General features: G+C 45.7%; 8 protein-coding genes and 2 pseudogenes across 11 annotated transcripts in view; 6 read left to right on the forward strand and 4 right to left on the reverse strand.

Annotated features, from left to right (window-relative positions):
• The first annotated feature begins 61,138 nt into the window (after window positions 1-61,138).
• On the forward strand, window positions 61,139-65,002 carry LOC136540001 (ABSCISIC ACID-INSENSITIVE 5-like protein 3). Of its 2 annotated transcripts, XM_066531990.1 has the most exons (4): window positions 61,480-61,494; window positions 61,611-62,203; window positions 62,311-62,382; window positions 64,520-65,002. In XM_066531990.1, exons 2-4 carry the CDS (start codon window positions 61,628-61,630, stop codon window positions 64,598-64,600), a joined length of 729 nt encoding a protein of 242 aa, XP_066388087.1. In that variant the 5' UTR covers window positions 61,480-61,494; window positions 61,611-61,627; the 3' UTR covers window positions 64,601-65,002. The 2 variants fall into 2 exon arrangements, with proteins under 2 accessions (XP_066388086.1, XP_066388087.1); XM_066531989.1 differs by having other exon boundaries at window positions 61,139-62,203.
• A 103-nt stretch (window positions 65,003-65,105) lies between these two features.
• LOC136532219 (uncharacterized) lies at window positions 65,106-68,509 on the reverse strand. Of its 2 annotated transcripts, none has more exons than XM_066524824.1 (9): window positions 68,228-68,509; window positions 67,083-67,258; window positions 66,904-67,008; window positions 66,721-66,777; window positions 66,553-66,633; window positions 65,993-66,027; window positions 65,795-65,884; window positions 65,542-65,698; window positions 65,106-65,423 (listed from the first exon to the last, which is right to left on the reverse strand). In XM_066524824.1, exons 1-9 carry the CDS (start codon window positions 68,361-68,363, stop codon window positions 65,298-65,300), a joined length of 963 nt encoding a protein of 320 aa, XP_066380921.1. In that variant the 5' UTR covers window positions 68,364-68,509; the 3' UTR covers window positions 65,106-65,297. The 2 variants fall into 2 exon arrangements, with proteins under 2 accessions (XP_066380921.1, XP_066380929.1); XM_066524832.1 differs by lacking the exon at window positions 68,228-68,509 and adding an exon at window positions 67,700-68,215.
• Window positions 68,510-68,622: 113 nt separating this feature from the next.
• LOC136532233 (14 kDa zinc-binding protein-like) lies at window positions 68,623-70,964 on the reverse strand. Its single transcript, XM_066524840.1, has 5 exons — window positions 70,803-70,964; window positions 70,183-70,240; window positions 69,205-69,294; window positions 68,976-69,093; window positions 68,623-68,878 (listed from the first exon to the last, which is right to left on the reverse strand). The coding sequence occupies exons 1-5, from the start codon at window positions 70,856-70,858 to the stop codon at window positions 68,811-68,813; spliced, it is 390 nt and encodes a 129-aa protein (XP_066380937.1). The 5' UTR covers window positions 70,859-70,964; the 3' UTR covers window positions 68,623-68,810.
• Window positions 70,965-72,690: 1,726 nt separating this feature from the next.
• LOC136532245 (uncharacterized) lies at window positions 72,691-73,892 on the forward strand. The gene is made up of 2 exons (XM_066524848.1): window positions 72,691-72,761; window positions 73,227-73,892. Exon 2 carries the CDS (start codon window positions 73,244-73,246, stop codon window positions 73,592-73,594), a length of 351 nt encoding a protein of 116 aa, XP_066380945.1. The 5' UTR covers window positions 72,691-72,761; window positions 73,227-73,243; the 3' UTR covers window positions 73,595-73,892.
• Window positions 73,893-77,623: 3,731 nt separating this feature from the next.
• Window positions 77,624-83,083, forward strand: LOC136540002 (uncharacterized; annotated as a pseudogene).
• Window positions 83,084-85,904: 2,821 nt separating this feature from the next.
• On the reverse strand, window positions 85,905-87,374 carry LOC136537232 (tRNA-specific adenosine deaminase TAD2-like; annotated as a pseudogene).
• A 239-nt stretch (window positions 87,375-87,613) lies between these two features.
• Window positions 87,614-88,531, forward strand: LOC136540003 (octanoyltransferase LIP2, mitochondrial-like). Its single transcript, XM_066531991.1, has one exon. It carries the CDS (start codon window positions 87,614-87,616, stop codon window positions 88,346-88,348), a length of 735 nt encoding a protein of 244 aa, XP_066388088.1. The 3' UTR covers window positions 88,349-88,531.
• Window positions 88,532-90,741: 2,210 nt separating this feature from the next.
• LOC136540004 (transcription factor WRKY19-like) lies at window positions 90,742-92,118 on the reverse strand. Its single transcript, XM_066531992.1, has 3 exons — window positions 91,934-92,118; window positions 91,716-91,820; window positions 90,742-91,442 (listed from the first exon to the last, which is right to left on the reverse strand). The coding sequence occupies exons 1-3, from the start codon at window positions 91,975-91,977 to the stop codon at window positions 90,932-90,934; spliced, it is 660 nt and encodes a 219-aa protein (XP_066388089.1). The 5' UTR covers window positions 91,978-92,118; the 3' UTR covers window positions 90,742-90,931.
• A 39,938-nt stretch (window positions 92,119-132,056) lies between these two features.
• On the forward strand, window positions 132,057-138,890 carry LOC136540005 (protein ROLLING AND ERECT LEAF 2-like). Its single transcript, XM_066531993.1, has 6 exons — window positions 132,057-132,342; window positions 133,591-135,038; window positions 135,277-135,351; window positions 135,880-136,094; window positions 136,641-136,864; window positions 137,986-138,890. Exons 2-6 carry the CDS (start codon window positions 133,727-133,729, stop codon window positions 138,650-138,652), a joined length of 2,493 nt encoding a protein of 830 aa, XP_066388090.1. The 5' UTR covers window positions 132,057-132,342; window positions 133,591-133,726; the 3' UTR covers window positions 138,653-138,890.
• Window positions 138,891-142,200: 3,310 nt separating this feature from the next.
• The window catches only part of LOC136532252 (uncharacterized), a 7,696-nt gene continuing 6,621 nt past the window's right edge, over window positions 142,201-143,275 (forward strand). Inside the window, exon 1 of one of the 2 annotated variants that reach the window (XM_066524863.1) lies at window positions 142,201-142,470. In XM_066524863.1, coding sequence (XP_066380960.1) covers window positions 142,332-142,470 — 139 coding nt within the window. In that variant the 5' untranslated portion in view covers window positions 142,201-142,331. The remainder of the gene's footprint in view (window positions 142,471-143,275) is intronic. The other variant, XM_066524855.1, reaches the window with a different exon arrangement.

Below are 143,275 nucleotides of genomic sequence, written 5' to 3' on the forward strand. Positions count from 1 at the left end.
TCTTTCATCACCCCCTTCAGATCGTTTTGCTACGTCTCGATGCTGTTCGGTCTAAAGAATGTTGGGGCCACATACCAGCGTTGTATGCTCAAATGCTTCGAGGACCTCATCGGGTGGACCGTTGAGGCCTACATTGACAACATCGTGGTTAAGTCCAAATGGGTTGACCATCTCATTACCAATCTTGAGCAAACCTTTATGAAACTCTAAGAGAATGGCATCAAACTCAATCCCGAGAAATGTGTTTTTAGGGTCCCAAGGGGCATGCTGCTCGGCTTCATCGTTTCCGAGCATGGCATCGAAGCCAACCTAGAAAATATTTCAGTCATCACAAGGATGGGCCTGATCTAGAACATAAAGGGGGTTCAGCGAATCACAAGGTGCCTCGCCGCCCTTAGCCGCTTCATCTCATGCCTCGGTGAATGAGGTCTTCCCCTTTATCAACTCTTGAAGAAAGCCGACTGCTTCGAGTGGACATCCGAGGCCTAGGAGGCACTTGACATGGTCAAACTGCTTTTGACCAGGCCCCCAATCCTGATTCCTCTAAGCGATGGAGAATCCCTCCTGCGGTACATAGCGGCCATCATGCAAGTGGTCAGCGCTGCCCTGGTAGTAGAGTGAGAGGAAGAGGGGCATGCCCTCAAGGTGCAACGTCCTATGTACTTCATTAGTGAGGTACTATCCAACTCCAAGACCCACTACTCCCAAATCTAGAAGCTCCCGTATGCTGTCCTCATCACCAAGAGGAAGCTACACCACTACTTTGAATCACACACCGTGATGGTTGTAATGTCATTCCCCCTTGGCGAGGTCGTCTAGAGCTAGGATGCCACGAGAAGAAGCGCAAAGTGGGCACTCGAGTTGATGGATCAAGGCATCGCGTATGGCTCCCAAACAGCAATCAAGTTCCAAGTGTTGGTTGACTTCATCACGGAAAGGACCGAGGTCCAAACACCACAGGTGGTCATCGATCAAGAGTACTAGATGATGTCCTTCGATGGGTCACTGATGAAGAAGGGCGCCGACATGGGGCTGGTCTTCGTATCACCCCTCGAGGTCCACATGAGGTACATGGTTTAGCTCCATTTCCCCTCATCAAATAATGTGGCTAAGTATGAAGCGCTCATCAATGGCCTATGAATCACCATCGAATTGGGCATCCGACACCTCGACATCCAGGGTGACTCCCAGCTGGTCATCAACCAAGTCATGAAGGAGTTGAGCTACCACGACGCCAAGATGGCTATGTACTGCTAAGAGGTCCGATGGCTAGAGGACAAATTCGATAGCCTCAAACTCAATCACATCCCAAGGCACCTCAATGAGGCGGCCGACGCACTTGCAAAAGCAGCGTCCGATCGAGAGCTAGTGCCAACGGGCATCTTCGCCAGCGACCAACATAAGCCCTTGGTATGCTATGAAGGGTTGGAATGGGCCGATGATGGCCTATCTAATCTAGCCCCTAGGGCTGACCAACTAACAGCTCCCTCCGGCCCTCATGTTATGGAGCTTGAAGAGGATCCAGCGACAGAGCCTGACTGATGTAGACTAGGCCCAATCTTCCGAAAGGTATGATAGTGTCGATTGGTGGAGACTCGACATTCATGATCTAGGCTTCAAACTAAGACTGATTTGGACCCCTGCAACCGTTATACCACTGCTCCATTGGTTATCAACCACGCAAACGCGATTGACCTCACCGAGAAGGCTTTCCTGCAAGCGAATCGAGAACACAAGCAAGAACGAGATAAACACAATCCAAAATTGCAAATAAATATGAGGCTTATGATAATGAGAAAGAGTTCAAGTCTTTATTCAAAAGGACTCATCGCCACAGGCGAACAAGATCAAGAACTAGGGCCCTGGTTCACAGCAAGCGGCCTTAGCGGTGACAATTGTAGCAAAACGACATCTGTTTCACGAGGAAATCAAGAACTAAACAAAACTCAAACCCTAAGGAGAGCAATGGCTGCTATTTATAGAGTCTTGGGCATCACCCCCCTAGATGTGCCCCCTAATGGGCCCAAACACGATACACGATCCAACGGACCAAAAGACGGTGTCGCAGCACCCTGGAAGATTCTAGACGCTGACTTGTTTCAACGATTCCTATTGATTCCAAAGATCTTTTAATGTGAAACCACTTGAATTGGCTTCCTTATCAAATTAGCTTTCCAACCATATGTGGGTCATCGAAAACGGAGTCCGGATGTGTCCTGGGTGACCAGTTTAAGGCAGACTGGTCCTAGAGGCCGAGGTAGACTCGAACTTGAGTGGCTTTGGGCCTCCACCTCGGGGACTCAAACCGAATTAGCCTCGGACCTCCTTCTTGACTTGGACACCCTTGCTGGCCTCCTACCCCTCTATACCATGTGCCAAACATGGTCATATGCATGGGTGTCATGTCCTCATCATCCTCCCCTTCTTGACGAAAAGCCGTCCTCGGTGTCAATTGTGCTTGAAACTGATCCTGCACAACATAAAGGAGAACGGGGTTGCAAAAACAAAGGGGACTAAAATAATTGTGAGAAGGAACATGACCATGTTTCCAAGTTTGTAGCATGTCATCTAGCATAAAAATTTCAGCAAGCATGTAGACTCCATGATCCGAATGCACACGATGTATGTCAACACTATCCTACAAAAGATTAGAACTAACCAAAGACAATACAGGAATAGATGATCTAGCAGACATAGGTAGCAATCAACAATGCTCCCCTTCTTGGAAGTGAACTTGTTTCTTTGAGGAACATGAGAAAATATTTGTATTATTATGGCTGCCCTCTAAACGATCATAATCTTGTACAATAAAAGGAGAATTCATATTACTATGAATGTATACTCGATATATCATATATTGTCCCTTGTTGTTATATTTGCCAATAACATGATATGTATGTTTAGAAAACCAAGGCAAATCAATATTTTTAAATAGGCTCTCCTCTAAACAATCTAGGTTACACAAAACATCAAATTCAATGTAACCCAAAGTATGTAAAGAAGACAACAGTTTGAACTCATTAGTTTTAGTAGCAATATGAATAACATGTTTATTTTTAGCACAAGTGACTGGTTCCAAAACATGTAAAACTGAGGCATCATCAACCAATTCATCTTTATCATAAGGAACTTCAAGCAAATTATCATGGGACAGATAAATCAAGAGAGGGTTCCACTAACAATTGCTCTATGATAGCATGGTTTGTGGAAGAATTTAGTACATTAAAACTATTCTCACCTTCCATGAGTGTAGCACCATGGGCATTACCTGTGTTCTCAGCAGGAGTAATAGGTGCATTGTGAAGTGATGGTTCTGAATTTGCATATGAGGTTGTGAGTTCCTCATTTCCTTCCATGTCATCCTCTTGCTTATGTACATTATCTTGTAGAAGGTTAGTCATAGCAAGAGGAATAACAATAGACTCATCCTCTAAATGGTGCACCTTAGCATATGAAGTCAAAACAGGAGGTGGATTAACAAAGGTTTCTCGCATAAGAAGTTTCATATCATTCCAAGTATGAGGTTTATTAGAAGCATCTAAAGACTCCCACCAAGATCTTTCGAAAGGTATGATAGCGTCAATTGGTGGAGTGGAGACTCGACGTTCATGATCTAGGCTTGATACCACTTGATATAGACTAGGCCTGATCTTCTGAAAGGTATGATAGTGTCGATTGGTGGAGACTCGATGTTCATGATCTAGGCTTCAAACCAAGACTGATTTGGACCCCCGCAACTGTTACACCACTGCTCTGTTGGTTATCAACCACGCGAACGTGATTGACCTCATCGAGAAGGCTTTCCTGCAAGCAAATCAAGAACACAAGCAAGAATGAGATAAACACAATATGAAATTGCAAATAAATATGAGGCTTATGATAATGAGAAAGAGTTCAAGTCTTTATTCAAAAGGACTAATCGCCACAGGCAAACAAGATCAAGAACTGGGGTCCTAGTTCACAGCAAGCGGCCTTGGCGGTGACAGTTGCAGCAAAACGACGTTTGTTTCATGAGGAAATCAAGAACTAAACAAAACTCAAACCTTAAGGAGAGCGACGGCTGCTATTTATAGAGTCTTGGGCATCACCTTCCTAGACGCGCCCCCTAATGGGCCCAAATATGATACACTGTCCAACGGACTAAAAGACAGTGTAGCAGCACCCTGGCAGATTCTGAATGCTAACTTGTTTTGACGATTCCTGTTGATTCCGAAGGTCTTTTGACGTGAAACCACTTGGATTCGCTTCCTTATCAAATTAGCTTTCCAACCATATGTGGATCGTCGAAAACAGAGTCTGGATGCGTCCTAGGTGACCATTTTAAGGTAGACTAGTCCTGGAGGCCAAGGCAGACTCGAACTCGAGTTGCTTTGGGCCTCCACCTCGGGGACTCAAACCGAATTAACCTCGGACCTCCTTCTTGACTTGGACACCCTTGCTGGCCTCCTACCCCTCCATACCATGTGCCAAATATGGTCATATACATGGGTGTCATGTCCTCATCACCGACCCTCTGGACGACTGGAGAACACTCTACCTCGACTACCTCCTCCATGACACGCTGCCAACGGACAAGATAGAAGCTCGATGGCTCACACGTCGCGCCAAGTCCTTCATTCTTGTAGAAGGTGAACTCTACAAATGGAGCCACACCGGGATCCTACAGTTCTGTATCCCCATCGAACAGGGGAAGCTTCTGCTAAATGATATCCACGGTGGGGTCTATGGTCACCACGCCATGCCTAGAACCTTAGTTGGGAACGCATTCTGATAGTGCTTCTACTAGCCCACTATAGTAGCCAACACCGAGTAGATCATACGCACTTGCGAAGGGTGCCAGTACAATGCTCGGTAAACTCACCTCCTGGCCTAGGCACTCTAGATGATCCCCATCATGTGGCCCTTCACAGTCTGGGGGCTCGATCTGGTTGGGCCTCTCAAGAAGGCTCTCGAGAGCTACACCCACTTACTGGTCACCATAGACAAGTTCACAAAATGGATCGAAGCTCGGCCAATCTTCATAATCAAGTCCGAGTAGGCTGTGTTGTTCTTCCTCGACATCATCCATTGCTTTGAAGTACCGAACTCCATCATGGACAACGACACACAGTTCACCGGCAAGAAATTCATTTGATTCTATGATGAACAACACATCTGGGTCGATTGGGCTACCGTCACGCACCCCCGAATGAATGGGCAGGTCGAGCGCATAAACAACATGCTCCTATAGGGCCTAAATCCTAGGATCTTCAACCAGTTGAACAAGTTTGGCGCAAGTTGGGTCACCGAGCTCCCTATGGTGCTCTGGAGCCTGAGGACAACTCCCAGCTGGGCCACTAGCTACACGCCTTACTTCATGGTCTATGGTTCCGAGGTCGTCCTCCCAACCGACCTTGACTATAGAGCACAAAGAATTAGAGCATACGACAAACAAGGAGCTAAGGCATCCCACCAAGACGCCATAGACCAGCTAGACAAAGCTCACGACATCGCCCTCCTTTGTTCGGCCAAGTACCAGCAGGCGCTATGATGGTACCACAACCAATGGGTGTGGGACTGAGTCTTCAATGTTGGGGACCTGGTTCTCCACCTCGTGTAGAGCAACAAGGACCATCACAAGCTCTCCCCACCCTAGGAAGGGCCATACGTCATCACGGAAGTACTCTGGCCAGGTGTCTACAAGTTGAAAACCATCGACGGTGAGGTCTTCACCAATGCCTGGAACATTGAGTAGCTACGTCATTTTTACGCTTAAATAAACGAATACTTTTTCTTATCAAAAATCCCCGATCTTTAGTGACATCTAACACCTACAAAGTGCGAGGGGTCGGACCCCACTCAGGGGCTGATATAAGTATGTTTATCTTGCAAACACTCTCTGTGTTATCTTTGCAAACATTCTCTAAGTTTCCCCCCTTTTTTCTCATAGCAAGTCATAAGGACTAGGATTTCGAGAACAAAATTTGAGTATAACTGGTAGGACTACGGGAAACCTACGCCCCAGCGGCTATAGCATGATCAGGATTGGCTCACCCGCACTCCGAGTTTTTTGTGACCTTAACTATGGGAAGGGTCGGAAGGCACCAGACCTCTTTGCCAAAAAGAGAGAGAAGAGCTAAAAAGCTGTTTGACGTAACAAAATTTAAGAACTTGTTCATTTTTTGCACAAATTCATCGCTTACAATGTAATTTCATCATGAAAAGGACTGATGTATTCATAAATACAATAGACTGTTCACTCGAGGGCTCCCTCACAAACTTATTCGATTATAGTTTCTGATCAGTTCTACTATGAGCACAACTATAGTCACCGTGCCATGCTCTCCATTAGTGACGTCCTACTGCTCCATGGGATCCTCAAGGGCATCGTCATCTGCAACATCGAGCACCACATCGGTGACTGTGGTGCCCTCACCGAGGTGTCCGAGGACTACGCCATCATGATCAGCCGCAACCCTGACAACGGTGTCTAGATGGGGGGCGTTTCCCGCCAAAGAAAGGCCACCACGAATGATGGCAACACTGATGCCACTCAGCACCCTCTAGTGTACCTCCTCCTTCGGCGGAAGTAGTCCCTTCTCGGTGAAGGTGACCAGCACCATCTCATCTACGTTGGAGGACCTCTAGCTTGACATCATGCTTCGGATTCACGATCGGATCTATGAGTTTTTCTCTCCCTGGCATTACCCTCTCTCACTTAGGAACCGCTGCGACGCATGAATGCATTCAGTGAAAATGAAGGAGAAGAGGAAGCGGCTCAGAAGCAGGCTAAGGAATGGGATGAGAACTCCCCTCCCCTCCCTATTTAAGGAAGAAGCGCAGCAACTACGGAAAGGCGAAAGGTTGGGTCAAAAAACTCTCTTTCTTCCCCTACTAAATGCAGATGGGAAATCGATGCTGACGGGAATCTAAGAGGACATGCTTGGACCGATGGGATGCACTCTGGTCGACAAGACATCTCCTGGTCAAACAGGATGTTGCCTAGGCATGGCCCACCACTACCAAGCGCCGGGCGTGAGAATCAGGGTGCACCCGCATGCGGTGACTCCTTGCTTCCCTAGGTAGGACCATGGAATGACCTGACGATGGAACATGATGAGGACACCACTTCTTCAGAGGTACCCACTGATCCTCCAACCGTCATGCAAGGTCCAATGACCCGGGCTTAAAAGCGACAACTCAATTTAGAGGTGAGCTCGTTCTTAAGCGATACTTTTCATACTTTTGAGAATAGACTACTACCTAATGATGTTATCTTACTTAGGAACATTGAAGAGGGTCATGAAGGACTTAGAGGAAGTGGTGGAGGTGATGATGACCAGCAAGGATGTCCAACACAAGCCGGAGGCCCAGTCCAACAAGAATTCGAGTCTGCCTCGGCCTCTAGGACTAGTCTGCCTTAAACTAGTCACCCAGGACGCATCTGGACTCCGTTTTCAATGATCCACATATGGATGGAAAGATAATTTGATAAGAAAGCCAATGCAAGTGGTTTCATGTCAAAATCTCTTTGGAATCAACAAGAATTGTCGAAATAAGTCAGCATCCAGAATCTACCAGGGTGCTGCGACACCTTCTTTTGGTCCGTTGGACCGTGTATCGTGTTTGGGCCCATTAGGGGGCGTGTCTAGGCTAGGTGATGACCCTAAGACCTTTATAATCATATGCCACCACCATCATTAGGGTTTGGGTTTTGCTTAGATTATTCTGTCAAGAACAGTTTCGCCATTCATCGGTTTATGAGACCCCAACTTCGTGAGATAATCATTCATCTGCAATTTGGTTGTGTTCTTTCTTGTTCTTGCTTGTGTTCTTCATTGCGTAGGCAAGGATTAGCCTTCTTGGTGAGGTCAACCTAGTCCATGACTTGGTTGATAACTAGAGGAACTATGGTGCTAAGATTGCAGGGTTCAATCTTTCGATCTGAAGCTGGATCGGTGTGTCATTCTCCGCCACAACGATAGTTACCATCACCTGATGGAAGATCGAGATCCTTGTCTCCATTAAGTGGTAATCAGAGCTAAGGTATACCATTAGGTTCACTTTTATTCCCTAGTTTAAGTGTTTCGCATTCGTCCCATAGTCCAGTGCCATACTCGTTTTTCCTGCCCTAGAACCTTCCGCGCCATAGCCTTTGCATATTTCAGTTTTAGAGTTTGTCGTGTTAAGTTTGTGTCCTAGTCGGGGTCTTGTTGGTGGTTAGGTCATGTTAGAGTCTAGTTCATGTGTTTTTCCCATCGTTTCCACCAAATCTTTGTTGTTGTGACCAATTTTGTGCACATTGTTCCTCTTTTGTCCTCTAATTCAGAGCTAATTCTTAAAACTGGTCTAGTTTTTGCATACGGACTCCGATTTCGACGTTCCATATATCAAAATCTATCAGAAAAAAATTTAGATCCATCCATCCCCACATAGTTGGGGTTCGAAAATTTTAGATTGGTCAAAAAGTGGTCACAAGATCCTCTTTTCGTGGTCACAAGGTGTTTGTCGATTTTTAGCAAGTTTTCTGAAAATTCCACAGGCCATGTCTTTCACTTGTTTCAGCTCATATTTTCTGTGGTTACTTCTTTTGTGCTCCTAAGTAAAGAAAAATATAAAATAAAATAAAATAAAAAATTCAAAATTTCCCAAGAAAACAACGATAGCCCCAAAAATAGAAAAACAGAGAGGAGCAAATGAGAAACAATATTGAGAGGAGCACATAGAGAAGACCAAAGTGAGTTGTGTTAGCGTGTGCTATCTGGTTCCTTGTTTGTGTTGTTTTTTCCATCCACCATACTTGTTTTTCATACACCTGTCACCTTGCTATCCACCATACTTTTGTCACACACCTGTACTTGGAACATTTTAGACCAGCAACGAGAACTAGTATTTTGGACTATAATTCAGCATTAATTTTTGTTACTGACTTGTGTGCCAGATATACATATTACTCTTTGTTTGTCTTCCAAGCTCCACAAATTCTTTAGATCAGTACAGAAAAAGGGCTTTGTAATCTCGGTACCACTGCCTCATAGGTATCACGAACCAGCCACCAGTTGTACTGCCACTGCTTGCATTGGTAAGAACTTTATAAGAGCTTGGTAAGACGCTTCCACTTGCTGTGAAAACTAACACCACTACAACCACGTAGTCATTTGGTAGGGATAACTTTCACCATTTGTTCCTTGTTTTTGTGTTTACAATGACAGGTTGTTCGTATCCACCGACTTATGACGATATAGGTGCTGATGAGTACATGGAGTGAGAAATTACCATCGATAACATATTTGCTACTCGCTTTATGTGTCCAAGGAGAAAGGTAAAAAATGCAGCTAATGTTTTGCGACATTCTGCTTTATCTTGGTGGGAGCCTTTAGATCCTTCTGATAAACCTCAAACTTAGAATGATATGAAACTTCTTATGCGAGAAACCTTTGTTAATCCATCTTCTGTTTTAACTCCGTATGCTGAGGTGCACCATTTAGAGGAAGAGTCTATTGTTATTCCTCTTGCTATGACTAACCTTCTATAGAATAATGTACATAAGCGAGAGGATGATGTGGAAGAAAATGAGGAGCTCACAACCTCATATGCAAATTCAGAACCATCACTTCACAATGCACCTATTACTTCTACTGAGAATACAGGTAATGCCCATGGTCCTACACTCACGGAAGGTGAAAATTGTCTTAATGTACTAAATTTTTCCACAAACCATGCTGTCATAGAGCAATTGTTAGTGGAACCCTCTCTTGATTTATCTTTGTCCCAAGATAATTTGCTTGATGTTCCTTGTGACAAAGATGAATTGGTTGAAAATGCTTCAATTTTACATGTTTTGGAACCAGTGACTTGTGCTGAAAATAAACATGTTATTCATATTGCTACTAAAATTGATGAGTTCAAACTGTTGTCTTCTTTACATACTTTGGGTTACATTGAATTTGATGTTTTGTGTAACCTAGATTGTTTGGAAGAGAGCCTTTTTAAATATGCTAATTTATCTTGGTTTTCTAAACACACATATCATGTTATTGGCAGATATAACAAGGGACAATATATGATACATCGAGTATACATTCGTAATAATATGAATTCTCCTTTTGTTGTACAAGATTATGATCGTTTAGAGGGCAGCCATAATAATACAAACATTTTCTCATGTTCCTTAAAGAAACAAGTTCACTTCCAAGAAGAGGAGCATTGTTGGTTGCTACCTATGTCTGGTCGACCATCTATTCCTACATTGTCTTTGGTTAGTTCTAATCTTTTGTAGGATAGTGTTGACATACATCGTGTGCATTCGGATCATGGAGTCTACATGCTTGCTAAAATTTTTATGTGAGATGACATGCTAGAAACTTGGAAACATGGTCACATTTCTTCTCACAATTATTTTAGTTTTCTTTGTCCTCGCAACCCCATTCTCCTTTATGTTGTGTAGGATAAGTTTCAAGCACAATCGACGCCGAGGACGGCATTTCATCAAGAAGGGGAGGATGATGAGGACATGACACCCATGCATATGACCATGTTTGGCGCATGGGATGGAGGGGAAGGAGGCCAGCAAGGGTGTCCAAGTCAAGAAGGAGGCCCGAGGCTAATTCGGTTCGAGTCCCCAAGGTGGAGGCCCAAAGCAACTCAAGTTCAAGTCTGCCTCGGAATCTAGGACCAGTCTACCTTAAACTGGTCACCCAAGATGCATCTAGACTCCATTTTTTATGATCCACATATAGATGGAAAGATAATTTGATAAGGAAGCCAATCCAAGTGGTTTCATGTCAAAAGATCTTCGGAATCAACAGGAATCATTGAAACAAGCTAGCTTCTAGAATCTGCTAGGGTGCTACGACACCTTTTGGTCCGTTGGACCGTGTATCGTGTTTGGGCCTATTAGGGGGCACATCTAGGGTAGGCAACGACCCTAAGACCTTTATAATCATACGCCACCACTGTCATTAGGTTTTGGGTTTTACTTAGATTATTCTATCAAGAACAGTTTCGCCGTTCATCGGTTTGTGAGACCCCAACTCATGAGATTAATCATTCATCTGCAATTTGGTTGCTTTTTTTCTTGTTCTTTCTTGTGTTCTTCGTTGCGCAGGTAGGGATTAGCCTTCTTAGCGAGGTCAACCGGATCCGTGTCTTGGTTGATAACCAGAGGAGTTGTGGTGCTAAGATTGTAGGGTTCGATCTTTCGATCTGAAGCCGGATTAGTGTGTCATTCTCTGCCACAACGATAGTTACCTCTACTTGACGGAAGATCAGGATCCCCATCTCCATTAAGTGAAGATCAGCCAGCTCTTTATTGCTTCAATTTTCATCTCGTCCACCTTAATTCCCTCTGGAGTTTCCGCTACACCTAAGGCACCTCCCTCAAGACCTTCAGATTCAGGTAAAAATTCTTTGTAGGTGCCTACCAAGAGTTCCTCATCCGTTGCATCAATAGGACACACTTCGGGTATTCAGTGCCACCGCTACCATGGCAGTGGCCATGTGCAGAAGGACTGCCCAAGTCAGCGGACATATATTGCTATAGAAGATGGTTACATCAGCACCTCTAACATTGAGGATGAAGAAGACCAAGATGCAGATGAGGAGAACAGCAAAGTCCTTGGTGACGAGGCCATGACGTCCTATAGGAGCATCATTGTATAGCAGGTGCTCAGCTCACAAGTCCAGCAACATGAGAAGCTACAACACCATAACTTGTTCTAGATTTTCTTCGTCATCAGCGACCGTCGAGCACGTGTCATTATTGATGGAGGTAGCTGCAACAATTTGGTGAGTTCTAATTTGGTCAAGAAGCTTGGCTTGACTACACGCCCACACCCATGTCCGTACCATATTCAGTGGCTAAATGATTCTAGTAAAGCAAAGGTAACACAAACTTACAGAGTTTCATTTCCCATTGGTTCTTATGCTGATTCTATTGATTGTGATGTGGTACCTATGCAAGCTTGTTCACTATTATTGGGTCATCCTTGGGAACATGATAATGATGCTACACACCATGGTAGAAGTAATAAATACACTTTTGTGCATAAAGGAAAGAAAATTACTTTGGTACCTTTGACCCCTGCTTTGTACAAGCTGATAGAGAACGCGCTGCTAGTTTCAATGATGTTCAATCTGAAAATTAGCAAGTTGCTAATTCTATTTTCTCACCTAAAAAGGATAAATCTACATCTATTTCTAAGGCTGAGGGGATTAAATTGAAGGGTGGTGTTATGCTTGCAACAAAATATAACTTTACTGAAATTTCTGATGATGATATTTGCTATGCTTTGGTATGCAAACGAGCTATGTTTTTGCTTGATGATATTGTTAGCTCGGTACCTCCTGCTATCACTAACCTTTTACAGGAGTATGAGGACATTTTTCTAGCTAAGATACCCCTAGGGCTACCACCTATGAGAGGGATAGAGCATCAAATCGATTTGATTCTAGGAGCAACCTTGCCCAACCGAGCTGCCTATCGAACCAATCCTAAGGAGACTAAGGAAATTTAGCGGCAAGTCCAAGATCTTTTGGACCGCGGGTATGTATGTTAAAGCCTTAGTCCTTGTGTTGTTCCTGTACTTTTGGTTCCTAAGAAAGATGGAACTTGACATATGTGTGTTGATTGTAGAGCCATCAATAATATTACCATTCGGTATCGTCATTCTATTCCTAGGCTAGACGACATGCTAGATGAGTTGTGTGGTTCTATAATTTTCACTAAGATTGACTTGCGAAGTGGCTACCACCAAATTAGAATGAAACTTGGAGATGAATGGAAAACTGCGTTTAAAACCAAATTTGGGTTGTATGAGTGGTTAGTAATGCCTTTTGGTTTGACAAATGCACCTAGCACTTTCATGCGCTTAATGAATGAGGTTTTAAGAGCTTTTATTGGACATTTTGTGGTAGTTTACTTTGATGATATATTGATTTATAGCAAGTCTTTTGATGAACATATGGATCACTTATGTGCTGTTTTAATGCTTTACGTGATGCACGTCTATTTGGTAACCTTGAGAAGTGCATCTTTTGCACGGATCGAGTTTCTTTTCTTGGCTATGTTGTAACTCCACATGGAATTGATGTGGACGAGATGAAAATTGAAGCCATAAAGAGCTGGCCGGTTCCCAAACCGTCATATAGGTGAGGAGTTTTCTTGGTCTTGTAGGATTCTACCGCCGCTTCATCAAAGATTTTAGCACCATTGCTGCCCCATTGCATGAGTTGGCGAAGAAAGGAGTGGTGTTTCATTGGGGAGAGGCACAAGAGGAGTCCTTTGACACTTTGAAGGACAAGCTTACACATGCACCATTGCTACAACTTCCAAATTTTGGTAAGACTTTTGAGCTAGAATGTGATGCTAGTGGAGTTGGCATTGGTGGTGTTTTGATGTAAGATGGTAAACCAGTTGCTTACTTTAGTGAAAAATTGCATGGTCCTATTCTTAATTATTCCACATATGATAAAGAATTGTATGCACTTATTCGTTCTTTAGAGACGTGGCGTCATTATTTGTGGCCTAAAGAATTTGTTATTCATTCTGATTATGAATCTCTTAAGTATCTTCGCTCTCAAAATAATCTGAATCATAGGCATGCTAAATGGGTTGAATTCATTGAATCTTTTCCTTATATTATCAAACACAAGAAGGGGAAGGATAATGTGATTGCTGATGCTTTATCTAGAAGATATACATTGCTGTCCCAACTTGATTGCCAGATTTTTGATCTTCAATCCATTAAAGAACAATATGCGCTTGATCCTGATTTTAAGGATGTGTTGCTTAATTGTAGAGAGGGATGCACATGGAATAAGTTTATGATCAGCGATGGGTTTCTGTTTAGAGCTAACCACCTATGCATTCCAGTTGGTTCCGTTCGTCTTTTGTTGTTACAGGAGACACATGGAGGTGAATTGATGGGACATTTTGGTGCCAAGAAGACAGAGAAGGTGCTGTCCACACACTTCTTTTGGCCAAGGATAAGGCAAGATGTAGAGCGGTACGTGGCTCGGTGTGCCACATGTCAAAAAGCTAAGTCACGGTTGAACCCACATGGTTTGTATATGCCTCTTCATATTCCCTCTACTCCTTGGGCTGATATATCTATGAATTTTGTGTTGGGTTTGCCAAGGACTAAGAGGGGGAGGGATAGTATTTTTGTGGTGGTTGATCGTTTTTCTAAGACAGCACATTTTATTCCTTGTCATAAGAGCAACGATGCTATTCATATTGCTGACCTTTTCTTTCAAGAAATCGTTCGCTTGCATGGTATGCCTTCTACTATTGTTTCATATCGCGACGCAAAATTCTTGAGTCATTTTTGGCGCACATTGTGAAATAAATTGGGGACCAAGCTGCTGTTTTCTACAACATGTCATCCCCAAACTGATAGGTAAACTAAGGTTGTGAATCGAACATTGTCCACCATGTTGAGAGCCATTTTGAAGCGCAATTTGAAGATGTGGAAAGAGTGTTTGCCGCATGTGGAGTTTGCATATAACAGGGCAGAAATAGTCCTTTTCAGGTAGTGTATGGTTTTAACCCCCGTGCTCCTATTGATCTTTTGCCTTTACCTACCACTGAGAGAATACATAGTGATGCTAGAGAGCATGCTGATTTTATTCGTAAGTTGCATGAAACAACTAAAGCAAATATTGAAAGAATGAATGAAAAGTATAGAATTGCTAGTAGTAAAGGTAGAAAAGAGATTAAACTTGAATCGGGTGATTTGGTTTGGTTACATTTAAGAAAACATAGATTTCCTGAGCTATGTAAGTCTAAATTAATGCCAAGAGCAGCTGGTCTTTATAAGATCATTGAGAAAATAAATAATAATGCCTACAAACTTGAATTGTCACCTGAGTTCAGGGTTAGTCCCACCTTTAACATTACAGATTTGAAACCTTATTTGGGAGAAGAAGATGAGCTTGAGTCGAGGACAACTCCAATTCAAGAGGGGGAGGATGATGAGTGAAACATCCTTAATTTTCCACGAAGGGAAAATCCACAGAATGAATTATAATATAATGAAACCAATAGTTGATTCCATCATATTATCATATATCAGTCAATATCACAGTCATACATCGTAAGATTACAAGAATACAAGATATTACATCACTGGGGAACACACCTATTACAGAGTTAATCTAGCGGAAGACTATCGAGTGAAGGCTCCTCCTTCACGGGTCATCATCAGAGTTGGCATAGTGCAGCGTAGATTCCATCTCCAAACCAAACTTGAGCGTAGGCACGAGATCTCCTAATCCTTCTAAAGTCAGCATCTCTGAGAAGCAGGAAAATCTACACACCGCCAAAAGTGTGCAGGCCATGGTCAACACCGATGAGCTTTAGTGGAAAAGATAAAACAAGGGGATCTGGCGATCCTAACATTTGGCTATGGTTTGCATCCTTAGCGCATGAGAAGTAAGTAACAGTAGTATTGTAATAATAATATCCAGTTTTTAACACATTCCCAGCCACACACATCCATATCCATCCATATCCATCAACCATCCCATCCCAACCATAACCACACCACCATCACCACATCTCATCTCTCACACTCAGGTCGACAGGCCGACTCCCTCTCGGCACATGTCTCAACGGCCCGCAGCCCCCAAGGCTCACGACCGGAAAATACCCCAAACCCTAGAGGGAGGAAAGAAGGACTCATCTCCTATCTAGTTTAAGCGAAACCTAGGAAAGGTCCATAGCCGACAGGTCAACATATGTATCGATCGATCAACCAAACACTCTGTAGAGGTTTTACATACCCACAAGATAGCCATCCTCGATGGTGCCCCATCTAGGCAGATTCCGGCCGCTTGCTAGCCTAGAATGATGCCACCCTACCTCTCAGCCCTGGTACATCCCAAGTCTAGTCTGGGATGGCTGATACTATGAGTTGTAGATAGAGCTGGGACCCTCCGGGTGTCAAGAGCCAGGTCCACAAGGCCTCCTAAAGTCTCGGAAGGGTGTGGGGGCAACCGCACACCCCATACCTCCTTGCACATGTTCGCCTAGCAGTAGTGGCATTGTTCTACCAAGTAGTCCGATCGTCCCGCACCATATAGGGCGAGTGGGATGTAAGAGATTCCCGGTGAATCTGAGTACTAGTAAGTCCTTAGGGATTGACCAAGCCGGAACGTCTTCATCAGAGTTTCCATTTTACGTGCCACCACAGCACCTCTACCCTGGGCTCCACCTCTCCAAGGTTCACACCCAAGGATACCTCCAATTACCATTTACCCGCCATAGGTATTCCACATATAAGTGCCTAGGTAGCACCACATGGCAAGACTTGCCCCAGGCTTGTCGTTATTCCAGCTCAGTCGACACAACCCTCACTCTATACGCACCCAAGACACACGCAGCACGCTCACACACCACCAAGTCTGGCACCCATAGCCAAACCATTCCCCAGGGGTTCACCACCAGCATCACATCCCCGATATAATGCGAAGTGGAGTTAATATTAAGTATAGTGGTATAATATGCAAGCAAGCAGGCAAGTAAGCATATATAAGCGAGCGAATGCGTAAAGCAGGGTGACATGGTAGAGTGGGTTCAATCAGGGTAATAATGGCTCAGGTAGTAGCATGCATCAAAGTATTATCAAGGAATAATTATAAAGCGCTAGCAGTTCTAGATATTATGCAATGTCTAATAGGATTCTCTAATAGAGGGTGCTGCCATGACACCTGCGATGTAGAGGTAGTAGTGGTACAATTCTCCATCTGTTGATGTTCCATTAGCGGGGTCTCCTCCTCCCGTGTTGACTCCATTCCGCAGTCCTTGTCATCGTCCACGTTCTCTTGGTCCGATCGTCAGCTACTTCGCGAAGCGACATGCAAGGCAAGAGAGCACTCAACACTTGAAAAGATGACGAGACACAGGAAATCCAATAACACCAACAGCACACTCAAGGATTCACAGCTTAGCCCTCTCGGCGGTTGTTCGATTTCCTCAGGCCAAGAGTCACAAGTGATGGTCTGCTAAGCACCAGCTTAAGTCATGGCCAAGCTGGAACGGCTATAGGATAATTGGTTTAAGCCACCAAGGCTTATCCATAGCAAGCACCATGGCTCACAGTCTTTTGATTCGGGCGTCATGGAGTTGACGGGAATCGGAGGACGGGCCAAGTAAGGAAAGAACGACGGGGTTCGGTTCTTTATAGTCTTATCCCACAAGTCACAATTGGTCACAAGTAGCATACAAGAATGATTAACACTATTGTGACTTGGCTCTAATGTACTTCGGCTCGCCCGCTATGGTAGAATGCGGTAGCGCAAAGAGATTGGACATCAACGGTTCCCCTTGATCCATATGACATAATAATGTCGGGAACCGACAAGAGAGTTGCTCAGCATAACAAAAGAAGTGGGGTTAGCTATGCACATCCATGTCATGTTCTCAGACACATCTTCGGGAGAGATGGTTCTAGACGGCTGATCGGGTCGACACGCATGGGTCCGAGGTACGACATAGACTATAGCTTCGCTAACTAAAAAGAGATAGTGCGGTCTTTGATCTAATCACCATGGACAAGGCGGGATCGAACAGAGCGGGCTAATAGGGCAATAACAGCATAAAATGGAGGTCTACTCCTTACAGCACACATGCCACGATAGAAGATAGGGCATCGGAAGGAGCAACAAACACCAAGTGCGTAGACCACTCGTAGGGTACCTGACCTGGGTGCACTGGCACTGAGATACCTCTCGGATTCGAAGCGGTGCGGTTGTCACCGTGAGAATTGGAGAAACGTGATGGTCAAACGGGGTACAAGCATACAAGGTCTTGAGCATGGAGAAGCAACTAAAAGCAAATGAGTGGCGTAGCTCCATGGTCATGGCGAGGCGAACTCGCGGCCACAAGCCATACCAACATGTGTTGGCATCCATCGTTCCATGATTGTTATCTCCTAGGTCATCTCCCACAGGCTAAGTCGCGAAAGGCTCGATGTGAGCGGGTGATATCCGCATTGATATCGATATCGATATTGAATCCATTGTGACCATGCTCTAGGGCCGAAGGCAGGAGCTAACACTCGTGGTACTATGAAGTCAACTAAAAAGCGAGGGGTCGAGTTACGCTCGGCATCACGGTCATGGTGAGACAGATCCCGTGGTCGTAACGTCCGAACAAGGTACAATCCCTCAGCCTGCTCGAAGGCTCGGCACATAGGCAACAACACCAACAATCAGTGATAAGAACCAAACATGACCGAAGACGCAACAACTCGACACGACTGAGGAGTAGCACATTCTATAGTTGGGGATAGGTAGACCTGCACAAGGGCATGGGGTAGATAGATATAGATAGATCAAGATCATGTATTGTAAGTGGACGAACTAGTATAAGAATGAGCGGGAAGGGGCTTTCGTCGGTGGTCGGAGATGTCACCGAGGTGGTCGGTGAGATCACCGTCGTGGTTAGAAGGCTGGCCGAGGTGGTCGGAAGGCTGGCCGAGGTGGTCGAGAGGCTGGCCGAGGTGGTCGGAAGGCTAGCCGAGGTGGTCGGAAGGCTGGCCGAGGTGGTTGGAAGGCTGGCCGAGGTGGTTGGTGAGATCACGGAGGTGGTCGGAGTGATCATCAATGTGGTCGGTGAGATTGCCAAAGTCCCCGATGCTAGCGTGGTCTCATCTTTGGCATGACGTTAGCATGACGTTATTAGAGCTAAACTGCGGCTGACAGGTGGGCCCTCGGTACTGGTCACTGACATGTGGGCATGGTCAACGGTCAATATGGGCTAGGCCCAAACTGGGCCAGTTAGGCCTAGATATGGGCTGGGCTCAGCCTAGACACCATGGCAAGGCTCCGGTAGGCTAAAGGCCGCTCTCTGGCTTCAGACGGTCGGCGCGCTAGCGCGGTGGCTACGGGCGGCGAGTACTCCAATGGGTGGCTGACGAGGTCCCTGTAGAAAATCCATGGCACGAAGGCCGGACACATGGAGGGGTCATTGGCCTAAACGGGATGGTGCCGTGGGTGGCTCTGGTCATGGTGACTGTGTGTGGGCAGGACATGGTGGCAGCTGTGTCCTCGGGCGCCATCGGCCCGGCAAGGCAAGGCCTTGGCCGTGTGCATAGGTGCATGCGTGTGTCCAGGGGGCTCGCGATCGTGGATGTGGGCTGCCAGCACTGGTGCAGCGAGGGAGGGTAAGGGTCACTACAGCACAAAGGCTGGACAAGCAGAACGGCGGCCGATTGGCTCATGCGCTTGGTGCCAGGGTGTGCCATGTGTGGTGCACCTGCACCGTGTACGTGCTAAGCTCACTGCCGTGGCGGGCGGCGGTCTGGGCGTTCATGCTTGGCATCAAAGGCCAAGCCTTTGGCCTCATGCGTGTGTGCACCTAAGGATGTGGTCACGGTAGGGGCCAGCAAGGCATAGCACGGCAGTGCGTTCATGACGCAATGGCCATAGGTGTCCTCTGGTGCGGTAACACGCTCCGGCAGGTCAAGACGCCGGCACGAAGGCCGAAACAGGCAGGGATGGCAAAAAGGTGAAAGCTTGGGCAAGTCCAAAGCTTATAGTAGGGCTCGTAGAAGAAGGATGCCGCTGCTGTGTCGAGGTGCCATAGGGATGGCTCGGCGCTGTGACGTGCCCCGACATGTCGCGACGAGGCACAGGTGGTTGGCATGCTTGACGATGTCCGTGCGGCTCTGGCATGGCGTGGATGTCGTCGCCGTGGCGAGGCGCCGGTGGCAGCATGGGCTCGAGGTGGAGGGCACCGGTGTGACCTCGGTGGTGTGGCTGCGCAGATGTTGTGGACGCAGCGAAGGTCGAGCTCGGTGCCTGGCCGGGGATGACGACGTCGTAAGGCGAACCATGAGCTCGTGGCGGTCTTGGCGATGACGTGCTTGGAGTGGTGTGGCTCGATCGCGACACTATGGAGGATGAGCTCAGTGCTAGCGACCGTGGCTAGGAAGTGGTGGGTAGCTCCACGGGTGCCGGTGGCGTGGCCATGGTGGTCGGGCGTGGCTCGTCGTGGGAGAGGAAGAGGAGCATGGGGGGCGGCGGCTGCTAGGATTTGGAGAGGGTGCTGGCTGCTTCGGTGTTTATAGGGCAAGTGGCTTAGGGCTTCTGGGGGCTCCGTCCATCCTCGGTGTCCATGCCCGAGGAGGGACACGCAGCATGAATCAGGGAGCAGACCAGGTGAGGCACGGTTGAGGGCGCTAGCATGCGCGTCATGCGGTTCTGCCTTCATGGGGCGGCGGCGGTGGCTGGGAGTGGCTGCTCCCGCCTAGGGTTGGCAAGGGCGTGTGGCTGCTAGCCTGGCTAGGCCACGGCTTGCTGGGCTGCTTGGCCATGCGTGCGTGAGCGGGCCTTCGCACAGCTGGGCCGAGCAGCTGGGCTCATCGTGTGAGTTGGGTCGGCCAGCTGCTGCGTGCGTGGGCCAGCAGAGGAGGGCGCGAGCCGGATCGAGCTAGACCAAGGAGGACGGGGAAGCGAGCTAGGCCTGCTGCGTGCTGGTGGGCCAAAAAGATGGACGGCCACAAGCTGGGCCAGATGGCTTTTCCATTTTCCTTTACTCTTTTCTATTTTCATATATTGCTTGATTAATTCCATAATCAAGTGTTTGTATGCTAAACTTGATTAGCTTAGGTGGGGGCCCACTTGGGTAATATCCAAGGGTCACTAGGGTCTACTATGGGTCTACTACGGGTCTCGAAATCCAATGCCAAGGGTTGGCTTCGATGGGCATTGATTTACAAGGAAGGTCGATTGACTTTATGAATTAGTTCAAGGGATTCGAATGAGGTTAAAAAGCAAAAGGATCAATTGAGAGAGAGGAAAAGGGATTCATAAGATATTCTAGAAGGCATCAAAAGGATTTGCTACGGACTTGTGCTCTCCAACACAAAACACTAAACCAACAACAGAACTCCGGCAAACCCCTTCAAGTAAGTCTATATGCATGCAACAATTTATTTATAAATTGTTCTTTGTTTGACCTAGCATCTACATGCTTCACGCATTGCAGGAAAAAATTTAAATAGTTCATATTTTTGGCTTCTCCAAAAACCCAGTTTGTTACAATGAGGACATCACTTCTTCAGAGGTACCCGCTGATCCTCCAACCGTCATGCAAGGTCCAATGACCCGGGCTCGAAAGCGACAACTCAATTTAGAGGTGAACTCGTTCTTAAGCGATACTTTTCATACTTTTGAGAATAGACTACTACCTAATAATGTTATCTTGCTTAGGAACATTGGAGAGGGTCATGAAGGACTTATAGGAAGTGGTGGAGGTGATGATGACCAGCAAGGATGTCCAACACAAGCCAGAGGCCCTCCAACAAGAATTCTAGTCTGCCTCGGCCTCTAGGACCAGTATGCCTTAAACTGGTCACCCAGGACGCATCCAGACTCTGTTTTCGATGATCCACATATGGATGGAAAGACAATTTGATAAGGAAGCCAATCCAAGTGGTTTCACATTAAAATCTCTTCGTAATCAACAGGAATTGTTGAAACAAGTCAGTGCCCAGAATCTGCCAGGGTGCTGCGACACCTTCTTTTGGTTCGTTGGACCGTGTATCGTGTTTGGGCCCATTAGGAGGCATGTCTAGGGTAGGCAATGACCCTAAGACCTTTATAATCAGATACCACCACCGTCATTAGGGTTTGGGTTTTGCTTAGATTATTCTGTCAAGAATAGTTTCGCCGTTCATCGGTTTGTGAGACCCTAACTTCGTGAGATAATCATTCATCTACAATTTGGTTGTGTTCTTTCTTGTTCTTGCTTGTGTTCTTCATTGCACAGGCAAGGATTAGCCTTCTTGGCAAGGTCAACCTGGTCCATGACTTGGTTGATAACTAGAGGAGCTGTGGTGCTAAGATTGCAGGGTTTGATCTTTCGATCTAAAGCCGGATCGGTGTGTCATTCTCTGCCACAACGATAGTTACCATCACCTGATGGAAGATCGGGATCCCTGCCTCCATTAGAACACCCCATCTAGGGGCCCCAATGGGCCTCCTGGTTCAATCGAATAGCCTAGGTAAAATAATGAATGAACGACCGCTGAAAGATAAACACCTCTGTTTACTTACTTTGTGTGTTAATTTTATTACCGAGCTTCCGACCCCAGCAACAACAGGGGCACGGACATTGCTCAGGGGCTACCGAGAGTCTCTACTTGTTTAGACATCCTCATTTTGTGACCCCTCCTTACGTTTAAAAACCAGAGACATGGGGTGTGGGTGTAAAACTTTGAGTAAAACTAGATGAACCGCTAGACCCTATGCCCCGGTGGCTACGGTGTTTTTTCACCAGCATAATTGGATTCATAGTTCCCCGTACCCCAAGCTTTTGCATCCGCCTTCTCAAGAAGGGTTAGGAGGGGTCCACCTATAGAATCTCCTACATGGAGAAGCTGTCGGGTCACTTAAAGTCAATCGAACAGCTCAAATTGCCACCGAGAGACGAAAATAAAAAATCATGATGCTCGTGCAGGTCACGCCGTCCCTATCGCAAACATCAGACTCGAACCCTGCACGGACATGTCCGGTAAGAGCTTCTCATCACTCATGCCACCGAGGTAACATTACTGACCCCTACTTTTGTTTCTATTAAATCATACATTAATCCCATCATCCAAACATTGCATATGCAATCACTGCATCCCAACGCTTCGTGTCACATCACAAAGCGGTAGTCACCTCATTCGATATGAGTGGCAAATGGCTGAGGTTCGAAGGCCTACCCACGAAGGGCTCGAGGCTGCCTCATGTCAAATAGAGCTAGGGGAGAAAAACTATGATGAGCCCTAGCGGCCTTACCCGACCCTGCTCAGAAGCGGATAAGGACATCTCGACCTTTCTTGTTCGATTCTAACCTCGAGCCAAACCCATAGAATCTCCATTGAGGAGGGGCCAACGGGCCACCTGAGCCCATCGAATGGCTCGAGCATCTATCGGGAGGCGGGTTAAGAAGTAGTGGAATGCCACATGAGGGCTCTACCGACCCTGTTAGCGAATGATGGACCTGGATTCCATATGAACATACCCGTTAGCGAGCTCATTGCGCACGACACTCGAGCCATCGAGGCAAGTGTGGTCAACTTAGCCCCTCTGGTTGTAGAAACCAAGGATGGGGTGACACGCGAAACATGGTCAACCCCTATCAGACCCTAAGGGGCTTGGGGGCTTGAGCCGCTTGGTCCAAGATCGAGAGACCGAGGTTCGAAGGTTGACCCATGAAGGGTCCAAGGCCACCTCACATCAAACAAGAGCCAGGGGAGAAAACACAGATGAGCCTCAGTGGCCTTTGTCCAACCCACATTAAGGCAGATAGGGTCATCTCAACCTTCGAGTTCAATCTAGCCTCTAGACGAGCCCATAGAATCCCCATTGAGGGGGAATCTATTGGAAGGCGGGTCAAGGAGCAATGGAACGCCACCCGGGGGCTTTGTCGACCCTATCGCAAAGCAACGAGATTGGATTTTGTTCGAACATCTTCTTTAGCGAGCTCATCAAGCACATCGCTCAAGCCATCGAGGCAAGTGATGGTGCCTCAATCCCTCTAGTTGTAGAAACCGCAGATAGGGCGATAGTCACAGAACAAGTCGACTCTTTATCGAATCCCCACCACGCGTGGAGGCTCGGCGAAAGCCAGGCCAGCAATGAGACCAAACGCACGGTCACGGAACGATCGCTGAAATCCTAAGTAAGGGGTATGCACGAATACAAAAGTAAGTTCTCTACCCTCGCTTCGGTCACCAGTAACATCCGGCCCCAGCGACCACAAGGGGTCAGATCTCACTCAGGGGCTGATAAAGGTACGAATACCTCCTTTTTTTGAAACAGTCATTGCATCAGACCTTTTCCTCGCATCGAGACTGGCGACAAGGTTTGTGGGAACAGATAAACGAGCACGCCTGGTAAGACTACAAAAAGCCCATGCCCCAATGGCTATAGTAACTTTGCTCACCAACACAATCAAAATTTCCTCTTATACACCTCGGGCCCTACAGTCTTAATGAACAGAAGAATCAGATCGCATAAACCTTTCTCTCGAATGTAAAAGGGAAGAAAGTAAGTTTAGACAAATAAAACAACATTACAAAATGAAACTACAAATCTATTTTTGGACACAAAAGTACCAACACTTGTCCACATATTACAGAAAAATATTTATCAAACTCATTCGACTAACTACTTCCTTAGAGGGAGAACTATGTCTTTTAGCCAGTCTGCCAAGTTCCGCGCGATAGGAGTCACCGCCTTCTCAATCTCATCCAGCTCGGAGTTTTCGTAGCTAGGCGTGAAGCTGAGGCTCATTGCCTCCAAGTCAATTTCCTGACCATAATGAGAGTGGGAAACAACAAAGGCTTGGGTAATCCTGGAGTGAAAGGCATTCTCTTCAAGCTGGCACACCCACGCCGTGATATCTACGGCATGAGCCGCGAGTGGGCCAGTTTCCTCCGGCCATGCCACCCCTAGGTTAGCAAAACCAACCCTGACAGCAGCACGTGGGAGATTGTGCTCATCACTCTTAGCCTGAAGAATCCCCCGCAGCTCGGCAAGCTCCGCGCCTAGCCCGGCAGAGATGCTCTCGACCTCTAGGCTTCGAGTCACCACATCTCCAAGATTCACCTGGAGGGAGTTAACCCCCTAACGCGCCCGTCGTGCTCTTAGATGGCCAGGTCATGATCCTTGTGGGTGGTGTCATGCTCTGAGCGAAGTCTTTCTGTAGTCTGATGCAGCTCATCTCACTCCTTGCATAGCCAGGCAATCACCTTAGCATCCTAATTCACCCTCTGCAGCAGCGCCGCGGACCTATCCTCGGCTTTTAGCTTGAGATTCTGCTCTGTCTCCAGCTCATCTAGGAGTTCGATGGCCCATTGGCTAGCCTCGGCATCCTTCTGAAGCAACTCATTCCGGTCCTTTTGGATCCAGGCTGCCGCCTCCTTGTCCTACTGCACCCTCATCGATAGGTCCTAGAACATCCCATGAATCTCCTCCATGTCCCAACGTGCCTCGGCTTCTCGCTGTTGGGTAGTAGCGAGCTGGGCACCCACATCTCCGTGTAGGTAGGCCTCCTCAGTGAGGCGGTCCCATTCCACCTTCTGCTCATGGAGGAACCAGGACTTCTCCTAGCTATGAGCAATAAGGGACTGAAAAAAAGACCAGTGTCAAAAATACACGATGAAAGAGGAAAGAGAGAAGATCAAGCGGATACCCAGCCATTGGGAATGATGCTGTCATGCAGGATGCCCCTGGCCTGGTTTAGGACATCCATCATCATTGAGATCCCTTCGTCGAGACTCCCTCGCTCTATGCTTTCGGTAGCATCGTCGAGCGAGAAAAGAGTCAAAGTTGGATCTCGGGGATCCATCCACTAGAGCAGCAGCTCACCTCACATGGGCGAGCGTCTACCCCCTGACATCAGGGCCAAGGGCGACCTCCCACTGGTCCTCTCCACCACCGCTATGGCGCTCGAGGACCCTCTATCCATGTCCCCCACCGTCCAGCCCACCTCGGGCTCTGTCTCCTAGGCCGCTGGAGGCGTGGATTGTGTCGCCCCTTGGACACCACCATGGCTATGTTTGGCCACTCCTGGCTTGGAGCGATCATGGCCACCTTCGCTTGCGATGCCAGGGCCTTGACTTGCGGCGCCGTGCCCATCATAGAGGGCTCCACAAGCATGGGCGGTAGCCCCATCCGCTCCAACGTAGGCGGCGGTGTCACCTCCGCCGTCATCTGCTCGGTGACACCCAAGGATGCTTCTTCAGCCTCGGTGCCTGCTTGACCCATTGAGGGCACAGGCGCCACTGAAGGCAGCACCTAACCAGCTAACAAGGCCACAACATCAGTTCCGCTCCTGCATGAAATAGGAGCGACTTCAGGCGATGGCACCCGTACCGCCTGAAGAGCAACACTCTTCTTGGGCGCCAGCGCTAAAGAATAGCCTCGTCGCAAGAGCTTGCAACAATACACCAACACATTACATCGTGGGATATGCGCCCACGATCCCTATCCTTTTCCACCAAAATCACATTGGGCGTTTCACCTTCCTATGCAGACTAGGACTCTTTTCCCATAGAGGGGATACGGGTCAAAAAAGCTTCTTCTCTGGCCCATCTAGGCCTAGGAGTCCAAGGTGTAACACCCCAGGTGTTTGTCACCAGTTAAGCAATGGGTTTAAGCTCAACCTTGACATGTTAAGTGGTGATGGAGATGTTAGGTCAAACATATGAAAATGAGCCACCACTTAAACTTGGACCATGCACCATTGCTTACATGTTGCCTTTTCTAAAAAGTATGCTTGAGTAATGCTAGATGTACTTGTTTCATGTGTCTCGCATCAATATCCATCTATATTGATCCATGGAAAAGTTTCATGAAGTTTGGAATCAAAAAGTCACATGAAATGATGTCATATCTTTGCATGAATTGCTTTATCAAGTGGATGGAAACCTATGAAGTCAACCAAACCTTGGTACCTTGCTCAAACAACTCTACTTGCACTCATGAACAAAAGTTATGAAGGGTTCATGTTGAGCAGGTGGCCAGAAAATGCTCCAATAGATCAAAAAGGGTAATTTAAGCTTTATAGTGATGCTACTTTGACTTGGTTTGAACTGCAGCTTAGAGTGTTTGCATGGCAGTGGAACCTAAATAAAAGTTGGATTCCATGTTATGTACAACAAACTTTATGTTTGGACCAAGAGCTAGATCAGCATGTAAGTAAGTCAAACCGAGGCTCAAACTTTGAATCAGCAGCTATTTTCAGCACTTGAAATTTGGCTAAGTCATGGATGACTGAATGCATGATTTCAGTTTTCGTGTACCCCACTTTGGAACCTTGTATTTCCCAAACCAGGCCTAATTAGACTTTGAAGCTTTAATAAAAGTTGGAGCTGGTATGTAGATCTACAACTTTTATTAATAGAGTTTTTGCTAACTCGTCGTGGTTTAGGAGTTACAGAGGCACAAAGTATGGGTTTCAGTGGTATGTTTGAGGTAGAATTGGAAATTTGATTTTGATGAACAGCAATGTCCGACCAAGCAGGCTGCTCGCACCGGGTGGCTCGTCTGTGCTATCCTCGCTGCCACCTTGCCGTGCTTAAGTCTAGGATCGGCACCCTACCCTCTCCACTCACTCCCTCTCCATTCTCCCTCTCCCTCTCTTCTCTACCTCTCCCTGCCAGCGCCATGGCTGAGCTGGGCAAGACGCCGCTACTGCTGGCATTTCTCTCCCTCTCCTCCTCCTTCCTCTAGCTACTCTACCCGTCGCTGCTGGCCACAGCAGGACCGCAGCCAGCCACCACGGCCTCGCCTCGTCGTCCTCTGCACCGAGCTCGATCGGCCGTAGCTGGGAGTTGCCGAGCCCAGCCAGCCACGGCCTAGCCACAGCGTCATCAGGCTGGCTGTCAACACACCTCGTCGACCAGATCACCTTGACCTTGGCCTGCTCCTCCCCGGCGAACAGCCCGGCCACCTCCCCGGTGACCTCCCCGACCGCAGCCGTCGTTTCCCTACATCCAGCGTCCAGAGGAAGACGAAGAGGGAGTAAATCGGAAATAGAAGCTTTTTCATGTGTTCACTTTGCATAAATACCAGACACATATATTTACAGATATGGGCTTAGTTCGTTTCTGAGATCTCCAGGGTTCCGAATGCAAAAGTATTTTTCCTTTTTTTGTTTTAATCTTTTCTTTTGCAGATTTCTGTGCTGAACTTGGGAAAATCATAATAAATCATATAAAATTTGTAAAATAGTAAATGAGGACTTTTTGGGATCTTTGTGAAATTGTCTATGCAGTAGATCTATAATATTTCATGTTTTAATTTAAAGTTTTAGCTGTGAAAATAAATTTATGCATCTAGGTTTTCAATTCTAGTTGTATTTGTCTTTTTCATAACTGCAGTTGTAGGGCTTCAAATGAAGTGAAATTTTTGTGGCATTCTACTCATATGATGTTTGATATGTGGTAAAAATTTCATGGTCATTGGTTGCTGCATGAGTGAGGTATTGGTTTATCTTGCTCTCACATGATTTCTTGCTTTAGCAACTTGTCTTTTTCATAGAGGTTGCTATACATATTCAAATGGAGTGAAATTTGTACAGTAGACTATTGAGAGGATATGTGAGCCACTGTATTTTTTGTAGAATTTATTGTATACTTTTGGTATATGTTCATTAAGTCACCTTGTTATCTAAAATAAATTAAGAAATGCATTAAAAGAATTTATTTGGTCATGAACACTAGGTTTTCTGGTGTTCTTTAGTCATGTGTGACATGTTGGTAAAGTTGGTTTTGCCTAATTATGTGTTTGCAACATAAGTTAATATTTATTTTCTTGCAAATGTGGTTTATGGACAGATCTGGGAATCTAGCAAAGTTCTTCATGATAATGTGCTTTGTTGTGAAACTTGTTTATACAAAAGTTGTAGATAATTTAGGTATCTAGCTGCTATTAAAATTTGGTATCATTTGGCTAAGTAGTGTTTGAGTTACAACTGTTTAAAGTTAGAATACAGGATTTGTTGCTCTCTGTTTTGTATGAACCAGTTTCGATAAAGGTATAATTTCGACCAACTTAACTTGGGAATCATGCTATGATGGTTATAGATGAAATGTAGATAATTTCATAAGCTTTCCAAAATGTCTTCTTGCAAGTCATTTGGATTTGTGTAACTCCAGTTATAGCTAAATCTTGTAGCTGTTGTTTGCATGTCCAGAAATTGGCAGATTCCAATTATAGTGTTTGCTTGTATATTGTTAAGTGTGACTTATGCCTTGAATGGTGACTGAGTTAGAGCACCTAAGATCTTGGGAAACTTGTGTCATGCTTGGTGTTGTCATCTTCTTTGCCATCTTAGCATGATAGATTGTGTGAAGTTTAAGTTAAGCATCGCAAAGTACTTAAGTGTGTTAGTGTAAACTATGCTTGTCTTGCTTGCTATTTTGTGATGCGTCTCATGGTACTATTCTTCATATTTATGCACTTGTATATTGCATCTCATCTAGGTACGCTAGATGCACCACGTGAAGGATGCGATGTTGGGGCCAAACCCGAAGATTTGGTTTGGTGGATATATCCCAAAGATGGAAGGACTAAGCAAGTGCCAGGACCGAAGGTGTCACCAAGATGGTGCAAGCTAACTGAACTGACTTGTGTTGGATCCCAGGCAAGCCCCGGAGCATTCTAAGCCTCCCATGTTTTTATAAATATCTTAAGTATCTTTTATTGTTGATGATGCATTAAGTATAGGAATTGGTTGAAACCAATTGTTGCATTATATCCTTACCTTGTCCAGATAAAATCCTGTGAATCCTAATTAAGTGTAGGATCGAATGATGCTTAGCTATGCATAGACCGGTAGAAGTTGGGTGATCTCCTGTCACCTACGAAATGTAGGATGAGCTCTGGTCACGGTTGGCTATAATTGCTATCATGAAAAAGAACCATGTGTTAATAATGAATGGAGACCAGACGGGATGACGGTAGTGCAGCAACAAAGCATGGAGGTCTTGGGTGTGAATCTATCCCCGTCTGTGTCGTTTAAGGACCGATACGCTGTACGTCCTCATGTCATGTTGAACGTAGCCTAACACTTAGCTAGCTGGATAAGTCATTCCGACCACGAAGCCTAGTAGCTCGATTCAGGCCGGGGGCGCGAGCAGGGGTCTGCAATCTGGATGGAAGTAAGGATGTGTAGGGAGCCATTGGCGTAAGCCTAAGGGCGGGTTAAGTCATCGAGCACTCATGGTAGAGTGGTTCTCTGATTTTGAAGCACTATTTGGACTCGCGACTTCTGAATTGTACCAATGGTGACTTGTTCGCGACCCTGACGGGGGAAGCAAGGTTTGTGTTAGGAATACCCCCCTAGCTGGATAGGAATCGATTCGAATCGCCGTCTCTCTCGGATAGTGAAAACTTGACTGAGCAGTGGCAACGTAGATTCACTAAATTTAAAGATATGGTTAAAGGATGATGATGATGATAATGACAATGAGCTATGAAATACCTGATATGGTTATTATTGTTTGCAACTTAATCAAGTGATTGATTAGTACAGGTGCTAATATAGATGGTAGGTAATGGCTAAAAGTCACTACTAGTATAGGTGAATAATGCTAATGGTTACTCAAGCTTTTATGCAAAAAGGTTGTCTAGCCAGATCCACTAAATTAAGCTATGCATGATCCTTGGTGTCATTTGTTTTGGTTTTCAATGGGTAAGTCTGGCTGAGTACATTCGAGTACTCAGGGTTTATCCCACCATGTTGCAGGTGGAGTTCTCGGCCTGTGAAGATGGTGGCTAACCGCCGGTGGCTCGGTGATTCTGTAGTTACTTCTCATCTATATGCTTTTGTTGGATGATGTCACTTATGCTAGCAATGTAATTTGAAAGCTATGTTGTTTTCACTAAGCAGTTTTAAAACCCAAACTTGTACTATTATTTGTGAACCCATTTGTAATATTATTTCCGCTGCAACCTTGTTATGTGATGTGTATTTGCTTAATCACGCGATCTTGGTTGTGATGTTGATTTACCGAGGTCTTTTGGGACACTCGGTGGACTACCGGGTTTATATAAGTGAAAGTATGCGCGTGTCAATGTGTTAGCGGGGACAGCCATACTTGATCTTGTATAAATTGGGTGGTTCTATCACACAAGGGCCCGCCCAATAGTCTCGATGGCTGTCCCAATGAGGGATGGGCCAACGAGCAATCAGGACTTAGGCACATAAGCCTCAAGGGAGCCTCGATGCGCAATTAAGTCCAAACCGGGCAAACCCTAGACGAATCCCCGTGAACGGGATACCAGGGTTTCCCTTCAAATTATCCAGTTGACAAAGACCAAATCTCACAGCCATACCCGCAAAGGGTTCAAAATTACCCCTCAGGCGATTCTACTCGAATCACCCAGGGGCTTAGGGGCTACACCTGATGGGTGCGCTCGTGCGCACCCTCTGGCAAATCAAAATACCCCCTAGGCGATTCTGCTCGAATCACCCGAGGGCTCAGGGGCTACTGTTGGGGACCTAATATCGGGGTACCCAATGAGGTGAAACTAATAACCATCAAATGTTAATGCTTTCGATCAGACAAGAATGCTACTACACTTCTTGCCTGAACAATGGAAGACTAGTTCCTCCTCGCCTGACCTCTGAGGGCAAGACTCTGCCCCACCCAACCCCTGAGGGTAAGGTTTCACCTCGCTCAATGCTCGAGGGCAAGACTCCACCTCACCCGACCCCCGAGGGCAAGACTCCGCCTTGCCCAATGGCTAAGGGCTGGCTCCACCTCACCCGACGACCGAGGGTGGGCTCCGCCTCGCCCGACGGTTGAGGGCTAGTTTTGCCCTGCCCGACGTTCGAGGGTGGGCTCCGCCTCACTCGACGACCGATGGCAGGCTCTGCCTCACCTGACGACTGAGGGTGGGCTCCACCTCGCCCGATAATTACACCATGCTCCTTCCTGATGACAAGCATAGGGTACGACAGGACATTGGAGTCAGCTATAGTACCAAGGACCATGCCCTACATGCCTGTAGGAAGGTACCATCAAGATATGATGGGACGGGCACTTTAAGCCCTTTTTGACCTAACAGTGCCCAAATAGTGTTGTAGGCACCGACTTTTATCCCACAGTGTTGTAGGCGCCGCCATCAGGCCTCGGGCGCGGATACTAACACGGGCATACAACAACCGCTACAATCCAAGGAAGAACTCACATCATCTACAGTAATGGATGTATAGTCATTTCCCCGTCTACTCCCTATAGAGTCATGGCTCAGCGCCCTAACACACTACACCGTCCGCTAGGGGAGGATGGGACATGACCACTCGTTGAAACAAAGTCAGAGCCTGGCCCTATCAGGATCGGTGAAACATGCTATCCCTGGCGTGGTCTATCTGTTAGCAGGACATGCTCAAGGGAAAAGGAAGACCTGGCACCCTCAAAGGACTTTCTCTACCGTTGGTCTTTTCCTCTTTCTCCCATCTATAACCCCTGCTCCCTGCTTGGTCTATAAAACGAAGGGCAGAGCACCCCACTAGGAGGACCGATCATTTTTGACACACAACAAACAACCAAGCATCAACCGAGCTCTTGGCGTCCTTTCAAACTTCAGAGACTTGGGATCTGTCCCTCTCTCGACTGTTTGTACCCCCTACTATGAACCTTTTTTGGTACTAATAACATGAGTAGCAGCAAACTGGATGTAGGGACATTCTGCCCAAACTAGTATAAACCTTGTGTCCTTTAGTACACCATCCGAGCCTAACGCACAACAATTATAAATTTACTAGTTGGTGCTTGTTCGAAACACCGACAGTAGTATTAACTCCCCCTACATATGTGCTAGAGTGTTTGATTTGAAGTTCACACATATGCATGGATTGAAATTGTGGGAGAGTAATTACTACTAAATGATGCTAAGGTGTATAGAGTAAAGCTTTGAAGCATGATACCAATCGGAGTTGCACCTTTAAGTTCATCCTTAGCACCATGGTTAGCTAGATAACACTTGGAAATAAAAAGCACTAGATACCTCATGAGATCAACATTAAAAGCAAGGTACTAGCATTACTTGAAAAACATACCAAGTATCTAGCTATCATCCTATGCATGCTAGTTTTCATTTCATCAATCAAATTTTACAACTAGCACACATCACACAAGCATGCATATTGAATTTAAGAACTTATGCAATGCAAGCAAGCACATGAATATGCATATATCAAATGCAATCAATCAAAGTTCATGAGCTTGCTCCCCCTACTTGTGTGCTTCTCTTATCCAAGAATTTTGATCCATCTCTTTTCTTCAATGTTGCTCCCTCTTTGTCCATGTCCATGTCCAACCTCTACTTCTTTATCTCAATCTCTCCCAAAGCTCATATCTTATCTTATCTCTCTTGTACAATCTTAATCTCAAGGCTTTCATATCTTTGTACAATATCTCCCCCTTTGTCATCAATTTCCATAAAAGGTGTGCTTCTCATTGATGCAAAGGTATGCATTTGGGGTAGATGGTTGAGGCTTGAATCTTGCATTTTTTATGGACATCACTTGATTGTTGGAATGACACCACTTGAATATACCACTTGTAACTTATACCACTTGTATCTTGTGTAGGGATTCTTGAGATACCACACATAGGATCTTTGATCTTGATATTAATTTGTGGGACACCTCCCCCTATGTGATAGCATGGGTCATCCATTTGATACACTTGAGCTCTTGTAGGTGAGGGATGCATTCTTCATTTGATGATCACTTAAAGTTGAGGATCACTTGTCGAACCATTGTCTTGCATGATTGATACCATGTATAGATGTGATTCCACTTGAAAGAATCTTCTAGAATGGAACCACTTGTTGGATTTATCAATAAAAACATTTCTTAAACATTTGCTATCTTCATGAGTACTACTTATATGATATCACTTGTGAGTTAATCTAGACATCACTTGTAGATTCTTGATGAAATACTTGAGTCCAGATACCACTTGTAGCAAACAAACTAGATATCCATTTGCATTGTTGTCTTGTGCTTGCACTCTTATCACTATCATGAGCTTCTATGGTTGACTTGAACTAAATTGATTTGCCTAAGCTTCCAAGTCTGGTTTGAACCAATGACTAGCTTCTTCACACCTCTTGCAAGGGTTATCTTGCCAATGTTTTACTTGTCACTTATTAGCAATCTCAATTAAATCAAGTACTTGGGTTTACTTAGCTCATGAAAAATTTATATACTAACCACTAGATCAACTAATTATTCAAACAATAGTGGTAGGCTATGAATTTAAACATTTCATTTGTTATGCATGATCCAATGAAGTATGAACTATATGCACTAACCGTATACTAATAAGGGATGAAATGATCATGCACATTACAATGATACCTTTGCTATGTTGGAGTAGAGGATAGTCACATAGATTCCAATTTATTACTCCAATAGCAATGTGAAGTCCACTTATAAGCTTGGTGAAGACCAATAGATACCATTTTAAATTCCATTCTTCACCCATATGAAATGAATACCACTTATGATCAAGTGCACTTTCTTGTTGTGGTTGGCTTGCTTCATCTTTAGATCTTTGCTTGCATGAGAGAATTATTTTGAATATCACTTGAAATATCATGACTAGCTCTCTTTTGGGTGTTGCTTGCTTTTCTTGACTAACCCTTTTGATTTATTCAATTAAGCATCTCAAATGTTCCTCGGATCACCACTTCCATGTTAGCCTTCCAAGTACCACACTTGGTTTACCTACATATAGGCGGTAAGCCCCTACATTGGGGAGAAGTGACCTCTCTCCAAAGAATCATTCTTGATACTCTCTTAAAATAGCTTAATTGATTGATCCAAGTGATGGATTTAACTTAATGAGTAACCTTGATTCCTTATTTAAGTCCTTTTCTTTCTACCAAATGATCTCCAATCATATCTAGAACTTAAACTTCATCTTCAACTTGAGTTTGATCTTGATCTTCATCTTGAGTACCAAAAGTGTAAAAAATACACTCCACAATCAAATGGCCTTGTACTCTTTGCTTGTCATGCTTAAATATCATATCAAAACCAAACTTAGGTACCTCAAACATTTGTAAACATGTTTCTAACTTGAGAACCTTTCAATCAAAGTGACTCTAGGTCAATTCAATATTTGTCACTTTTCTGGCAGATTTTGTATCCTTCAAAGAAATAAGCATATCTCCCAAAGTACAAATCCAAAGATCACAAAATTTGGTGGAGATATGCTTCACTAAGTTATCTAGCAGTTGTAAAAATTTGAGCTATGTTTGACTTCTAAATTGCTACCAGATTTCAATTCTTCTATCACTGCTACATGCTGAAAACTGCTACACAATTGCTGATAAGAACCACTCTAAAACCGAAGCATTTCTTATCCAATTCTCATAAAATTTGTGCAGCAACTTATACCATAAGTCTAGAGCATGTACACAAATTTTCATGCCAATCCAATAAGTTTTGATCACTCAAACATGGCTAAGATCACAGCTAGCTCAGATTTTGCAATATAGGACAGATTTCAATCACTTCATCAAATGTGAATCAAACTTGAAACTAACTTGTTTGAATACTTTCACAAGACATAAATTCATTCAATCCACTTACTAAATTTCATTTTATGAACTTATCCAACACAAATCAATCCAAACTTGATTACTAAGCAATTATCCATTCAATCATCTTATAGCAAGCAACATTGCATGTTTATCCAATTCAATCAACTCATATGCATCCAAATGAAATGATCAACAAGAGATATACCTTGGTTAGATCATGATCATTCAACTAGCAAGCTTCAACTCAACTATTTGGAAGCCATCAAATATATCTAATGAATTACCAACAACTTGAATTATAGCACTTGTATGATGTAGCACATTTGGACTTCACTCAATTATCATGGCATTGGATTTGGATGTGCACTAGGCTTGATATCTTGATTTAACATATGGTGATCAATATAAAATCAATTGAATTAAGCCTCCAATGTCGATGGTACCTACAAACAATTATCCACTTTTTGATGGTACCCAAACAATTTTGGCTCCTCTCAAGTTAGGAGCAACATACTTAGGTAATGCCTTAGTATGAGTAGTGGGATGTTTTGCAATAGCAATCATAGAGGTACCATTACCATCCTTCCTAAGCATGGAATCATCATCAATTGAAATAGGCTTAGGAGTGTTACCTAGGGGATATGAATATGCCATGTGTCCCCTTTCCCAGCATTAGTAGCACTTTCTCTTTGCTTGAGCCTTTTCTTCTTTGCTCATGTTGTGCTTCTCATTACCTTGCTTCTCCTTGTTTGCTTGAGCCTTCTTCTCAAGCTTGTTTGGACAACCCGAAGCTAGGTGGCCCAATGTGTCATAACTATAGCATCTCATGTGAGCAATCTTCTCTATTTTCTCTTCTTTGTTCTTGCTCACTTGCTTTGCATCTTGATTTATCCTTGGACGCACTGCTCTTTCTCTTGCTTTTCCACCCCTTCTACTTTTCTTGTTCTTTATCATCAAATTACCACCATCTTCATGGTTGATCTTAATTTGCTCTTGGGGTGTCTTCTCTTGCTCAACTTGTGGCTTTGGTTGAGGCTCTTCTAGTTGCTTCACCAATTACTTGGTTGGGCACATAGAGGTGAGATGACCCTATGTGCGGCACTTGAAGCACTTAACATGCCTTAGCCTCTCTTCTTCTTTCTTCAACTTGAGCTTTTCTTCATTGGGGCAACCATTTGCAAGATGTCTGAAGCACATGAAATGAGAGAGCTTCTCTTGTTCTTGCTTCTTCATCTCTCTTTCATATCTTTTCTTACCCCATCTTTTGCCCTTGATCTTGCTCTTGTTAAAGCCAATGCCACTTATGTCATTGTGGCTTTTATGATGATTGACTTTGCTAGTCTTGAAGCCGACACCACTCTTGTCACCAAAGTTTCTTTGAGTCTTCAACATATGCTCAAAGGTGACTTGAGAGTTGTAGCACCTCTTTAACTTGTTGCTCTATTTCTTCACTTGTTCATTGAGCTCATTGTTCTCCTTCAAAAGATTAGTCTCACAAGACATAAAAGTAGAACAAGCATCTAATTGTTAATAACATGGCATTTCTAATAAATCATCACTAGAGGTGGATACATGCTTCTTGCCTATATCACAAGGGTTAGCAACAATATGTGATTGATCAATTGACCCATGTGATGAGCTCTCACCAGTTTTAGTTTTTCCATTAGAAAGCTCCTTAGTGAGAAAAGCATGGTCTTATACTAGGTTATCATGAGCAACACTAAGTTCCTCATGAGCCAATTTTAGCTCCTCATGTGAACAAGTAGTAATATAAAGTAGATGCTTTTGTTGTTCACATATGTTCTTTAGAAAAGAGTTCTCATTTTTTAATTTCTCAGTTTTAGCTTTCTCATTTTCTAAAGACATGGTAATACTAGCAAGTCTACTCACAAGCTCATCATATGAATCAACATGATCAACCACACTATCATTTGATACCTTAGAGTCACCTTGTGACATGAAGCAATGTGGACATGTGGTGATGGGCTTGTAGTGGCATCACAATCATCATCAAAGCATGAGCCATCATCATCACCATCAAGTGTGCATGAAGTAGTATCATCACGTGTATCACTTGAGGCATCATCATCAATCTTGTCAAGTGATCTTGTGACAGAAAGACCATCATCATCACTTGACCATGAGGTGGAGCAATCTTCCACAATCACCAAATTGTGGGCATGCTCAACACACTCATGTGCCTCCTTGGGCTCATCATCCTCATCGTTAGAGACACTCCCATATATTAAGTTGAGGTACAACCAAATATCATGGGTGGTCTTCATGTACATAATCTTCCCAAATATGTTATCTTTCATGAACTGATAGAAAATGTTAGTAGCATGGCAATCAAGATGTAGGCATTTCTTTTGCGCTTTAGTTGCATTCTTTTCATCCAACATATGAGAAAAGCCCGCATCTACGATCCACCACATTTGGGGGGAAATGAACTTAAAATTGCATGTCATCCAATTTTTTCACCGTGCAAAGTGTGTGCCATTAAAAGTGTATGGACACTCAACATCTAGCCCATAAGTCGCCATCCTCTCGGGTCGGTGAAGACCATAAATGAGAGATCTAGCTCTGATACCACTTGTAAGGTCAAGATGGCGACTAGAGAGGGGTGAATAGTCATTTCTAAAACTTAATCGCGCCGGCTAACCAAAATAAGTACGGAATTAAAACTATCGGTACAGCCAAGACTACACCCCTCTATCTATGTTCTCTAGCACCTCGCTAAGATCCTAATTAAGCAACAAAGGAGCCAGGCTAGCTAGAGCTCACCTAACCAATTCTAGAAGCAAGGTCACACAAACCTATGCCACTAGTATTTCAAGCAATGAGGGAGCTCCTACACATGCTAGTAAGCAAAAGCACAAAGCCAACTAAGCTCACTAGCAATGCTCAATAACAAGGCAACCAATGCTAAATTAGAGAGCGCAAATACTTAGCTACGCAAACTAAGCAATGTGACTAACAAGGTTACACAAACCAAATTAGCTACGCAAGGGAGCAACTTCTATGCTACACAAGTAAGAAGGTAACTAGTGAGCTACACAAGCTAACTAATTACAAGAGCAACTACACAAGCACAATGCATATAAAAGTAATTACAAGCTTGTGTAAAGGGATTGCAAACCAATGGGAAGAACAAGGTTGACACGGTGATTTTCTCCTGAGGTTCACGTGCTTGCCAGCACGCTAGTCCCCATTGTGTTGACCGCTCACTTAGTGGTTCAGCAGCTAATTGGCATCACCCACCAAGCCCGCACGTCGGGCACCGCAAGAACCTACCCCAAAAGTGAGGGTAGCTCAATGACACGCTTTACTAGAGTTGCTCTTTGCAGCTCCCATGGGGCGAGCACAATGCCCCTCACAAAGCTCTTCTCTAGAGCACCGCACAAGCTTCTTGTGGGCTTCGACGGAGACCACCACCAAGCTGTCTAGGAGGTGGCAACCTCCAAGCATAACAAGCACCACTAGCTTGCAACTTGATCATCTAGTACCACTCGATGCAACCTCATGATGCAATCGCACTAGAATCACTCTCTCACACAATCGGATGATCACTATCAAGCATATGTGAGATAGAGGGCTCCCAAGCAATCTCAAGCATGGACATGAAGTCCCCCGAGGTGCTCAGCACCAGCCATAGCCGAGAGCACCTTCCATTTATAGCCCCATGGGCTAAAAACCGTTACCCCTTCACTGGGCAAAACTCGAGGTAACCGGATGCTCCAGTCAGATCGACCGGACGCAGGACCCTAGCGTTCGGTCAACGGAAGTGTCGGTGTTTCATACAAGCACCGACAAGTAAATTTATAGTAATGCGTGTTAGGCTCAGATGGTGCACTAAAGGACACAAGATTTATACTGGTTCAGGCTGAATATCCCTACGTTCAGTTTGTTACTACTCGTGTTATTAGCACCGTGAATGGTTTGTAGTAGGGGATACAAACGATCGAGAGAGGGACAGGTCCCAAGTCTCTGATGGAAGGGTCAAAAGGAGGCCAAGAGCTTGGTAGCAGCTTGACTATGTGTGTGTGTGTTGTGTCGTTTGGTCTCTTTTTGTTGGAGGAAGCGCATCCCCTTTTATAGATGAAGGGGACGGCTTTACAAGGGTGAGGGCTTAGGATGCATTCCCTACCTAGCCTTGTGGCTCATGTCTGCCCAGCTCGGTTACCCATTCTGATGGGTGTGGAAGGATGATAAGCGCCTACAATACTATCGATGCCTCTATAGAATGTCAGGTCGGTTACAGAATGCTGCCCTGCGCAGGGTACGGGCTATAGTACAGTAGTTTTGACTTATGAGCCTCTGAAAGGTCCTTGTTTGGTTTTGGTAATTGAGTGACAACGTAGATGGACTAATTGTGTTTATGTGAGATACATAGGTGAATAGTCCATAGGTACATGTGTGTGAGCAACATATGCCATGAAGGTGAAAATGGCTTAGAGATGTTGCAAAGCTCACACATGTGATGATGAAGGAGCTTAAATGCACATGAGACATGACATTGAGTCATGTGATCAAGGTGGAGAAGATCAAGACAAGACTTGGCTTGATGGACCAGTTGCAAGCATGAAGGGCAAGTCGAAGGCTTTGGAGTGATGGACCGCGTGGCAGTGAAGCTTGAGCAAGACTTGGCGCCGATGGACGATGGCAACGGTGAAGAGCAAGTAAAGTCAAGATCGATGAACCAATATGATCACATGATGATATGAAGTGGATCATATCATTGTTGATCGTGTTGGTGCATGTGTTGCATCGACATTGAAGGAGATGGAATGGAATGCGCAAGGCAAAGGTATAACCTAGGGCATTTCATTTCACCGATCATAGGTGTGCAGAGAAGTTTATGACTGGGTTTAGGATAGATGGCCGTACTATCAAGAGGGGCAAACTTGTTTGCATATCAGTCATCTAGTGCCACTCGAGTGATCTAACTTTGCATCGTCGCTAGGATCGAGTGGAGTGGCAAGTTGAGTGGCTAACATCCTTTGGGAAATGATTGTGAAAATGCTAACACAAATACACATGGTGGTGTACACTTGGTGGTATTGGCACATTTACAAAGGAGGTGGTGTTGGCACATTTACACACATACATTCGGCGCTTTCGGGAAAATGGAATGCCTATTTTCTATTGCGCCAGATGCAAATTCTTGTGGTTAGCACGTTGGAGCAAGGGTGAAGAAGTTAGAAGTGAAAATGAGTTGATCGCGAAGATGCTGGCGTTGGTCAACTGACCGGACACTGGATCTAAAAGCACTGGATGCTGGTAGGCTGCGTCCGGTCAGGCTGACGTATGGTGATGTAGAAGCTGGAGTATGACCAGACGCTGGGCTGCATCCGATCAAGTGTGACCGGACGCGTCCAGTCGAGGTCAGTACCTTACTAGAAATGACCAGACGCTGGGGGTTCAGTGTCCGGTCAGTTGAAGCTACTGCATCCGGTCAGGTCAAGTGACCATTGGAATTGGGACACATGGCCGTCTGCGGGCGACCGGACGCTGAGGTCTAGCGTCCGGTCAACACGACCGGAGCGTCCAGTCAGCCCGATTTTTGCCCATTGAAGGGGTAACGGCTAGTTTAGCCCTTGGGGCTATAAATAAAAGTGGCCTTCAGCCATGGCTGGTGTGGAGCACCTTGAGGGACTTTGTGTCCATGCTTGAGAGTGCTTAGGAGCCCTCCATCTCACACATACTTGATAGTGATCATTCGATTGTGTGAGTGAGCGATTCTAGTGCGATTGGATCATGAGGTTGCATCGAGTGGCACTAGGTGATCGAGTTGCAAGCCGGTGGTGCTTGTTACTCTTAGAGGTTGCCACCTCCTAGATGGCTTGGTGGTGGTCTCCGTCGAAGCGCGCAAGAAGCTTGTGCGGTGCTCCGGAGAAGTGCTTGTGAGGGGCATTGTGCTCGCCCCGCGGGAGCCGCGAAGAGCAACTCTAGTAAAGCGTGTCATTGAGCTACCCTCACTCAAGGGGTAGGTTCTTGCGGCGCCTGACGTGTGGGCTTAGCGGGTGATGCTAATTAGCCGTCGAACCACCAATTGAGCGGTCGACACAACGGGGACTAGCATGTTGGCAAACACGTGAACCTTGGGAGAAAAATCATCGTGTCAACCTTGTTCTTCCCATTGGTTTGCATCCCCATTACACAAGCTTGCAATTACTTTTATACATATTAAGTTTGTGTAGTTGCTCTTGTAATTAGATAGCTTGTGTAGCTTGCTAATTACCTTCTTGCTTGTGTAGCATAGAAGTAGCTCCCTTGCGTGGCTAATTTGGTTTTAGTAACCTTGTTAGTCACATTGCTTAGTTTGTGTAGCTAAGTATTTGCGCTCTCTAATTAGACATTGGTTGCCTTGTTATTGAGCATTGCTAGTGAGCTTAGTTAGCTTTGTGCTTTTGCTTACTAGCATGTGTAGGAGCTCCCTTGTTGCTTAAAGTACTAGTGGCATTGGTTTGTGTAACCTTGCTCCTAGAATTGTTTACGAGAGCTCTAGCTAGCCTGGCACCTTAGTTGCATAATTAGTATCTTTGGAAGGTGCTAGAGAACATATATAGAGGGGTGTTGTCTTAGCTAGACCAATAGTTTTAATTCCGCACTTGTTTTGGTTAGCCAACATGATTAATTTTAGAAAAGACTATTCACCCCCCCCCCCTCTAGTCTGCCATCTCGACCCTTCAGCCTCCCCCGGCCTTGCTCCGCATGCCTTCTGGTTCCTATGAGTCTCTGTCGGAGGGACGCGGGGTCGGGGTCCAGAGTAGCACCGTGGGTAAGGTCTTCTAATTTGGTGGACCTGAGGGGTCGGGAAGCAGGCGTCGCTCCCTTGGGTCCATAGCATGGTGATAGAATATCCGTCATTCGTGGAGATAGCAAATCCTTTTCTAGAGCATAGCAGTTGTCGTATATCTTCATTAGGTTCCATGTTCCAGAGCTGAAGGCGGCGCCTACAACTCTACAGGGCAAGGAGCACGCGCCTGCAATACCTTTTGGGCTCTACGGCGCCCGGAAGGGTCTAAAGCACCCATCCAGTCGCTCCCTGGCAGTACCTTTCCTATCAGGGCATAGGGTATGGTCCTTGCAACCGTGGTTGACCCGAACGTCTTGTCTTGCTCTGTACCCATCATCATGAGGGAACGGGGGAGAAGTTATCAGGTAAGATGAAACCAGTCTTTGGACATCGAATGGGGCGAGGTTCGTCCTCGGTCGTCGGGCGAGATAGAGTCTAGTCCTTATCCCTTGGGCGTGACTGAGCCCACCCCCAGGGGTCAGGCAAGGCAGAGTCTATCCCTCAACCCTCGAGCGAGGCAGAGCTGTCCCGAAGGCATCGGGTGAGGCGGAGACTAGCCTTCAGCCCTCGGGTGAGGTGGAGCTATCTCGAAGGTGTCGGGCAGAACGGAGGCTAGCCCTTAGCCCTCGGGCGAGGCAAGGCTGGCCCAAAGACGTCGGGTGAGGCGGAGACTAGCCCTTAGCCCTCGGGCGAGGCGGGGCTGGCCCAAAGACGTCAGGCAAGACGGGACCAAACTTCCATCATTCAGGCAAGGAACGTAGCGGCGTCCTTGTCCGTCCAGAAGTTTTTAATGTTCGATGGTTATTGGTTCCACCTCCTGGGGTACCCCAGTATTAGGTCCCCAATAGTAGCCCCCGAGCCTCTAGGTGATTCGGATAGAACCACCTGGAGGGTGTTTTTGATTTTGTCAGAGTTACTTTGCCAGAGGGTGCACGTGAGCGCACCCAATGGGTGTAGCCCCCAAGCCCCCAAGTGATTCGAGTAGGGTCGCTCGGGGGGTTATATCGGACCCTTCGTGGGTAAGGCTAAAGGACTTAGTTTTTTGTCAACTGGATATTTTTTCGAGGGGGTCGTGGTATCCCATTCAAGGGGATCTCATTCAGGGCTGACCTAACTAGGGCTTGACCGTGGACCGAGATCCCAGTAATACCTGCGCCCTTGATTTTGGATCGTTCGTGGACCGATCCTCAGTTGGGCCAGCCACCGAGCTTCTGTGCCCTAGGTGGGCCAAAGAGAAAAAAGTCTTCGTGACCTGCGTTTCCCAGGTGGGTAGAGAGTCAGGATTCTCCTGGGGAAGGCGAATCGTCCACCGTGATTTTTGGTGGGAGAGGATAGGGACTGCGGGCGCATGTCCCATGACATGACGTGGCGGTGCGCGTGGCAGGACCGGAGATCGAGGCAAACGGTTGCCCTTCTCGCATTCGTCGTCCCTATAAAACCACGGGGTTTGCCCCCAAGGTTCCGTATTTTGCTCCCTTGCCTTTGCGTCTGAAACATCCGCCGCCAATCGCCCCAGCCTCCTACGCCCGCACCGCCATCGTCGATCGGCTTGCATCCGTGTTGCAGCTGCCATCAAGCTTGCGCCTGCCTTGTAGCCGCCATCGAGCTCGCGCCCACCTTTCTCCCCAATCACTTTAATGGAGTTGTGGGGCAGATCTAGCATCACCTCTCAGCGTTTCGAGGGCCTCGTCCGCCGTGGCCTTCTCCGTCCACTGTCCGTCGTCTAGGAGTGGCTGCTACCTGGTGACGAGGGTGAGCCAGCGCCGCCCGAAGGGTATGTAGTATCTTTCGCCATCTTCCATGAGTGGGGATTTGTGGTACTCGTGCATAGATTCCTTTGGGGGCTACTAGATTATTATGAGGTAGAGCTGCAGCATCTAACTCCCAACGGGGTTCAATGTATGGCGGCGTTTGTTGCCATGTGTGAGGGTTTCCTAGGGATCGATCCACATTTTGATCTGTGGTAGTATTTCTTTACCGTCAGTTTGTCGAAGAGGCAGATCAGGGGGAAGGAGGTGAATGTGCTGATGGGATGTGCCAGCATTCATCTGCGCCATACCCGGTCGAGGGGTTACCCATTCATGCATCTAGCAACCTCTAACAAGGGATGGCACTCGTAGTGGTTTTATGTCAGGGATGATGTGAGTGCCACCCTACCGAGGTACACCGGGCACCTTATTGAAGAGGCTCCGGAGTCATAGGCTTGGGGTGTCCAGTTCAAAAACAAGAAACACCTTTCCGACCTTCTTTTCGCCCTCCAAGTCCTGAAGGAACGGGGCGTAAAGGGGCGGGGATTATCGGCGCCTATCATGCGAGGAGGGTGGCGCCGCTGATGGCGCGCGCTTCCCATGCATCGGATGATGCCTAGGATGTCGTTCGAGGGGACGGTGCTTGTTGACGAGGCGCTCCCTTTCTCGAAAGTGGCACAGCGCATTAAGGAGGCGACGGAGCCGATGAAGGATTCCACAGGCGGTGTCCTCGACATTGTGTATCTAGTGCCTGAACATCCCCCAATGCGGCCAGAACCTGGGTTCTTCAAATTCGTAAGCCTTCTTCTCCTGTGCTCTTTCTTTTTCTTGGATCTCCATTTTTTTATACTCACTTTTGCGATGTTGGGACCAGCCGGGGGGGCTAGTCTTCAAACACAGTCTGGTTCCGCTGCCAAAGAACAAGGCCCTGGCGATGGCGAATTGCCTCGTGGCCGAGTAGGACAAGAATGCAAGGGAGCAGATGAAGAAGAAAAGACGACTAAAGCAGGAAGCATGGGATCGGGGAGAGGACGTGAGAAGTGATGATGACAACGACAATGATGACGATGACAACGAGGAAGCCGTCGACGTGGATTGGGGCATTCTGGAGGACGAGGACATGCTAACAAGTGCCCACCCATCCGTGCATGGATCCTTCCTGCTCCACGTGGAGGGAAGTGAGTCGGTGGAGGCTAGAGAGTCCGCATCTTTGTACGGCGTGCTGGCCGAGGATCGATGGATGGGGGAAGGCGGGCCTGCCACCGCCGACCCCGAGGTGATGGTGGAGGGAAGTGGCTCTGGTGCCATGCCCCATGAGATGGTGGAGGGGAGTGGCTCTGGTGCCGTGCCCCATGAGGTAAGGGAGATGAGTCCCCCTACCGCAGAGCAGGGGGCAGGCTCGAAACGGTCCCGCCCAGATGAGTCGGGGCAGGGATCTGGGGATCCATCCCCAAAACGCTTCCACCGATCGAAGGCATCAGTGTAAGCCGCTGGTTCCCCTATTTTCATCCTTTTTACCTTTCTATTTTGATCTAATGGCTTTTACCTTTGTGTAGGTTCTTGCGGACAGGCCACTCCCTGGGGCTGGTGCCCAAGAAGAGCCTTGCCATTTAGGTGGGACGGATGGTGTTGCCTGGCATCGCCCCTGTTTTGGGTAGGAGTGGTGCTGATGTTGGAACCGTGTTGGCTAATCCGACGACGTTTGTGGTGGCGCCCGTGCCCTCGGTGGTTGCTGAGTAGGTGGCATCTTTCGTGGCGGGCATGGTACAGCTGGTTGAGGGTTTGGTATCGCCAGCGGAGGTGGTGCTTGAGGGTGCAGTGCAGTCCATGCCGCTACAGACCTAGGTGGAAGTGGCCGTGATCGTACCAAGCCCGGTAGGGCTGGATGTTGCCGTGATGGCGTCCAAGGGGGTGGCGCAATCGATGCCATCGGTGGCCTAGGCCGTGGCTGATGAGGCAGACCAGATGCAGGCGAACATGGCCGGAGGGTCATCGAGCGTGGTGGTGGTGCCGCATAGGATTAGGAGGGAGCCACCCCTAGCCCCTTTGTTGGGAGGCAGCCGCTCCCCCGTGCGGGGGAAGCCGCCGCTCTAGTGGATGGCCACCCAGGATCCAACATCGGCTCTTTTCTCGCTCGACGATCATGCCAAGAGCATGGAGCGGGAGGGTCTTGATGTTGGGACTTTACCATGCTGGATGCCCTGGACTAGGCCAGAGGAGCCCTATGTGAGATCGTTATCCCTACTACCCAGGTATTCGCTTGGTTTTCTTTTTTCTTTGCATGTTTTTATGTTTTCATAATTTTGATACCGGTCTTCTTCTTCTTTAGATTCTCGTTGCTCGTAGTTGGAATAAATCTCTATTCCTCCATGAGCAGAAGGCGGAGTGGGATCACCTTTCCGAGGAGGCCCGGCTGTGAGTAGATATGGCTGCGTAGCTTGCTGTCGCCCAGGAGCGGGAGGCCGAGATGCATCGGGACGCGGAGGAGATCCATGGGATGTTCGCGGACCTATCGGCGAGGGTGAAGCTAGAAGAGGAAGAGGCCGCCAAGATTCTAAAGGAGTGGGATGAGCTGCTCGAGAAGGATGCCTAGGCTAGTAAGCGGGCTGTCAAGGTCCTGAAGGAGCTAGAGATGGAGCGGGATCTCAGGCGAAAGGCCAAGAGTAGGGCCATGGCCCTTCAGCAGAAGGCGGATTAGGACGTCGAGGTGGTCTGCTCCCTCCGGGTAGATCTTGGTGACACGGTGAGCCGAAGGTTGAGCGTCGAGAATGTCTCTGTCAAGCTGGAAAAGGAACTTGCCCATGTGCGAAGGACCCTTCAGGCTGAGAGCGATGAGCATGATCTTCTACAAGCTACGGTCGGGGTGGTCCTTGATGCCCTGAAGGTGGTGGAGCCAGTGGAGACCAGCACTCTCACGGCTCATGCCGCAGGTATCACGGCGCGGGTGGGCCAACTTGAGGAAGATGCCTTTTGTGCCGGGATCACCCAAGCCTTTGCTGTCGCCCATTCTCATTATGATCAGGAGATCAATTTGAAGGTGATGAGTCAAGGCTTCACGCCTATTTATGAAGATCCTGAGCTGGACGAGATGGAGAAGGCGATGACACCTCTTACGCGGGACCTGGCGGACAGATTGAAAGAAGCGGTTCTCCCTTCGCGGAAGTAGTCAGTCGAATGAACAAGTTTTATATGTAATATGTGAACAAGTGTCGATTCTTTTGAGTCTGGAAGCAATTTCGTGATTTTGCTTCGTAATTTTGTTTTGTTAGATTTCACCTTCTTCCCGTAGCCGTCTGGTCGTTTGGTTTTTGTGGTCTTACCAATCTGTTCCCCTGAATCTTGCCACTGGTCTTGACACGAGGAGGGAATCTGATGTAATGATTGTTTTGAAAAGAGGAAGGGAGGTAGCCATACCTTAACCAGCCCCCAAGTAAGGTCCAACCCCCTACATTTGCTGGGTCGGGTGTTACTAGAGACCGAAATGTTCAGATGGAATCCCATTCCATGGTTTTTGTGACAGGGTCGGCGAAGTCCTTGGATGGCGTCGCACTATTCCCCGCCCTGCCTTCCAACAGAACTCCCCAAATGGGATTCTATGGGCTTGACAAGGGAGGGCCTTCAAACCTGTGTCCCTGTATTGAGCAGCTTGAGCCCTTGGGCCTTGTCAGGGTCTGATAGGGGTCGGTCGTAATTTGCATGTTACCCCGTCCTCGATTTTCGCAATCGGAGGGGTTGAGTAAGCGACACTTGCCTCGATGGCTCGAGTATCGTGCTCAATGAGCTCGCTAACAGGTACGTTCGTGTGGAATCTAGGTCCATCATTTGCTGATGGGGTCGGCATAGCCTTCTGGTGGCACTCCACAACTTCTTAACCTGCCTCCCGGTAGATGCTCGAGCCGTTCGATAGGCTCAGGCGGCCTAATGGCCTCTCCTCGATGGAGACTCTGTGGGTTTAGCTTGGGGTTAGAATCGAATGAGAAAAGGTTGAAACGTCCATGTCCGCTTCTGAGCGAGGTCGGGTAGGGCCGCTAGGGCTTGTCTCAGTTATTTCTCCCTGGCTCTGTTTAGCATGAGGTGGCCTCGAGCCCTTTGTGGGCCAGCCTTCGAACCTCAGCCTGCTGCCACCTATATCGAATGAGGCGATGGTCGTTTCGTGATGCGACACGAAGCATTGGGATGCAACGTTTTGCATATGTAATGTTTGAATGTATAATTTTAATCAAAATAAAGGAGGGATCGGACTAAGAGGGTGTTTAAACAAACATGCACCCTCGGCCTTCCCCTGAGCGATGTTCGTGTCCTTACCGTTGCTGAGGTCGGAAGCTCCGCAAAGAATTCAATACTCAAAGTAAATAAACAAGGGTGCTTATCTTACGGTCGGTCATTCATTGTTCGTTGCTTTGCCTGGGCTGACCGATCGACCCAAGGGGGCCCATTGGGCCTCCCTTCGGATGGAGGTTCCATTGTTGGATCATCCCTAGTCCTACCTGGGGAAGCAGAGAGTTGCCTATAGGTGAGTGTGCCCTGGCTCTTGTGTCCGGGGCGCGTTAGTGGTGGGCCATGCCCAGGTGACATTCTGGCTTACCAGGCGACGTCCCGTCAATCAGAGCGCGTCTCGTCGTTTCTGGCGCATCACCTTAGATTCCTGTCGGCATTGATTTCGCATTTGTATTGAATAGGGGGAAGGCAGAGATCTTTTTGGCCAAACCTTTCGCCTTTCCTCAGCTGCTGAGCCCCTTCTTTAAATAGGGGGGAAGAGTTTTCATCCCACCTCCTTGCCAACCTCTGAGCCGCCACCCCTTTTCCTCATTCCTTTCCACCAAATGCCTCGATTCCTAAGTAAGAGAGGGTGATGCCAGGGGGAGAGAAAACTCATAGATCTGCTCGTGAATCTGGAGCGTGATGTCGAGCCAGAGGTCATCCAACATAGATGAGATGGTGCGAGCTGCCCTTGCTGAGGCATCACTGCTGCTGAAGGAGAAGGAGCGCTGGAGGGCGCCGTATGTTGTCGACTTTGCTGTCGTTCGCTGTGTCCCTCCTTTGGCGGGAGGCGTTTCCTGCCCTGACGCCATTGTCAGGGTTGCGGCTAACGACAATGGCGTAGTCCCTGGATGCCCTAGCGGAGGCGTTGCTGTCGGGGTTACGGCTGACGACGATGTCATAGTCCCTGCATTTGCCTGCGTGGAGCTCGACACTACAGGTGATGGCGCCTTTGAGGACCCCGCGAAGTGGTAGGATGCCACCAATGGAGAGCATGGTGCGGCGGCCATAGTGGATGCACTGGCCTGTGTACATGCCCCGGGCGTTGCCGATGGAGAGCATGGCGCAGCAACCACAGCAGTAGTTGTAGTAAAGCTAGGCAGAGACTGTAATTGAATAAATTTGTGGGGGAGCCCCCGAGTAAACAGTCCTCTAAATTTACAAGTATATTAGTCCTTTTTGTAATGAAATCACTTTGTAAGTGGCGAATTTGTGCAAAAATGAACAAATTTTCATCTTTTGTTACAGCAAACGGCCTTTCCTCTTTCTGTAAAAAAGGTTTTCGTGCCCTCCGACCCGTCCCATGGTTTAAGTTGTAAGAAACTAGGAGTGTGGGTGAATTAATTCTAATCACGCTAGTGAGCAAAGAGGTCGCAGCCTCTGGTGCGTGGATCTCCCGCAGTCCTACCAGTTATATTTAGAATTTGTTCCTGAAATCTTAGTCCTTAGGACATTTTACGAGAAGAACGGAAAACTTAGAGAATGTTTGCAACTACAACATAGGAAGTTTTTGCAAGCGTACTTGTATTATTCATGTTAGCTCCTGAGTGAGGTCTGACCCCTCACAATTTGCAGGGGTCGGATGTCACTAAGGATCGAGGTTTCATAATGACAAAAACTGATAAGGAAGAAACATGCGTTTATTTAAGGGAAAAATGATATAGCTCCTCAATGTTCCAGGCGTTGGTGAAGACCTCGCCGTTGATGGTTTTCAACCTATAGGCACCCAGGCGAAGTACTTCCGCGATGACGTAGGGCCCTTCCCAGGGCGGGGAGAGTTTGTGGCGGCCCTTGTTGCCCTGGACAATCGATCCATCAAGCCAAGTTATGTCTTGATCTTCTCCACCTTGATCACAAGACTCAATGTCATATCTCATGTGCAATAAGCTCCTTCATCAACACATGTGTGAGCTTTGCAACATCTCCAAGCCATTTTCACCTTCATGGCATATGTTGCTCACACACATGTACCTATGGACTAATTACCTGTGTATCTCACATAAACACAATTAGTCCACCTAGGTTGTCACTCAATTAACAAAACCAAACAAGGACCTTTCACCAGCCCATCAGACCGGCCCAGCTTGGCCCATTTAGCGGGCTTTCACAAAATGTAAGAGCCGAGATTCTAGAACTAGTTTTGAATATATTAGGTCTTATCTTATGTTTAATATTTATCGACATATCCTTTGATGTTTTAAGTTATTACTGACAGGCGCGCATACACACAAACACACCACATACAAGCATTGATGGATGAGAATGCTAGTGTGTTGTATCTTCATTGAGATTATTGGCTATTATGTTTGCCTATTTGTGAACTATAATGAGAACAACAAACCATTGTCATATCTATTAGGCCATTCTCAGTACGAGTTTCATGGAAGTTTCATTCTCGTTAAATGAAGTGCCACGTCAGGAAATATGGCGGCATGGCAACGTATTAAGAGAAGAGAGATGAGAAGAGTTTTATGGGGATGAAATTGGTGCTAACTATTTCTAACACATTGGAAACTGGGTGAAACTCCCATTGAGAGGAAATGTGTTTCATCTCCACAAGTTTCATCAACTACCACTAGTCACTTAGATGTAAGATATAACTGATATGTTAGCCTATGAAACCATAAAATAAAACTTTGCGTTGAGACCTTGTTTCGTTCACTAACTCAAATATTCTTAAATGATGTGGTACTATCGGTAAATGTGTAATGAAACCCTGCACTGAAAATGGCCTTAAAGAAAATTTCTCACTTGATACTAGAGTTTATATGGTGTCCTATGTAGCTAGAGGACTCCAAAACTCTCATCTAAAAATTTCTTATTTGATACTAGAGTTTATATGGTGTACTATACATTGACAATTTTAGTGACACATATATGCACATGGTGCATATAGCTAGAGGACTCCAGAACTCTCATGTACCAAAAAACTTAGTACTACTATGTGAACATTTCTTAGTTTTTGACACAATGGTAGAAACTTTTGGAAACTCTAGAAATACGAGGCTAAGGAAATGAATTACCTCCAATAGCCTACATAGCATGGCGTCGCAGCACCCGTTCTACAGCAAAGCTTGTTGCAGTACTATTTCTCAATCCAACTAGGTACGTACACTTTGATTTCAGAATGGAATGGAGAACCGATTACAACGAGGAGAGCCTAGTGCATCATACTGCGCCCCGGCCCACCTTTAATATAGCATCGCTCGTCCTAGTACTAAGAACGTGATACACTGATACGAGACCTACGCTTGCATAGACGCCCACATTCCCATTGAGTACAATAGTAGATTGCTGAATCATTGTAGTTGCTGCTTTCAATCGAAAGCTTGGCTGCCCTAGTGCATTCTGATGCGATTCCGTTCCCAGGCTACACAACGCTGCACAACCTTCGTAAGACACCACAAATCCCACCTCTATCCTTGTCCTCAATATCCATATAAACACGGGCACATTGATGCCGGTTCCCATCACAATTTCACAACATATCTCCAAACATAGACACCAAAGCAAGAAAGCTTGAGGCAGCAACAGCAATGGCATCCTGATGGTTCTTCGGCTATGACCCCTACAAGTACAAGTATGACCCCTATGACTACTACTACACCGCCGCCCTGTACAACTACCCCTCTGCTCATGATTTGATAACCCAACTTGCTAACTTCCTTCATTTCCTCCACCTTCACCTCCACCTTAAGCCTCTCCTCATCCCTCCTCATACTTAGTCATCTGGCGCTCCAAGTCCTCATACTTAAAGTTCAAAAGATTTTATCATTACCATGTTATGTGTTTCAATTCAGTTTAAGATAAGAGTCAACGTTATGTCTGGCACACTCTACTCTAACTTGTATGGACACTTGTGGGAGTGACAGGCCTTGAAAATGCTTCACTTTCTAATTCATTTTGGAATCAAAATCTACATCATACTTTGACATGCTACTCTAACTCGAATGAGCGTGACAAAGAATTGAGTTCTTCAAATCTCCACCAAACGGTTGTGAGTGATAAAAGACAAAGAAACCTTTTGGCCTGGTGGTCTAGGACCAAATAATGGGAGGTAAGAGTAGAGTGAGAGGAAGAGAGAAAATGAGAGATAGGCCAAAGTCTCCCTCCACCTTCCCTCTCTCCCCCTTTTATAGGGAGGTGAGAAGAGTGTTTTTATTATTTCCCTTGTTGGGGCTTCTATTTACAAAAGAGCCTCTAAGGGCTATAAATCGGCCATAAATATTATCAACCAAGCCCCTAGGCTATATAATTGGACACTAAACATAGCTAATGGGTTCCTAAACATATAATACACCCCCAACAGTAGCCCCCAAGCTATTTGGTTTTGATCAGATGTACAAACCCAATAGCTGAATACAACTAAGTGTGGCCCAATTATAACTCAGCCCCCCCGACTGTGAGGATCACCGTTTGCAACTCGTACATGTGTGCCTCACTAAAAACTTCATCCCAAAAATCCTATGGGAAAACTTGTCTATATAGAGATCTTCAAGAGATGCTTTTATCTTCAGCGAAACTCTGCTCGAACCTTGGAGACTTTGCCTCTGGTAGCTTGCTCCTTTGCCTAGCCTTGAATCCCTGGTGGCTTCTCTGTGTAACTAAGCCTTCATCGAAGCAACCAATGCAGTCGATGTAGGCAACGTGGTTGTAGACAATCATGACATGTCTTCAAGCTTTCACTCATGGGCAGTAGGCAAGTCTTGCGTCATTAGAAGAATTGATTGTCCAATGCACTCCACACTAGCCCTCTTGCTGGTACTTGTGAGAAATTCTTTTCGCGTGCTTGATGAACTAGACGACGTAGGCGTGGTTGTTGCCACAGATGTCATATATGGTGACACCCACTCTAATTCACGGCAAAGGCAAATGATGTAGTAGTCGATGTAGGCGAGGTAGTTGTAGACAATCATGACATGTCTTCAAGCTTTTGCTCATGGGCGCCAAGCAAGTCTTGCATCTTCTGATGGATCGCTTGTCCAATGCGCTCCTCGCTAGCCCCTCTTGGCTAGTGTTTGTGAGAAGTTCTTTCTTGTACTTAAAGTAGATGACATAGGCGTGGTTGTTGTCATAGATGGCGATCCCTCCCCCGCTCCAATTGATGGCAAAGGCCATTGATGTTGTTGATGTAAGCGATGTAGTTGTAGACGACCACGACACATCTTCAAGCTTTCACTCACGGGCGCCAGGCAAGTCTTGTGTCTTTCTATGCTCCTTGCCAGTCCCTCTTGGATGGAGCTTGTGAGAAATTCTTTGGTGTGGTTGGAGTAGACGACGTAGGTGTGGTTGTTGTCACCATTGGCGACCCTAAAAGGTACTAAATGGCTAGAGAAGGGTTGAATAGCCTATAAAAATTCTCTACAAATTCACTAAAGCAAATGGTTAGGAACCTAAATGGCAAAATACAATTTTGTCTAGCTCTACAAGGGTTGCAAGCCACCTATACCATAATTCTAGTTCTTTATAATCTCTAAGCACACCAACAAGGCTAAGTTGCTATTCTACTCTAGTTGAGCTCACCACCAAGCTAAACAACTAACTACACAACTAGCAAGTTACCTCTACTCAAGCTACAAGTATGAAACAAAGTAATGCAAGAGAGAGGTAAGGTGATTATACTGTCTATGGCAAGAGTCAATCAATCACAATATGAATACCAAATGAATATCGAGCGATATCCAATGAGACAAGGGACACACAATTTTTCTCTCGAGGTTCACGTGCTTGCTAGCACGCTAATCCCCATTGTGTCGACTACACACTTGGTGGTTTGGTGGCTAATAGGTGTTTCACAAACCTAGCCCAACACTTGGGCACCGCAAGAACCTACCTACAAGTGAGGGTAACTCAATGACATGAGCAATTTACTAGAGTATCTTTTGGCTCTTCACTGGGAGAAGGTCAAGAATCCACACAAATCATCAGGAGATGGCCATGAACAATCACCAACTCATGCTAATGCTCCTACACTGCTCCAAACCGTCTAGGTGGCGACAACCACCAAGAGTAACAAGAAAACCACAGCCACAATGATCTCCAAGTGCCACTAGATGCAATCACTCAAGCAAATGCACTTTGGATCACTCCCAATCTCACTATGATGATGAATCAATGGAGGATATGAGTGGGAGGTGTTTTCTTAAGCTCACAAGGATGTATCACTGATGAAAATATAGAAGAGAGTGAGGTAGAACCGGCTCAAGTCTATTTATAGAGCCTCCTTGGCTCAAATAGCCATTAGGCACTCATAGACATCACCAGGCACACTGACCGGACTCTGTCTAGAGTCCGATTGGTAGGTCCGGTCCACTGATGCTATCCATGTGTCCCGCCTTTGAATCTCGCACGTTAGATCTCAACGGTCACTTAACCAGACGCATTTCAAATCCTTGGACCAGACCTAGACCCTAGGGCCCGATCGCTTCATGGACATAGGGTCCAAACAATTCTAGAAAGGTTCTCACGTGCATTTTTATAACTGGACCGAGTCTAGTCCTAATGATCGGACGCATGCCAGGGTCTGGTCCTCACCAATGTTCATGCCTACGCGCTAAGAAGATATGACCAGACTCACCTACGTCAGGTTCGATCGCTCCAAGACTCTAGGGTCCGATCTCAACAAAAATTGCACCGAGAGCTCCCAGACCCCTCAGACTGGGTCCAGCCACCTTGACCGGACTCAGCTCTAGGGTCTAGTCCCTCTCCGCCTGCCACGTCGCCTCAACACCCATACTTGAGCACACCTAGAATCCCACGTGCGGGTCCAGTCGCATCAAGACGCTGGGTTTGGTCCTAACTGTTCTCCCTCAGCCTAGGGTTAGGGCTCCAGACTGGACTCACCCTATCAGGGTCCGGTCCTACCATAGCCAGGGTCCGGTCCTAGACAATCTCTTCCTTTTCTTTTTCTATCTCTTCAACCACTTCATCATTGCTTCCAAGTTACTAACCACAAAGTGTATAACCCATGTGCATGTGTGTTAGCATTTTTCAAGGGTTAAATGTTAGTACACTAGGTCCTAATGCATATGCATGAATCACTTCACCTAGTGGCACTCGATAACCGCTTAGCCAAGATTTTCCCCTCTTAATAGTATGGCTATCGATCCTAAATGCACTCACACCCTCTATGGTGTCTTGAGTGACAAAACAAAAGCCTATTTGATACCTTTGCTGATGAGTACAAGCCCGATCTTCCGAGAGGTAGCCGATAAGTTCAATTGTGTGGAGATCTCGACGTTGGCAATCCGGCTTCAAATCAGACGCGATTCGAACCCTACAACCGTTATACCACTGCACCGTTAGTTATCAACCAAGCACAACTTGATTGACCTCGCTAAGAAGGCTTTTCCTACAAGCGAATCGAAGAGCACAAGCAAGAAGGTAAAACACGTAATCTGATATTGCAAATATGAATGACGCAAATATCAATAGAGGGTTCAAGAACTCAGTTCCAAAGGACTAATCGACACAGTGGAGGAGATCAAGAACGGGGGCCCTGGATCACTGTAAAAGGATTTGTCACCACAGTTACAATGAACGATTCAGTTTCTCGATGGAAAACTAAACTCTAAACAAAACCCAATTGTGTAGCAGCGGCGGCGGCTGTGTTTATAGTCTAAGATTCGACCTAGGGTTGGGGACGGCTAGGGGTTGGGCGCCCACAACTTGGGCTTAAGGCCCAACACGATACATGGCCAAGTTGGCCCAAATAGGTGACGCAGCACCTTGCCGTGGTCACACAGAATGATCCACAGACCTTCTGGAGCTGGGACCAGATCCAAAACGACGGCGTCGTCGTCCCCTTTCCAACGCATCCAAGAATGGCCCGTTTCAATGTCGTATGAGAAAGTTATGACCGAAACAGTGACGACGTGTCTGCTGAATCCGAGGGTGACGTGGCAGCTGAGTTGGGAACGAATTGCAACTTGGGGAAGACCATGGTGTCAGTATGTCCAGTGTGGCGATGTCCTCATCATCCTCCCCTTCTTGAATTGGAGTCGTCCTCAACTACATCTTGGCGATGTCCTCATCATCCCCTCCTTCTAGAATTGGAGTCGTCCTCGACTCCATCCCATCATCAGCGAACTCCTGCAAAAGGTTAGTGACAGCAGGCAATGCACCAGACATAAAAGGTTGACAAAACATAGTATAACATGGTGCATCAAGATTATCACATAACTCAGCAGTAGCAGAAGTTGTAGCAAGAAAAGCACCTCCTTTTAACTTAATCCCATTATCTTTAACAATGTCTACTGGAGGTTTATTTTTAATCTCATTAGCATGTTTAATAATATCCGTAGGAGACAAAGGCAGCAATGTAATTTTCTTGTCCTTATGTATGATAGTGTATGTATTAGTTCTATCATGGTGTAAAGCATCATTATCAAATTCCCATGGTCGACCTAACAAAATGGAACAAGCTTGCATAGGAACAACATCAAAATCAGCAGTATCATGATAAGAGCCTGTGAAAAAGCTAATGCGTGCTGATTTAGTTACCTTAGTCTTACCACTATTATTGAACCATTGAAGTTTATATGGATACGAATGTTGTTGTGTGGTCAAGCCAAGCTTGTCAACCAAATCTGAACTCACCAAGTTGTTGCAACTCCCGCTATCAATGATAGTGAGAACACGACAACCCTGCACAATGAGATACATGTGGAACAAATTGTGGTGTTGGATCTTCATCTCTTCTTCATGTCCCACACGTGTACTCAACACACGCTACACAAGAAGGCTAGGGTAGTCCGCGGCAGCAGCCACGGAGTCAATGGTGATGGCCTCCTTGTCTTGATCGCCCTCGGTGGGATCTGCATCAATGTTAGCAGCAAGGGCTAAATCATCTTCAACATCACTAGCACTTACATATCCATCCTCAGTAGCAATGAAAGCACGACGACTGGGGCACTCCTTCATGACATGTCCCATGCCTTTGCATCGGTGGCAAATGATTTTAGAGCTGGACGAGGAGGAGCTAGTAGAAGCACCCGGAGTTCCACCTTTCTTCAGCTGTGGAAACTGCACATTAGACAATTTACTTACCCCGGAAGGAAATGGAGGTGTAGATGGCTGTGGTGCAATAGGAAGCTTGGGCGTCTCCGGCTCGGAACGCTGCTAAAAATTCCTCCCATTGGTAGACCTGAAAGGCTGGTGTTGTTTGCGTCCCTGTACTTCTCGTTTTGCCTTAATAGCAAGATGATATAATTGGGAAAAATTACGCCATTCTTTGTAATCAAGTATGTTCTGTATATCATGGTTTAAACCACCAAAAAATCTAGCACTAGCATCATCATCATCTTCATTTATACCACAACGTGCTAAACCAATAAGCAATTCTTGATAGTATGCTTCTACTCCTTTATCACCTTGTTTTAAAGTTTGTAGTTTCAAACGTAAATCACGTTGGTAATAAGGAGGAACAAAACAAGATTTCATACGTTGCTTTAAAACATTCCAAGTTTGAGGCACAGCAGCAGCATTATTGGCATTGCAAAGATCACTCCACCAGAACAAAGCAAAATTAGTAAACTCACTAGTAGCAAGTCTAACTCTATGCTCCGGAGGAACATTATGAGAATCAAATTTTTGTTGAATAGCAAGCTCCCAATCTAAATATGCCTCTGGATCAACATTACCAGCAAAAGGAGGTAGACTAAATTTAATTTTAGCAAAAGGATCATTATTACCATGATTATTACCTCCCATATCACGAAGATTGAAGTTGAGGCGGCGACGGGCACCACCGTCAGCATACGCATCTTCATCACCAAAAGCATCCGCATCTTCATCATCAGCACGATAAGGCGGAGGGCGTTGCTCAAGCTGTTCAATGCGGGTGACCAGATTGTTCACGTTGCGCGTCAACTCGGTCATAAGATTGCGTTGTTCAGTCATGAACGTTGCAAGCTCGCCCTTGGACACGCGCTCATTGAAGTCCGTTGGAGTTCCTGCCATGGTTAGAAGATAGAAAAAGACAACACCAAAGTATTATCCCTATCAACTAAAAAGAAACAAGTGGTGGTGGTGGTGATGGTGGTGAAAGTGGAATGCAAAATCACAAGCGGCTTACCACCGTCTTGCCTGTATTCTTACCAACACCAAACAGGAGCAAAACCAAAGTGGCGAAGCAATCTGTTGTGGAGCGTGGGTAACAGTTGCAAGATGAAACTGTGCTGACAGAAGAATATGTGGAGCTATGGGTAGGCACACAATATGACAGCAAGGATTAGCAATTAACGAATGCAGATTAATGATTGTTCAATCCGGATCCAAAGTACAAATCACAGGTGTTGGCTAAGACGTGTCGAGACGTAGCGCAACAAGGTAAAAACAAAGGACGATCGAAAGAACTCACAGAACAAGCAAATAGCCCGGATTTCTCCTTTTTCCTAAATTTTTTTCCAGATTTTTCCAAAAGGCACTAGTAGGAAACAAACTTTTTTATTTTTTTCACTATTTTTTTATACTTTTCTCTAAACAAGGATCACAAAAGATGCAACCACAAAAATTGGCACCTACAACTGAGGTGGGATGTGGTCTACAGAAATTCAGCACGTTCTCTAAAAAGCGTGCAAAAACTTTGACAATTTTTTTCTTTATTTTCCCGAATTTTTTTGGCAATTTTGACGAAACCAAACAGGGCGAAGCCAAGTTTGGGTCGGCCCCAAATGGTGTCAAGAAGCTGCTGAAAAAATTTCAGATTTTTTGGATAAATGAGCGAAAAGTTATGCCTGTTTTACCGAAGGTATCTCAAGGTATGTTGTCCGGGAGGCACAACACGGCGGCAGTTAGGGCAAAGCGTCCCGAAACTATGACTAACAGCAGTAGGTATTCGCCTGATGAGGTAAGGAGGGCTGCGATGCAGGCAAAATAAGAGCGGCTGGCAACCTATCTAGGGTTTGTGCGGCGGCAAGAAGTGACACAAGACGGCTAGCGGGGCAAGTCGAGTAATGTGGTGGCTTCGACTTGTTGTTTGGGAACGGTGGATGGGATAGCGGCGGAAAACAAAAATCACAGCAACGGGCGATTGAACTACGACCACGAACACAATCCTAAACCAGCAACAAGACTCGACCACGGACACAAACTCAACAACACGAATCTGAAACAAAATTACAAAGGCACAAAGGGCGATAGGACAGCGGAAATTGAAATATTTTTGGGCTTTTTGTGGACTCTAGGTAATGAACAAATATGAATCTAAGGCAAACGAGATTATACCTCGCGGTAAACCTGAAATCTCTGATACCAATTGATGAGTACAGGCCCGATCTTCCGAGAGGTAGCCGATAAGTTCGATTTTGTGGAGATCTCAACGTTGGCGATCCGGCTTCAAATCAGACGCGATTCAAACCCTGCAACCGTTACACCACTGCTCCGTTGGTTATCAACCAAGCACAACTTGATTGACCTCGCCAAGAAGGCTTTTCCTGCAAGCGAATCGAAGAGCACAAGCAAGAAGGTAAAACACGCAATCTGATATTGCAAATATGAATGACGCGAATATCAATAGAGGGTTCAAGAACTCGGTTCCAAAGGACTAATCGACACAGTGGAGGAGATCAAGAACGGAGGCCCTGGATCACTGTAAAAGGATTTGTCACCACAGTTACAATGAACGATTCAGTTTCTCGATGGAAAACTAAACTCTAAACAAAACCCAATTGTGTAGCAGCGGCGGCGGCTGTGTTTATAGTCTAAGACTCGACCTAGGGTTGGGGACGGCCAGGGGTTGGGCGCCCACAACTTGGGCTTAAGGCCCAACACGATACATGGCCAAGTTGGCCCAAATAGGTGACGCAGCACCTTGCCGTGGTCACACAGAATGATCCACAGACCTTCTGGAGCTGGGACCAGATCCAAAACGACAACGTCGTCGTCCCCTTCCAACGCATCCAAGAACGGCCCGTTTCGATGTCGTATGAGAAAGTTATGACCGAAACAGTGACGACGTGTCTGCTGAATCCGAGGGTGACGTGGCAGCTGAGTTGAGAACGAATTGCAACTTGGGGAAGACCATGGTGTCGGTATGTCCAGTGTGGCGATGTCCTCATCATTTGCCTTGATCAACACTTGGTTTTTATTTTTCTCTTTCTTCTTTTCCATGTTGGAGCACATGATCTTCACTTTTGGTCACCTCCATCACCATGACCATCATCTAGCTCCACCACTTATTGGTGTGTACCACCCTATCTTGCATAACACTTATGACAAAGGTTAGTACTTAGGTTTCTTCAATTAGCCAAAACCAAACTAGGGCTTTTAGACCCCCTTGCTCCAAATTGACGGCGAAGGTGAAACTAAAGACGTTGATGGTGAACCCCCCCCCCTCCCCCCCGAATTGATAGTGAAGGCGAAGACGCCGATGCTGGTCCTCCCGCTCTAAGTTGAGGGCGAAGTTGATGGTGGAGCCCTTTGCTAAAGCATTGACAAGGGTGTAGTCGATCATACCAAAATCGAAGCCCTTTGCCAAAAAGTTGACGAAAGCATATTCTAAGACGCCAAAGTCGGTGGCAAAGCCTAGTGCCAAAATGTTGGCGAAGGCGGTGTCGACGATGCCAGAGTTGATGGCGGAGCCCCTTGTCGATATGTTGGTGAAGTCATTGTCAATCATGTTGGAATCATTGTCGAAACCCCTCGCCAAAATGTAGGCGAAGGCAAAGTCGATGACGCCGAAGTCGATGGCAAAGCCCCTTGCTGCAACGCTGACGAAGGCGTAGTCGATGGTGAAGCACCTCGCCGAAGGTTAGCAAAGGCATAGTTGGTGATGTCAAAGTCGGTGGCTAAGCTCCTTGTCAAAACATTGGCGAAGGCATAGTCGATGGCACCGCAATCGATAGCGGAGCCCCTCCCTGAAATGTTAGCATAGGCGATGTCGATGTCACCAAAATTGAATGGCGAAATTAAAGAACAAAGTTTGGAAAACATAGATTCATATTTTGATACTCTTTTATAAATATTGATACTCTTCTTTTATAAACTTATTAGTAAATATGACTGATTACTGCGATTCTTGTAAAAGCCAGCGAATCTGGAGCTGGTTAAAGAATCATCACACATTTCCTTTCCTCCCTGCTCCCTCCCTACAACAAGATTTGTGTCCGTACATCCAAACGAAGGCACTGGTCAAGTGGGGCCCCACACGGTGACTGGTCACTGTTCCGCAGTTAACTTATAAACCAAATACAAGTGAATAGTGTGCCTGTCCTCGCCCTGCTGAAAGGCAGACCCACTTTTCAGTACCCTTTCAGTTTTCACATATTCTTTCCCTCTCTCTCTCTCTCTCCTGCTTTCAGTTCTCCTCACTCCCCCTCTACACGAGTCTCAGCTCAGCTCCTCACACCGTCACACGCACCACCACCTCACCCTTTTTGGATTCTTCTTCCCAGGCATCGCCTGTCTGCCCCCATTGTGGAATCCAAAATTCTTGCCCCCCTCTGCTAGTCCGCTTCTTCCACCTGCCTCTCCGACTAGGGAAAGGAGCAAGCAGGAGCAGCAAGCCAGCTAGGCAGAGCTATCAGCTATAGCCATCAGCAGCTGCGCCCACGCCCGCCTCCCGCTTCTCCTCCTCCAGTCCTGGCCTCCCTCCCTCTGCGATTTGTTTGTATATATGCCTGCGCGCCTCCCTCCCAGGTTCTTGCCATGCGCCGTCGTCTAGGATTCCTGCCATCGCCCTCTCTTCTTGCTTCCATCTTTGTCAAGATGACAAGCGCGTGCTGACCGCGCGCGCGTGTGATGGTCGCATGCAGGAGTAGGTAGTCGGTGAATGGGAGCCGAGGCAATGTCGTCCCACGGCAGCAGGGTCGGTGGCGGCGGCGGGGCCCTGTCGCGTCAGGGCTCGGTGTGCAGCCTCACGTTCACCGAGGTGGAGGGCCAGCTGCACGGCGTCAACCTGGACGACCTCCTCCGCTCGGGCAGGAAGACGGCAGACGAGGTGTGGCGGGACATCCAGGGCGCCGCGGTGGCCTGCCCGCGGGCCCAGATGACGCTGGAGGACTTCCTGTCCCGCGGCGGCGGCCCGCCCGCCGACGCCGCCGCCGACACGGACACGGGCTTCGGCGCCCGCGGCTGGGCGCAGCAGCTGTACCAGCCGGCCCCGGCCCCGGCGGCGCAGCTGGAGCTGGGCCGCCACCACCCCGCAGTCGGGCGCCCCGTGCCGCGGCCGCTCGCCGCGGGCGCCGGGCCGGTGCTGGACGCGCTGTACCACGACGGCCAGGAGGGCGGCGCCGGGGCGAAGCGTGCCGCCGGCGAGGGCGGCGTGGCGGAGAGGTGCAATGAGCGGCGCAAGAAGCGGATGATCAAGAACCGGGAGTCGGCGGCGAGGTCGCGCGCGCGGAAGCAGGTGGCGTGCCAACCCCAATCCCCCCACTGCATTAGAATATTAGATGAAATGAAATGGGCACGTACTTATAAACTTGTGGTGTTCTGATTCATTGAATTGAAACGCAGGCGTATACGAACGAGCTGGAGAACAAGATATCGCAGCTGGAGGAGGAGAACGAGCGGCTCCGGAGGCACAAGGTATGGCACCGATGCACAAATCAAACCATGCGCCCCCATCGAATCCAGTACAGAATTTAAATTTGAGACGAATATAGCTTCAGTGCCATTGCATGCTTCTAGGTCGAAATTTGCATTTGAAGCGCTCGTAGGAACAACTTGTGGTAGCACTCCAAGTGGACATGGTCAATTCTTGGTTTATGGAGTAAACTAGAGCGCGCAAGCACGGAGCCTAGGGGCCTGTTCACTTGTGGTTTATCAGCTAAATCTACAGTATTTTTTTCTCACAATAAAACAGCTTCAGCCGGTTTTAATACCAGCCAAACAGACCCTAAATTATAAACCTAATGCTCCATGACTCACCAAAATCCGCCATCCGTGTGTATTAGGGTTAAGCTGGTATTATCGTGGTGACACGCTTTGATCCATATCCATTTGGTTTCACATTTGTCTCAAGTTCATCCAAATAAATAGCATCAGCATGTAACGCCACCTTGTGTGTTTCCCCTTGCTGTTGCGCTGAGAAATGACGGCTGCTAAGAAATGTGTAATACACGACAAGAAAACCCTTTTGTTTCTCTTGCTTGGCATCGAGCCATCATGGCCGAAACGGTCGCAGCAGCTTGGTATGGTTACGCTAGTGACGATCGAGATATGGCGTCGGGCCAATCATTGGTCGCGTAACCGTAGCTGCTTCGCGTTACACTTTCTCCTTTGGAGCCGGCGCGCAGCGGCACAGGGGGTCTTCGTGTTGCGACGTGCCAAGTACTGCACATTTTACCGCTGTCCACGCGTGATTGGCTCTGCTGCTGTGAGTGGTTTCAGTACATGACGTCCCACGAATCCTGATTGATGGCCGCCCTGGACCACAAATTTGTGTCCAATCAGCCCGTCCCAGGCGAGCCTTTTCTGCGCATCTTCAGATCTTCTCGTACGGGGAAAATTCTCTCCTCTCCTCTCCTTAAAAACTCGCTTTTCCATCCTGTTTTGAGAATTGGGGAAAAAAAAGAGGGAAAGTGAACCATAGATATTCTAAAATGATCATTCGCTTGGCCATCTGCAAATGTCAGCGTTGGATGGTCGACCATTCCTATCCATCTTTCGGCCATCGACCAGTGTTTCTTATGCAGCAGCCAAGCCAACCAATGCATAGGCGGAGCAAGTGGGCATTGGACTGACAATATAAGCCGCCTTATCATCCATGGTACAATATTTTTTTCTCTCAACAAATCAACCATACAAATCAACACCAGCGGCTTATAGACCGGCCAAACAGAGCCATCACTGCCAATGACATCGTGGTCGTTGACGATCATCTGTTGCTGTCCCACTTCCTGTTATAGAACAGTTTTATTATGCAACTGCCAATGCCTTATGTCTGCTCATTGAACAGACACAAGGCATCAGTTTGTACTCCCCGGCAGCAATACTACTTTTTGCCCATTGGATTGGATTCAGCTTGATGTGAAAATATTACCGCTAGTGCCAGTACATAATGCCATCTTCACATCTATCTCGAACCGCGTTTCAATGCTTTTCTTTGCCGGGTTTCATAGTATTCTTATGCTCCTTTCTATGCCCAGTGTCATGCAATCTGAAGACAGTATGTATAACCCTGCAAGTGACAATCTCTCCGAAAGGTGAGATCTGTATCCTACCCTGCACTTTGGGGGTGGGACACCGTGACATAATTGTCTAGAGAAATCACAAGATGACCAAACCAAACAGGCATTCATGAACAGATAACCTCTATGTTGGCTCTACTCTATGTTGGTATACTGGCATAGCAATGCTCAAGAACGGGTGTGGCTGGCCTAGAAATAGAGTGCTCACTTTTCTCACAGCTGCTGCAAATTGACTCTGACTGCTGTCTTTGAGGAGCACCGTGCTTCACTTCACAAAACCAACTTGAGAGATTTTTTTCTCGCAAAGCGGTACGCTGGAGACATTCTTTATACACATGCAGCGCGATCGAAATTGCATGCCTTTCCGTGCTCAGGAACTGTATTCTTTTTTACTTCTCAGGGAACGATGAGCTCACATAGACATTTGCTCTTTTGAGATCTGGATTTCGTCCCATACTTCGATGGCATATATGTATAGATATACTCCATTGGAATTGTAAACTGATACGGTAACTGTTTTGTGCTTGCTGCAGGCACCGGAGCCGGTAGTGCAGTATGAGCCGCAACAGGAGCTGAAGAATCGGCTCCGGCGGGCTAACTCGGCCAACTTCTAATCATGTTAAATAGTAGTAGCAAGCTGTCCTGGCACTGGCCCCTGTTCGCTTGGCTTATAAGCCGTACTTTTTCAGTCAACGAACAATATTTTTCTCTCACAACAAATCAGCCAACAGTATTTTCAGTCATTTCTTATCAGCCAAACAAACAGGGCATAGGTTGTTCAAGTTGTAACTGCCCTTCGGCCTATTGGGAATACTCATCTAGTTTGTAAGAACTCTTCTATGCAGTCTCCAACTTGCAGAATGGATTAGCTACTGTTGCAAACCATTGTACTCCTACCATGCTTTTGTTGCGCCAATCTTGCTTCCAACTGAACTTGCAACAGTGCTGTATGGTTTCCCAAGAGCAAAAGAATGTGGGTTCCATCTATATTTCAGCTGTTCTACTAATATTTTTTGTATTCAACTCTTCCCCCCCCCCCCCCCCCCCCCCCCCCTCCAAAAGGGCAAGCAAACGAATTTCGGGATATCCTAAAGAGAAGTTTTGTTCAAAACTGAAGCATGACTCTGTAAACTGGTCTGTTCTGTATTTAACAACAACTGGGTTAACCCGCTTCTCTTATAATCTATACTTTTCAGCTTCTTTTTTCAGCCGGAACAGTATTTTTCTCTCACAACAAAACAAATCAGCCGGAACAATGTTTTGGCTTGTTTTTTCAGCAAAGCGAACGGGGCCATCTCTAATTGGTATACATCAAGTGCTGTCACTGTCAGCGTCCTCTTCCTCAGGGAGTATCAAGCGGAGGTCCTCGTTATCTCTGTAGACTTGAACCAAAGCTGCAGCCTTGTATGCAAGGAAACCCATCATCCCTGGAAGAACCTGCATAAAGAGAGCTAGTCTTTCAGGAAATGTTTGCAGAAGAATATATTCTAGAGGGTATATCTGGCAATCTGCCAATTAAATGAGATCTAGTACAGTAGCAGAGTGGTGCTCTCACCTCAAAACTGAAAAAGCTATTTTGGAAGTGATCTGATAAAGCTGACAATCCAAAAATCACGGCAGGAATCACAAGCCTCGGGGATGAAAGAGCTACTCCTGCACCACCCAATGTCTTCTCTATTGTATTCTTCAAATCTTCACTTGTAATGCCAATTCTAGCATTTCCATAAATAGGCATAATTATTTAAACAACCAGAATGCGAGTAACCGAATGATAGGATACAGACTGCAGGTGGAATCTTGAAACCTACTTCTTCACTTTCTTCCTAAGAAAAACTTCTGGAATATCTTCCTTTGATAGGTTATCGGCATGTCGATACAGAAGTTGAAGATACAAGCAACTGTTCAGCAGAAGAGCAACAAGTTTCAGAATACTTGAAGCACTTGTTAAAACTTCAGCAGACATCATCATGAGTAAAAATCTCCTAAGCTGCGAAGGGCTTGCTTACCTGAAACCAACCCCAAAAGCATAACTGACAGCAGTCTGTTCAATAAGATGATTAATGATTTAGTTACAGTAGTTACTCACATGTAGGCACACTTAAATTATTTTATGTTCATTAACATCAAATCATTTCAAAGTAAAAGCAGAGCTGATGGTCTTAGCTAGGTGTCTGGATGTCCAATTAATGATGAGACCATTAATAAATCATTCGAGAAAGAGCACTTCATACAAGAAAAAAATTACACACATCAAGTTGTACGTTTGGTGCATCCCCTTATATTGGCTCGAGTCCATGCTTCAAAAACTAACACAAATATGATGCAAGGTCCAGAATGCATAAATGACAAACTATGGGCAATTGCCCATACAACCCAGTTCAGGCACAGCCAGTTATGCAGAAAGCCAGAAACATATTAGGTAATGCATTTTATTATCAATAAAAACGAGCTGTTGTTTTGGGGGTAAACATCAGTTGGCTTCAAGAGTTCTAAATTAGACACGGAAACATTTAATTATGATATAGAGTTAGTTTACTTGTTTCTTTCTTTTGATATGAGGATGTACCTCGAGAGAGAAAACCAGGAGACAGTATAAACTACATGCTGCTCCAATTCCTGTGGTCAAGAGCAGCAATTCATCCTTGAGCTGCAAGGTATCAATAGATGAACATGTAATTACTCTTTTAAGCAATGCATAGAAAATGAAAAATAGAACACTGGAAAGGAATAATACTGCTTCATATTTCAAAAGATTCAGCTCCTTCCTTTTGTCGCTCTCATTCTGCCTATCCTGTCATCATTTGCAAAATCATTCCCAATTCTCCATCAGCTATTGTTTTTTTTTTATGAAATCCATCAGCTATTGTTGCAATAGCATACTCACAATCCTAAACAATGAACAGCAAGGATGTCACACCTTCGCAGAAAGCCTCTTGCTTAAAGGAGGGCTGCTGTCACCGGACACCCAATCTCTGGTTGCTGCTAGTCTCAACATTCCGTCGTCCACAGCATCTTCCCGCACCTATATCCCAATTAGGTCGGTTAATATCTGTTATTGAAGCCGAAAACACAGACATCGTGATTGGCAGAACTCACGTCTTCAGGCTGAGCAACATCTACAGCACTCCCTTTGCCCGTGGTCGCCTCAGCTGCATCAACATTGGCGCCATTCCTCCTCCAGACCATGTCAGAGATCTTGGTGACGAAATCGCCATGCAGTTGCCTCTCCTCAAGGAACATGCGCAGGACCTCCTCCCCAATACTGTCCCCAGCTGTTAGCAGCAGGTTAAATAATCAATACCAACCAAAAAAACACGAAAGTTCTACTGATCATCTAAGCGCTCGGCATTCGATACTCAGTGGTGGACCCAGCCCGAGAAAGGATGTAGAGCGAAATTAGACAACAAAATTTTGGCTACAAACAACAACATGAAAATCAGAGTACACGAGCTGCTACTGCTATCCTCTACTGCTTTTATGTCTTATGATGACAGGATAGGCAGAATGAGAGCGACAAAAGGAAGGAGCTGGCCAAAGCTCTAGCATGCACAAGATCGACAAAGGCAAGCTAACACATTAGGCAATGACATTAAAATATCCAAACCTGCTATTCAAGCTACATTGTACCGGTAAACAAAACTAAATTGTACTGTACCAACCAAAAAAGGAGCAGTATACTACTGCTTGAGCCTCAAGCTGATGAAAACTGCTACCTTAACCCTCGAGCTGATGAAAACTACTATCTTCGGAGCTGCCCAACTGCAACTGTTACTGCTGTTGACCCTAAAAGAACAACCGAGCTCGAGTTGTTTTTGCCGCTGCTGAGCTGCAAAAGAGGAACGCAAATACTGCCGCTGCGCTGCGGGCGCTGTCGGTGGCCGGTGAGGACTGAGGAGCCGCAGCTTGCCGGCTCCCGCTGCACGGCGCCTGCTGGGCACGCGCAGCAACCTGAAGGAGAGCGTTGGGGGCTTGGGGCGGAGGGCCGGAGATGGAGCCGAAGCTCGGAGGGGTCGGATGGAAGCACGGAAGTTGAAAGATGGACCAGAGGGGGGGGCGGTGCGCCGGCGCGGTGAGGTCGAGCCGCAGCCGTCGAGCGTGCTCGGAGCGCCGCCACCGACTATGGATGTGCGATGGTGTGCTGATGTGTGCTGGTTGCCCTGGCATTCGACACCTCCGGCGACGAGAGGTAGGAGCACATCCAAAACGGATGAGATTATGAAGCAAAAGGTGGGTGAAAATACCTTGGGCTTGGAGGGAGGAGTATCGGAGAGCCGAGGTCCGCGGGAGGGGCCTGCGAGCGAGGGCGGGACCGAGTGGAGGGAGCAACCCGCGAGCGGGGAGGCGGCGGCAGCGGAGGCCGGGGAGCCCCATGGCCATGGCGGTTTCAAGCTATCAGAACTGCGGTTTCAAGCTTATCAGGATTCAGGACGAAAAGCGAGCGAGGCAAGGCTGTGACTGGCCACGGCCGTCCTGGCAGCTCGCCACAAATCCAACTCCGGAAGCCCGCACAAAACCGCAAAATATCTTCCCTAACGGCCGGGTCTCAATACTATCCAGCTTTTGTTTTCTAGCCCGGCCCAGTAGACAAGGAACTCTTTATCACACTCGATAATTCCAGATAGTAGACACAACCCAGTAGACAAGGAACTTGTTTTATAGCAAGTACAAGTTTCTTGTGTTCATAAATCACAGCAGCATGCTTCCGGTAATTCCACAAATATAGCACAAGGTCAGCGCACTAGCTTTTATGGAAATTACAGGAATTATTCTAGAGAAATGGAGAAGCAATCCTTGCCATGAAGACTGATCAATCACAAGATATTATTAGCCCGGAGGCCAGTTCATTTGCCTGCCTCCGAGGAGATGAACGTGGATGTGGTAAACAGATTGACCTGCAATCGAAGAAACCCACAGGTGGTTAGTACGGAACAGAAGTTGCCAAACAAGGGCCAGAGAGTGGTTTAAGGGCATTCAGTCAGTTGCACATACATCCACTTGGGCCGTCGTTGATGACAACGCGATAGCCATCTTCAAGTCCTTCCTGCTTTGCAACAACCTTGGCAACATAGAGGAGGTAGCCAAGTATCTCTACGTGCCTCTCTTCAGCCTATGAAGTGGGAAAATAGGCCAAGATGAAATGTATTTCTTTTGGCTTTTGAGGATTACAGATTTTAGACAATTATACAGTACAGTGTAAGTGATGAGCAGTAAACTCTACCTTTGACAGGCCAGTTAGTCCATCCTTGACTTTGGGGATGATGAGGATGTGCGTTGGAGCTTGAGGGTTTATGTCCCTGAAAGCCAGTACCTGGAACCAAAACATCTGATTGATGCACTTCAGAGATTACGAATACTCATAATCTGTAGCAGAAGAAGAACCACATATTGGGCTGAAGGTTTAGCCATTCACACAGCAGTAAACAGCAGAATTCAACCAAGCACCCAGTTCACTCAGAACCTTGCAATTTAGAAATCTATTGCACAGTAGCCATTGACAACATAGAAACTCAGATCCCTATACTCCTGTAACAAGATAATTGACAAGAACAGCTACTCAGTAAAAGACCAGGTTCCTTGTTCTCATTTAAATAAACTAATTTTGTATAGAAGTGATAAAGCTTAAAAAGAATATGCAGATCTGATAATTACAGTTTTCGTTTACATAATATGCTTTCTACTTTGAAATGGTAAAAGTTCACTAATTTCGGAAGCAGCTTAAATACTAAACAAGACAATGAGACATTGAGCCTTATAAGTTCTAAGCAGCAAGGCTCAGTCAGTCACCCAGTTTTTTGTTTCACTAACAAAATGTAATAATCATAATTATCTAAAGATGCGCACATCATCACATAGTCCACCTAATAATAGAATATTCTTACTGCATCCTGAAACAAGTTTTAAGGGGTTACTTGGCATACACATAACACATAGGTACTAACATTTTTCCAGCATATCAATTCAACATATGGTCACCAACAGCATTTGACCACTTATTGAGAACAACCCTCTCACAATTTCCCGCATCATAATTTCACATGCTTATCAGTTATCACTTATCAGGAAATTAATTTTCATAGTACCATGTCCTAAACATAAAGCACATAATGGAATAATTGCAGGCAAAGCAACCAACGGATCATCTAATAAAATGTTTTTTTCAACCTAATTGAATATAGAGGAAAACACTACACAATACCTTCTCGTCCTCGTAAGCCACAGTAGAAGGTATTTCCTTTTTGATGATCTTGTCAAATCTGCAGATGCAACAAACATCAGGAACTAATACACTTGCCCGAAGTCTTTCATATGCAATGTGCACAATGCAGGTACTTGAACTTTTTTTTTTTTGTCATTTTCAACCCCAAACTTGCTATTGCCAAACAACTTATCTCAATGATTACAAGCACCATATCTCAGTATTCATTAAGCTCAGACGGTTTCTTTGTGCATCGCGTTAGTTAGTATGAGCTGACCAATTCAGCAGCCCAAATTTCCCATAGAGAAACTACTGGTCTCAAATGCTTGGAAGCATAATCTATCATAATCCATTATTATATCCACTATAAAGCAGGATTATAAAGTAGGATCTAGACCTAACCTAAGCAATCCCCACTTACGCGGAGGCCCCCCGAGTTACTAAAGACTGGGGAACCAAATCCCGATCTGACGTTCGGGATTACCAGATCAACAATCTCCCAAGTCTCAGGTTCCAAATGATAGATGGGGCGGTTACCACCGAACTGTACTGCTAAGGTCTCTACTACAAATCAGTGGGTCTTGCAACAGAAGGAGCGGGGATAGGGGCAGGGTGCTTACATGGTTGGGCTGTCGTTGGGCACGGCGGCGAGCGCCGCCTCCTTCTCCGAGGACATGGTGAGAGATCGATCGCCTCCCCGAGCACACAATTGGTCGCCGCCGGCACCGGAAGTGTTCCGTGGATAATAAACGATAAAAAATCCTCCGAAGAAACCCTCGCTTTCTCTGTCTAAGTTACCAGTTTACCCTCTCAACTCTCAAGGTGAGGCCGTGAGGTACAGAGCTGTGCTTCGTGCCCTTTGGCATTTTCGTCATTTTTTTTTTGTCAAGCCATGGTTTACGGCTTTACGCTTACCTGGGGAAAAAAAACTGCACCTAAACCGATGCATGAAAATTCAGACCAAGATATGAATGGTTACAATGATATACTCCGTACAATGCAATCATCTATGTACATTTATAATTTGAGTTTGAACAAAAACTTATGCAAAAAGAAAAAATCAGCATTTAAATAGGGATGCAGTACATAATATGTAATTATTTGTGTTGTTTTCTCTTCTTTTTTCTCTTTACTATGCAATACTTTGATTGAAATTCTTCATGTATCATCTTAGGAACCACCGTGTTTGGTAACACAATAATAATATTAATATACTCCTCGTATGCATCTTACTTACTAATATGTCTTTGGTTTCTTTCTTCTTTTGTCATGGAGAGTTTATTTAAAATTCATATGCGAGCTTTTATGTTTTTTATGGGTTTTCTATACAGTATTTTTAAAGTAACGACTACATAAATTAGCATGCTTTTCCTACATCGGTTGAATAAGAACGGTTTAGAATCTAGCAATACAACAACAATCATATAACCTGTCAAAAGCAACAAGCATATAAAATCTCAAGGAAAATTTACAGAGCAAACACCAGAAAAATAGAAGATGTAATTTGACCATGACAAAGTACTACCGAAGATTAGAAGAAGTAATTTTTCTCATCTAGTTCAATTTTTCGTAGTGAGCGTTGTTAAGCGACGCACCAGTACTAAATTAGGTGTTGCACCGGATAACAATGGTCATCCATCATCACCTCATTTGCAGCTAAGCAATTTGGAGTTAGGAATTTTTGTTATTCTGGAGTCAGAAGGATCTTTGAATATGTGGTCAATTATGCCTTTTCGCATGGATTTGCAAAGGGTCAATGGAAAATGAAAGCCGCCATGAAGTTGGCCAACAAGTCATGCCTACCGGGATTAGTTGTCCTTCCATAGTTCCATGCATTTCTTGTCTTGCATGTCAATAGTAAGAATTTAGGAGCCAAATAAAGAATGTTGGTGTTGATGCTAAACCATCTGTGTACAAGGTTATCATAGACCATCTGGTATCTATGAGAGTTTTTTCATCAGACTCTACTAAGGCTCTGCGAAGAAACGGCTTCCTACTGGTGCATAAAAATAAGATTCTCTAAAAACTAATTAAGGACATTTTAAGAGAATAAACCTTTTTAAAAGTTTATTTTGTTTAATAGGATCGAAGCGGATTGAAGGGGGTTAAGTCCCCTACAAATTAATTCCTCTCGGTATCCTTTGACGCTCTCTAATCCATTGTTAGATATGGGATTAATTAATCAAACAAGGTCTAAAATGGGATCTTACAACAATGATGCCTACAGCGATACAAGTACAATTCATATGCTTAAGCATCCGACACCATTGCAAATGTCATGGTGATGTCTTCTCTGAGGATTCGAACACGTTTCTACGGTGCTCGCCGCAAATGTCATCCCATCAGCTTACACTGCATGACATAGAGTATGCATTCAGCTGCGGCAACCTGTTCGCTTGAAGCCGGCTTATCAGCTACAATCTTCAGTATTTTTCTCTCACAACAAAACAGCTTCAGCCGCTTTATCAGCCGACTTTAATATCAGCTAGAATTTCGAGTTCAGCAACCAGAGCCTCCTCGTTCGGACTCCCTTCATCCGTGGTGTGCTCCTGCTGGACGCCTGAAACTGCTGGCCTAAGGTACGAACCCGATCAATAACCATTTGCTATATTATTTATTCCAGAGCCATGAGAAAGAATCTGGGAGCAGAGCTCGTTTGCTATCTCCCCTGTTCTTTGGTATCTATGGATCAGCCAATTTTGCTACCGTCGTCTTGGCAGCAATAGAAAATCAGGTTTGGTCTGAGGAACTGAGCTAGTTCATTATCTCATCACTCTTTATTCCTCGTAAACTAATAATTAGAACTAATATAACCAGTAGGATCATTTCATCAACTTTGAAAAATCGGTTCATAATGCACCACCTCATGTGTAGAATAAATGGATTTCTCAAACCGCAATTTCTACGTGTCATTAGCAGCTGTGAAGTAGCCCTCGTCTCGCTTCGATTTGATGCACGAGCGGGGGTTGCGTGCAACACGCGCTGCCTACACGTGATTTCGGCTGAAACTTTTTTGCTCGCGCGCCATGGATTTCCATGGGCAGGGTCCGGCGAGACGGAGATGGACGGCGGCGACGGCAGCCCGGTGATGACGGACAGCGAGCGGCGGGCCTACCGGTACGGGCACCGGGCGTCGCCCAGGCTGCCGGGCATGCGCAAGTCGTGGTCCAACGACTCGCTCGCCGGCTACGGCGGCTACGGCGGGGGCGGCAGGGCCTCGTGCGTGTGCGCGCCCACCACGCACCCGGGCTCCTTCCGCTGCAAGCACCACCGCCACGCCTCCAACCTCGGCGCCGCCGCCACGGCGCAGGTCATTGATGAGGCCCCCGCGGCCGACGCCGACGCGAAGCACAACGAGCAAGAGGGCCAGGAAACGGCGCCCGCCGCCGATCAGGCAGACAAGTCGTCTTGAGGTGAAGTAGGTGAAGGCGACTCCTGCGCCCGCGGGTGCGTTGCACGTTTGGCGTCGCGCGCTTCCACGGCGATTCCTCCGTGCGCTGACATCTTCCTCCGTCATTTCGACATTTCCAGAGTTGGTGCGTGCGAGGATCCTTTTGTTGTACTTTTCCCACTTCCTTGTGTTGCACAAAATAATGAAGTGCTGTAGCACGGCAAATTACGTGTAAAATACGTAAAATAGACCTTTTCCTCGCCATTTTCCAAATAAAACGTTTGGTGCAAATTACGTGTAAGAGAGAGAGTTGACTGGGATCCTTTTGGCCAGGCACCTGATCGTCCTAAAAAAAACATGTATACTCATAAATTTAGTGTACTGGTTACATTTCCGCTTGCAGATATTTCAAAAGAGAATGAACTATTTTCTTAGTTTTTCCATTTGATCTATCATCCTTTATATTTTATTTGTGTTTTCTTGAGTTGTACTTCCACCATTCTAAACTGTAAGTCAATCCATTTTTCTATGTATACATCATTCGCTACGCGCTTAGAGATATATTATGTCTAGATACATTATTAAAAGCTATGCATTTAGAATAGCCAAAACAACTTGCAATCTAAAATGGTGCGAGTATATATTATTATCTAAAATGTGAATAGGAGTTCATTGCTTCAATAAGAAAATATTTTCTTTTAAAATTTCTGAAAATATTAGCTATAGACGTTTTAGGTCTAGGTACGTCGTTTTGGGTTTAAGTATGGCGCCGTCAGTCCGGTCTAGTCTAGGGGGGAAATCGGTATAGTCTAGAGCGAAAAAAAAACGAGATACTAAGACATCATTAGGTAGGGCTCCAACTTCTCCTAAGGGGCACCGACACTAGCTCCTCATGTGGAGTAGCTTCTCTAGTAGAGTTGGCATCTCCAAGAGTATCCTAATTTTTTCCTAAAAAGTCCATATTTTTCAACTCCTAAAAATATATTAGGAGAAAAAAAGAAGGCCATCTCCAATAGTTTTAAATAATTCACTCCTAAAATATAGAAGATAATTTCACATCTGGAATCCTATATACTACTTCTAAATTATTTTAACCAATTTTATATATTCTTTATCCCTTATACATTTGCATCTGGAACCCTTTCATACTTTTTCTTTTTCCGTCTTTCCACCTTTAATTGGCCGAAGAATACATGTGTATCCGCGCCATCGCGACTCCATGCAAAGTTACGTGCGACGGGAGAGGATTTCCATGTGCGTAAATTTTAGGAGGAAGGATTAGGAGTTGTTGGAGAATGATTTTTTCTCATCTTGCAAAAAAACCAAAGATTGGGAAGGAAAATAAGGTACCCTTGGAGATGCTCGTCATTTTAGAAAACGTTTGGTAAAAACGGCTTCAATGATAGTTTTAATAATTTTTATTAGATTTATGAGGAGGAACTAGAAAAAATCTTTTTTCTCTCTGATTTCTCTATAAAAAAAAAACCGGCTCCAGCTCCTCAGGACTCCTCGCAAGGAGTCGTTTTTTATATGCTTGTTTGATTGGGCTCCTTAAGCCACAAGAAACCCTAGCCGAAGCTCTAGCAAACAGGACCTAGCACCGAAATTCAAAGCATCTTCTTCGTCAGCAACCTTCTGCACATACTACACTACCGTCGTTGGATCCGCCTCCATACTTCCATTCTTTTTCGCTGCAACAAATGAAATCAAACAGCTTGAAGGAGCTATTATTGGGACATCCTTGTCGTCACCCTCGTCCTCCTCATCACCGGCACCCTGTTACACCGAAAACCCCTGACCCCTCTAGCGATGCTGGATTGCAGCAAAGCTAAAGTCCCAAAACTAAGACCCCTCTAGTGATACTGGATTAGAGCAAAGCAAAGTAACATCCAAAAACGAGGTACATTTTTCTTGTTGGTAAAGAGAACTAGTTTCCGGTGATTTTTTCCTACACTAGAGGAGTTTTTGTCTGGATAATCTTCTAAAAAAAACTCGACCGGTGAGGGAAGAACCGCCCTCACGGCAATGTCATAGGAAGGGACCGTATGACCCCGGTCGAGAAAACCCCCGAACCCTGGCACATGCCCCGAAGGGCCGAGTGAACCGGGACAGATCATTAGGCCGGACACAGTCAAAAGGCGCACCGTAGCCGACGCAGTCACCAGGCTCGCGTGCACAGCGAGGGGATTTTTTTTGGGTGCGAGACCGGAAATTCGCTTCCCGTGGGAATCGAACTCCGGCCGGCAGCCTCCAATCGAGCAAGGCTTGCCACCCGAGCTAGGCTCGGTCGGCTCTGGATAATCTTCTCAACTGCAATAAACAAATGAAATGCAGTCTCTCTCTCCTTAGGTTTGCACTGTTTTCTTTTTTATACCTAGTGGAGTTGCAATCCAAATGTAATTCTTTTTACTGAGAAAATTCATATCCGCTTCTATATTTTAGAATCCCTCCATGCTTGGCCTTAGTTCGTTTCGCTGAAATTTAGTTTAAGCTGATTTGTTGTGAGAGAAAAACATTATTTGTTTCCTAAAAAGTACTGCTAAAGTATTGCAGCAGAACATGGCCCTTATCTATCGCTTAGATAATTCCTATCATGTGAAATTTCTAGATCTAAAGTATCGCATACTTTAGCCGTCATTTATTTAGAAGCTCCTCAGTGAAAGGTAACTACTGCTTACTCCTTCGGTCCTGAAATAAACGCACCTCCACGTTTCAAATTTTTGTCCCACAATTGAAGGTAGGGTCTATAGGGGCCTAAAGCTGCCGTAGCTGCAAGGATCAGCAACGAAATAAAAAAAATGGCCATAGAAACAATGGAGAAGTGACGGGAGTACATGGAAGCCTCTTGACCACTCGTTCGGTCATACCGAGGCCCCTGTGTCCTCCATTTCCCTTGCCCGCATAGCAGGCGCGGGGTCCGCGGGCGAAAGGATGGTGCTGATTTTTACAGAGGCAGGGGGGGCATTTTTGTAATTTTAGACCTAGCATTGGTTTACGTGCTCAATCCTACGTATGCAGATATTACGGAATGGAAGAAGTATATGCAGTCTGTTCGCTTGCTCGTATACGATCGTAGATTATAAACTGGAATAGTATTTTTCTCTCATACCAAACCAGCCAGTAGTAAATAAATCCACGATCATTTACGACGAAACAAATAGGCTGATGATTGGAAAGAAGCTAGTCACACTACTAACATTTTTTCTACCATGAGAACATTTCTTTTCTCTTCATAAAATATTGTTTCTTTTGCTAGAACTTTTAGTTGTTTCCAATTAAAAAGACATGCTATCGCGAAGAGGTAAGCAAAAAATGTTCTAGCTATTAGACAAAAATGTTTGTTCCATAAGAAGTTACACTTAATCGCAACTTTTTAACAAGACATCGAAGTGTCGATACTCTTTATTGGTCCTGGTTGGAGCACCTAGAACATTTCTAGTGAATTCATTTTTTTTTTTGTTAAGCAGAGCGATATCATTGATTCATGGGAACGATTGTTTCATGTTCAACATAAAAACATTTCATGTTCATTTGAAACAAAGATAAAATTGTCTTTAGTTCAGTAGAAAAGTGCTATAGTTTTCTGAGAAAATATTCCAGGTTTATAAAAGTGTCCTTGGTTAAAGTGGAAAGAGCTTATAGCTTCAACAGAAAAAAAAATTTATTCAACCTTAATAAAACATAAAATGTCTCATTTACTTATTTACAATGTACTAATAAATATCAATATTGTTTCTCTTATTTGAAACCAATGTTCCACCAGGAAACTAGCCATTAGCAGCGTCCGATGAATGATGAGGATAAATACGAAATCAAGAAGAATAAAAAAATAGGGGTGAAAAAGAGAAAAAGAAAGAAAGAAGAAAAAAAAGAAATTAAAAAATACGTGAAAAAGGGCCCAGCACGGGTGAGCTTCCCTGGGCCGAACAACGCCGGACTGGGCTGCCGCCGCATGCCCCGCATCCGTCACGGTTCAACTTCGTCCCGCGTGCACGATGTTTCTCTCTCTGCGACGAGCAGACGACTGGGTGGGCCAACGTCTCCGCCGCCGCCACCGCCTACGCCAGGAGTCGAGGCCTTCGTCGGCCTCTTCTCCGGTGGCGAGCACCCACCAGGTATTCCCGCCCCTTCCCTCCTGCTGTGCGAAACCGAGCACCCAAACCCTAACTCTATTTGGCTATTTGATGTCTACTAACTTCGAACCCTTTGCAAAAATTATCGGGTGTACTTGTGTACATCCATTGTCGTCAGCCCCTGCTTTTCAGTCTATGAACTATGATGGCTGTTTAACTGAACCCGAGATTTTCTGCTACAGCAGTGTTAGCCATCCTGGTCCTGGAAAATGAGAAGATTCTTCCCATTCCGCTCGTTCACAAGCAGTGCCGAGAATGGAAAAGCAGCACGGGCGAATGATACCATGAATGAGAACAAAGTTGACGAAGCAAGCACCAGTGGCGCTCATCGATCTCCTGGTGCACGGTCATTCAGATCTAGAAGCCGGCATGGTGCATCAAGGAATGAGGAATCATCCCATCCACAGCTCAGGAGGTCCTTTTCGTTGACATCATCAGCCATGGATCATTCTTTGGATGAACAGATGATGAGATACTCACGCGATATTCTATGTTCTAAGTCCAATGATTCAGACGCGCCTGGTCATTTCGGCAAAGTGGAGTAAGTGGCTAGACTACACATTTTACCTATTACTAGCAGTTCGAATGGTTAGAACTTAACTATCATGGCAATGAATACTACTAGCGACATCACTTAGTCACTCCCTTGGTAAAACAATAATAATTATGATGAGAAAACACCATCGATTAGTTTTCTAGAGTTACGTTTTACAGTCAGACGTTCATAATAGTCTGCTACGATATCATTCAATTTGGCCACATGCATGAATCACATTGTAGCAGAACTATTGTTTTTGGTGCATATTCATCTTGTACGTCTACAAATGTTGCTAATGTAAGTTACTAAGAGACTTACTCTTCATGAGAATTTAATTTATTTAGTTTTCAGTTCATAATTAGCTCTACATCTTATTTTCTATTCTTTGTTGCACGTAATCTGCAGTAACATTCAGCTTGTTCTTTTAATTTAATTTATGTGTTCCATGACATTGTTGTTAGAAAATCACCTTTGGACCCATGTAATCTGCAGTAACATTCAGGTTGTTCTTTGAAATTAGTTTCCATAGAGTACATGGATGATATTCTTTTTATCATGCCTGAAAATATTACTAACAAAGGTTATCCGCAGGAACTACACGTGTTCACCAGGAAGACACCACAGTAGAAGATAATACATGGTAAAGGTCTCAAATTCACATGGATTCCAGGAAACTGACTCATCCCATTCAAGTTGCCACTCATGCTCAACAGGACACTCTCCTGTTAGTTCTCCTGTTGCATTAAAATGCAGGCCTGCTAAGTTGACCAATTTCGTGAATAAGAATGAGGTACTGGATCTGTATATTGATGGTGAGCAAGAAGTTGCCAGATTAAATGAGAAGCAGAACCAGAAATTCCCCGTCAGATCTACAGCTCCTTATTTGGGACGGGAACGGCCACCACGGCCACCTTCCACAGCACCATCTTCACCAAAAGTGTGCAAAGAGATCATTGAGAACCCCTCTAACATTGATACCGATGACATCTGGCATTCCCATCTTGCTTATGAGGGAACAAAGGGTGCCTTCAAGGTTGCATCTGTATGTCATGAAGGTGGACATGATGCAAGATGTCTTGAAGCATCTTCTTAGTATCTTTCAAATTTTGAAGACTGCAGATCACAGAGTATGACTTCTGTGGATGACATCTATGAGGACTTCCAAGATGTACGGCCTCCATCTCCATTTTTCTACAGCACTTCAAAGGATCCTATTTCCAGTGCTACCTCAAGATACTTCACTGCCGACATTTGTTGTTATGATCAGTCTCATACAACAACAACAACAAAGCCTTTAAGTCCCAAACAAGTTGGGGTAGGCTAGAGTTGAAACCCAGCAGAAGCCATCAAGGTTCAGGCACGTGAATAGCTGTCTTCCAAGCACTCCTATCTAAGGCTAAGTCTTTGGGTATATTCCATCCTTTCAAGTCTCCTTTTATTGTCTCTACCCAAGTCAACTTCGGTCTTCCTCTGCCTCTCTTCACGTTACTATCTTGGCTTATTATTCCACTACGCACCGGTGCCTCTGGAGGTCTCCGTTGGACATGTCCAAACCATCTCAACCGGTGTTGGACAAGCTTTTCTTCAATTGGTGCTACCCCTAATTTATCACGTATATCATCGTTCCGAACTCGATCCCTTCTTGTATGACCGCAAATCCAACGCAACATACGCATTTCCGCGACACTTATCAGATGAACATGTCGTCTTTTCGTAGGCCAACATTCTGCACCATACAACATAGCAGGTCTAATCGCCGTCCTATAAAACTTGCCTTTTAGCTTCTGTGGTACCCTTTTGTCACATAGGACACCAGATGTTTGCCGCCACTTCAGCCACCCTGCTTTGATTCTATGGCTAACATCTTCATCAATATCTCCGTCTCTCTGTAGCATTGATCCTAAATATCGAAAGGTATCATTCCTAGGCACTACTTGACCTTCCAAACAAATATCTTCCTCCTCCCGAATAGTAGTGCCGAAGTCACATCTCATATACTCAGTTTTAGTTCTACTGAGTCTAAAACCTTTAGACTCCAAAGTCTCCCGCCATAACTCCAGTTTCTGATTCACTCCAGTTTGGCTTTCATCAACTAGCACTACATCGTCCGCGAAAAGCATACACCAAGGGATGTCCCCTTGTATGTCCCTTGTGACCTCATCCATCACCAAGGCAAACAAATAAGGGCTCAAAGCTGACCCTTGATGTAGTCCTATCCTAATTGGGAAGTCATCCGCGTCTCCATCACTTGTTCGAATTCTAGTCATAACATTGTTGTACATGTCCTTAATGAGCCCGACGTACTTCGTTGGGACTTTATGTTTGTTCAAAGCCTACCACATAACATTCCTTGATATTTTACCATAAGCCTTCTCCAAGTCAATAAAAACCATATGTAGGTCCTTCTTTTTCTCCCTATACCGCTCCATAACTTGTCTTATTAAGAAAATGGCTTCCATGGTTGACCTTTCCATGATTAGTCTCATAGTGTTCATGATTTCAACTTGGAACAGGACAGTGATGAAAAGTTGCTTCAAAGAGCTAAAGAAGTTGATGCATGCCTTATGGTTCCCCTTGTAGAAAACAGTAAGTTTAATGCGCTCAGGGATAAGAGGTCAAATTCAACTGAAATCTGGCAATTCATTGAGGGTCTGATTGAAGATAGAAAAAAATTGGCAGCTGAAGTATCTTCACAGATTAAGGCACGCCTTACAGAAAGATTTGCAGCCAAAGAACAATATAAGAGATCCAAGTTAGAATTAGAAACCAGAACTAGAAGGCTGGAGAAGGAGAAGATCGATCTACAAAGTAACTTGGAAAGGGAATTGGATAGAAGGTCAAATGATTGTTCAGTCAAACTGGAGAGGTTTCAATCTGAAGAACAAAGACTACAGGAAAGGGTAAGAGAGCTTGCAGAGCAGAATGTGTCATTTCAGAGAGAAATTACTTTGCTTGAATCATACAAAGTTGATGCTACTAGTAGGATTAAAAGTCTAGAGCTGCAAAACAAGCATCTGAACAATGAGTTGCAGGAAGTAAAAGGTGATCTTGACAATCTTCATAGCTCCTCAGCAGAATTGCAAGATAACCTTACTATAGCTATAGAGGAAAGGGACAGGATCCGAGAATCTCTGAAAGACAAAGAGGAGGACAAAAAGGTGTTACACAAAATAATTGCAAGATTACAAAGGACGTATAACGAACAGGAGAAAACAATTACTAGCCTAAGAAAAGGATTTGGTGCTGAAACAGAAATGAGAGCTACTGGAAATAGTGACATAATAAACAGGATGCAGATGGAACTTCTCAGACTTACCAGAGCTGAGCAAAATCTGAGAGGAGAAATTCAATCCTGTACCCTTGAGATGGAGTCTCTTAGGCAAGAGAATGTAGCGATTTTCAATCGTCTACAAAGGAGTGAGGATGGAGCGAATTTTTCCAGAGTTCGTCTTGGCCAGGAGCTTCAGGCTAGAGTGGAGAGTTTGCAGACACAATGTTTATCATTACTTGACGATTCTAGCCAACTTTGTGCCATGTTGTTGGAATTGATCAAATCAAAGAAGAGTGAGAACAGCAGTGATGTTGGTGCATTAGTAGCCATCGAGTACACTCTGAAGTACCAAAGCATGATAGGAGGAATTGAGAATGTAAAACAGAGTCTGCGTATGATCAAGTCTCTGTTGACTGAGAAGCAAAACGAAGAAGAGATTGAACAGAGAGCTGAAGGTTATCTTTCAGGACAAGAGAAGTTATTCAGGGTATGACCTATCTTTTGGTTTCTTATGTTTAGGAATAACTTAAATCTTTAAATGTTGTTAGTAGTATTATGAGTTCCATTTAGATAACATGACATTTTTCGAGAAAAAAAAAATTAGATAACATGACAGACATTTTCTTGTAACTCATTGTGAAATAATTCTAGTGTAGTACTATCTGTTTTGTAGAATATGAAAATACATTTTCTTAGCATAGAAGTTGCTGGAATAATATAGTAGCTTGGGTAATTCAAGCCAAAAGCCAGCATCAGAAGCTAAATCAATCCACATTTTTTGTATTTTTCTTTTGTGCAGGATGACATTGAAATTAAGCTGAGAGAAGAAGCTATGATCAGCAGGGTTCTAAAGGAGAAACTTCTGTCCAAGGAATTAGACATTGAACAATTGCAGTCAGATCTAGCAGCTTCAGTCAGGGTCCAAGAGGTTCTGCAAAATGAGATCCAGAGAGTTCAAGATGAACTGTGTTGCCTCACACACAAGTACAAGCGTTTGGAAGTTCAGGTGACCCGAAAACCCTGATTCCTGAAAAGCTATTTTTCATATTTTCCCTTGTCAAATCGATTTTAGTTTCTTACTTCCTAAAATCTGTTGTTTCTGTCTTGATGCATTATCCTTCTAAAGGTGAACCATTAGATGTTGCCACCTATATTTTTCTACTTGTTTCTGATGATATTACACCTGCACATGACTCCATTGTCATATTTGGTTTCAATTTCGTACATTGCAGGGTTTGAAGAAAGACGAGATAATTAACCAGGTTGAGCAGGATTACCAAGAATCTGCAAAGGAACTGACTGCTCTTCGCTGCATGCTAAAAACAGTAAGCGATGAAAGGGATGTCTCGTGGCAGGAATCTAAGCAGATGAGAAGAACTGCCAGTGGCTTGCAAAATGAAGTTGCTTCGTTAAAGCAGAAGATTAGAGCACTTGATGAAGATTCACAGCTTAAGGAGAGTGAGATACTGCTTCGAGAGGGTGAGATTTCAATATTGCTTGACGGTAGCGACGAGCCATTTAACATCATCAGCAGCCCTCGATCGATGAGGCAGTTCGGCATGGAGTAAATAAATCTGCATAGAACAAATAGCAGAACTCGATTCTGAAGTAGACGATGTTTTTGCCTTTGTGAACAACAATAGTAGCTTGCATGGCTCTTTAAAGCAACTCCAAGAGACTTTATATCCTTCCTAATTTCTATGAATCAAGATTTTGGTGAAAAATACACATCCTATTCAATTTTGGTGAAAAATAAACTCCAACACTCCGCCACGACGAGGGTGGTAGCCACGGCGGGTATGCCTGCTGGCGTCGAGGGTGTAGCGCGCGTCACGATGAAGACCGAGATGTTCATGCACCAGGACCGCGGCGTGCGGCCAGCCGCCTTGCTGCGCCTGGTGGACTGATACGTCCCTGTTGGGTGCTCTGAGGGCGCGCGCTGGCTGGCGTCGAGCTCGCGTCGTCGGGACAGTGAGCTCTTGGCCTGTTGTGCCGCCACAAGCTCGAGTAGTGTGCGAATCTCGCAATGAGCCCGACGATCCTCGGGTGTCGCGGGCCCCGGAAGTCCCCGGAGCAAGGCCGCCGCAACAACGATGTTCTGGCTTGCCCTGGTGAAGTGTGGGAGGGCTTCGTCGTCCTCGATGATCCTCCGGTTCACGTCGCGGGCCACGACGCACGCACGCCCACCGTCTCCGTGGCGTTCGATCTCTCGTTCGAGCTCCGCGCGTTCCTGCTCGAGCTGGAGTCGTGCTTCTTCGAGCTCTTAGTGCCGGGCCTTCAGCTGCTCTACCTGCAGGAGAGGTGGGGCCCCTGCATCCCCCTCGACCTCATCGTCGAAGACGTTCGTTGGGATAGCCTTTCCCTCGTGGATGCTTTCAACGTACCCCTCGGGGGTACCTGCCATAAACATTCACGAGATGGGTGATGGCCCCCCTGCTGGAGTTAGAGTTGGAGGATGACTCCTATTCTCCTGCGAGGAGGTCATGGAAAGATTCCACGACATAGTCGATCATCCCCACGAACTCGTCGTTCGTGGGGAATGGAGGCGTGTGTTGCGCCACAAGGTGGCTAACGGTCTCGGCGGCATTGCGTAGACCGAATGGGAGCGCTGTCGAGGCACTCCGGATGAGGTATTCCGGGGAAAGCGGCTCTCCTCCGATAAGCAGCGTCATGACATTAGCGAACGAGAAGGTGAGGCAGCCTAAGTCCTCCCGGGACGGTCAGGGTCCTAGGAAGGAACCGAGTTGGCGTTCTAGCCTCCCGTAATCGAAGCCGAGGATCTGGTCGCTCCCGGGGGCGCGGGCCTCTGGTGCATGCAGCCGCAGCTCCTCAAGCGCCTCGGCGATCGCGTCAAGGCCGACGGAGTGGAGAGGTTGGACAGTGACGGGAGCCTGCACCAACTCTCCCCTCGTCGTGACGATGAAGTCCAGGTTCCCGAAGCGCACATGTGCGGCCGGGACCCAGCTGATACCGTGACTAGCCATTCGAGGCCTGATGTGGACGTCGAGACGCGCAAAAAGCCCCTACCTAACGCGTCAACTGTCGGTGTTTCGAGTTACCAACTAGTAAATTTCTAGTATTACGCGTCTAGCTTGGATGGTGCGCTTAGAGGACACGAGGTTTATACTGGTTCGGGCAGAAAGCCCCTACGTCTAGTTCGTCGCTGCTGCTCGTGTTACTAGCACTGAAAGTTTGTAGCAGGGGTTACAAACGAGCGAGAGAGGGACATGTCCTAAGTCTCTTATGTGCGTGTGCTCCTAAGGCGTGTTAGGACGTGTGTTTTGATATCTACAGCCGTGTAGAGTGGTGAACCGCCATCCTCTCTCCTAGGGCGTCCTGCTTCCCATTTTATAGACGAAGGGGAAGAGCAGGTTACACAGAGAGAAAGAGGGAGAAGAGCCAAGGAGAGGAAGGCTTCCAGGACCGCCGGGCCTTTCTTCTCCTTTATGCGGGTCCCACCGACACTGCAGATGGTGACAGGGACGGCTTCACGCCGGGCGCCTGTTCGCCGCTGATGCCACGCCCCGGCGTTGTCAGTGGGTCATGACGTCCCATTCCGTCCCGGCGGGCGACGCGACGAACCAGCATGCTGGTCAGCGGCCGTACAGGGAGTAGGCGGCATAGTGACCACGCATCCGTCACTATTGGTGATGTGAGTTCCCTGGAGTAACATGTTACGGGCATGGGTCATATTGAGATGTGCCCGCTCCCTGCACAATGCCAGAAGTTTGACCTTGGGTTGTACTTTTTGGCCCGTAGTGGTTGGCGGCGGTACGGGCTTCCGTCAGGAGCCTGCGCACCTGGGGGTCGGGCGAGGCGGAGCCTGCGCACCTGGGGGTCGTTTGGAGCTGTAGTCGCGCTCTTGACTGCTCGGATGAATCAATGTTGATGACCATTAGCTTATCCTCTTCAGGTACCTAGTATTAGCAGTGTTCGCCTATACGGCCGTGTAGACCGATTACTCGGCGTGTAATCGCTACTCGGTAGCCGAACGTGCAGTTTAGGCCATAAACGGTAGGTTACATGGAATCACCGTGTAAACGGTAAAAAACGGTCGTGTAATCGGTCTACACGGCCGTGTAGACAAACACTGGGTAATATTTTGAAAATAATTTATCTATATTATTTTCAAAATATTACAAATGTTTATGATGTGTAATAAGTACCATTAGATTAGTTGTGGAATATACTTTCATAATAAAATTATTTGAATATACAAATATTATCTATGTTATAGGAATATATACACAGGTTATTATAGTTATTTTTACGAATAAAGTAAAAACGAGTAATCCGTGTAAAACCGTGTACACGCCGTATACACGGTCTAAACGCTACACGAGACCTCGCCGACTGTCTACCGTTTACCGTTTAGGAAAACATTGAGTATTAGTCCCCGACACACCTAAAAAGAGCTACCGCTTCTTCAGCCATGATCCCTCAGGTGCATTTGAAACCTTTTGGTTTAGGGGCTTGGCTCCTAACAAACAAACATACTAAGGTAATGTTTGTAGGTACAATTTGTTAGCGCCTAAAACTATGTATCACAAGCATGAAAACAGAAACACCAAGCAGGTCCAACTTTGCAGAAATCATGACAGCGCATGCAACATACTAAGGCCTTGTTTAGTTCTCAAAAATTTTTGCGCAGCACTCGTCACATCGAATCTTGCGGCACATGTATGAAGTACTAAATATAGACGAAAAAAAAAACTAATTGCACAGTTGGGTAAGAAATCGCAAGACGAAACTTTCGAACCTAATTAGTCTATAATTAGACACTAATTGCCAAATACAAACAAACGCGCTACGGTACCCAAAACCAAAATTTTTTGGCTTCTAAACGGGGCCTAAGTGCCAGCACGAATAAGCAATCATTTTGACAAGATGTTTCGTATTGCATTCCACTTACCCTGATAAATCATCTGACAAAGAAGTAGCACCCTTATGCAATGACATGATTGATCCACATCCTCCAAATTTGTCATTGGGACAACCAAAGTATCAGCCTGTTCGTTCCGGCTTATTCGCTCGTATCTGGCTTATAATTCACGACTTAAACAGTATTTTTTCTAACACCAAACCAGTCAGCAGTACTTTCAGCCATGGCTTATAAGCCCATTCAACCGAAACGAACATGTTGTATACTTCTCTTATTCCTAGCCAAGCACAACATGTGAAAATCAGAAATTCCTATAAAAATAAACAGTTTAACAGGAGAGCATAGACAATAAAAAATTCAGACCAATTATCGATAATGCTGTTGCACACATTATACAGGGCTCACACGTGAGATAAAGGTCGCATCCTGCAAATTTCTCCGCGACCTGTGGCTGATCAAGACCCATGCTTTGCCACTGCCGAAGCAGGATATCAATAGCTTCCATCTCAGCATGTCTTGCAGCCTTGCAACATGGAAAGTCACAACATAACGACATGAATTGGCCAAACGAACACACGAAAGAAACATCTTAAAGCCGACATCTACAGGCTCTAGTAAAAAAAGAAAAGAAAACATAGCCCACATCTCGGGTTTCCCGTCCTCCACAATCACACACCTAACATGAGCGAGGGCCTCGAGGTTATCTAGCGCAAACTTTGCCTACACAAAACAATCAGCCGAAGGTAAAATCATACACGCTCCAGTTGCAAAGCGAGCAGGATTAGCAGCCGTACCTGCTCGAGTGCTAGCTCCATAAAAGCCGCCGCCATCCTCCGGACCAGGGAGCGAGGAACCGAATTTCTACGCCAAGCAAGCACAAGGAAGTGACCGCACGGGTCGGCTGGCGTCAGGGCGCAGCCGCGCAGGGTGCTGGAGCAGACGAGCTGGACGGCGCGCGGCAATTCGGGGGCACGCATGGCCGCGGCGCGTCGAGTTAGGGGCGTCTCCGCGGCGGCGGCCGTCGCTCGGGCGTTGCTGGAGAGCGTCTCCGCGGCGGCGCTGGACTATACCCTCTGGGCCCTTTTCTAGCTTGGGTGGGTTGGGTCACTTTTCGGCGTCTCATAAGCCCGTGGGCCGTGCCCATCCCCTTCGCCTCCCTCCTCTCTGTCTCTGCTCATCCCAGACCGTCTCTCTTCCCCTACCGGCCGCGAGGGAGATGAGCGGTGGCGCGCGGAGGGTCCTGGAGGCGTGGAGGCTCGGCGTGGTGAAGTACGGCGAAGCGATCCAGCTCCAGGAGCGTCTCGTCGCGGACCGCAAGGCCGGCCGCGTCGGCGACCTCGTTCTGTCGCTGCAGCACCCGCCGACCTACACCCTGGGCAAGCGGCGCGAGAAGGCGGAGCGGAACCTGCTCGCGCCGGAGGCCGAGCTGCGCGCGCTGGGCGCCGAGCTCCACCGCACGGAGCGGGGCGGCGACGTCACGTTCCACGGGCCGCGGCAGGCCGTGCTGTACCCTGTCCTCTCGCTCCGCGCCCTGGGGCTCGGCGCGCGGAGGTACGTCGAGGGGCTCGAGTCCGCGATGATCCAGGTGGCGGCGCTCCACGGCGTCTCCGCGAGGCCCGGGGACCCCGGCGAGACCGGGGTGTGGGTTGGGGACCGCAAGATCGGCGCCATCGGGGTCAGGATCTCATCCGGGTTCACGTGGCACGGCCTGGCATTCAACATCGACCCCGACCTGGGGTACTTCGAGCACATCGTGCCATGCGGCATCGCCGGCAAGGGGGTGACGTCGCTGCGGCGGGAGGTGGGGGACGGAGTGGAGCTCCCGGCCGACGGGGTCATCCACGACCAGCTCGTGCGGTGCTTGGCGACAATTTTGGGTTTTACCGATGTGGAATTCAAGGATGATTGTGAGCGTGGAGACCTTATTGGAGCTGCAGTTACGCAATCCTGACGCGTGGTTCAGTTTGCGTTCTTTAGAACGTCCTGGGATCAAAATTTGGAATGTCTTTTTTCAATCTGATACATCCTGTGATCAAATTTTGGAGCACAGCTTGACAGGGCACAATTCTGTCTGTACTTGCCTACTTATGGCTCGTTTAGTTTCTTCGTCTAAAGTTTACTCCCTATCTTATTAAATGTTTGAACACATTTATAGAGTATTAAATATAGACTAAAAAATAACTAATTACATAGTTTATAACTAAGTTGCGAGACGAATCTTTTAAGTCTAATTAGTCTCTGATTTGACAATGTGGTGCTACAGTAACACATGCTAATGATGGGTTAATTATGCTTAATAAATTCGTCTTGTGGATTACTGATGGATTCTGTAATTTATTTTTTTTATTAGTATCCAAACACCCTATACAATATCTCCATATGACACTCGACGTGACATCTCAAACTTTATCCCTGAATTTAAACCAGGCCTCAGTGTAAGGACAACAGTAACACTTGCGTTGGTACATTGTTTTTCGAATTTGATTGGTTGCAAAAGCGCTGAATCGTCAGTGGATGCTGTTGATGCTGTGATTCTCTTCAGTTCTCTGTTTTTTCCCTTGAAGTAGTAAACATTTAAAGGTGGCGGCAACGAAGCCCTTGCAAAAAATTAGCTCACGACGATGATCTACGATTTGCTGCTCAGGGTTATTTGGAATGTCGGAATTTTTTTCTATTTATGTGTTTTTTCTGTGAATTTAGAGTGTGAGTTTTCAAAATGAAAAATTACTGGAGAAGTTACGATGGGCGGTAATAATTCATTCATCTTTCATTAAGATCATAATTTCCACTCAATTCTTACCCCTCCTCATGAAAGTGATTACTGAGAGTTGGCTCTCTAGACTTCCATTTCTCTTCCCACCAAAACTCACTCCCACGAAAAATACAAAAGATTTATATACTTCTATCTCGAAACTCCCATTTCCCCTTTGAATTACCCCAACCAAACATGTTGGAGTGGTTTTAGAATGCCTTGAAAAATGAACCCGAGTTCAACTCATATGTATCTTTGCTATATTTTCCTATCTAACTACTTCCTCCTATCACAAATAGAGGCCTATCAAGGGGCTTTTTTTTTGAGGAAATATCTAGGGGCTATTTGAACTCACGAATAGAAAAAAAAACGTAGAATAGAATGTGCACTACAAGATCGAACATTTGGATGGAGAGTACGAAAAAAATATAGGAATTCAATAAGAGAGGATAACACAAAAGAAACTTTCCATGAGGTTTAACATATTGGTAGGATTCCTCCAAAATCCTTATAAAACAAGGCATTCCATAAGAATTTCATAGAATTTTAGAACCCAATCTATTGTTGCATAGGGATTCTTAGAAAATTTTCCAATAATATTCGAATTGCCTAGAATTCCATCATTTTTCTTTTGTTCCAATGGGCCTGACCTTGCCTATGTCAAAGTATATATTACAAGAATGTGTTCATATGTATGGTCAACCAATAACTTGTATAAAACTTTAGATGGTGCTGGTTAAAATAAAAAAAATGTTTGACTTTACGTTCTATTTGGTGGTGCTTCATCAACTCTAGAAATATATGTATTATTAGATGCGTAGTTAGAGGTATTACGCATTAGACACAAGTACGTAGTTAGAGGTATAAACAAAACATTTTGAAGTTATAGGTACGGTGTAAATTTAAACAAAACATTTCGTCTGAAGTTCAGACTAAATTTAAATATTCAAATTATTTTAGTTTAATCTACGAACTACAGATATGAGAGGAGGCTCTTAATTATTTTGTTTGAAGTCTCGGTGGAGCTGTGTCCATGCTACTTAGGGCTTTAGTTGGCGAAATTTTTGGAGAAATGATATTGTAGCACTTTCGATGTTATTTAGTAATTAGTGTTCAATCATAGTCTAATTAGACTTAAAAGATTCGTCTCATAAATTTCGTCTAAACTGTATAATTAGTTTTATTTTTTATTTATATTTAATGCTTTATTATGCGTCTAAATATTCGATGTGACGAAGAATCTTGAAAAATTTTAGGAACTAAACACTACCTTAGTTCTTGTCCACGTTACTCACGCTGAATTGTTGTTTGGAGGAAGAGACAATTGTGCCGGACTGCTCTTGCTTGTCCTTTTTTTACATACAGACACTCTGCATCATCCTCTTTGCCAAAAAAAGAAATGGGGGGCCTACTTCGTCTTTGTCTAATTTTGCTTCAAGTTTCACCTTGTGTTCAGATTTTAATCGCCCTCTGATTGCCTTGCATAACCCGGGAGTTTCATAGGAACATTAATTTATTTTCGCTCTATTTCTATATATATAAATAATATCCTGAATATTAGAATATACGTTAATCAACAGTCACAGCTTGCATACATGAACTGTTGGATTGAAATTAGCAGTGGTATTTCGATTTGTAACCAAGAAAACAAAAGTAACATGCGAATCTCTAGTAAGCTTCGGCATGTAACAAAGGAACAAAAAGAAGAAGAAGATAAAAGAAGAAGACATCTGTATCATATTAGTTTGTCGAAGTAAAATCAATTGCCTTCCACTGATCAATTTACAAAAAATGGAAGAACCTGATAGACCCAAATCTGCCTGCATCTACCACCTCTTCCGGCACGGCGCCGGCGGCACCCGAGAAGGCGTCGTGGCACTCGGTGCTGCAGGACGCCGTCTTCTGCTCCACGGCGCCGGCGCCGGCGCCCCACGGGTACGTCTCGGACCGCCGCAGCGCCAGCACGGGCGGGTTACTGATCTCCGGCGGCGTGCCTCGCCGCGCCGCCGCCGCGCTGGAAGAGGGCGAGCCGCCGCCGCTGGCATTGGTGGCCGCGGCCGGCGGTTCTTGCGGCGGCGCCCCGGACGAGGAGTCAAAGCAGATGGAGACGGCCTTCCCGGACGAGGTCTGCAACTGGAACTCGGAGGGGGAGAGCGGGAGGAAGGCGCTGTTGCACGAGTGCTCGTTGTAGTAGGTGACCGCGTACAATGGAGGGTCGCTGTGGTCCTTCTGCTGCACCTGCTTCGTGGCCGGGCAGTTCATGTTGTCCTTGTACGTGCATCTATAGTAATACCTGCAGCGGAGACAGGAAGAACCTGTGTGTGAGCGAGTGGAATGAACATTTGCTGAAATTTGGCCCGCCGATTTGGATGCGGAGAATGGGATGAAACAAACGGCAAAGTCAAAGGAGGTTGGCTAATAATACTACAAAGGCGGATTCTTTGCTGGCGAAGATAGATTTCTCAGAAGACGCGCAGGCAGATGCAGAATCCCTTTCCCCCCACGGTAAATAAAGTAAAACAAACGAGGAAAGAAACAGAACAAGTAAAATCCGGGCGGACCGGACCTGGGGAAGTTGGTGTTGTTGATCTTCTTCTCGCCGTACTTCCTCCATTGGTGGCCATCGTTGTGCGGCGCGAAGGTGTCCACCTTCCTCATCCGCTTCTCCTTCCTGCCAAGATTTTTTCCCCCAAAAACAAAGAGAAAATGAAATCAGGCGGCGCCCTCCAAATTGAACCGCGCTGGGGCGAAGATCACAGGCGAAACCCAGCCGCAGCTAGTTACCTCGAATTGATGTGCGAGTGATGCGAACTCGGCGCCGGAGACATTGGTTGGTTCCGGTGGAGGAAGGAACCAAGAAATGCAGGGACGGGACCGACCGGAGGAGAGGGGTGAGGAAGAAGACGCGGGCAGCCGGGCAGCCGTGGGAGCAGACAGCAGGTTGCAGGCCAGAAGCGCTTTTAATTCGGAAGCGTACTTGACCAGACACCACAGCACACCAGGGCAAGCAGAGGAGGAGCAGCCCTTTTAAGCTTACGAATCACGGCACATCACAAAGAAAGAGAGAGAAGGGACGGGACGGGAGAGAACTCCATAATAATGGAGACCTCGCGGCGAAGATTATCTTGGCCTCCGGGCGTATCGCTGTCACGTGCCCCCGCTCACCGACGGCCCGGAGGAGGGGGCGACCTGAGAAATTTCTGCGCGCCTTCTTCTGAGGCCCCCCCAGCTCAACACCGCCGGAGCCGGAGGTGCGCACAAGTGGCCTCCAATGATGTGTCACGCGTATTTGTTTATTGCTTAAGCACTGTCATTGATATCACAGTCACAACTTGGGTTAAAAATTAATCCCAAGCTGATCGACTATTTTTATCTAAAATATACTGTACTCTCTTCGGCGAGACCGGTTCAAAATCTTGTTTCGGAACGAAAGGCCACGTTCGGCTAATGTATAAGCCGTTTGCGCTGATTTATATGATTGAGAGGGTGTTTGGTTGCTCATTCTAAATTTTAGTTGTTGTCTCATTGGATGTTTGATATATGCATGGAGTATTAAATATAGACTAATTATGAAACTAATTACATAGTTTGTGGCTAATTTGTGAGACGAATCTTTAAAGTCTAATTAGTCCATGATTTGATAATGTTTTTGCTACCGTAAGCATGTGCTAATGACGGATTAATTAGGTTTAAAAATTAGTCTCGTGGAGTAGTGACGTATTATGTAATTTGTTTTTTTATTAGTATCCGAATACCCCCGTACAACATCCTCTCAATACACCTTCTAAATTTTAGTAGCTGGATCCAAATATCAACTGATTTATTGAAAGAGAAAAATACGTAACAATAAACCGGCTCATGAGTTGAGGTGGTATCAAGGATAATAATAAATAAAAAAAGAAAAGAAAAAAGAGGTAGGGCTAGGTAGTGTACCCTACCAGTTGGGCTTGACCTGATTGATGCTTTTCCCTGGCGGAGGGCGACTGGGAGGTGCCTGCTGCCGGCTCGCGCGCGCCTCCCAATAGTCAGTCAGTCCCCCGAAACAAGAGAAACCTACCGCGTCCCGATGGAGGATCGCAATCGCATGCCTGGGTTTTTTTTTAAAGACCTGCACATGCTGCAGGCCAAGTTGGGGCGAGAAGGAATCTCATCTCCCCCCTTTGCCTTTGCGTGCTTTCCGCCGAGTTTTTTTTAGGACCCGGAGCATGGAGGTGAGCTCAGCTGTGATGTTTCCCGCCCCCACTGGGTCTTAGTTAAAAGTAACCCCGGCCCACCGGCGATTGGATCGCCGGACCATCATCTCTCATGCCCGCTGCTGCCAGTTTGAGTATTACGCGTGCAGGTGGAGGCCACCCAATTGGCCGCTGCCGACGCGATAAGTATGGCATTGGCACGCACGGCATCTCTCCTTTGCTTTGGCTGCTCTCTAGTCTAGCGGTTGATTTGGCCGTCGACTCGTGGCGCCGTCCATGACCATGACGCGGTAAAAAAAAATGCAGAGACGTTGGAGGAGCGGTAAAGAAGGACGATGACCGACAGGAAATTCCGAGAGGAACGAACGCGAACGCACATCCATACTACTATTATTCTGTCCGGCGAAAATGACGGCCACGGGATTAATCAATTCGCAAAACCGGATCGGTGCACATGAAACCATAACTCCGGAGGCCAGCAAAGTCAGAAACGCTAAATCAGAGGGGACAGGCTAACAGGCACAAGATGACTTAGTTTATTGAAGACTCTCCGTTTAGCTAGCAAGCACTGCTGAGTTAGACAAGTCCGCATTTGATTATCCGGAGTGGTTAGTCCTGCTCTTCTTCATCTCTGCCCTAACCTTGAGATTTACAAACACTTTGAACACCGGTCCATCTCAAAATAATAAAAAAGAAACCCTAGAGGAAGACGGGCACGCCAGCCCTTTTTTATAACGGGCTCTTGCCCCTCCTAGAACGGGGACGGGTATCGTCTCCTGATTGGCTGGTTGGTAAGAGGGAAGGGGTGCATGCAATCCAGATCTTGGCTTATTCATTGACTTGCATATATGTACGCCGCTTTGAATGCAGAGTGTAGTTGGTTATGGAGTAAATAAACTACGGCGCCGCGGCCCGGTCCCTGATAAAACGGGAGAAAAAAAAGAAGAGAAGTGTGGCCACAATGAACTGCACGATTAACAACTGGGGGTCGAGAGACCCAGGGATAGAAAAAGTGTATGATTGGGCCCTGCCTACGTGTGTCATCCCATCAGCTTATAGAAAAAGTGTATGATTGGGCCCTACCTACGTGTGTCATCCCATCAGCTTACACTGCATGACATAGAGTATGCATTCAGCTGCCGCAAAAACCTTCTCACCACCAAGTTTTGATAATCCACTCTCTTTACGACGACTATTGTGCCATGTCCGTGCGTTGCTACGGAATAACTAATAAATTATACTAAAAATATATAGGTCATACTATAAGATAATAATACTGTAAAAATTAAATATCAACGTTAAAGTTACAGTTAATCCAAAAAGCAAAGTTTGTGAAATTAACAGTCACGAAGAGCGCGATGTCACAGGCTTACAAACTCTACTTTATAGACATTTCCGTGATGCGTCTAAGATAATATTTTATATCGATAGGAAGAAATATCTAATATCCATTTCTTTCGTGCGCCAATAAATCCACGAATAAGTTCCGCCACATCTCCATACCATCCTGTACACAGGCTCGAGTATATATATATGTCAATATTAGTGCCTGTCACATGGGTAATACTGCGTCTCTTGAAAAATCTTCCACAAAAACTTAAAACAAAGTGTTATACTCGCCGTATAAATATGTGTGGCTTTTGGTTTATTCCACGTAGACATATATTATAGAATAAGATATCAACTTAAGTGTATGTGGCAAGATTCACGATTAGCGATATATAGAAATAGTTAAATCGTAGGTATTATTATTGCAAGCTATAGTGACTCTGCGTTAGTTACCCATCTATGTTCTCTGCAATGTTTTCTTCCCGTCTGAATTTTTATTTGAAGACATCCTCATTCCATCCAGGAATATGTACATTCACTACGTCCGTGTACTGCAAGGTAAATCCAAGAGTGTATCTGACATACATCAGCGCGGGTGTGTCTTTACATCAGTCTTCAATAGATCTAGGATCAATCATGATAAGCATCTTCTCCTTCTGATCGAAAACATAAAGTATATACTTTCAAACGTACAGTCATGGTAAAAGAAACTGCAAATATGCTAGTGTTTAGAATAGTATATAGGAAACAAGTAATAAAAGCAGGAGCAAGCGACTTACATATCTGCATTGTCTAAGCTATATTCCATATCCTCACATACATCAATCGCAGCAACCATTTCTTTCTTAGTGTATTTTTTATGGTACTCTGGCATTTTTGTTAAAGCACACATTTTCTGGAAGAGAATGATATCGAGAGTCAGGATTAGTATAACTTGGCCTACTTTATACAACAGGAGAACAACAAATAAGACAATATAATATAGCACGATAAGAATTTTAAAAATGTGCTTACACAGAATCTCAGGTCCATGTGATGCTTCATAATACTATTGTATTATTTCATTGTATTGTACTCTCGAGCTGCCTGAAAACGGACATATAAGTTGAAACGGTTCTCAGAGATGTCTCGATTGCTCATTACCAACTCTTGTAGATTCTTGACACTTAGGGTAATTATGGAGGGATGAAAACATTTAACCCAAGGCTTTCCGCAAAGCCTTAGACACAGATGATGGTTTTCATCATATAAGATAGCACACTATTATTAGTAAATAAAGTAATTAAAATAAGCATGTAGCTTACTTCAACATCGCTTCATCCTGAATTGCCATGACGTAATCACACAGTAACTCAGTCATCTCTTCCTTATTCATTGGCATGTCTTTCATGGCCTCAAATGCCCAAAACTCATCAGGGTCTTGGTTGGCATAGACTTGTGAGGATTTATTCTGAGTTTGCATGTGTTGAGGGGTGCCCGTTTTAACCACTAAGCATTCGGCCTCCTCATAATGTTTTCTCTTTTTCGTGGACACTTGATCAACTATTTTTGGATTCTCTATTATGGCACAGTCACTTGGACTTCCAATATTTTCATCCCTATCGAGATATGGAGCACCCTTTCGTTTGTTTAACTCCGACGATAGCAAGATCGTCGCAAGCTTCAATCTAAATTCTTCCATATCATCCTTCACGATAGTATGAACCTAAATAATTATTAATTAAAAACCCACAGCTAGCGCACACTCATAACTTGTGGTAAGACACATAGTTTACCTGATTGAACTCGTCTAACAAATCGTTCCCAGTCCAATACTCCATAAAGCTTATTAAGAATAAACCGCATAAAAAACTACGTACAACATTAATAGAGGTTCAGGCTCACATTAGATAAAAAATGCAAAGACACATAAAATTCAACTTATATGGCATGCCATTATTTCTGACGTACCCATCTGTTTGTAATAATTTGCCGCGAAAAATCTCTCTAACCGGTCAGGTATCAACCTTAACATCTAGTCATTTGTGCTCTTTCGGACCTGTCTCCTCTAATATAAATTCTATCTGTTTTCGTAATCCAACTCACTATTTGTTCATAGAAGAACGAATCCATCAGCATTTTTAAAATATAAAATATATATAAATAGCTGTGTTAGAAAATAGTCATAAGTTTATTTAGGTCAGCACGTCGTAACATCTCGCCCACAATTTTATTTATTATATGTACGCCGCTTTGAATGCATAGCGTAGTGGGTTATGGAGTACATAAACTACGGCGCCGCGGCCCGATCCCTGATACAACGGGAGAAAAAGAAGCATAGAAGTGTGGCCACAATGAACTACACGATTAACAACTGGGGGCCAAGAGACCCAGGGATAGAAAAAGTGTATGATTGGGCCCTGCCTACGTGTGTCATCCCATCACCTTACACTGCATGACATAGAGTATGCATTCAGCTGCCGCAAAACCTTCTCACCACCGAGTTTTGATAATCCAATCTTTTTATAAGGACAAGGCTATCTCCAATAACATCATCTAAAATACAAGACACATTCGTCTTTTAAATAGTATTACAGGTAAAAGGTTCCGTACTTATTCGACATCTTCTTCAACAACGAGACCTAAAATAGAATCATTTCTGTAAATAGATTTTCAGGAGAGAAGATGTCCATATTTGGGTTGTGCCTCTCAGGCAACCCAAAATAAGGCTTCCGTATAGGTACTCTGTTGGAGACTGATTTTAGATCTCTTGCTACTCATTTTGGATTTGAGTATCTATATGGGTTCCTCATTGAAGACAGTCTAATGGACTCAATATATTGATGTTTTCGTAAACTAAAGGAAATGGTCGGTACATAAAGATATATAATATAATAAATATAAATAGGCGGAATGAAAGATAAGCCAAGTAGGGATTAAAAAAATATTGCGCTGGCACGAGAGGCACTGAAACCTAACATTGGAATCACTTAAAGAAAGCTTGAAATAGCATGCCATGTACTGTACTTATCGCCTATCTGATGGGGAAAAAAATATAATATTGCCGAAGACGACGGACCGATAGTAACAAGTTTGGTGCCTTGTATATATGCGTGCCAGTAATGATGCTCGTGGAGAAATTGGAATACTGTGCCTGCCGTGCCAAACGTCAAACCACGAAGCAGACGGCCGAGCCTGGACGTGTACGATGGCGCCAAACTCATTCAACGAACCCATAATAGCCTTTGGAAATTAAAATGGCCTTTTCCGTTAGAGCCGTGGCCAAATTTTTGTGCCATACTAGTATATAGTATGCATCGCGTCGCCTCCTAGTCTTTGCTTATCTGAAAAGCACCTTTTGATTCATTAGTCTTTGTTAAAACTGACCTCGCCCGCTTGTGCAGCTGTGCTACGGTCAGAATAAACGCCATTAGGTGTGGATCGAGGTGGCGCAGTCAGGTCGACTGCTTATAAGCGGTCTGTTCGCTGGTTGGTTTCTGGGCTGGTTTGAGCTGGCTGGTGCTGATTTATTATGAGAGGAAAACACTGTTAGCTGGCTGGTTTGGGCTGGCTGAAACCAACAAGCGAACAGGCCGAAGAAATTTACCCTGCTTAGGCACAGTCTTAGCTTAGCACGGCCATCCGCCAGCGTTTAGCTAGAGCTATGAGCCGACTTATCAGTCATGGTATAATATTTTTTTCTTCCAACAAATCAACCATACAAACTAGCACAAGCGGCTTATAGACCCGCCGATGAGTACACGAGAGAGCAAACTGCAAAAAAAGATGGCATAAAACTTTTCTTCTATCTTTGCTTTGCACGAGAAAAGATATGCTCCTAGTCCAAAACCAACAGCCTGATCGGCTGGGTTTATTGTCTTATAAATGATCATAATTTTTTAATCAGAATAGTATTTTTCTCTCACACTAAATTCTGCGTCGTAAGCAAGAACCGGATTCAAACATTTCTAAAGAGGACCATCGTTGGTCAGAGTGAAATTGGGCGGCAGCAGCCAGCAGCCAGCAGCCTTGAATGTTTCCTGGATCAGTCTCTGGACCTGGGGCATGGAGGGTGGAGGCATACCGCTGTGCCGTTCCTGTTGGCGCCCATAGATGCCAGTTTGCCACGTGGCCGGAAAGCGCTAGACTCAGAGGAAGAGGAATTGCTTTTGCGGTTAGCGGATTAGTTACCCACTAGAAAAATTGAGGCGCGGCAAGCTTGCCCAGTGGAGAGCCAAGACTGTATCGAGTTAACGCTGCGCCAGCTTGAGGTAATCCAGTGGAGAGGTCCAGCTCGATATCCATTAAACATTTTGGCTGAAGGGTTGTTAAAAGTGCTGCTATTACTATTACGTTAAGAAAACATTTGTTTTATTCCATGAGATCGATGTGCTGAGAAAGAGAAATGTTTTCAAGACTTATATTCAGTTTTACCATCATTGAATAAACATTCAGGCTGAGTGATAACGGAAAAGATTATATATAAGTAAGAGCATAAAAGCTTAGAACATTTGTTTCAGAAAATGTGGTCAATATAAGAGTATAAAACAAAAGTGAGCTACTGATTACTAAAGGATGGGATCAACTGAAACCGAAAATGTGCATCACTAATAAAGTGCGGTTTGCTAATGGTCAGATATAACAGCCGCATCTTGAAAAGGTTTCAGATGTTCTAACCTGATATCATCAGAACATTTGTTTCAGAAACTGAGATCATCAGAACATTTGTTCTAACCTCATGTTAGCCTCTAAACAGTAACCTAAATGATATTTGTTTCAGAGAACCTGTTGGAGCTTAAGGATCTGAGGGCGTAGGAGTGCGAGAGGGGAGGCCTCGGCTTGAAACCCCGGCGACGAATTGGCGGCGCCGTGCTCGGCGCTTGGCTGAGAACTCGGCGACAACAGGAAGACGTGAACAGTAACCTCTGGGGGCCCAAGGGGAGATAAACTCAATCTCAGACTAAAAATCTATTACTTCATAATGTTTGGCACTTATACCAACTCAAAAACAAATCTCTCCTGATTCTAAGGGCAAACAAACTCGACTTAACAAACTCCAACCAAAATAGCAATCCTGATAACTTATTCCTACTGAATCAGCTGAAGCCAAACTGGCTCCCACGCCTGGACCCTGGTGATCGCACTCTGGTGCATGCCTCCGCATGACTTGCTCAACCACTCTTCTTGTTACGACGCTGGTACACTTTTCCCACCATAACATCACTCCCTCCTCGACGAATAGCTCGTCCTCGAGCTGGAAGGCGGGTAACTCAGCGCGGAATTCTTCAAGCGGCTCCCAGGTGGCGTCGGCTTCAGGCAAGTCTGCCCACTGGATCAAGACATGCCAAGTGCCCCGACGAAGCTGGGCACGTAGAGCACGGGGTAGCTGCTGGAGCCGATGACTGTGGCGCAGTGGAGGAAGGGCTAGGGGCGTTGTTGGAGGAGTCCCTCGAAACGGCTTGAGGACGCCAACATGAAAGACGTTGTGGATGTGCGCTCCTTCTGGCAACAACAGACGGTACGCGATGTCGCCAATGCGCTCTATCACCTGGAACGTGTCGGCAAACCGCGGGCTTAGCTTGCTCCGCAGTCACGGCAGCAGCGACTACACTAGTCGATGGAGGATGCGTAGGCACACCCAATCGCCCACTGCAAACTACAAGGGGCGATGGTGGCCGTCGTAGTAGCGCTTGGCATATTCCTGGCCCTAGAGAAGGCGTTAGCGCACCTCAGCTAGGAAGGCATCGCGATCCTGGAGAAGCGCGTTGATGGTGTCGGTGCGCGCTGTGCCTGCAGTATAGGGAATTAGTGCAGGCGGAGGCCGCCCATAAACAACCTGAAATGGTGAAGTCCGTAAGGCAGTGTGGTAGGACGTGTTGTAGCAGTACTCTGCCCAGGACAGCCACTCCAACCAAGCACGAGGGTTGTCATCGGTGATGCAACGTAAATACATGGCAATGGTCTTGTTCACTGCTTCTGACTAGTCGTCAGTTTGCGGGTGGAAAGCCATACTGAGGCGGAGTTTGACCCTCGCCAACTTGAATAGATCCCGCCACACATTGCCAGTGAACACAGGATCCCTATCGCTGACAATGGAGTTGGGGAACTCGTGCAGGCGAACGATGGCCTCGAAGAACGCCTTGGCGACCGATGCCGTTGTATACGGATGACTGAGTGCTATAAAGTGCGCGTGCTTGGAGAAGCGATCCACCACAGTCAAGATGACGCTCTTGCCATTAACACGCTGTAGGCCTTTGATGAAGTCGAGCGAGATTTTGGACCACCCCTACGATGGCACCTCTAGGGGCTGCAGTAGCCCTGCCGACCGAAGGGAGTCCACCTTGTTTTTCTGGCAGACAGCACAGGCGTGCACAAAGTCGCGCACCTGTGCATGATCGCCCTTGATGTAGAACTGGGCACGCAGACAGTACAGGGTCTTCTGAACTCCCTCATGCCCAACCGAGTGAACAAAATCCAGCATGGTGGGCAGCAGCGCCGACTGCGCTGGCACAAAGACGTGGGCGCCGTGAAGAATGAGGCCATCCACGACGCGCCAAGGGGCACCGCATTCAGCGGCGACCGAGTCCCACAGCGCGTGTAGCACTGTGTCCTCATCGAGCTTGTGGCGGAGGTTGTCGAAGAGGTCGAAGGATGGTCCTAACAGGGCGTGTGAAAGGTCCTTGTTTGGTTTTGGTAATTGAGTGACAACTTAGGTGGACTAATTGTGTTTATGTGAGATACACATGTGATTAGTCCACAGGTATATGTGTGTGAGCAACATATGCCATGAAGGTGAAAATGGCTTGGAGATGTTACAAAGCTCATACATGTGATGATGAAGGAGATTAAATGCACATGAGACATGACATTGAGTCATGTGATCAAGGTTGAGAAGATCAAGACAAGACTTGGCTTGATAGATCGGTTGCAAGCGTGAAGGGCAAGTCGAAGGCTTTGGAGTGATGGACCGCATGGCGGTGAAGCTTGAGCAAGACTTGGCGCTAATGGATGATGGCAACGGTGAAGAGCAAGTAAAGTCAAGATCGATGAACCAATATGATCACGTGATGATATGAAGTGGATCATATCATTGTTGATCATGTTGGTGCATGTGTTGCATCGACATTGGAGGAGATGGAATGGAATGCGCAAGGCAAATGTATAACCTAGGACATTTCATTTCACCAGTCATAGGTGTGTAGATAAGTTTATGATCGGGTTTAGGATAGATGGTCGTACTATCAAGAGGAGCAAACTTGTTTGCATATCGGTCATCTAGTGCCACTCGAGTGATCTAACTTTGCATCGTCGCTAGGATCGAGTGGCGTGGCAAGTTGAGTGGCTAACATCCTTTGGGAAATGATTGTGAAAAGCTAACACACATACACATGGTGGTGTACACTTGGTAGTGTTGGCACATTTACAAAGGAGATGGAGTTGGAGTTGATGTGGATCAACTTGGTGAAGAAACTCCACCGGCAGAGTGTCCACCCGTAGAGTGCGGACAGTTCGACGGTGCCACCGGCGCCCTACACAGAAAAGACAGGGTCTCATAGAGTGCATCGGACGCTGGTCATGTGGTGACCGGACGCTGGGATCCTGCGTTCGGTAAGTGGTGGCAGACAGTGTGTAGGCATCGGTCATCGACCGAATGCTGGCGCTAGAAGTGACCAGACGCTGGCTGTGTGCATCCGATCAAGGTGACGTATGGTGACGTAGGAGCTAGAGTATGACCGGACGCTGGGCTGCGTCCGATCACGTGCGACCGGACGCGTCCGGTCAAGGTTGGTACCATACTATAAACGACCGGACGCTGAGGGTCCAGCATTCGGTCAGTTGAAGCTGCTATGTCTGGTTAGAAGATGACCGTTGAGATCGGAAGAATGTCGTTGAACGCAGGTGACACGTGGCTGTCATCGGGCGACCGGAGCGTCCGGTCGACCCAACAGTTGCCCAGTGAAGGGGTAATGGCTAGTTTAGCCCTTGGGGCTATAAATAGAAGTGGCCTTCAGCCATGGCTGGTGCGGAGCACCTTGGGAGACTTTGTGTCCATGCTTGAGAGTGCTTAGGAGCCCTCCATCTCACACATATTTGATAGTGATCATCCGATTATGTGAGTAAGCAATTCTAGTGTGATTACATTGTGAGGTTGCATCGAGTGGCACTAGGTGATCGAGTTGCAAGCCGGTGGTGCTTGTTACTCTTGGAGGTTGTCACTTCCTAGATGGCTTGGTGGTGGTCTCCGTCGAAGCCCGCAAGAAGCCTGTGCGGCGCTCAGGAGAAGAGCTTTGTGAGGGGCATTGTGCTCGCCCCGTGGGAGCCATGAAGAGCAACTCTAGTTGAGCGTGTCATTGAGATACCCTCACTACGGGGTAGGTTTTTGCAGGGCCCGACGTGCAGGCTTGGCGGGTGATGCCAATTAGCCACTGAACCACCAAGTGAGCGGTCGACACAACGGGGACATAGCGTGTTGGCAAGCACGTGAACCTCGGGAGAAAAATTATTGTGCCAACCTTGTTCTTCCTGTTGGTTTGCATCCTCGTTACATAAGCTTGTAATTACTTTCATATATATTGTGCTTGTGTAGTTGCTCTTGTAATTAGTTAGCTCGTGTAGCTTACTAGTTACCTTCTTGCTTGTGTAGCATAGAAGTAGCTCCCTTGCGTGGCTAATTAGGTTTGTGTAACCTTGTTAGTCACTTTACTTAGTTTGTGTAGCTAAGTATTTGTTCTCTCTAATTTGGCATTGGTTGCCTTGTTATTGAGCATTGCTAGTGAGCTTAGGTGGCTTTGTGCTTTTGCTTACTAGCATGTGTAGGAGCTTCCTTGTTGCTTAAAATACTAGTGGCATAGGTTTGTGTGACCTTGCTCCTAGAATTGGTTAGGTGATTTCTAGCTAGCTCGGTACCTTTGTTGCTTAATTAGTATCTTTAAAAGGTGCTAGAGAACATAGATAAAGGGGTGTAGTCTTGGCTAGACCGATCGTCTTAATTCCGCACTTGTTTCGGTTAGCCAACACGATTCATTTTAGAAAAGACTATTCACCCCCCCTTCTAGTCCGCCATCTCGACCCTTCAGCGTGGAGATGATCAGCAGCCTCATCACGCCGGGACAGTGCGTCTACAACCACATTCAGGCGCCCTGGCCGAAACTCGACGACAAAGTCATAGCCGAACAGCTTGGAGACCCATTGGTGTTGAGGCAGGGTGGAGAAGCGCTGGTCGAGGAGGAACTTGAGCGCATAGTGATCGGTGCGCACAATGAAGCGACGCCCCGATAGATAGGGCCTCCAATGACAAACAGCCTACACCAAACCTATTAGTTCCCGCTCGTACGCAGCTAGCTTCATGTGCCTTAGCAAGAATGGCCTGCTAAAGAACGTGATCGTGCCCGTGCCCTAGTGCAGCACAGCGCCAAAACCCGACCCGAAGGCATCGTAGTCCACCGTGAAGGGTAGCTTGAAGTCTAGCAGTTGGAGAACCGGAGCCACAGCCAGCGCTTATTTTAGCGCCTTGAACGACACATTGGCCTCCTCTGACCACCGAAAAGTGTCCTTATGTAGGAGCTGTGTGAGGGGCACAGCGATGGCGCTGAAGTTCTTGATGAAGCGACGGTAGTAGCCTACCAAGCCGAGGAAGCCATAGAGACCCCATGCTGAGCACGGCTGTGGCCATGATGTCACTGCTTCCACCTTGGACTGGTCCATGGCCACTCCATCCACAGAAATGATGTGGCCTAGGTACGTGATGGAGGATGTGGCGAATAAACACTTACTGCGTTTGATGCGTAGCTGCTGTTCGCGCAACGCTGTGAGGATGGCCTTGACATGTTGGAGGTGCGACGTCCACGAAGGGCTGTAGATTAATGTCATTGAAGAAAACCAACACGAACTTACGTAGGTATGGCCGAAGGACCATGTTCATGAGGCTCTGGAACGTCGCCAACGCATTGGTCGGGCCAAACGGCATGACCAAAAACTCAAAGTGCCCCTAATGTGTGTGGAAGGTTGTCTTCTCGATGTCATCAGCGTGCACCCAGACTTGATGGTAGCTCGAACGGAGATCCAAGTTGGTCAAAAATTTGGCACCTTTGAGTTCATCTAGGAGCTCCTCTACCACTGGAATGGGGATTTGTCCTTGACTGTGTGATCGTTGAGGGCGCGATAATCCACACAAAAGCGCCAGGAGGAGTCCAACTTCTTGACCAGCAGCATCGGCGCTGAGAACACCGACATACTTGGTCGGATGACGCCCTGGGATAGTATAGCAGCACACTGGGACCCGAGATCCTCTTTCTGTAGCTATGGATACCGGTAGGGGTGGACTGCTACCGGCGCCGTGTTGGGCCACAGATTTTTTCTGTGATCACACGAATGGACCGGTGGCAAGCTGAAAGTGCATCTAGCCCTTTAGTGGGTTTTGGATGATTGAATGACAATGTGATTAAAGGACTAACCCGTTTGCTAAGTGTGAACAGGTAATAGGTTATCTCACAGGTATTTAATGAAAGCCAAAATGATGTGTTGTTGTGTAAACAATCTAGTTCAAGCACAAGACAACAATGCAAATGGAATTCATGCTAAGGCTTAATTATTATGGGATTTCCATGTACTATGTGAAAGCAAGCTTGTAAGAATTAATTAATGAGACATAAGGGATTGCATATGGAATGGTCTCATATTTGAAGCTTGCTAAATTGAAATAAAAAGGATAACAATACATGAATGGACGATTCAACACAAGATGTGACTTGATGGCTTGAGATGGTGAAGATAGCAAGGAAAGGCTTCGAGGTACTAAGCAAGGGTAAAGGACAAGCGATGGCTTGGCGGCCGAAGAACCTAGCTATGGTGAAGAAGAAAGTACTTGCATTTAGTTGAGGTACTAATCAAGCTATGATGTTCATGTTTATGTGGAGGATCAAATCACTATTGGAGTGTTTGATGGAAGTGACTTGATACATTTGGGATTATTCAAAATTTGATGAATGGAATCAAGTCACATGCTCAAGATGGCTATGCTCAAGTGAAAAGATCAATATCAACATGTTAGCACCCTTACTTGATGAAGATTGAAAGGGACGACATCAATTCAAAAGAGATCAACTCAAGTGATATAAATTCATTTTTCCTTTGATCTTGAGATTAATAGGTATGCCGTACTATTAAGAGGGATGCATCATGTTGATAGATAATGTTTCATAAGTGCTCAAGCCAACCCATGTGAGTTTTAAGTATTTGAGAGACAAAAGAGCTACCTGATTTTTTGCTGATCTGGCAATACCGGACATGTCCGGTATTCAGACTCGAATGTGTGCCCTGTCACCTGCTTAATCATATGCATGATATAAGGAGCAAAACCACAGCCCTTGAGGGGCCTATCTCCAACACTCCTGATCTTGGACCAAATAAAGTCAAACACGCTAAAGGGCCGAGCATCAGGTGCCATCCTATGGAGTAGGTTCCTAGAGTAATCAGCAATGTTGCCCTTGTCTCCACCCTTACAGTCAATAGTCTTCCTGAACATCCTATCCATGTATCTGTAGGTAGGGTGAAGACCTAGAACCTTCCCCATAGCTCCTCTCTCACCACTAGGAGGATACATATATGCGAGCTACTCATGAGGTAACACCTGCTCGGTGTGGATCCTGTCCCTCTAGAGATCATCCTCTGAGAAGCCAAGGTGGGCGGCAAATACATCATAGTAAACACTATACCACTGGCCCTCAAGCATCTAGTGCATCCGCATCTCATCCTCCTCAACAAACAGAGTAGCATAGAACTGAGCTACTACCTCTGTGTTTCAGTCATGCTGGAACTCTATGATCTCATAAACTCCTGTGCTCTGGTAGATGGCAATGGCATGATCAACTGAGCCTTCTACAACTCTCTAATATATTGCCAGTCAATCCACTAAGACCTAGCAATCACTAGGTTTCTAGTGAGAATCACAATAGAGTAGAAGTCTAGGTGAAAAGCTGTCTAGAAGCGATGATCGTACTGAACCTTAGGCAAGCCCCTTGAATCAACCCTTCACTCGTCTCTAGCTCTCCTGGTCATACCCTTTCCTTGTAGTCAACTCTGGGAACATAGGAGGGCACATTAGGCAGACGTGTCTCAAGAAGACCATAATGCATCCCCTGACCAGGCTGGTGCTGAACTAGAGGAACTGGCTCCTCCTCCTCAATCTCTTGCTCCTCATCTGAGCTATCATCATCTGATCCTCTGTCAGTGTTCTTCCTCTTTCTTTCTTCTCTAGACTCCACTCTGAACTCATCAATGTCTATGTCAGAAGAAGAGCTCTCGGACCCCTCTGCATACTGAGCTGCTGCACTAGAGGTAGCCCTAGTAGACCTCCTGCTGGTCAGCTTGAATCCAAGATGCATCTCCTGTCTTGCCTTCTTGTACTTCTCATGTGCTGGATCATGCCTGTGCTTGGACCTCGGCTCCTATCATCCACTCATGGCTACTGTCCTTGAGAGAAGAGATGAGAAGGCGATGAGAAATCCAAATCCCCGGGCCTTCAATCTTGACGCAAGCCTTCTCCAATACGATCTCCTTCTCTCCTTTTCCTTGGTGAAATCCTCGGTTGCCCTAGGTGGGAAGAAGGGCGTCGGCTGGTTGGTTTGGAGGAGACAAGTCTGTTTGGGCCAAAGGGGTATGCTCGGTTTTATAGTCCCGCTCATACCGGACACGTCCAGTATACGCGGGCTAGCCCAAGTTATTCCAAAATATGTTTTCTCTCTTCCAATCCCCTTTTCTATTATTTCTCAGTCCAAAAAGGTATATAATCTTGATCTAAACTGAGTATCATCCCTTTTCTTATCCAATGCCATAAATTGATTTTTTCTTTTCCAAATATTTGGCATATACAAGATTTTGCTTACTTGAGAGAGAGAGAGAGAGAGTGAGACATAGTAGATTGTGGACTTAAGAAAGCCATGTCATGTGTGATTAGCCAATCAAACAATCAAGGAGAGCTATAATCATCACATGGCAAGGCTAGGTCACAAAGACTAAGATTCAAATAGTTTTTCAAATTCACACCACCTACACATGCTAGTTATGGGTTTTAAAAAATATCTCTCCTATGTCACACAAATGCACATTCTAACATATAAAGGGCCTTAGATGCACTTACAATGTATGTATGTAAACACATACCTTTGCCTTGAGCCCACAAGAATACCACTAAGAAGACAAATAGCATGATGATCTTTATGTTGATCTCAATTGCCAAATAATCATGCTAGACACATTTTCATCCAAAGAACTACACAGAATGCTAGATAAATTTGTTAGTCCACAATGGTGCAAAATAGAAATTTAGCTCCCCCTAAATAAGTGCTTCAAGTAATTTGAATGACTTTCAACAAGCACTTTTATTCTATTAAGAAATTGAGAACCAATTTTCCATTTTGACCATAAACCTAATAAAATTGCCATATTTACAATTGAGTTCAAGAGATGCTCATAATCCACTTAGTTTTGATAAACCACAAGCTTCTGAGTAAATTGAGGATATATGAGAATATATGGATCAAAGACTCAGTTGTAATCTTATCAGTGTTCTGGTTCCTGCAATACCAGACACGCCTGGAAAACTTAGAACAGAACCACTACCTTGCTGTCCCTGGCCATACCGGACACGTTTGGTAGTAATATCGGACACATCCAGTAGGTGTAGAACAGACACAATTAATTTGCTACTTGTGATTCTTTGTTTAGCTTTATTATTTATTGTATACTAGCATCTCAACAAATAAATCACTCTACTAGATAGCGATCAAAAGCATCATATGGCAAAGTAGAATTCCTTTTAATTGAATCTAAATAACCACTTTTATTATTTCATAAATGTACCTATTTGTGAACTATAGAACATGAAATGAACAAGGTGGCTATCCTAAAAGGTTTAGGTACTTGTTACCAATGGTGAGGATGAAATATATGATATGTTCATTGAATTATCTTCGGGTCAACCATATAATGGATTACGATAAGAATTGGTTGATAGATTGAGTGAATATTGTCAAATTGCTTGCTCAACCACCCCGATACCTTCATCTCATCTCCAAGTACCTACATCATTAACCTAGGCACACTTTGGTACCCAACTCTTGTTGGGTCCTTTTGAGTTAGTCAACAAGTGCTTAGGCACCCAAATGGCTTTAGCACTAGTTTGTGGTGAACACATCACCTTGCTAATGCTAACTCCATTTGAGGTCTTCCTAAGCATATCATTATAAACAAATGTGTTCGGCTTAGGTGAGTTACCATTTGGACATTCATAGCTTAGATGCCCCTTTCTTTTATAAGCATAGCATATGCGGCCTTTGTTTGCTTTATGCTTGTTTTGCTTGTATGGACATCTATCAACCTTATGGCCCATCTGATTGCATCCATAGCATCTTCTTGTTGCAACTTGGGCTTCCTTTCTTGCCTCCTTGTACATTGGGCATTTCTTGGTAGGATGCCCCAATTTCTTGCTCATGAGACAAGCACTTTGTCCATTACTCTTCATTTGCTTGGCCTTCTTGGTAGAAGCCTTTTGATTGGTGGCTTCAACCTTGTCGGCCCAACTCTTGTGTGGACACATAGCCCACTCATGTCTATACAATCCACAACCATAGCACATCCTTTTTCCATGTTTCTTGCTCTTGGTTGGGTTGGCCTTGCTTGAGATGTGATTCCTTTATTGGGTTTTGGAGGAAGCAAAGTTTGAACCCTTCTCAAGCTTCTTCACCATGTTATCACGGTTATCTTGAGAAGGTTGTGCTTTCTCCTTACCCTTCAACCAAATCACATCTTTCTTTAATCTTTGCACTTCTTCTTTGAGCTCTATGTTTTCTATAAGATTTAGCTCAATCGAAGATTGGCTTGCTTGAGGAGCACACTCATTAGTACAAGAAATATTTAATTGAGATGGTGTACTAGTGAGTGAATGTGTGAGAGGTTGAGAGAATTTTACCGATGTGATCACAACCTCATGAGCTACCTCAAGCATGATGCTTGATTCTACTACTTCATCATGAGAGCACTTTAGATGAACATAGTTTGCTTATAGCACATTATACTTGCTTGATAGTTCATCTAGCCTTGCCTTGAGCTCAAAGTTTTCCTTATCTAGTTGTGAAACACTAGAGGAGGAGTTAGTAACTAAAGCATGCTTAATTGACAATTTTTCATATCTTTCACTTAGAGCCTTTAGTTCTTCCATCTTGGAGATGAGAAACAATTCTTGCTTTTGGAGTGATTGCTCTTGCTTCTCAATCTCTTCTTCAAGCTCATCATTCTTTTCAACTATCTTCATGATGATGAGCTTGTCTTTGCGGTTGAGATGATCAAGGTTGTAGTTGTCTTCAACTTCAACATCACTCTCATCTTGATTATCTACTTATGCTTTCTCCTTTTCTTGATATTTCTTGCTACTCTTCTTCTTGCTTTTCTTGGCCATGAGACATAAGTGATGAGTATCATGAGATACTGAGGTTGACTCATCACTTGGTCGCCACCCAGCTTGAGCATCGTTGCAAACAGCTGCTTGCTGGTCTGCTGCCTCAGCCATACCGGACATGTCTGGTAGGCATACCGGACACGTCCGATACATGCAGACAGACAGTAGGTCATGCGCTACTTGCACTTCTTGCTCTGGCTCGGTACTCTTGAGGTCTTGTGAGGCTTCTTCGCTGCATGAAGACACAGTGGACATACTTTCCATTGACTCGATCTCAAGTGCATCATCACATTTGAATTTTCCATATAAATCAAAAAGTCTAGTCCAAATGAGATGAGCACTCTCTGGAGGTGGTTGTCCATTGAATATTGCCTCATCTTGAACCTCTATACTCAATGTACTCAAAATGACATTAATAGCTTGAGCATTGAGTTGCACGCATATCTCTTCCTCTTTTGACAAATTTTTGTAGTTGCTCCAATCAACTATAGAAAGAGGTATGCTTGCATCCACAATATGCTCAACAAGAGGACTAATATCTCTAAAAACATTGAGTATATGTGTTGACCAAGTTAGAAAGTTTGAACCATCATTTTGGAGAAGCACCGGCTCCAACTCGATAGGCGTCGACATCCTTTTCTCACGTCGGTAAAGCTTTAGGTGAGAACCTTTCTCTGATACTAATTGAAAGGACCTAGGATGCTGCCTAGAGGGGGGGTGAATAGGTGTTTCTCAAGCCCTGGGGCTCGGCGAAGTGGTCCTCGAAGGACTGCAGTAAGCGCTCCATTAGAGCTGGCCCATCTTGGCGAAGTGCATGGAGGCGCTGAGCTGACTGTACATCATGCTGTGTCAAGCCGATGCTATGCCAGAACATGTGGCGAACTTTGTGTGAGAATGCCATGCACAAGTCATCGAAGTCCCAGAGGATGGGCCCCAACGTCCTCAGAAAAGTGACCCCAAGGACCATGTCATAGCCGTCAATCGGGATGGAATAGCAGTCGATGGAGAACTATTCGTTGGCAATGCGAATGGCGATGTCCTTCGTGAGGCCACGATAGGCCATGCGGTCACCATTGGTGATGATGACCTCGGTGCCCGTGCAGGGGTGGAACTGAAGGCTAACGCATTGGGTGACATCGCCGCGCACAAAATTGTGCGTGGACCCCAAATCAAGAGTGCAACAAACTGCTCATTGCCAATCTGTATGTAGAGCTGCATGGTGTCTTCTGTATGGATGCCAGTAATGGTGTTGAGCAAGATCATGGGGGGTGTCGAGGTTGAACGGTGGCGGGTCTGCTGCTGTAGGTGCTTCTAGCGCATCATCGGTGTCGTTTGGTTCCTCGACGATGTAGTCATACGCCTCTAGATAAAAGAGTCGGGCGCACTTATGGCCACAAATGTACTGCTCATCATAGTTATAGCAGAGCCCCTAGTTGCGATGTTTGGCCATCTCCTTAGGTGATAGCTGCTTGAAGGGGCGTGTTGTGGTTGTCTGCGTGGATGAAGCTGATGTCGAAGTCCCCTGGGAACCTACCGGCGCGGTCAGTGCTGGTGCAGTACCCGCGTTGCGTTGAGGCGGTCGAGGCGGTTGAGCCGGCGGCACTGGCAAGGCGAGTAGGGCAGGAGCATTCCATCGCTCGTATGCACGTGCTAGCCGCATGGCACGTTGGAGATCTTGCAGGTCATGGAGCTCGACATCAATGCGAATGTGGTCCGAAAGGCCGCCGGTGAACAGCTGGGTCTGCTGGTACGGCGAGAGGCAACCGATGTGCGCCATCTGCACCTAGAACGCATCTAGGTACGCATCGACTGAGGATGTGATGGGTAGAAGTGCTAGGTCTGCCAGGTGATTGGTACTGAGCGGGGGTCCAAAGCGCTGATGACAAAGGCACTTGAACTCTTCCCACTCGGGCCTGTTGGCGTCATGTTCTAGGATGGTGTACCACATCTGAGCCGTGCCGGTGAGGTGGTAAGACGCGAGCCAGACTCAATCAGCATGGCGAGTCTATTGGCCACAGAAAAACTGCTCACACTTGAGCAGCCAGCCGAGCGGGTCCGTCTTGCCGTCATAGGTTGGGATGGACAGCTTATGGTAGCGTGGAACAGTAGGTCCCTCTAGTTCTGGCTGTAGATGAGGCAGTGGAGGCGGTGTATGCATCGCGGCCGAAGGTGGTGGCGTAGCGACCCCTGCCCCTTGCACGATGGATGATAGGGACGGCATGTGCGATGTCGAGTGCGGGAAGGAAATCTAGGTGATGGGAACACCCATGGATGGCGGCGGCGGCAACAGGGATAGGGCCTCGGTGATGGTGACTCCGGTGGTCGGCACTAGTGGTGCAGCCAAGAAAGGCGCCATGGATAGCGGCAACTCCAAGATGGTCGGGGCTGACGCAGGCAGCCCCGGAATGCCGCCATAACTCGGCAGCCCGTACTAGAAGAACGGCTGCACCGAAGACGAGGGTCGGCGCTCCATAGCAGTGAGACACAAGGAGATGTCCCCCATCTGGCGTTGCATCGCGTAGATGGCCGTCGTCAAGGTGTTGAAGGCCTCGGTGGGAGATGCTGGGGTCGCGGACTACGGACTGAGCAGCGATGTGGTGGTGGCAACGATGGGCGCAGAGGTGGTGAGCATAGGGAACACGGAGGTGGTGGCGGCGGCGGTGGCAGCGACGATAGTTGGAACGACGACGGCGGATGATGAACCAGGACCAGACATGGCTGATATTAGGTTGTTGGAGCTTAAGGATCTGAGGGCGTAGGAGTGCGAGAGGGGAGGCCTGGGCTTGAAACCCCGGCGATGAACTGGCGGCGCCGTGCTCGGCGCCTGGCTGAGAACTCGGCGACAACAGGAAGACATGAATAGTAACATCCAGGGGAACAAGGGGAGATAAGCTCAATCCCAGACTAAAAAACTATTACTTAAGAATGTTCGACACTTATACCAACTCAAAAACAAATCTCTCCTGAATCTAAGGACTAACAAACTCGACTTAACAAACTCCAACCAAAATAGCAATCCTGATAACTGACTCCTTTTGAATCGGCTGAAGCCAAACTGGCTCCCACGCCTAGACCCTGGTGACCGCACTCTGGTGCATGCCTCCACATGACTTGCTCAGCCACTCTTCTTGTTACGGCGCTGGTACACTTTTTCGACCATAATAGAACCTGATTTCATTGACTGAATGTCTGAATTGAACATCAGAAACTACAGCCAAAGTTATTTTTTCAGTCAACCTGATATCATTGATTGAATCAAAGTAGCAGCTCAATGCTGCTAAAAAACAAGGAATCAGTAGCACTCAGCAAATCGCTCCTTGCAATCAAAATCTGATATCAATGTTGAACTTATTAGTGTTTTACTGAGAATTATTGATACTGTGCAACTGTTTAGCCATAAAAACGTCAACTGTGATATTTGTGGTGAGTTCAATAAATTTGAAAGAGTGAAAGTACATTGCAATGGCCATACCATTTTAGCAAGATAGGAGCATAAAGTACATTTTAACAAAAAAAATTAATTGGAAAATAGTGCAGATCCCTAATTGTGGAAAAAAATTGCCTAATGGTATGGAAAACACATATATTGTTCTGTCGGATCAAGTGTTGGGTTGTCATCTTGCATCTTGCATTGCTCAACTTGAAAGGCAGTACCGCTTGCAGATTATAGTCACATTTGTCGGGGGGGGGGGGGGCGCTCAGTACAGCATGCAACTTGGTGAACGACAGATGTAATCAAGTTCCTTAGTTAAATATGAGTGAGCAGCATCAACGGAAAAACACCTCTAAATTAAACATGAGCAACTGGCATCTAGATTTTTTAAGTTGACTATTCTCCTACAACTAAAAAGAATAAAGTGTGAACACTGTTTTGGTGCAACAATTGCCTTAGTTCGTCCGTCTGCCACCCCATGCGATCGATCCCACCTCCCACACTGTCCAATGGGCGAGCGTGTAAAGGAAAGGCGCGATAGAAAAAGAAACTGACATCCCTACGATCCCCGCCTACTTTGAAGGAAACAAATCGATCACCCGAGGCCACATGTATGGAAGAAAACAATAATCATGCATGAAATAAAACAATAATCATGCATGAAACAATAATCATGCATGGAAGAAAACAATAATCATGCATGGAAAAAAAACATCAGTGGTGCAAAATAAAAGATGTGCATGTTATACATGGTGAGACTGATGAACCTTCTGTAATTTTCTAAACAAATATTCCCACCATTAGTATATAGGTCCATTCCTCTGTGTTTCTTCGTGCTCCCATTAGCATATAATTTGAAAGTATTATTGTATTCATCATCACTTCCTGATGACTACTCCTATTAGCATATACTTTCTCTACCCCAAAATATAAGTCATTATGGGATGTGTGCATGTCAAACTTTCTCAACTTTGACTAGGTTTGTAAAAACTACGTGCAATATTTATATCTCTAAATAAGTTTATTATCAAAATATATTCAATATTCTATGTAATGATACTAATTATGTATTATAAATATTAATATTCTTTTATATATAATTGGTCGAAGTTAAAAAAAAGTTAACTTCTTGGAAAGCGAGAATGAATTCTATTTTGGGACAGAGTGAGTATATAAAAGCAGTGTTGAAAATATTTTAACAATCAAGTTCGTCTCTGTCTGATTGGTAAGCTTAGACATCATAATGGCATAAATTTTTTGACTCTCATAGACACCCTCATAGATCAGTGCAAAGCATCCCAATCCTACAGCATATACAAATGGCAACCTTAAAGTTATAATATTTTTAAAGGGTGGACAATAAAGACCATCTTAGATGTTCTGACATTAGAGTATATACGTGCAGACACATAGGCATGGTGGTGCAAGTGAGCAGCCAGCAGGAGTCGTGATTCAGGGGTGTTTGGATCCTAGGACTAAACTTTAGTCCATGTCATATTAAATTTTTAGATATCAATTAGGATGACTAAACATGAGCTAATTATAAAATTAATTACATAAGTTGTGGCTAATTCGTTTGCCAGCGCCGTGTATAGGATGGTACGGAGATGTGGTGGAACTTATTCGTGGATTTGTTGGCGCACGAAAGAAATGGATATCGGAAATCTCTTCCTGCCGGTATAAAAAATGATCTTCGCTGCATCACGGAAAGATCTACACAGTAGAGTTTGTGAGCCGCGACGCCACGCTCTCTGTGACCATGTAAATTTCATGAAACTATTTGCATATATACTCGAACCTGTGTGTACATGATTATATAGAAATACAGTGGAACTTATTCATGGATTTATTAGCGCATGAAAGAAATAGATATCGTAGAATTCTTTTTGCCGATATAAATTATTATCTTAGCTGTATCACGAAAAAGTCTATACAGTAGAGTTTGTGAGCCTGCGACGTCACGCTCTCCGTGACTATTTTAATTTCACGAACTTTACTTTTTGAATTAAATGTCACTTTGACGTCGGTATTTAATTTAATAGTATTGTTATCTTATCGTACGATCCGTGTGTTTTTAGTATAAAAGATTTAGTTGTCCCGTAGCAATGCACGGACACGCTACCTAGTCTGAATATAAAAAAATGAAGGTAAAGAGAAGTGATAGTTGATACATGACTATCCATAGTTGAGTGATGATCTGTGTATTTGTTTGGCAGTGAAATTGAGGAACTACAAATAGAGATAGATCAACTAAAAGATGAATATGTCAACCATCACCATCCTTAAAACATGTCAAGCCATGTTGCTAGAGCAAGCTTTATTAAATCAGTTTCTTTGTTAAATAGAGTGCAAGCTTTATTAATTCAGTTTCTTTGTTAAATAGAGTCCAATGCTTCAAATTCATAAATTCCATCAAGGCATTTTCTCGAGCAATTGATATGCAGGCAACATTTGCAGAAAGTAATCATGTGATAGCATTTATGTGTATCTTAAGGATACCGGTTGTAGCAAGCTAGTAATTTCTATTGTACTAGCAGGAAGTTAACAACAAACAAATAATAGCAGAGAAGGGGGTATGAGAGTATTGTTCTCCCAGTGTACCTTATCCAGTTATCCTGCTCCATTATGACCTACGAACTTTGGCCCGTGGTCACCGGCGGCAACGGCGCATCCCGAGCTGTGCCACCCTCTTCTTTCCCGTAGATTTTGCAGTAGCAGTCACCCAGCTCTGTGGCAGATGGCACGCACGACATCCTCCAGAGCTCCTTCCTGTTCGTCTCTCCCTTCTTCCACCCCACCACCGCGTGTGTAGCAGATGCTCATCACTGTGGGGGCTGCACTCGCCTCAGCGGCTGCGGCTGCGGAAGCTAGGAGAGGTAGTGAGCTGATATGCGCCGTAGATGGTGCATCGCGGGATCCATTCACGCGAGCTAGTCCTTCACCTCGCAGCTCTCCCGGCAGTTGTGTGCCCTGCCCGTCCGTAGGGCCCGTGCGTCGTTGCCCGTCCGCTGCACCGCGTGTTGTCGCGCGTCCCCCGTGCAGCCGTATCGCAGCCAACGCGCCACAGCTCTTCCGCTGCCCCGTGCCCCTGTGGGCAGTACGCTTCTCGAAGTGGCGCAATGGGGTTCGTGATCGCGGCGGCGAGCAGAGCCAGAGGGTCGTGGCGCTGTAGGGGAGGAGGGGTGTCGTGAGGAGAACGGGACGAGCCGTCGGACGAGTGGGTTGGATGGTGGTAGCGTGGTGCCGGAGAGGGTGCAGAAGGCAAGGTCGAGGAGGGCAGCGCCGTGAGCTGCCGCTCGACCGTGGCCCCATGGAGCAACCATGTGCGCCGCCACGTAGCCCATTCGCGGCCTTGCGACCCCAGCGCCGCCGCCAGGCGCACCGCGGAGTAGCACGTCCGCGACCCCGCGCCGCAGCCCCGTGCGCCGCGCAGGCGCAATAGCCCTGTCCTGCGGCCCATCCAGATGGCCTCGCCCGGTCCCGGCCCCGAGCGGGTAGCGACGACCGGCGATTCACGAATGTTCGGGTTTTCAGCCTCAGCGGGCAACGGACCTGTGATAGCTCCGATCAAACGGTGGATATAACGTGATCCTCGGATCCTACGGTTCGTAGGTTAACGGACGATGTGGCCTGATCCGCTGCCTGTGTTTTAGGTGCAGAATTCCTAGAGATAATAATATAATATACTGTACGTACTACGTGACCACTGACCAGCGCTAAGTGCCTCCCGCGTGTCTTGCTGCACCTCTCAAGTCGTCACCACGTTTCGAGTTTAATCACGGATTACGTATACTGCTATATATATACTACTAGTTCGCTTCAACTGTTTAAGTTGTCCTTTAGAAATTAACCGTCTCTTCGTTTCGGTTGGATTGACTTATAAGTCAGGACTGAAAGTGTTGTTGGCTGATTTGGTGTGAGAGAAAAATATTGTTCGTTGGCTGAAAAGCCAAGGCTTATAAGTCAAATACAGGCTGCCGAACAGACTGTAAATGCACCTCATAAGAAAAGATTTAAATAAACTTAATTAGAAAGCCCCATTTTGAAGGAAGGAATTACTCCTAATGTTCTTTTGCATCTTTCACATGTAGCGTAACAAGGAAGGACTTGAGAATTCTTTCCTTGTGTGACTTCCTTTGCATACAATGCTGCTTTTTATAGCTGCTCATGAAAAGACACGGTTCACAGATTTCTTTGCCATTTTCCGTTCTCGCATTTCAGATTCAAGGAACGATTGCGAGTTCAAAGCACTGACTGATCTTTAGAAAGGTAAATGCTTTCGAACTCTGCCTACATAACCTACCTATGTTTATGCGCTTTTTTTTTCTCTGAGGTTCCAATTAGAGCGGTTGGTTCTAAACAAACTAGAATAGTATGGATCAAGATTTTTTTTAATACGATCAATGGAAAGAAAAAACATAGACTCGTGAAAATGGTATGTTATCTACCAACAAACGCCCAATTCGTTTGAGCTGGTTTGGCTTATAAGCCATGACTGAAAGTACTGTTTGCTGATTTAGTGTGAGAGAAAAATATTGTTCGTTGGCTGATAAGTCATGGCTTATAAGCCAAATACGACGAAGCGAACAGTCTAAAAAGCAATAAGATACCTTGATATAGAGAATAGATACCGACTAATTAAGTGAGTGGCTTTTAAATCTTGCAGGGAAGGTGGTATTTGGCAAGAGTTTGCTAAGAAATGAGTAACTTTAAAGATAAGATCTGGCCACATGTTAAAAGAACAGGCGGTTCTTCAGCGTGTTCGTTTGGCTGTGGCTTGTCGTAAACGATCGTAAATTTCCAGCCGGAACAATATTTTTCTCTCACATAAACCAGCCAGCAATACTTCTTCATAAACCAGCAACGATATGAACCAGCCAACCGAACAGGCTGCTTCTTTTCGGATGGGTCTTTTAGGAGAATAATTAGTGTGTAAGAGCCAAAGAACATAGGAGCGAAACGGCTCTGTTCGGAATGGTTTCGAACGATTCACAGTGTGCTGCCTAAGAACGTGAAATGGTGAAAACCTAGTTTTCGCAGTGATTCTGATCTTCTTTTTTCACATTGTTTTTTAGTTAATGCTTTTATGATATATAAGTTAAAATGGGATATATTTAAGTTATTCTTCATCCACAAAAGTTTGAACTTTTTTGAAGCTTATTTTCATTCATGTGATTTTTTATGTAAAGGCACTTTTTGAGTTAGAATCTAGCCTACGGCCAAATGGTCTAATAATTTTGATTCATGGTTCGAAATGCTTTCCGAGAAAATTTGAATTCCTGGCAAACACACCCATAGAATCAACTGTCAACGTACCTCACATTTACTTCATCGAAGAAGCCTCCCAACGCTAGATGGCTAGCCCAATCTGCAGTGTACTTTGGCCCAATTCTAACACAGTTGGACAATGAGACGAACTACACCAGCCCATCCAATATTGGGATGCTGGCCTGGAGAAACTGGGCCATCTCCCCCTCCCACTACACAGACCAAAGAACTGCTCGGACAGCTCCGCAGGCTTCACGGCGACGAGCTCTCAAAACAGCCAGCAGTGCGCCTGGCCTGGCTGGGCACGGGCCCAACGGCAAACGCGCCGAAGCGGCCGCAGATGAGACAGCCCACGAGCGTCGCGATCTGCGTAGACATGGCGCGTCGCGTGCACACGGCCCAGACAAAAGAGCAAGAAGCACGGCGACCGCGCGTGGGGCCCTGTCGCGCGCGCGCTGTTTTCGCCTCCTGGACAAGGACAAGAGAGCCAGTTTATGCGCACGGCGAACCAATCGTGCTGCCGTACACTCGAATTCATGCTTGTGTAGTTTCGTTGATATGCTTTGCTTCTTCATGGAAAACTGGAAGTAAAACAAAAAATCTTGCGTGGATCAGCTAAAGCAAATAGTTAGCTACAACTACAAATTAGCCGTAGCTGTTTGGAGCGCCTGGTCTGCCCCCGGATGTGGAAGAATTTTCAATTTGGTTCATGCATCGCTGAGCTCTTCGCGGAGCCAGGCCACCAAGAAACGAGCTGCTCGGTTAATGGTTTCTACAGCTGATGTTATTTTAGTGTGAGAAAAATATTATACCATAGCCGATAAGTTCAAGGAACAAGGTGGAACGCGATTCGTTTCGTTATCCCTGTCTGGCTCAGGTGGACTAGTGTCATGGCTCATGTGAGGAAGAGCAGTGCATTTGCAGGCAAATGCATCGGGCAACCAAACAACTGATATGCTCATCTTGTGTTTATTTAGTCAACCAAACATCAAGATCTTGCATGTAATAGGCATGTCCCAGCTTGGCCTAGCTTGTAGGAGCGAGTGAGGCTCTCCTCATCGTAGAACCAATCATGCTCTTGGATCCCTGACTAATGTCTTGCCTACTTTATTTCTCTTTCTCCTCACGTTCTTCTTCCCCACTCTCTTTCTTGACCCACTAGCTAGTGGTCTAGTGAATTGTTAGGACGACGCTTAATATTAGTTCACCCTTTCACTCACATTTGGATAATTGGATTCTCATGGAATCCAAACAGAATCTAACATATTATACATGGCGTGGACGGTTGAGGGAAATCATCCTTCTGTTTAGATAGCAAATCGATGTTGCAAGTTCAACTCGTCGGCATCATTTCATGGATTCTTTACCATACTACTATATTTTTTTTTGAGGGAAACTAAAAATTAATATGTAAAAGAACGAAATAAACGTCTCGTTCGCTTGGAGGAATTTTAAAGGGGTCTGAAGGAATCTGGAGGAATTTATGAGAAGAAAATGTTAGTTGATCTCCACCAATAGGCCCAACAGCCTATTGGGCCCTTGCCTCGGCTCCCTGATCGGGGAGCCCAACCCTAATCCGGTTGGTGGGCCCCTGTCGCACAGCACACATAAAAGGAAGGTGGGGATGAGGGCTCGGATAACGAGGTTGAACGGAGCCGTCATCCACCTACAGAGAATACCCTAAACCGATCCTAAAGAGTGCTGCCAGCGACGGGATGTCCTCCACCACCGCCGTCGCACCTCTACAGGGCCACCACCGGACCAAGGCAGTACCACTACGGTCACCACGGCGTCACTGTATCTTCACCGGGCCGCTGGTGATCGTCTCCACGGCGCTGGACGCCTATTGCACCGACGGCATCGGCGTCTACGCTTGCCGATGCGCTGAACAGAGAAGGTGAGGAGCCTTCCCACCTCTACGGGTTACACAGAGGTACGAATCTACGTTCATAACAATGGTATCAAAGCCTGGTTGCCTCTGTATCCCTAACCCTAACCGGGTAAAACAAAATGAAAAGAGACCGAAGGTGTCGGAAGTCACTAACTGCTGGTCATGCCGCACCGACGTCTTCGCCGGCGCGCGGCAAGAAAGAACAGATCCGTGTTCGGATTAGAGAAGTAAAGAAAGAGGAAAAGGATCTCAAGAACCCTAACCCTAACCCGCGCAGAAAGCTCGGGGAAGAAGAAGAGAAAAGAACCGAACACTTCCTTTCGGATCTAAAAACAGAAGGGGTTCACGAACCCTAAACTCGTAAAAGCCTTCAGTGGGGAAGAGAAATAGTACCTAGAAAGTATCCCCATCTCGATCTTGAATCCAAAAGAGAAGAAATCAAAGAAAAGAAAGGAAGGAAAGAAAAGAATAGGGGTCGGCACACGAACCCTAACCCTAATCCCCACCTTTGGTTTGGAAAACAGAGATCAATCCAAATCGGAGAAAGGAAAAGGGGAAGAAGGGGAAGGAATCAGTCTCGAGGAAGAACCCTAGCATCTCGATCTCGAATCAAACAAAAAGAAAACACGGATCGGGTTCAACCGAACCCTAACCCTAGATCTCCTTTTCAGGTGAACAAGCAAAAAGAAAAGAAAGAAGATACAAATCAAATCCAAAAGGGAAAAAGAAAGGGAAAAGAACAGAAAAACCTCGCCGGGCGTCGGGAAAACCCTTCGCCGGCGCGGGAGAAGAAGACCGAGCCGGGCTCGCTGCTCGCCGGGCTCGGCCAAGGGGTCACCACGGCCAGGCCGCTCGACGGCGGCGCGCTCACCCGCTGGGGAGCGCGCACGCTGGCGAGGGGGCCGGCGGCGGTGCCATGGTCGCCTTCGCTCGCTCTCGATCGCTCGTTGTGCTCGCTGCGCTGAGGTAGAGAGAGGAGAGAGCGGCGAAGAAGAGAGAGGAAGCAGCCGAAAGAATGAGCTAGGGTTTTGCTCACGGGCGCGCGGCGTCGACTTTTATACGAGCGAGATGCGCGCTCGGCCGTCGGATGTGAATGGATGGCTGAGATTGAATGGGCCAAGTAGCGGCCCAGGCGGGCGAGCAGGCACGCGGGACTTTGCCGGCCCAGGCCCAGGTTGCGGCCTGGGTGCGGCCTGCGCACGCGGAAAGAAATGGGCCGAGCCGTTTCTACGGTTTTTGGGCCGAAACAGTAAAGTTTGAGTCCAGTTTTGCATTTTTTCTTTTTCCAGAAAATTGAAAAATGCAAATTGGCTCAAAAAAATAGAAAAGTTGGGTAAAATTCAAGAAACTGAGTGAAAATTTTTCCGCTGCTAAAGAAAAAGTATATTCTCCAGTGATTTTGAATCGACGTGATATTTAACTGGAGAAAATAAAAGTTTTTCCAGTAAATCTTTATTTCCTGGAAATTGATTAATGGATTAAAGGAAATCGAAAATACAATTTTTCCTGTGGGTAAAATTCAAGGAAAAGAGAATTTTTCCACAGCCAAAGTAAAGTTGTTGATTCTCCAATTATTTTGAACCAATGTGGTATTTAATTGGAGAAAAAGAGATTTTTTCCGCTGCTAAAGAAATTGTTGATTCTCTAGTTATTTTGAACCAATATGGTATTTAATTGGAGAAAAAGAGTTTTGATATGATTATGATGTTGTTATTTTCTGACCAACATTGTTAATAACAATATCGTAATTTTAATGATTTATGCATTGATTCTACTTCTGCCCAACGGTGATGTAGAATTAGTATATAAGAAAAGTTGATAATGTTAATGATTTATGCATTATTTCTACTTCTGCCCAATGGTGATGTAGAATTAGTGTATAAGAAAAGTTGATAATGTTAATGATTTATGCATTATTTCTACTTCTGCCCAACGGTGATGTAGAATTAGTGTATAAGAAAAGTTGATAATGTTAATGATTTATGCATTAATTCTATTTCTGCCCAACGGTGATGTAGAATTAGAGTATAAGAATAATTATATGTTTTAATTTTGATCAACGTTGGAATCAAGGCATGCAAATGGTGTTATTTTTATGTTAAAAAAAGTTTTGACCTGGTTTTTATCTTGTCTAAGGTGGACTGGGTAGTCACCTCACCGTGTTCCACTGAGTTTGTGGCACCGGTGAGGGAGACAAAAGAGAATGATGCCACTTGAGCAACTAAAGAGAGAGATTTTGAATCCCAAAAGATATCCTATGACTCCTTAGGTATAGGAAATGAATCACTACCAATAAGAAAAAGTTTGGCTATGATAAAGAACATGATTGAGCTTGTAATTGTGGGCTCAATCTCAGACTGTGACACGGTCACCGAGTACCTCGATAGAATAAAGAGTCAGTTCACTAGCTCTTCAAAGACATGTGCTATCCAGCTGATAAAGCAGCTGGTGACAGATAATCACTCTGATAATGGTGGTATAAGAGAGCTCACAATGCATCATCGAAATCATGGCACTATCGTTTAGACCATATTTCAAGGGAGAGAATAGAAAGACTAATTAAGAATGATATTCTTCCTCCATTAGAGCTCTCAGATTAAGAACAATGCAGAGAATGCATAAAAGGAAAGTATATAAAGAAAGATGATAAACGAAGCACAAGAATTTTACAGATTATTCACACTGACATCTGTGGTCAGTTTTTCTGTAAAGAGCGTGGATGGTTATGATTCGTTCATAACATTCACAGATGATTACTCCCATTATAGCTATATTTATCCAATCAAAGAAAGAAAAGATATGTTGAATAAATTTAAGATATTAAAGATTAAGATAGTCAGGTCTGACCGTGGAGGAGTACTACGGTCAGCATACCCTAAAAGAATAGCATAGTAGCCCAGTATTCTACACCGGGCGAACCTCAGCAGAATAGAGTAACTAAAAGAATCAATCGTACCCTGATGGATATGGTGGGCAGTATGATAAGTTACTCTGCCTTACAGTTGAGCCTGTGGATGGAGGCGTTAAAAACCCCATTCATACTCTCAAAAGAATACCAAGTAAATCGGTGCCTAAAACACCGTATGAGTTGTGGACAGAAAGTGTACCCTCACTAAACCACTTGCGTGTGTGTGGGGGAGCCCTGCTGGGGCTAAAGTATTTAACCCAAACATTGAGAAGTTAGATCCCAAAACAGTAAGGTGCCATTTCATTGGCAACACAGAAAAGTCAAAAGGTTTTCGTTTTCCACTGTCTAGAGAGACATACAAAGTTTATGGAAACAAGACACATTGTCTTCCTAGAGGATGAATTGATGAGAGGGAGCATGGTAGCTCGAGAAATTGACCTTGAAAAAAAGCGAGTGTATGTGCCCACTCCAATGATTCATGAGCCAATGTTCTCACTACCTGCTGTCGCTGTACCGATAGTGCAAGATACTATGGTATCAGCACCTGTTGTTATTCTAACTGTGGCAACAACGAATGAAAATGAGGAACCTATTTATTAGGATCCTATAAGAACCTATTGCCACACATGAGGGGGAGCAACAGCAGCCTTAAACAGAAGATGTGCCAAATGTGAAGGCCCCCTAGAAGGTCTCAAAAAGTTAGAAAATCAGTTATTTCTGTTGATTATGAAGTGTATAACACTAAGGAATTTCAAATGGAGGATGATCCCACCTTATTTAAAGAAGCCATGAGAAGTGATCATTCATCAAAGTGGCTTGAGGCCATGAAAGATGAAATGAAATCGATGAATGTCAATAAAGTTTGGAATTTGGAAATAATTCCTAAAGGAGTCAAAACAGTAGGCTATAAATGGGTCTACAAGACTAAACATGACTCTCAAGGGAATATAGAGACATATAAAATGTGACTTGTGGCAAAAGGTTTTATGCAAAGAGAAGGGATTGATTACAATGAGACCTTTTCTTCAGTCTCATGTAAAGTTTTCTTCAGAATCATAATGATATTAGTGGCACAGTACGATTGAGAATTATATCAGATGGATGTAAAGACGGCATTTCTCAACGGAGACTTGGAGGAAAATGTTTACATGACACAACCGAGAGGTTTTGTCATGAAAGGAAAAGAACGAATAGGATGCCGCCTAAAGAAATCCATTTATGGATTAAAGTAAACTTCAAGACAGTGGTATTTGAAGTTTGATCAATCAATAAAGAATTTTGAGTTTTCAAAGATAATGTAGAGGACAATTATGTCTATGCAAAGTTTAAGAATGAGAAGTTTATCTTCTTTGTCCTGTATGTGGATGATATCTTATTTGCTAGTAGTGATGTCAGTCTACTACAGGAGAAAGAAGTTTTGTCCTCAAAACTTGATATGAAAGATCTTGACGAAGCCTCGTTCGTTCTAGGGATCGAGATTCACCGAGATAGAAGAAAAATGGTATAATGACTGTCACAAAAGGCATATATGTAAAAGATCTTAAAGAAATTCAGTATGCATAAATGTAGTCCATCACCTGCTCCTATAGTCAAGGGCGATAAATATGGGGATTTTAAATGCCCCAGGAACCAATATGAACTCAATCGATAAAGTGAAAGTGGTTCCATATGCTTCAGCTGTCGGAAGCTTGCAACATGCTCAAGTATGTACGCCCCCTGATTTGGCATTTGTTACCAGGTTTTACTTGGCAGATTCCAGAGCAATTCTGGAATAGAACACTGAAATTAGTGAAGAAAGTCTTGCATTATTTGCAAGGAACGAAAGGCCTCATGATGACATATAGAAGATTTAATTCACTCCATATGGTGGGATATTCAAATTCTGATTATGCGAGAGTGAATGCATATCCAGACGTGGATTTTCTATCATCTCGCAAATGGGAGCTATTTCATAGAAAAGCTCAATGCGAACCGTCAGTACATCGTCCATAATGTATGACAGTTTGTAGCGTGTTATGAGACAACGGGCAGGTGAACTAACTAATGAAGTTCATACCCGGTTTGAAGGTGGTTGACGACATCTATAGACCACTAAAGTAATACTGCGATTATAATCTAGCAGTACAGGATGCTCACAACATAAGTCAAGTGGTGCTATCAAACACATTGACATAGAGTATTGTGTTGTGAAAGATAAAGTTCGGGATCAAGTCATAAGTTTTGAGCATATAAGTACAGAAAGGATGCTCGCGGATCCACTTACAAAAGGCTTACCACCCAACATGTTCAGAGAACATGGTGTTCAGAGAACATGTAGCTAGCATGAGTTTAAGGGAAAGCCTAAAATTTCTGGACAAAAGAAGACCCAAAGATAAGTATCTATTTCAGAACAGAGTAGTGAGTTGTAGCTGCTAAGTCTATCGGCAATGGACCGTGACGATGAGACATGCTCTATGAGCTAATCTGTAATGGAATGAACAAAAGTAAATGATATGAAAGTGAAAGATTGAATGAAATCAAGGGGGAGAACGTTAGTTGATCTCCACCAATAGGCCCAACGGCCTATTGGGCCCTTGCCTCGGCTCCCTGATCGGGGGAGCCCAACCCTAATCTGGTTGGTGGACCCCTGTCGTACAGCACACATAAAAGAAAGGTGTGGATGAGGGCTTGGATAACGAGGTTGAACGGAGCTGCCACCCACCTACAGAGAATACCCTAAACCGATCCTAAAGAGTGCTGCCAGCGACGGGATGTCCTCCACCACCGCTGTCGCACCTCTGTAGGGCCACCACCGGACCAAGGCAGTACCACTACGGTCACCACAGCGTCACTGTATCTTCACCGGGCCGCTGGTGATCATCTCCACGGCGCTGGACGCCTATTGAACCGACGGCATTGGCGTCTACGCTTGTCGATGCGCTGAACAGAGAAGGTGAGGAGTCTTCCCACCTCTACGGGTTACACAGAGGTACGAATCTACGTTCCTAACAGAGAAATACTGTTTCGAATGAAAAAAGAAGTGGATCGAATCGGGTTCGAGGACACGAGAACGGGCCAAAGGAGAAAAGGACGTTGCGAATCGTGACTTGAGGTGAGGGGGTGTGAAATATTCCGAGTGAGGCAGTGACCCAATCTGAAAAGTGAAAACCAACTGTTCGACTTTCTATCTTTTGGCGTGTTGCCCGCCCACGCAATGAGCTGTACAAGAATGTTGCCGGCCGTAAAGCGCCCCCTCGAGAAAGACTGAAAATAACATATTAACAAGATGTTCGTTGATTAGCATTTGCTGTTCCAGAAAAAAAAATCCCATGCATCTGGTCAGGTGGCTTGCTTCTGGAGAAAGGTTTTTTGTTTAAAAACTATTACGCAATCAGGAAGACTTCCGTAGGATAAACTAAACATCGATGTCATATCAAGTTTGTCCAAAATAAAAGCCCCGTGCATCTAGTCACCATTAACACAATAATTAGTTTGTGAACAACCCATGAATAGTACAACCTCGGGATTCCCTCGCAAAAGTATGTTGTTTAAAGTACAATATTAATAACTTTTGAACCGTTGAGTTTGGAAATATGCAAGTCACATGTGTAGATATTAAAAAGGTACTTGCAAAATTTCATATATTAATTTGAAGAATTTTAAAAATATTACGAAAATAAACAATTGTCAAAGACAAGCATCACTCATGTAAATACGAATGTAACATGCATTTCTAACCCAAGTAAGTTGTAGGATCAAAGGTTTTGACTAAAGAGAGATTGAGTCGACGATGACCACTAGAAGTCATAATATTAGACAACTTTAATTAGTAACACAGAAGAGTTCTAGTATACTACTTTCACTAAGCTAGGTGGATTTTTGCAAGCTAGGATGACAAGCAACAATTCAAATCTAGGAAAATAAACAACACAAAGTAAGAACTTGAATGAAACTTGAGTGCAAGAGATAACCACAATGGAGACAAAAAACTTTTTTCCCATAGCATTAATAGCTTGCCAATCGCCTCTAATCTATGTTGAGGTTGATTCAGTGCTCATCGCTTTTCTATCAAGTCTTCACTTGACCTTCAGGACGAATAGAACAAATGAACCACTCCACGCCTCATTTCTACTATAGTTGCTCCACGCTTTATCTAGTGGGGTGAGCACAAAACCTCTCACAATCAATTGTCCGGAGCACCAATACTATCACAATCAATTGTTCGGAGCACCAACGCTATATTTGTGTCGTGCTTTGATGAACCTACTCATTTGTTATCTTTTTGTTTGGTTTGTACAATGGAATTGATCGATCTATTATTAGTAAATAATAACTAGAATAGTGACGACAAATATAATTATTCTACCAAATATTAAAGAATGAACTCATGGTGTGTTGCTTCATCTAAAACCAGTCATTTCGTCCAACAAACACCTCCCAAGTCTAATCACGGGTGTTCCGCTGCGAGTTTCGTCAGTAGGATAAGGACAGGGGGCCAATAGAGACGGGCGTTCTACAGTGGTTTCAAGCAAAAGAAATGCCACATCGATGGAGTAGCATACCGAGGCAGTTCATCTTCCAACGCGAGTAGTAAAAAAGCAGCCTCAAACTTCAATTGTATATTAACATAGAGTCTGTCTACCTAATAACTATGTATCTTATGTAGCTTCAACACATGAATTTTTTTGCACCATAGAATTAAGATCCAATAGTTTTTCTTCTTCTACCTCCAGCCTCCGACCTTCTTTTATCTCCAGACAATCACAAATTACAAAATCACAGATCCACGTATCACCAGAAATAATTTTTTCCATGCAAGAACAAGAGAACAAATCTACGCGCGCGCTTCAAGAGCATGTACAGTAGCACTGTATATATGCCTGCCCAGCTACGCAGCCTTTTTGCCCTTGTTTGCCCTTTTTTGCCGGTGCACGCATCATCGTCCCGTCAAGATAGGGATAGCAGCCTAGCGGGCAACAGCTCACCCCGTCATCGTCAATTCGTCATCGGGCGCAGCACAACGACCACTCCCGCCGACAGCGCGCCGTGCGCAACACCTGTGAAAAGAAAATTCATGTATTTTTCCACTAAAACACATATATATTATATAGCATTTCTGTTAATATATTATGGCCCCGTTCGCTTGTCTTAAATTTGGTTTGTTCGACTTGTTTTTTTAGGCGGAACAGTGTTTTTCTCTCACAACAATTCAGCCGGAACAGTGTTTTTCAGCCAGTTTCAGCCAAAGTTCAGACCAGCGAACGGGGCCTATGTTACATTGAGACCACGTATCTATTTTCTATCTTTTGTTTTAGCCTATGCTGTGTCACCACCACTAAGGAACTACTCTCACGCTCCAAGGCTCGCTTTAGTGTTGTCCTTAGCTTTTCGTAAGACTAGGTGTCTCTGCTCTGCGAGACCACTAGCCCAGATGACATGCAGCCTATTCGTTTGTGTAAATGATCATAAATTTCTAGCTAAAATAATATTTTTTTCTCACACAAACCAGCTAGCAGTACTTTTTCACGAACCAACAACGATACGAACCAGCCAATCGAACAGGCTGATGATACCCAGGGCCAAGGTGGAGTTGGATCAGTATGCCATGTTGGTGCGTTGGACAAGCTAGGTCTTTGTCCACGTACAGCCTGTTCAGTTGGTTGGTTCATATCATTGCTGATTCATTTATATAAGAGAAAAATACTGCTAGCTTCATTAGCCCACCCTGCCAGCCCGCCCCAGCCGAACACGGGCTAAAAAGACTTTTCTTTCACTGGTTTCGACAGGGGTGGGTACAGACCCTGAAGTGGACGTCCATTCCAGTTGCGGTTTTCTTGTTGCCGGGCAAGATCTCGATTCCATGCTCCAGCTCAGCATGACACAGCTGCTGGTACATTTCTCAAGTGGCGACCACATGACCTTTTTGTTTTCTCCCTCGGGCCCCAGCCAGCCGTACGTGCGTGCTACAGTAGGTTAGAGGAGAATACACGCCTTTGCTTTTTCCAACGGGAGTTAGTGTGACGTGGTTCCTCGCATTTGAAAAGCAGGCCAAACTTTTTCCGATTTCGATCGGTGGCCGTCTGGCCGCCGAAGGATGCATTGCCATCTGCGGGGTCGTCGCCCAGAAGACCACAGGTCCACATGTCTTTTTTTTTGTGACTTCACAGCTCCACATGGTTCCGCTGACTCCAAACACTTCTGTGCGTATACGTAGTAGCATTGGCGCTGGTACGTCGAGCACTCGGGTGGCGGAGTTGGGTCCGAATGTCGTGGTAAAAGAAATTTCAGTATACGTCCTGGACCAGAATGTCGTGGTAAAAGAACACTAGCATGATTCCATCTATACAATCGACGTGTCCTAAGTCCTAACGGAAACACAGGCACAAAAGGGCAGCATTTTTGAACAGTTATTTCATTTTTTGGAACTAAGTGACATAAGAGCAACGCGCGATGAACAGAGGTGGCTGTATCTTAACGGTGCGCCGACGATCAGGTCGCACTGATCATCGCGGTTGCGGTGAGCCGGTGATGGGAGCTAGTTCTTCGATCGCGGTGAAGAGAAATCTAAAATCAGCCGGGCGTACCAATTCCGCTCTGGAGAAAGTTATTTATACGCGCAGCACTGCAACTGCCATCACTCATTCAGCCAAACAACATTTCCCCTACATCGCCGCCGTCTAGCTTCCCCCTCCCACATCACGTTCCCGTGCACGCAGCTCCGCCTCCGCGTGCACCGGACGCCACCCAGAAACCAACCACGAACGCAAGGCACGCAGGGGAAGGGGAAGGAAAGCACTGCGGGTAAAACGCATCCGCAGCAGCGAGCCAGCGACGCCAACGACCCGTACGTTCGTTCCCCTATGCTATGAGAAAAAGGAGCTTTTGGGGACGAAAAGCGGCTCAAATAATACTGCGCCGTCCCTTTCCGCATCCAGCTTGGGAGGATCTTGCGTGGCTAGCTCCGTGACACCCTCCATCTCGATTCTCGACTGGTCGTGCACCAATCGGTCCATAATAATACCCGATATCCTTCCTGTAGCCAATAGCCATGCGTAGCTTTCAGGTGCGCCGTCGCCATCGGCGCTAGTGTGCTGCTGCTACGGTCGGCGGCCTTGGCGAGACAAAACGGGTCGCTCCACATTAATGGATCGCCCGTCCCGGTACGCGACGAGCGAACGCGCCGCCGCCCGTCGGTTGTTGTTGCGCGATCGGCGATCGCACGCGCGCGCACGGTCAATTGGTGGTGATCGCGCCTCGGTTGGTTTTGGTCCCTTGTAGCTCGCCTCTTCCCTCACCGCGACTAGGCGACTGTTTGGTTGTCGAGACGAACCTGTTCGTGGGTGCCATGATGCAAGGCGAGATTGTTTGGACACGTAACATCGCACACGACTTTGGAGGTCAAGAAGGACTCGTCAAAGGGACAAATTACAGTTTGATTTGATTTGTTTTGTTTACTGCCGACTGAAGCCACTAGGGAAAAACATATAGCAGGTGCTCGGCTGGTACACTTGGTCACTGTAGCTCAACTGATTTTGATAATTTAATAGTGTTATGCGAGAGAGAATAAGCTGAAACAAGCTGAAACATCTTATTTTTATCAGAATTGCGTTTGCTGCCCGAGGAAGATATCGTGCCGCGCGTGGGTCTAGAACAGCAGTAAAGGACACAGGGTGGCAAAAGTCACACCATGATCATCGTGCGGTGTCCGAATCAGCAGCAGGGACGTCTTCCAAGTTCCAAATCCATAATAATCGTGGATTAGCCATCAAGATGATGTAAACAACTATCGCGGTCAGACGGGAACGGGCGCCAAAGCTTCGACATTCATCCGAGCGGGCCTGTCAATTTTGTAGAATCCACGTAGGCGAACACACCAACCGCCATATATTTGTTCGCTTTACCACGAGCGCGCACACGTGACGCAGCCCATCCCCATGTGAGTCGGTGCTCTCACTGTTGCACTACAGCAGAGTCGGCATCGGTGGATACCGTAACCCGACGAAGATCGGTGCACTTTGTTTAACCGAGTGACGCGTACCCGCCGTACGTACACAAGTGGGATGAGTCCGTCGACCCGGCAACGGTACGTGAACCGCGCACGGCGGCGCACAGTCACCGCCGAGATCTCAAAGGCGATTTCATGGGAAAAAAAATACTATTTATTAGCTAAAAAAGTATGGTTTATAAGCCAAACGAACGGGACGCTCGCTGCCGAGGCACACGCGCCGACCCCAACAAATCTGAAACGTGACGAGCCAGAGAGATCACGCGAGCCCCATAGTCCCCCCAAGTGCTGGTGGGGCGCAAATGGCAGCCCACACCCAGAAGAAAACACGCGAGAAGAACGGGGAAGAGACGAAGACACGCCAACAGGACACCCTGTGGACTGGACGGTGGGACCCGCGGGGCAGTGACCGTATCTCCAACCTGGCTCGGCTGCACTGCAGCGACACGAATCCCCACGCCCACACGCCCACACGCATCCGTTCCAGTCCATCCATCTGCATCCTTCCGCTGGTGTTCGCAGCCATCATCATCATCGTCGTCAGTCGGCACCGCACCCTGCCCAGCAGTGCCCACCACCGTCTTCGAAGCTTCTCCTCCCTACAGGCAACTCTTCTCTCCTTCCCTCTTCGGTCGCCACCCCTCCTCCACGAGACGGCCGGCCGGCAGCGATCCTCGTCAGCCCAGACGCCGGAATCCCGCGCCGAGTACACTCGGACTCCCGCGTCAAGCCCTAGAGCCGCGGGTCCAGCGAGGTGATGATTCTCTCTCGGACTCTCCAAGGATTGATGTCGTTGGGCGGTTGTTCTGCGTTTCTAGGCGAATTGTGGTGCGCGGAGGCGGGCGATTTGGGGGCACGAGTTGGGTTCATGTTGGTCGGATCTTTCAGCTTTCCGTTTGTGCTGGTAGTATGCGTTGATGGCTTAGTTCTTCGTTTTCTGATTTTGGTACTGGTTAGTACTAAGGAGTCCAGTCAGGGGTACGAGCCGGACGTTCTGTTAGGGTATCAATGGAGAGTGGGGTGGATGATTCGTTCCGTGTGCGAGGAATTTGCGTAATTGTGTGGTGGGCACTGCGGTCACTGAATCAGTTTTACTTTTGCTCACCATTTCGATGGCTGATAGAGCACCCGCAGCTATGGTTCTAGGCATGTACCTAATCACCGGCACCGCCCTTGGTCTGGTTCCAGCTTGTGCTGTCCGAATCTCTGGCGGTTGGTTTCTGCAACGCTTGTCGGAGAATTGACATGCCTAGAATTATCTCGGTTCAGATTCGGCCGTTGCTACCGAAGGATTCGGATGACACATTAAAGATTCCCGAGTACGACAAAGCGCGGTGCTATTAGTGGCATGCCGAGATTGGAGTGTGTACACTTGGCGTACCATAGATTTGTGTGGTGGATTGGATTATTGTCGTATATTAGCTTTTGGTTCTCCGTGGATTGCGTTTCAAGTTTGCGATAACTTAAGGAAGTTATTCTGTCTATGTGCCGATATAATTGTCCTTGAGGATTCTAGAGGAAAAAAAAGAAATTTCCATAAATGGAACATCTAGTTGTTTGGTTTGATTTGTTTTCAGTAGCTGCCTATTTAGTCAATTTTCCGTTACATATGGTATGGTCTGAAAAGCGGTTTTCCGTTGCTTGGGTTTCACCTTCCAAAATTTCTTTTTAAGCATGGGTGCATTATAAGCCAGTAGCCATTGTGGAACCTAGAATTTATGATCTGAGCTGTGCAGGATACTTTTGATATGGTAATGGCTCTTCCACTCTTTGCCATTGCACTTCCTTTTTTTCTGCTGCAGATTATAGTGTTTTCTTTTTTAAAAATTGATGTGATCAGTTTGTGCACTACACATGGAAGCTAATTTTTACCACATGCTAAATGGACTCCAGTGGGTATACAGAGTTGCTGATGAAACATCAACTTAATTTTCTTTCATGCCAGCTTCACTGAACTCTGGGATATTATCTGATAGCAAAATTCTTGAATACTTGATTGCAGGCACAAAGTTGATACCACTTTGGCGTCTTCCCTACGGAACAGCTTCCCTCAACACTAGCATTGATCTGCAGTGCATAGCATGACTTTGCATGCACCTTTGGCTTTTGTTCGTAATTGAGGCTGGTGCATTTTTATAATGGGTTCACGATCAAAAAACGAAGATGACAAGGCTCTTGTCTTGTGCCAGGAAAGAAAGCGATTTGTTAGAGAAGCTCTTGACGGAAGATGTGCTTTTGCAGCTGCTCATTTTGCTTATATTCAGTCACTCAGGCACACAGGATTTGCTCTCAGAAAATTCATAGAGCCTGAAGTACCAACAGATTCCTCACTGTTCACATCAACATCTGCCACTCCAGAGCCTCCTACCATCATGCAGAAATCTACGAACCTATCTCCATCCCTTTCACATCATGCTAGTGACTCTTTCTCTCCAGTTCCCTCACCATTATCTTCAGGACGTTTCCATGTCAATCATATGAAAGCTGGGGGTAATTCAGTGACAACTGTTAAGGAGAAGGTGCTTGAACCTGTAACCGCAACTCTGCAAACATCATCCCCTGTGCGTGGACAAGCTATCCATGACCTGGATGATAGTTCAACATTTGAAGCTCCTCCTGGAACACCACCATGGGACTACTTTGGCCTTTTCCAACCTGTTGAGAGTCAGATCTCATTCCATGATGACAAGGAACTTGGTCATGACTTTGAGAATGATGATGATATCAGGCGTCTTCGGGAGAAAGAGGGAATCCCAGAGCTTGAGGAGGAACTGGAGAAGTCTCCTGCTTATCCTGATTATCTAAAGCGGCGCCTAGGAGAGGAGAAACCTCAAGGTCTCAAAGATGTTGAGAAACCTCCTATGAGTGGTGGAGAGGATGATCTTGCATTGTCAGAAGATGATTTTGACAATCCAACATCTGAATCTTTAGTGCGGATGTTCAAGAATCGCAATGATACGCCTGTTGCACATATTGCAACAGGTCAGTCACCCGCACCGCTTCCTATAGATGACTTAGCTTCAGAGACAATTGATTCTCAGGCTGAAAGACCAAAAGATGACCCAGCAGTTGATCCTCAGACTGAAAGACCAAAAGATAACATGGCAATCGATGCTCAGACTGAAAAAATAAAAGCTCACACAGGAGTTGATTCTCATGCTGAAAAACCAAAAGATGACACGAGGGTACTGGACATTAGCATGTATGAAAGTGACGAAACCCCTGTTACAAGTCCTCTGAAAGAAACCTCAACTTCAACTGCTGCGTTTCCAGTGAACGGGAAATTCAAGGAACCTTTACGTGACGTAAAGAATGTGGCGAGGGACTTAAACTCATGCATGAAGGAGATTGAGGTCTTATTTATCAAGGCATCTGATTCTGGAAAAGAAGTCCCAAGGATGCTTGAAGCAGACAAAGTCAATTTCCGGCCTTTACTACCAGAAGAAAAAGGTTATATTTTAGTAGATTTACATTACTGTTCCATAACTCACACATTGGAGTTTTTCTTCAAAAAGAAAGATGGAAAGTAGAAAGGTTTTGGGCTGCGTACACATCATGATATGAAATTTCCCTGTTTATTTGTTAGCATTGCTGTAGCTTCATCTAGCGGCCATTATTTTTTGTCACTCCATCTATAGATATATTCTATTGTACTTACTATTGGAGTTATCTTTATACTTTGGTGCAGCGCCAGGATCAACAGCATCAGGTTTTTTTGCAACATTATTTGCTTGTTGCAGAGAGGAAGTCCCTGTTCCTCAACGTAAGTTATTTTACTCTTTAACTTGTAACTACTACATTTTGTTCCTTTTCCCCTCAGACGACACAAAGTTCCTATAAATGATTGTAGCACAATGTATTGTTAGTCTGATCCTATGCTATTTTTGTTTAGTTCCACTTATTTTTGGTACTTATGGAGAATATAACTTTGGCCATGGATTGTAATAATATGTTAGTTGTGTAGTTGTATCATATAATTAGATGTTGGAAGCAGTTTTGGAAATGACACTAGTATTCTCATTGCTGTGTGGTCACTTTTTGTACTGTAGTATAGTATGGTTGAAGTTGAAATAGCTAAGTAGCTAATGCAAATTTGGAGGTAGTGTGTTAGCCTATACCTTTCGCCATGAGTAGTTGAGATGCTTGGTAGTCATTGTTGCGGCTGCAGCTGTTGTGTTACTGTAGCAGAGACTTGCGGCAACTGCAGCCTCAGCAATCGGTACCGATCAGGCTTAGTAGCGCTTTTATTATCGTCCACCATGACTTAAAAATATCTCATGCTGTGATGCAGCTCCTCCTCAGGCTGAAGTGCAGTACCTTACCTGGCATAGATCAATGTCTTCACTTTCTTCATCATCCAGAAATCCTCTTGGGACAACATCAAAGGAAGACACTGATGGTCTCACTGGAAATATCTTTGGTGGTGTATACATGAATTCTGGCAGTCATGCCTCCACACTGGACAGGCTGTATGCATGGGAGAGAAAGCTTTATGATGAAGTCAAGGTAAAATTCTCTTTTTTTCTGTTACCTGTTTTATGACTTCTATCCTGTGTGAGGATATATAGCAGGATTGGCTTGCTTCATTTATGAAATTATGCAACTCTGAAGAATATTAGCTTATCTTGCAAAGCATTTTTTTTTCTGCTCTGATATCAATTCTTGTAAAAATTCCATATCAAAGATGACTAGAAGATGGAACGAATAGATCATACTAAAACCCAAAATGTATTTGTACTGAGGTTCTGCCACACTATGATATGGTTGCGTAGAGGGCTGCGGTTGCGCTGTAACTTCACATGACTATATAGTGGGTATTACCCATTTATAAAGGGCGTACCCAGTGCAAAGAGCTCCCGCTCTGTGCGGGGTCTGGGGAAGGGGGGTATTACCCATTTATCCTATAGTGAAATGCTTAAACAAACGTTTAACTTAATTTTATCCTGTTACAATAATATAATTGATGTACCTTGTGGAACCATATACCGTTTGTTGTACATGGGAAAAATATGTTGATTTCACAGTTTTTTTCCTCCATTCCTATTCCTTCAGGCAAGCAGTGCAGTTTGCAGGCAATATGATGATAAATGTAGGCAGCTAAGACACCAGGAATCAAGAGGAGAAAGCCAAATGAGTATCGACAAAACCCGTGCTGTTGTGAAGGATTTGCACTCCAGAATTTTAGTGGCCATTCAGAGAATCGACATGATTTCAAAGAACATAGAGGATCTAAGGGACAAAGAGCTTCAACCACAGCTAGAGGAATTAATTGGAAGGTATATTTATCCCTTCAGTTCAATCCAATTGGCATTTTAATGTAGTCCTGAATATGGTTTTGGCCCAGGCAGGATTGTGGTTTGTTTCGAACTGATTAAGGCACTTATGCTAACATGGGATCATCAAATAAATGGGAAGCCTCATTAGGTAGCCTGAATGAAACTGGGCCCAGCTCTGGCCTGGTCCTGGTGTTTTTCAGGTCTCACCATAATAAATCATATAAGTAACTAAGGCCTGGATGAACTTTGCCAGTCTGGCCAGGTCCTGATGTCATTGTCCTATCTTTACTAGTTATGGAATTACATGGTTGATTGTTAATTACTTTCTGTTTATGATGCAGCAATGCCAAAATTTCTTTTAGCTTATGAACTCTGTCATAGGATGTAGCGGACTCTTGCTTCTGGCCCGTCTGCCTGGCATCGTTAGGGTGGTTCGTCTGGGTCTGCCATGGGAAATCGGAGCTGTTGGATGCTATGCAACCATGCTCGGCAACGATGACTCATGGTAGTTTTGTGCTTTGCCCCGTCGCGAGGGTGGGTTTGCCTTTCAGGTGTCCTGTTGTAGGCATCACAGTTTGGCTACCCTTTCTTGTTGTTACAGTTTGGCTACCCTTTCTTGTTGTTAGAGTACGTCAGGAGCCTATTGGGCCTGGGCTGGCTGTATAGCCCATTAGTGTTAGGGTTAATTAGAGATAAGGGTCGCTTACTTAGGGATCAAGTAAGCCTTCCTTGGGAGTTAAGTAAACCTCTCTATATAAGGAGAGGGGATGTATCAATCTAATCAAGCAAGAATTAAGAAGGAAATCCGTTCCCTCTTCCTCGGCCGTGGGCAAAGGCCCCCGGCCGGCCTCTTCTCTCCCTCGCAGCCCCAGCCGTCGCATAACAGCCGGCGCAAACAGTACCCGCGCGTCCTGTAGCACCGCGGGTACTGTATACATGTAACTTCTTTTTCGTCTTAATTGAAAGGCAGAGCTCCTGCCGTTTGTTTCAAAAAAAAAAATTACTCTGCCGTAGGATGTAACAAAACTCTGGTTATTTGCTGTGCACTCTGGCAATGCACTTTTCATAATCTTTTTTGTGATATCTGTATTGAACAAATACAATATTTGTTGTATTTGCAGTTTGACTCGCATGTGGGCAACAATGCTTGAGTGTCACCGGCATCAACATGATATCATTAAACTAGTATCCAACACTGGCAACTTGAAGGCTTCAATTCGGTCAGAATCACAGTTCCAAGCAACTCTACTCCTTCAGGTTGAGCTGAACACATTATGTTCAAACTTTCAGAAATGGATAGCATCCCACAAAGCATATTTGCAGAGCCTAAATTCATGGCTACTCAAGTGTGTGAAGTCACTACAAAAGAAGAGGAAGAGTTCCAGGAAAAAGAAGGTCGAAGCTGATCCAATAACAAAGTATGCTGTTGCGCCCATATTTAAAACCTGTGAGAGCTGGATAAATTTGTTGGATGATTTACCAACGGATTTGGAGGATGCTGTTAAAGACCTTGCTGCTCATATAAACCGTTATGTGCCACATCAGGAGAAGCAATGGGGTGGTTCAAAGCGATTCTTATCGTTGTCCCATAGTGGAAGATCAAACGGGGAGATGGGGGAAGTACAAAGAAGTGACCCCCCTATGGATTTACAATCAAGTTTGGAGATATTTCTAGGGAAGCTTGAAATGTTCTCTAATATTTCATTGCAGAAATACATGGAGCTCAAAGAGGATATTAATAAGGCGAAGGAGAGGTATGAGAAGGCACAGGCAGACCAGCGGATTTAATTTCTGGCACAGAACATAACTAGTCATGTAGAGATGCCGTCTAATAGGCATAAATTACTTTTACCATTTTTTAAGTTGCAAGATAAGCCTAGGAACAAAATTGTAGAGTGTAGAGTACATGCTAAAATATACGGCTCAATTGCGGTTGTAAAGTGAGGTGGTGATAATTGAAGTCGAAGTTGCGGGGATATAAGATGTACATTCATCCTGAGGTTATATCAATACATGAGTTTTTTCTTCTTCACTATTCTCATCTATGCAGAGCTTACAACGAGCTTTAGGTCTTGTTTAGATGTACCCGTATCCATCTTAATATATATGTGTTACAGTGGATTAGTGTGAAATTTAGTATAATTTCTACACAATCCACTTTAACCCACGTGAATTGAGTTAGATATGAGTGCATCCAAACAAACCATTATAATGGGTTTTTGGACTGCTGTAATTATAATTACATAAATAGGGAGGTGATGAGTTGTGATTATAAATAGAGAGACGACATAGAGCAGCATCAAAACTTGAACTGTAATAATAAGTAGACATGCGTCAGGGCCTATTTGGTTTGTGGAAGCTGTGGAGTTGGGAGAGTGAAGCGCTGGCTCTCATGGTGGTGCTGCTGCTATGGATGCTTTTGGATTTGAAGTTGGAATGGACTAATGGAGTCTGTTTGAAGCATAACCGCAACGACGATTCTAGCGCCCGGACGTCCGGCGTGCAAGTGCGTCCAGACGGCGGTCCCTTCCCAAAGCCCGCCCGCCCCCGCGTAATGGAACTCGCCCTGTCCTCTGTTCCCCACCGCGCCCCTATCCCCAGTTCCCCAACGCACATCGTTCCCCCACCACGCTCCCATCTCAAAAGGGCATGAAACACTTCAAGTGCAACATTGCAACATATATGAAAAAACTATGTACTACAACATCGAGATATAAACACTGCAACATCGCAAAAATATGTAGTGCAACATTGAAAACATGCGGTGCAACATAAAAAAAATGTACTGCAACAACAAAAAATATGTACTGCAACATCAAAAAATATTTACTGCAACATCGAAAAAATATGTACTGCAACATTGAAAAAATATGTAGTGCAACATCGAAAATTATGTGGTGCAACATCGAAAATTATGTACTGCAACATCTCAAGTAGTAGTACCGCAACATCGCAAAAATATATGTTGCAAAGACCCAAAAATCCCATTGCAACATTCGAAAATCATCTGTTGCAACGACCCAAAAATCCCATTGCAACACGGGAGGAACACATGCAAAACAACCCCTGGCCCATCACCTTCGAGCTCGCCGAGGGGGGGGGGGGAGGAGGGAATAGAACCCCAGAGCTTGCCGGAACCCTAGCCACCGCCACGTCCCTCAAATCCAGAAGAGGAGGAGGAGGGCTCAGATCCAGAGAAGGAGGAGGAGGAGGGCTCAGATCTAGAGAAGGACCGACCTACCTCGTTGGAGCCACCGCCGTCGTCCTCGTCTCCGGTGGAGGTCGTGGCCCGAGGCGCCCATTTGGTGGAGGCGCGATGCGGAACTAGCCGGTTGAGGCCAAGTGGGTGCGATGCGATGGAGCTGTGAATGAAGGGGGTGACCGGTGCAGCAGTGGCCGGTGGCGAGGTGCGAAGGAAGGGGGCGGCGAGCGCTAGCCGATGGAGGCTGGAAGGGGCGGCTGTTGTTGTGACTAGTGAGCTGAGACGGAGGGGAGTTCTCTGAGTCAAGGCGAGGGCGAAGGGCCGAAGGCGACGGGGGTGTGGAACGCGCTGCGTGGTTTGGTTCAGGAAGGTGCGGAGAAGTGAGGTTTGTGTTCCGTGTGCGGGTCCGTCCGGACAGGACGGACGCCCACACAGTATCATTATCGTAACTGCAAAGGTGTCTTAATTCTTTTGAGAAGGAGGATTGTGTTCTTGATCCTTCTGTATGCATATATAAGTTCCTCATAATAAGTAGCAACAAAACCCCGTTGCTGGGCTCGGTTCAGCCCAACCCCAACACCCCGAGTCACCGAGTTACTAACCCGATGGTAAAACACAATCAATTATAATTTCGGAACCCACTACATTCATTCTACTCTCCAATCCTATAAAAAACATCTCATTTGAATGAAGATATTTCCTTTCATTAGTCCATAGTAGTCTTGGTTTTAATATGCCCCAAATCTGGCGGTGGATATTTCCTCACACGTCCTACATTCCAGTTGGCTGAAATTATAGGCGACTTTCAAGTGACTCATTCCCTCTTCCTACATGTGTCTTCCTACTCTTCGGTGCGGTAGTGGATGGACGAGGCGGCGATGGCAGGGTTAGAGTTTTGATTTTCCAGGATCTCCAGCGACCTTAGAAGGGAGGGGTCCGGGGGTGGCCGGGTGAACAGACGGCGGTGGCGAGCGAGGTGGCAGGGAGTCGTGAGAGGGCGGGGTAGGACACCCAGATGGTAAGTGCTGGCGCGCGAGGGCGAGGGCTCGATGGCGTGGTCATGGGATTGGGATTAGGGGAGGGCGGGGTCGGGCGCAACTGTGATGGTTGGTGGGCGGCACGGCCGGCGGAGCGGGAGCCACTGGCCGGGGCGGCGGGTGAGGTTGGTAGCGGGTCAGGCTATGAAGTGGTGAGCTGCGGAAGACAAACAGTGCACCATGATCTTTAGCCGTTAGATCATCATCCAATGGCTCATGTTCGTCGTTCGAGAAAAGGAAAAAAACGTTTTAGCTAATCGGAGGTACTAGCACCCGGACGTCTGGCGCCAGCAGTGCGTCGGGACGCAACTCCCAGTCCTAGCCAACCGAACCGTGGCCTAGCTCCTAGTCCTAGGCCCATCAACAGGAGCATCCCATCTACGCATCCCTGTGTAACAGAAAAAATAAACCGAAGTGCTACATGCCCGTAACGGAAGGGGAGAGCGTGCGCTCATGTTCCGCCGTCATCCCCCGGCGCGGCCCCTCCCCAGTCTAAGAAGGATGCAAGGCTGCAGAAGGCGAGGAGGGAGATACAACACCCAATCTACTTTTGAGACATCCAAATACAACACTTGCAACATACGTGTGAAGACAGATGAAACATTTGAAACATGTATCTGAAAACCTTACAACAAACACATGAAACAATTGAAAACCATTGCAACACATACGCAACATCCACATAAAACACTTGCAACATATGTGTAAAACATATGCAACATCTAGATAAACACATTTGCAACATATGTCTGAAAAAACATATGAAACATTGGAAACAAACATTCGCAACATAAGTGTAAATCATTGAAACATATGCAACATCCCGTTCTACTTTTACAACATCCATACGAAACCCCGTACCTCTTAAACCCTTGCAAAACTCTTTTATACTCTTTATTCTTTCCTATGCGCGTGTTCGATAATTTTTTCTAAGTGCCAAAAGATTGGGAGATGGGACTGAGAAGTCTTGAGATGGATTTTTTCTATTCTTAAAAAAAAACCTAGATTGGGAGCAATTCTTCCCTCTTGTCCCATTACACCTTCTAGTGGGCCATACAGCCCAACACGGATGGCGGACCCAAACAAAATCGCCGATTAGTCCACTTCGCTCCGACAAAGTCCAGATATACCCTTCCCATTTCTCGCGGCGGCCACGGCCCACGGCCACGCCGTAGATCTCCTCCTCGTCCCAGGGCTCCGGCGGTCTCGCCGGCGGTGAGCTGAAGTGATGGAGCTCTGGAGCAAGCTGCGGAACCTGGATGCCTACCCGAAAGTGAACGAGGACTTCTACAGCCGCACCCTCTCCGGCGGCCTCATCACCATCCTCTCCTCCCTCGCCATCCTCCTGCTCTTCTTCTCCGAGATCCGTATGTATCATCCCCCTCTTCATCTCGGATTTACCCCTCGATTTCGCTTGCCTAGCTGCGGCAGAGCTTGATCTCGCCGTACCATCTGGTGCCTTTTTTTTTTTGGTTCGGTGCGGAACGTGAGTAGATTGTTGTGGAATGAATTGTGCGTGTTTTCATACTATGGTGTGAATTGGAAGTAATAGTTTGTTAAAACTCGCGGCCTGGTTAACATGCACCAGAATTCGAGTACGGCAGTTACCCAGGCCTGGGATTCCTGTTCGGCTGATGGTTTTTGCGGCTGCTGTTTCGTTGTCAGAGAAAAACACCGTAGCATGGCTGATAAGCAGTGTAAAATTGCAGTACATATATTAATTTGCAGCAACGTGTGTTATCTCGTGATGGTTTTGTTGATGTTGTATCCTAGTTGGTGTCATCAGAAGACTGGATAGGAATTGGTTTTGTACCTTTTTTTTGTGTGACTTGTGTGACCACTTGCAATGAGTTAGTTTTCTGTTTAACTTCCCCAACTAGGTTCCATCTAGTTTTTGGAATTGCTCCATCATTTTGGTGTTTGTGTTTGATGCTAAATTTCTGTTCTCTTTATTTTTTCAAGTATGGTTGCTATATGGTGCTACGTGTGATAACCTTTACCCATACTATGGGCTATAACTGATACTTGCTATTTTTTTTTCATGCTAAAATCACAAAGAACAGTTTAACTTGTTAGATGCTGCAAGTACCTCTTCTCACAATATAGCTTGCTCCATGCCTCTTTATCTAGATAATAATAGTTTATTGACTGTATGTCAACCTAATATTCTGA

This window comes from Miscanthus floridulus, chromosome 2, assembly GCF_019320115.1.
Source record: "Miscanthus floridulus cultivar M001 chromosome 2, ASM1932011v1, whole genome shotgun sequence".
Lineage (NCBI taxonomy): Eukaryota > Viridiplantae > Streptophyta > Magnoliopsida > Poales > Poaceae > Miscanthus > Miscanthus floridulus.

Excerpts from the sequence above, each read along its gene's own strand:
- LOC136532233 (XM_066524840.1), bottom strand. The coding sequence starts at position 70,858 with ATGTCCTCGGAGAAGGAGGCGGCGCTCGCCGCCGTGCCCAACGACAGC. Across the intron at positions 70,241-70,802 it reads CCCAACGACAGCCCAACCAT|ATTTGACAAGATCATCAAAA; the intron begins GTAAGCACCCTG and ends TTGCATCTGCAG. Across the intron at positions 69,295-70,182 it reads TGGCTTACGAGGACGAGAAG|GTACTGGCTTTCAGGGACAT; the intron begins GTATTGTGTAGT and ends TTTTGGTTCCAG.
- LOC136532219 (XM_066524824.1), bottom strand. The coding sequence starts at position 68,363 with ATGGCCATGGGGCTCCCCGGCCTCCGCTGCCGCCGCCTCCCCGCTCGC. Across the intron at positions 67,009-67,082 it reads ATGTTGCTCAGCCTGAAGAC|GTGCGGGAAGATGCTGTGGA; the intron begins GTGAGTTCTGCC and ends ATTGGGATATAG. Across the intron at positions 65,885-65,992 it reads GCTTTTGGGGTTGGTTTCAG|TTGCTTGTATCTTCAACTTC; the intron begins GTAAGCAAGCCC and ends TCTGCTGAACAG.
- LOC136540001 (XM_066531989.1), top strand. The coding sequence starts at position 61,628 with ATGGGAGCCGAGGCAATGTCGTCCCACGGCAGCAGGGTCGGTGGCGGC. Across the intron at positions 62,204-62,310 it reads GGTCGCGCGCGCGGAAGCAG|GCGTATACGAACGAGCTGGA; the intron begins GTGGCGTGCCAA and ends ATTGAAACGCAG. Across the intron at positions 62,383-64,519 it reads AGCGGCTCCGGAGGCACAAG|GCACCGGAGCCGGTAGTGCA; the intron begins GTATGGCACCGA and ends TGCTTGCTGCAG.
- LOC136540005 (XM_066531993.1), top strand. The coding sequence starts at position 133,727 with ATGGGTTCACGATCAAAAAACGAAGATGACAAGGCTCTTGTCTTGTGC. Across the intron at positions 135,352-135,879 it reads GGAAGTCCCTGTTCCTCAAC|CTCCTCCTCAGGCTGAAGTG; the intron begins GTAAGTTATTTT and ends GCTGTGATGCAG. Across the intron at positions 136,095-136,640 it reads AGCTTTATGATGAAGTCAAG|GCAAGCAGTGCAGTTTGCAG; the intron begins GTAAAATTCTCT and ends CTATTCCTTCAG.
- LOC136540003 (XM_066531991.1), top strand. The coding sequence starts at position 87,614 with ATGAGCGGTGGCGCGCGGAGGGTCCTGGAGGCGTGGAGGCTCGGCGTG.
- LOC136540004 (XM_066531992.1), bottom strand. The coding sequence starts at position 91,977 with ATGTCTCCGGCGCCGAGTTCGCATCACTCGCACATCAATTCGAG. Across the intron at positions 91,821-91,933 it reads CACTCGCACATCAATTCGAG|GAAGGAGAAGCGGATGAGGA; the intron begins GTAACTAGCTGC and ends AAATCTTGGCAG. Across the intron at positions 91,443-91,715 it reads AACAACACCAACTTCCCCAG|GTATTACTATAGATGCACGT; the intron begins GTCCGGTCCGCC and ends TCTCCGCTGCAG.
- LOC136532245 (XM_066524848.1), top strand. The coding sequence starts at position 73,244 with ATGGACGGCGGCGACGGCAGCCCGGTGATGACGGACAGCGAGCGGCGG.